At 40.4% G+C, this 144,179-nt stretch overlaps 3 protein-coding genes across 9 annotated transcripts; 1 reads left to right on the forward strand and 2 right to left on the reverse strand.

Moving 5' to 3' along the window:
* Positions 1–5,979: 5,979 nt before the first annotated feature.
* On the forward strand, positions 5,980–16,904 carry MPC1L (mitochondrial pyruvate carrier 1 like). Its single transcript, XM_082446691.1, has one exon. The coding sequence runs from the start codon at positions 13,012–13,014 to the stop codon at positions 13,483–13,485; it is 474 nt and encodes a 157-aa protein (XP_082302817.1). The 5' UTR covers positions 5,980–13,011; the 3' UTR covers positions 13,486–16,904.
* A 527-nt stretch (positions 16,905–17,431) lies between these two features.
* On the reverse strand, positions 17,432–36,443 carry LOC309652566 (uncharacterized protein CXorf38). 3 transcript variants are annotated; one of them, XR_014258783.1, is made up of 8 exons: positions 36,167–36,443; positions 35,871–36,005; positions 29,625–29,744; positions 28,276–28,425; positions 27,784–27,987; positions 19,909–20,071; positions 18,996–19,306; positions 17,432–17,614 (listed from the first exon to the last, which is right to left on the reverse strand). XR_014258783.1 is itself a non-coding variant. In XM_082446635.1 (7 exons), exons 1-6 carry the CDS (start codon positions 36,380–36,382, stop codon positions 19,910–19,912), a joined length of 987 nt encoding a protein of 328 aa, XP_082302761.1. In that variant the 5' UTR covers positions 36,383–36,443; the 3' UTR covers positions 17,432–19,306; position 19,909. The 3 variants fall into 3 exon arrangements, 2 of the variants coding, with proteins under 2 accessions (XP_082302761.1, XP_082302762.1); XM_082446635.1 differs by having other exon boundaries at positions 17,432–19,306; XM_082446636.1 differs by having other exon boundaries at positions 17,432–19,306; positions 27,784–27,963; positions 36,167–36,441.
* Positions 36,444–40,236: 3,793 nt separating this feature from the next.
* On the reverse strand, positions 40,237–112,635 carry MED14 (mediator complex subunit 14). Of its 5 annotated transcripts, XM_082446364.1 has the most exons (31): positions 112,279–112,632; positions 106,863–106,889; positions 103,160–103,265; positions 98,139–98,312; positions 97,326–97,455; positions 96,731–96,859; positions 96,308–96,415; positions 95,644–95,776; positions 94,736–94,886; positions 94,184–94,295; positions 81,050–81,175; positions 79,129–79,207; positions 75,646–75,805; positions 72,007–72,201; positions 71,483–71,617; positions 69,010–69,086; positions 63,751–63,911; positions 63,518–63,664; positions 62,326–62,417; positions 61,222–61,374; positions 60,741–61,010; positions 56,995–57,135; positions 54,949–55,060; positions 51,823–51,954; positions 49,655–49,837; positions 48,505–48,740; positions 45,886–46,065; positions 45,682–45,789; positions 44,119–44,244; positions 43,505–43,697; positions 40,237–40,850 (listed from the first exon to the last, which is right to left on the reverse strand). In XM_082446364.1, the coding sequence occupies exons 1-31, from the start codon at positions 112,491–112,493 to the stop codon at positions 40,777–40,779; spliced, it is 4,365 nt and encodes a 1,454-aa protein (XP_082302490.1). In that variant the 5' UTR covers positions 112,494–112,632; the 3' UTR covers positions 40,237–40,776. The 5 variants fall into 5 exon arrangements, 4 of the variants coding, with proteins under 4 accessions (XP_082302490.1, XP_082302492.1, XP_082302491.1 ...); XM_082446366.1 differs by lacking the exon at positions 51,823–51,954 and having other exon boundaries at positions 112,279–112,633; XM_082446365.1 differs by lacking the exon at positions 81,050–81,175.
* Between the last annotated feature and the right edge of the window lie 31,544 nt (positions 112,636–144,179).

Here is a 144,179-nt window from a genome sequence, read left to right on the forward strand (position 1 = left end):
TCAAGCCTTGGTAAATTTAAGAAAATTGAAATCGTATCAAGTATCTTTTCCGACCACAACGCTATGAGACTAGATATCAATTACAGGAAAAGATCTGTAAAAAATACAAACACATGGAGGCTACACAATACACTACTTAATAACGAGGTGATCACTGAAGAAATCAAAGGGGAAATCAAAAAATACCTAGAAACAAATGACAATGGAGACACGACGACCCAAAACCTATGGGACGCAGCAAAAGCAGTTCTAAGAGGGAAGTTTATAGCAATACAAGCCTACCTCAAGAAACAGGAAACATCTCGAATAAACAACCTAACCTTGCACCTAAAGCAATTAGAGAAAGAAGAACAAAGAAACCCCAAAGCTAGCAGAAGGAAAGAAATCATAAAGATCAGGTCAGAAATAAATGAAAAAGAAATGAAGGAAACAATAGCAAAAATCAATGAAACTAAAAGCTGGTTCTTTGAGAAGATAAACCAAATTGATAAACCATTAGCCAGACTCATCAAGAGAAAAAGGGAGAAGACTCAAATCAATAGAATTAGAAATGAAAAAGGAGAAATAACCACTGACACTGCAGAAATACAAAAGATCATGAGAAATTACTACAAACAACTCTATGCCAATAAAATGGACAACCTGGAAGAAATGGACAGATTCTTAGAAATGCACAACCTGCCGAGACTGAACCAGGAAGAAATAGAAAATATGAACAGACCAATCACAAGCACTGAAATTGAAACTGTCATTAAAAATCTTCCAACAAACAAAAGCCCAGGACCAGATGGCTTCACAGGTGAATTCTATCAAACATTTAGAGAAGAGCTAACACCTATCCTTCTCAAACTCTTCCAAAATATTGCAGAGGGAGGAACACTCCCAAACTCATTCTACGAGGCCACCATCACCCTGATACCAAAACCAGACAAAGATGTCACAAAGAAAGAAAACTACAGGCCAATATCACTGATGAACACAGATGCAAAAATCCTCAACAAAATACTAGCAAACAGAATCCAACAGCACATTAAAAGGATCATACACCATGATCAAGTGGGGTTTATCCCAGGAATGCAAGGATTCTTCAATATACGCAAATCAATCAACGTGATACACCATATTAACAAATTGAAGGAGAAAAACCATATGATCATCTCAATAGATGCAGAGAAAGCTTTCGACAAAATTCAACACCCATTTATGATAAAAGCCCTCCAGAAAGTAGGCACAGAGGGAACTTTCTTCAATATAATAAAGGCCATATATGACAAACCCACAGCCAACATCGTCCTCAATGGTGAAAAACTGAAACCATTTCCACTAAGATCAGGAACAAGACAAGGTTGCCCACTCTCACCACTATTATTCAACATAGTTTTGGAAGTTTTAGCCACAGCAATCAGAGAAGAAAAAGAAATAAAAGGAAGCGAAATCGGAAAAGAAGAAGTAAAGCTGTCACTGTTTGCAGATGACATGATACTATACATAGAGAATCCTAAAGATGCTACCAGGAAACTACTAGAGCTAATCAATGAATTTGGTAAAGTAGCAGGATACAAAATTAATGCACAGAAATCTCTTGCATTTCTATACACTAATGATGAAAAATCTGAAAGTGAAATTAAGAAAACACTCCTGTTTACCATTGCAATAAAAAGAAGAAAATATCTAGGAATAAACCTACCTAAGGAGACAAAAGACCTGTATGCAGAAAATTATAAGACACTGATGGAAGAAATTAAAGATGATACAAATAGATGGAGAGATAAACCATGTTCTTGGATTGGAAGAATCAACATTGTGAAAATGACTCTACTACCCAAAGCAATCTACAGATTCAATGCAATCCCTATCAAACTACCACTGGCATTTTTCACAGAACGAGAACAAGAAATTTCACCATTTGTATGGAAACACAAAAGACCCCGAATAGCCAAAGCAATCTTGAGAATGAAAAATGGAGCTGGGGGAATCAGGCTCCCTGACTTCAGACTATATTACAAAGCTACAGTAATCAAGACAGTTTGTTACTGGCACAAAAACAGAAATATAGATCAATGGAACAGGATAGAAAGCCCAGAGATAAACCCACGCACATATGGTCACCTTATCTTTGATACAGGAGGCAAGCATATACAGTGGAGAAAAGACAGCCTCTTCAATAAGTGGTGCTGGAAAAATTGGACAGATACATGTAAAAGTATGAAATTAGAACACTCCCTGACACCATGCACAAAAATAAACTCAAAATGGATTAAAGACCTAAGTGTAAGGCCAGACACTATCAAACTCTTAGAGGAAAACATAGGCAGAACACTCTATGACATAAATCACAGCAAGATTCTTTTTGACCCAGCTCCTAGAGAAATGGAAATAAAAACACAAATAAACAAATGGGACCTAATGAAACTTAAAAGCTTTTGCACAGCAAAGGAAACCATAAACAAGACCAAAAGACAACCATCAGAATGGGAGAAAATATTTGCAAATGAAGCAACTGACAAAGGATTAATCTCCAAGATCTACAAGCAGCTCATGCAGCTCAATAACAAAAAAATGAACAACCCAATCCAAAAATGGGCAGAAGACCTAAATAGACATTTCTCCAAAGAAGATATACAGATGGCCAACAGACACATGAAAGAATGCTCAACATCATTAATCATTAGAGAAATGCAAATCAAAACTACAATGAGATATCATCTCACACCAGTTAGAATGGCCATCATCAAAAAATCTAGAAACAATAAATGCTGGAGAGGGTGTGGAGGAAAGGGAACACTCTTGCACTGTTGGTGGGAATGTAAATTGATACAGCCACTATGGAGAACAGTATGGAGGTTCCTTAAAAAACTACAAATAGAACTACCATATGACCCAGCAATCCCACTACTGGGCATATACCCTGAGAAAACCATAGTTCAAAAAGAATCATGTACCAAAATGTTCATTGCAGCTCTATTTACAATAGCCAGGACATGGAAGCAACCTAAGTGTCCATCATCGGATGAATGGATAAAGAAGATGTGGCACATATATACAATGGAATATTACTCAGCCATAAAATGAAATGAAATGGAGGTATTTGTAATGAGGTGGATGGAGATAGAGTCTGTCATACAGAGTGAAGTAAGTCAGAAAGAGAAAAACAAATACAGTATGCTAACACATATATATGGAATCTAAGGAAAAAAAAAAAAAAGGCCATGAAGAACCTAGTGGCAAGATGGGAATAAAGACACAGACCTACTAGAGAATGGACTTGAGGATATGGGGAGGGGGAGGGGTGAGATGTGACAGGGTGAGAGAGTGTCATGGACATATATACACTACCAAATGTAAAATAGATAGCTAGTGGGAAGCAGCCGCATAGCACAGGGAGATCAGCTCGGTGCTTTGTGACCACCTAGAGGGGTGGGATGGGGAGGGTGGGAGGGAGGGAGATGCAAGAGGGAAGAGATATGGGAACATATGTATACGTATAACTGATTCACTTTGTTATAAAGCAGAAACTAACACACCATTGTAAAGCAATTATACTTCAATAAAGATGTTTAAAAAAAAAAAAAAAGAATCCACCTGCCAATGCAGGGGACACGGGTTCGAGCCCTGGTCCGGGAAGATCCCACATGCCGCGGAGCAACTAAGCCCGTGCACCACAACTACTGAGCCTGCGCTCTAGAGCCCGCGTGCCACATCTACTGAAGCCCACGCGCTCTAGAGCCTGCGCTCCGCTACAAGAAGCCCACGCACCGCAACAAAGAGTAGCCCCCACTCGCCACAACTAGAGAAAGACTGCGTGCAGCAACGAAGACCCAAGACAGCCAAAAATAGTAAATAAATAAAAAATAAAAAAATTTATTAAAAAAAAAAAGGATATTCAGCATTACTCGTACTCACAAAATAGTAGAAACTACCCAAGTGTCCAAATCAATGCTATTGGCTAAATAAACGATGATACACCCACACAATGGAGTACTATGTAGCTGTAGAAAAAAGAATGTGGGGCTTCCCTGGTAGCACAGTGGTTGAGAATCTGCCTGCCAATGCAGGGGACATGGGTTCGAGCCCTTGTCTGGGAAGATCCCACATGCCGCGGAGCAACTGGGCCCGTGAGCCACAACTACTGAGCCTGCGCGTCTGGAGCCTGTGCTCCGCAACAAGAGAGGCCGCGATAGTGAGAGGTCCGTGCACTGAGATGAAGAGTGGCCCCCGCTTGCCGCAGCTAGAGAAAGCCCTCGCACAGGAACGAAGACCCAACACAGCCAGCCAAAAATAAAAAATTTTTTTAAAAATTAAAAAAAAAAATGTGGAAGATCTCTGTAAGGTGGTGGGGGGTGTTTCCAGGACATACTGTAAAGTGAAAAAGAGTTTAAACAGTCTGTTTCCATTTGTGTAAGAAAGGGAAATAAGTAAATATGCACATATCTCCTCACTTTTGCAAAAGGAAACACAGGAAGGATGAACCAGAAAACAATGTAGTTAGGTACCTATAAGTTTGGGGATGGGGGTGGACAGCATGGAATAAATCGGGGAGAAGACATCCCTTGCATGGTGTATCTTTTTGTGTAGTTTAATGCTGAAAGGTCAGAGGAGACAGCTTCAAGGGGCTTCCACTGTCCAAATATGGGCTGATTAGGGCATCAAATTAAGGGGACAGTAAAGGATTATAACCCACCGAATAAAGTAGAAATCCATGAGACCACCTTAATAATAAATAGGTACGTATATAAAAGGGGGGAGAAGGGGGAGTTCCCTGGCGGTCCAGTGGTTAGGACTCAGGACTTTCACTGTCAAGGGCCCGGGTTTGGTCCCTGGTCGGGGAACTAAGATCCCGCAAGCGGCGCAGCGCAAACAAACAAACAAACAAAAAATGGAGAATGGAGGGTCTTCCTTACAGTAATGTTGACGGATATATATGGAAGGACTGGTGGAACTGGAAAATCACCAGTCTGCATCCATCATAGTAAATATTGATTTGGAGAAGATGGATGCTGAATCTATGGGAGAGAAAGTCTGACAAGGAGCAGGATATTTACATAGTCTTAAAGTAATTACCTACTGAGCGTTTATTAGCTGCAAGGGGCAGTCGTATCTCTGCAGTGGAGAAACTGGACAATGCCTTGACTAGGTAATGAAAATGGACATCAGCAGTGAGGGGCAGACAGACACGTGCTTCTGGATGTGATACTCTGAGAAGGACACAGATCACTTTGACAGTATTTTGGCTGAGATGTGACTCTGTGAGGAAACATCAGGCAGGCCCCAACTGAGGAACAGTCTATAAAATAACTGGTCTGTGTTCTTCAAAAATGTCCACGGTATGAAAAACAGAGAAAGGCTGAGGAACTGTTCCAGATGAAAGGGGACTACTAAATGCCCTGCGTGGGTCCTGCACTGAAGAGAAAAAAATGCAATAAAGGACATTTTGGGGACCATTGACAAAACTGAAATGTGCACTATAATTACATAAAATATTGTATACAACGTTTCATCAATGATAACTATACTGTGGTTACATCAGAGAATATCTTTGTTCTTAGGAAATACACAGTGAAGTATTAAGGAGTAAAGCAAAATGATGTCTGCAACCTACTCTCAAAAGATTCAGATAAAAAGTAATGTGGGGCTTCCCTGGTGGCGCAGTGGCTGAGAGTCTGTCTGCCAATGCAGGGGACATGGGTTCGAGCCCTGGTCTGGGAAGATCCCACATGCCGCGGAGCGACTAGGCCCGTGAGCCACAATTGCTGAGCCTGCGCGTCTGGAGCCTGTGCTCCGCAACAAGAGAGGCCGCGATAGTGAGGGGCCCGCGCACCGCGATGAAGAGTGGCCCCCACTTGCCGCAACTAGAGAAAGCCCTAGCACAGAAACGAAGACCCAACACAGCCATAAATAAATAAATAAATAAATAAAATTTTAAAAATATATATATATAAAAAAAAAAGTAATGTGTGTTTGGATTATATAAATATATTACATATATAGATACACACACACACACATATACACATGCATATGTACAAAGAGAACAATAAAACGAACATGGCAAAGTTTCAACTTGGCTGCAGTGGTTGGTACTGTGTCAACCCGGTTGAGCCGGAACCGTGGTTCCCGGAATCGCCTTCCCCGCGCGATTCCAGGGAAGAGCTGGCTCAGACATCACTGCAAGAGGTTTGAAGCAGAAGGAAACCGACTCTCAGAAGGCAGCGGGGTTAAACGCAGTGGAAGGCAGGCAGGCAGGCACAGAGGTGCTGGTGGACCGCAGCTTGTTCTCTTCTCCTCTGCTCCGCGGCCAGCTCGTCCCCCTGACTGCGGAGCTGACCCCAGCGCCTCTCCCCAGGCCCAGCACTAGACTCCTGGCCAGCCTCCCTTCAGGGCCCAGGCCCCGCTTTGGCTCTTCGCACTAGCCGGCTGTCGACTCTTCCTCCCTCCACCTCCCCCATAACCTCCCCAGCTCCGTCCCGTCTATTCGCTGCAATAAATCCCTTCTCACGCTCAGCGGCCCTGCTTCCCGGATAGAACTCTGACCTTGGTGGATCTCAGGAAAGGGTATATGAGAATTCTCTGCATTCTTGCAACCTTTTTGTAAGTGTGAAACATTTTCAAAACAAAGTTTTAAAACATCAAATTTTTCTAAGATTTAAAATACTTGATGATCCTTTCAGTAAAAGGTTAACAGAAGGTTTTTTCATTTCCGGTGCCAAGACTATGTATGAGGAGTAGGCACTGACCTATTTCCGGTGACAGGATGCTGCGAATGAGGCCCTGGCAGGGGAGGGGGAGGAAGGCCTGCAGCCTTCTGCTTCTTTCACCACTGACCTGATCTGAGGACACAGGAATAAGGCAGACATGAAACAGAAGATGGGGAGGAAGCCACGGTCCACTGGGGGCCGGACCCAATGATCCCCTCCTGCCACGCGATTGCACGGAGGGACCCAGACCAGAACAGGGCACAGGGGGTGTTTTATAGCTAGAGAAGCTGAGGTATAACACACTTAATTGACGTTCTCTTAGCTACTGGAAGACGCTGGATAACCACGCAGGCTTCAGCCACTGTATTCACATGTGGGGGAAAAACGGCATAAGAAGGCAAAAGATTAGAATCAGGGCCACAGATGGCGCTAAAATTACTTTTTGCAGTAACTGAAAATAGCAGAGCCAATATATCTGCCTACTGTTTTATTCATCCAGCTTCTCTTGGGGCACTGTGCTATTGATTCCCTTTGGTAGAATGTGAGAGCAAATATTCCAAGGAAATCAGCATAAGATGTGGCCAAAAAAAATTTCATAAAATACCTAAATCCTAAATGTTCAGTTTTCACAGCCATAATTCAGGAATAGTCTTATGTCTTATAAATGTTGGCCAGCATTCCAGGGCAGCTCTAATGAAATACAATCTCTGATTTTTGTTTTAAACGACAAGACAGAAAATCATTTAAAAAATAAACTGCTGGGACTTCCCTGGTGGCGCAGTGGTTAAGAATCCGCCTGCCAATGCAGGGGACATGGGTTCCAGCCCTGGTGCGGGAAGATCCCACATGCTGCGGAGCAAAGCCTGTGCGCCACAACTACTGAGCCTGCGCTCTAGAGCCCGCGAGCCACAACTACTGAGCCTGCGTGCCACAACTACTGAGCCTGCGTGCCACAACTACTGAAGCCCGCGTGCCTAGAGCCTGTGCTCCGCAACAAGAGAAGCCACTGCAATGAGAAGCCCGCGCACCACAACGAAGAGCAGCCCCTGCTCGCCGCCACTAGAGAAAGCCCGCGTGCAGCAACGAAGACCCAACGCAGCCAAAAATAAATAAATTAATTAAATGCTGTCATCATTACAGTAATTCTTTCCCCCCACCCTCTGGGCCGCACTGCAAGGCTTGTGGGATCTTAGTTCCCCAACCAGGGACTGAACCCGGGCCACGGCAGTGAAAGCGCCGAGTCCTAACCACTGGCCCACCAGGGAAGTCCCATTACGGTAATTCTTGATTCAGGCAAGAATCATCAATGGATGCTAAAATATTTGATGAGGAAATGGATATTTACATAGTCTCAAAGTATCTCCCCACAAATTACTTATGAATTACAAAGGGGAAAATACTGACTTTACAGTGGAGAGACCTAGTGAACATTACCTTGGTCTCACTAGTCACCAGAAGGCCACCTTCGTCTCACTAATGGCCATCATGTGCCTGCTAAGGTGCCGCGCCGGGCACAGGATGTCACTTCTGCAGGGCTCCTGCCAAACATGAACTCCCTGCACGTGGTCGTGAGGAAACATCAAGGGAACCCAAACTGAGGGACATTCTATCAAACCGCTGGCCTGTACTCTTCTAAAGTGTCATGGTCATGAATGCTGAGGAAAGGTGGAGGAACTGTTGTAGATTAGAGGAGGCTACAGGGACATCACAATTAAATGCAATGCGTGACCCCAGTCTGCATCCTGGACTAGAAACAGAAGATTGTTACACAGGACATTTACTGGGACAATTGGCAAAATGTGAATAAGGACTGTAGATTACAGTACTATATCAACGGTAAACGCCTTGCTGTTGATGGGTATATTGCGGTAACGTAAGAGAAAGTCCACGAGCGTCCGCATGCTTAGGAAAAAGACACTGAAGTTCTGAAGTTCTTAGGGGCAAAGAAAACCATAAAGCGAATGTGTCAGAGTGTTAACAGTTGGTAAATCTTGGTGAAGGATATACATGAGTTCTTTTCACACTTCTTGCTTTGCCATTCTTGTTTTAAACTATTTTAACTTTTCTGTGAATTTGAAATTATTTCAGAAAAAGAAGTTAAAAAGAAAATAAATTAAAATCAAAAGGTGTGCTCTCCATGGTCCACTGCCCTGGAACTCACTGAGCGGTCACGTGGGTCCGGATCCTTCACGTCCAGCAAAATGTCATGAGACCTGTAAACCTGGAATCTTCGTTAGAATAAAGTATGCGATGGCAAGTTTTCAGCAGACTGGGGAAAGGTAGGAATCTATCTTAGTATTTGCCAGTCTTCTCCCAGCGTTTTCCTTTGAAAGATGACAGTGAACTTGCCCTCCATGTTCATGTGTCTCAAGGTGGAGCCACACAGTAGGCCCTGACAGCTTTATGTTGGCACAGAGAGTAGAAATGATAGTAATGGTAAAGAAATACTATCAATAATAATAATAAACCTTTAGCTGCTTAGTCTCATCTATTAAAATACAGTGAAATATACAGCAGCCTAATTTCCCTGTGCGGAAGGGTAATCCCAGGACAGCATTACCGATGTTCTCTAATCCTAAAACTGTTTTGCCACTATCTTTGCCAGGTAGGATTCTCTACAGCTTTGCCCATTCCTAGCCTTGTATCCTTCTCAAGTCTCCCCAAGTTCCATTACAGTGTCTTACCCTCCATTTGGGCCATTCACTGCAACTGTAACAACCAACAAATATCTACCAGGCACAAACCTTATACAAAGACTATATTTAGCCAGGCATCTACCAGCCGGGAATCTACCAGGAAAGTCACTTAAACGTTGCCTGTACCGTTGTCTGTACCTCCGTTTCTCTAGCTTTAAAATGCCCCTCTGAACAGGCAGATCTTGTCTTGTTCAATTTGGGCCACATCCAGTCAACATGTTAGAAAGGCTTGTGGGGAGAAGGAATATTTCATTTGGTGATACTTCCGCTGGTCTAAGGGAACTTACAACATAGTTGGAAAGACAGAAACACATCAGACGTTAAAGTGATTTGTGCAGAGGATTACTGTGAGAGAAGGAAATCTTAATCCTGGTCTACCATGAATTTACCGAGTCACCGTGGCAAATGACACAATTCCCTAAAGCTTCCTGCCTTACCTGTAAACTGAGAGGGTTGGACTGGACGATAATAATGATAACAGGTAAAATTTACTGAGCACTTCTTATACACCAGGCCCTATATTAAGCACTGAACATGGATGAACACACTGAAACCTCACAATGCTGCTGTGAGGTAGGTACCACTATCATCCCTATTGTACAGACAATCCGTGAGATCCAATGTTCTATAGTCATGTGATTTCAAGTTAAAGAATATGGTAGACTGTAGTTTCCAAAGGTGGTCCAACAATATTTCCCATCCCACATGCTCTTCTTAAAAAGTATGACTTTGAACATTCCTGCCTTACCGAGGTGGGTCTATGTCCGCTCTCGTTGAGTTTGGGTGGGCTTTTGTGTGGAGAAAGTTATGTTATGGGACTTCCGAGGCTAGATCATAAAAGCCAATAAATACAGCTTATATTAGTTTTCTATTGCTACACAACAGATTATCACAAACTTAGTGGCCTGAAAGAACACCCACGTATTAGCTCACAGTCTGTAGGTCAGAATTCCGGGCACAGCATGGCTAGGTTCTCTGCTCAGGGTCTCAAAAGGCATGCATGCTGTTGGAAGAATTCAGTTCTTTGTGGCTGTAGGACTGAGGTCTGCCTCTCCTTGCTGGCACTCAGCTGGGGCTGCCCTCAGCTCCTAGAGGCTGCCGAAATTCCTTGCCACGTGGCCCCCTTCACACTCAAAGCCAGCTACAGAGAATCTCCCTCAGGTCAAATCCCTCTCACACTTTCAATCTCTGACTTTCTCCGTCTCTGACCTCCAGACCCACACTCAAATGGCTCATGTGGCAGAGAGAAGACACACAGAAGAGGAGGAGGCAATGTTACCATGGAGGCCAAGACTGGAGTACTGTGGCCACAAGCCAAGGAATGCTTGTAGTCACCAGAAGATGGAAGAGGCAGCCCCAAAAGGGAGCGTGACCCTGCTGAATTCTGGACTTTTAGTCTCCAGAACTGTGAGAAAAGAAACTCGTTGTCTTAAGCCAAAAACAAAACAAAACAAAGCACCTCATGTGATTAGGTCACGTCCACTTAGAGAATCTCCCTATGTTAAGGTCAACTACTTTGGGACCTTAATTATATCTGCAAATTCCCTTTTGTCATATAATCATGGGAGTGATATCTAATCATATTCATAGGTTCTGCCCACACTTGGGGGAGATTATGCAAGGGCAGGGGTCATTGGGGGTCATTTTAGAATTCTGCCTACCACCTAGCTTCTGTTTGATTCTCTTGTTACACTTGTTCTTAGGCACCATGCTGTGAGGAAGCACAAGCAGCTTTAATAGTCCCAGCTGAGTTCCCAGTCAACAACCAGTATCAACTTGCCAGCCTTGTTAGTGAATCATTTTGAAAGTGGATCTTCCAGTGTCAAGCTGAGCTGCCCCAGCTGGCCATGCATGGAGCAGATAAGTTGTCTCCATTGAGTCCCACCCAAATTGCAAATCTCTGAGTAAAACAAAGGATTGTTGTTGTTCTAAGCCACTATGTTTTGCGGTGATTTGCTACACAGCAATAGGTAATCAAAATCAAGTAACAACCTATGTGAGACGATCTACAAGTACTGATAGCTTCTTGTGGACAAGGAGTGGCAACTTACATTTCTTTTAGGACATTGGAGCATCTGGCAGGGTAGGCCTAAAATGTCATTCAATTCATGCTTGCTGACTTATTAATTCAAATGTATACTTAACTGACTCACACCAGTATACCAGTCATTGATATTTGGAAGCCCAGTGCTTTAAAAGGGTTATATGAAAATGATGCTGCTTTCCTTCTGAACAATGGCTATACCGTATATTTTAAAGCTATATTTGTAAAACATCTGGGATGTAAATGAACATAGATAATGAATGTATTAATTTTTAAAGGTATAATGAGCTTGTTTGTAAATCACTACTTAAAGTATTAATATTTCAATGTATACTTTATTACTTTTCAACACATTACTTTTACTGGAAAAGGTAGAAAACACTGGGAAAAGAGTCATCAGTTTTGTCATTAAGAATTTTCATCAATGGATATTAACTATTAGGTGAAAGACTTATCCATACACTCTCATAAGAGGCTCCCCTTGGATTATCTGTTGATTACATAGAGGAAAAGGTCCTTTACAATGGAGAAATCTGGCAGACAACTCCTTAACCGAATGATCAAACTCACTATCACCAATGAGGGAACAAAGTGATATCACGTGCCTCCCACTGTGATGCACTAAGGACACAACCACACGTGTATAGTATTCTTGCCAAAAAACATTCAACTTAAATTTAATTAAGAGAAAACAGACTAATTCAAATTAAGGACATTCTGAAAAAAACACTGACTTGTACTTTTCAAAAATATCAATGTCACAAAAGACAAAAAACGCTGGGGAACTCGTCTAGATTAATGTAAAAGAGATGATAACTAAATGTGAATCTTGAGTGGATCCTGGATCTCCCCCCTCCAACAATAAAGAAAAAAAACAGCCATAAAACTGTAACACTTAACTATGCACTGCATATTAGATGATAGTACTAAACGTTAAGTATCTGAGTGGATTATTGTACTGTGGTTTGTAGGAGAAAGTCCTTGTGAAGAGCCAGATGCTGAAATATTTAGAGGTGAGATGTCGCTTCGCAAGTAAGACTCGGGCAAATTGTGCAAAGAAAATTCTGTACCTGGCTGAAGAAGTCTGTATCAACATCTAGTCAACGCTGTCCACAGACTGGAGAGAAGAGAGTTTCCCCCTGTGTAGCTGAGAAGTAGTCAGCAGGACCCTCGCCTCCCTGGGCGAGGAGCTTTCAGGTGGCCACAGCACGACGGGGAGCGAAGGACGAGGCTGTAATCCCACCTTCACTTAGAAGCACACGCATGCACACTTTACGGCAGTCACGCGAAGGCACGAGGGCGAGGCTGCGCCTCGCGTTCCCAAAGACAGGCACGACAGCTGCACGCGCCATCTGGTGCACTTTACGGCAGAAACGCGAAGGCACGAGGGCGAGGCCGCGCCCCCGCACCCAAAGCTACGCAGGACGGCGGCACGTGCTGTCTAGCGCGCTTTACGGCCGCCGCACGAAGGCGGAGGTTCCGGGCCGCCGCAGGGTAATCAACGGTTCCGGGCTCTGCGCTCCACCTCGTTGTCGGTTGGCTGTTCATCCGTTGGCGCTCCCACGGCTCGGCGATCATGGCGGGGGTGGCGGCACTGTGGCGGAGGGCGGTGGAGATCGTGAAGACCAAGGAGTTCCGGGATTACGTGACCAGCACGCACTTCTGGGGTCCAGTGGCCAACTGGGGCCTCCCGCTGGCCGCCTTCAAGGACATGAGGGCGCCGCCGGACATCATCAGCGGCCGCATGACGACGGCGCTCATCTTCTACTCGATGGTCTTCAGGCGCTTCGCCTACCTCGTACAGCCTCGCAACTTGCTGCTGATGGCGTGTCACGGCACCAACGTGGTGGCGCAGAGTATGCAGGGGGGCCGCTATCTGATCTACCACTACGGCGGCGCCACGGCGGCCACAGCCGCTGCTGCCTCTGTCGCCTCTCCCGGCTCTACCGCCGCTACCCCCGCTACCACCCCGGCAGCTGAAGACCCTGTGACTGACGGCGACTGCCTGGAGGTCACCGACTACGATCCGCTGACCCCAGAACATGATTGAGAGGGCCCTATCAAATCTTTGCAGCTTGCAAGCACTGAACTGTTCTTCCTAAAGAAAAGATCCATAAAAAGTTTTGTTTTGACTCTGAAACAGTGCGAATCTGATTGAAACCTGCAGTTCTGTTAATAAAAAATGGCAAATAGCGCAGAACTGAAGCTGTTGAGTGTTGTTTATTTCGTGACGGGGAAATAAAATGGTTTTTAGAAGGTGAGGGTAGATTGGCTAGTCTTCCTCTACACGGAACATGCAACTCGAGGGTTAGTTTATATAGGGGAGGAAGGCTGAATGAAAGACACTTAAACTTAGCTAATTTATTGATTTTTTTTTTTTAAGCTCTCTTGGGAACATGCTTTTGTTACTTGTTTTGGGTGTCCGGGCCAGATAAGCCACAATGTCTGTACGCCAAAAAATTCCAAGGGTTACTTCTACTGAGGGAAATACTTCCGAGTGGGTTTAAATGAATTCAGTGAAATCCAGCTCAGACTTTTAAGGAGTACTTAGGAAGAGAACCTAGAATCTGTTGATGACCGGGAGCAATGACAGAACCTTCAATGGAATCAGGATAAATAAACAACTCAGCGGTCAGTGGCTGTCAACCCTGAATTCTAGGTAAACAGAAAATAAAAACGACGAGATCATAATCCTTTCCTCTTTTCCTCATGCCTAAAAATGGGGGAACTGGCAGTTTGTAAAGCTGGTGAACCTATCACCCTGTGTTGCACTCTAGCTAGGGGTGAGGGTGAGGGTCAGTGGTCAACAGTATTAGCCCAGGGTATCCCCCCTAGGAATCCTATGGGTGCTAAAGGACTTTGCTTAAACCTGGGAGCATGAGGAGGGAAAAGAGAAGGGTGGGGCTTTGGGTGTAAGGCCATTACCTCTGCAGCAGAGGCTGCCGTTTAGGATTTGACCCCCAATCCCCCCTCCCTCTGGAGAATGGGGGAAGTTCCAGGGTGGTCTACTGGGGAACCCCAATGTATGTGATCAAAAACCCTACTTTTGTTAAAGATTTCAAATGCAAAGATATTGAAAACAACTCTGAAAGTTTCTGAAGACATCAGGTTTTGGACAAGACAGGCACAAGTTTACCTTCTGTGGCATCTAAGCAGTAAGTCCTCTTTGTAGGCAGTTTCTGCATTTCACATTCTGCATACAGGGGGAAAAACAAACCCTGGAAAGTGACAGTGTATGAGTTATCTATTGCTGTGTAACGAATCACCCCCAAACTTAGCTTAAAACTTAAAACAACAAATATCTCTCATAATTTTGGAGGGCCAGGAATCTGGGAGGGGCCTAGTTGGGTGCTTCTGCCTTAGGGTCTCTCAGCTGTCTGCTGGGGCTGCAGTCTCTGAAGACTTGCTGGAGGATCCACTTCCAAGCTCACTCACATGGTTGTTTGCAGGAGGCTTCAGTTCCTTGTCATGTGGGCCATAGGGCTGCTCACAACATGGCTTCCCCCAGAGAGAGAAAGCCCAAGATTGAAGCCATAGTCCTTTATAGCTTAATCTGGGAAATGACATACCATCACTTCAGCTGTGTTCTCTTGGTCACATGGACCAACCTTGGTATGCTGTGGGGGGACAACACAAGGGTGGGAATAGCAGGAGGCAGGGATCATTGGGGGCCATCTTGGAGACTGGCTACCACACGTGGCTCTGAAATAAAAATTCTCCTGCCTTCCTGAAACTCAGTAGGAAGTAATAAATCATGTAAGGTCATAGCCCACCTTCCCCAAGAGATGTCACAAAATGCTCAGTTTACAGTTTTGTGGTCATTACAAACATGCATATATTACAGAGGATGGGTTTGAGAAGCAGGAAAGAAGTCTCTGGAAGATAGGTGGTAGCTCATAATATTTTAGATAGTTCAGACTATCATACGTTAATAAAAAGCAGTTCTGAAAGTTCTGAAATGAATCATAACCTTTATCGAGATTTTTAATAAAATTTTAAAGGATTTTCCCCCTTTGCTCTTACATGAGTGGAAATTAATGCATTTTTAGATTTGTTTTACAAAATGTATTTTGTAATTTGACTATTATATTTCAGTAAAAGGCCACTGTCTGTTGAAGACATTATCAGAGCAGGTAGGTTTCTAATTAACCTGGTAAGGGGAAAATAGGTAAACCCTGCTGATAATTTCCTGTCACTCTACATTTATAATTTAGAGGGCAAAACGATTAGAGCAAATATCCAAAAGATTGCAACACCTCCATTCTCATGCAATGCTCCACTTACAGGATCTAATTTGTAGTATGCCCACCCAGCTAAGAGCTAACCCTTTGTTGCCTAGGATATTAGTATTTAAAGCCATGTAAGTGATTAATACTTTAATAAAAACACACCCTTCAAATCATTAGGGTAATAATCATTTCATAATCTCCCCAAACTCTCAAACATAATTCTTTCTGGTCTTGGCAATTTAACTTAAACTGTCTACAGGTCTCTACCACTACTTTATGAAGCCAAAAACATTTTCCAAATAGGCAGAGCTATTTTTTCAGAAGCTTTTGTTATTGACACACTATTGTTACTTCCCAGAATTTGGGTTTTATACTGAGTTTAATAAGTAACGTCTTTCTCTTTAGGTCCTCTGACCTTCCTGGCAAAGCCCAGGCTAAAATCCAACGAACTGCCTTATCTTTACAACTCTAATGCTACAACCATTTTTCTCCTCTAATTCTTTCAAAACTATGAACCTCATACTGTGTCTCAGGGAGAGGCTGGGAATAAATCACATTGCTGGACAGAAACAAGGCACTTAGAGATGATGAAGCCCTGTGCGGGAAGGAAACCACTTCCTGGGCCTCTCCTGACCCTGATAACTCACGAGTGCCCCTGGAGGTGGAGCTGACCCCCGCAAAAATGGAGGCTACAATATATTCCAGGAAGCGTGACACGTTAAGTCTTGCAGTTTGAATTTATGTCTATTATTTTGAAATTCAAAATTTGAATGAAAAGTTTTCAAACTACAGGAGTGCAGCTTTGTTGTAAAAATTTCATACGCGTGTGCAAAAACTAGAAAAGCCAAATTCGACCCCAATTCCTTTGTCAGCGGTAACATGGCAAAAAAGCTTGGGAAAAGTACACAACTTTTCAGACCTCTGTTATTTGAAAATACCAGTTTTATAGCATGCTATGCATTGTTACACATTCTGCTTTTCTATCTAATGTCTTACACGTCATTCCCTATCATGGCATTGTAGCCTTTTTTAACAGTTGCATAATACTCAGTAGCATGGATGTGCTGTGATTATTTAAACCAGTCCTCTCTCGATGGCTGCCTGCCAAGGCTGCTGTGAACACCCTTTTGTCCATGCCCTGTGCCCACGTGCACAGATCTGTGGGAGAGAGTCCCACAGGGTTGATGTCCCTGGATCAACCTTTAAAGCTATGTTTGCTATTTTTAATTACAGTGTTTTTTTTTTAAAAATAAATTTATTTATTTATTATAGTTTTGGCTGCATTGGGTCTTCGTTGCTGCGCATGGGCTTTTCTCTAGTTGCGGCGAGTGGGGGCTACTCTTTGTTGTGGTGTGCAGGCTTCTCATTGCAGTGGCTTCTCCTTTTGTGGAGCACGGGCTCTAGGTGCTCAGGCTTCAGTAGTTGTGGCTCGCGGGCTTAGTTGCTCTGCGGCATGCGGGATCTTCCTGGACCAGGGCTCGAACCCGTGTCCCCTGCATTGGCAGGCGGATTCTTAACCACTGCGCCACCATGGAAGTCTTAAAGCTGTGTTTGCTTTAAAGCTGTGTTTGCTTTAAAGCCCCCTCCAGGCATGTCTTCCTATCTTCGTTTCAATTTTAATGTAATTAAATGTTGACAGAATAATGTTTTCTGAACAATATCTTTTTTTTTTTTTTTTGGCCGCACCTCCCGCCTTGTGGGATCTTAGTTCCCCGACCAGGGATCGAACCCGGGCCCCGGCAGTTGAGTGAGAGTGCTGAGTCCTAATCACTGGACCGCCAGGGAATTCCCTGAACAGTATCTTTAATTCATCAGAGCAGACAATAAATCCAGTAAGATGACAGCTCACATACCATTGTCCATACCTTACATATCCTCCATCTGCATCAACTTCAGTGCCTGGCATGTGGTTGATACTTGATAAACGTTTTTTGGGTAGATAAGGAAAAGCTAAATAGATACAAGAGGTATGAAATGAAAGTGTTCATAATCCAAAGTTCCTAAGGTGAGAAATCAGATCTTAAATTGGTTAGTGAATCAAGATTTAATTTGATCCCAAGTTTTGTTATCTTACATGTAGAAACTAGGAAATATTTCATGAAGTTTCTTAGTTTGCGGGAAGTTGCAAGATGAAAGAAAATTGTTACTTTACTATTGAAGTCTTCTAAAGGAACTCCATGAAATGAAGGGAGAAAGAAAATGTAAGATTAAAGACCAAATAGTAGCAGGAAAGATGAAAGCAGGAAGTCACAGGCATATTTGCATTCATCCAGGTTTTACAGAACTACATTAAATGCATTTCAGGGTAAAAATACATCCCCCCACCCCCATTCTCTAAAAATCACATCCTTGCTGGGAAGCTGAGTAAGCAAAGGAGCAGGGCTTCACCTGGGCTCGAAACGGAAGCACTTCCTCCAGGCAGTGGGGAATGTGGCAATTCTGTCCCTCAAGGTCCAGGGGCGACAAGGCCCAGTTCAGTACTGCTGGCTTTGGAAATGAGCAGAGGTAGGGGAAGGTGAGGGTAAAGCTGATCCCACAGACCACTGCATACAATGGGACAGGGGTTTTGCAGTTTAGGAAACAAACAGGACAAAGTCAAAAGTGTATGACTTTTTGGGTAAAAGGAATAAGGAAGTATGAATGAATTTGTGAATTTGCTGAAAGAAAATGATATCTTTGAACTTCCATAAGAATATTAAAATTTCATTCCTCAATCTCATAACAAAGGACAAGGCTTAGTTAACAGTGTAACTAACATTTGCGTCTATGAATACCTCTAAGCTATCAGTTGACCCTTCAGTTAATGAATATTCACTGAGCACGCAAGGGCCAGGCCTTGTGCTGGGCACTCAGGTTATAACTGAACCGGAAGAGCTGTGACTGCCACCAAGGCTGACTTTTCTTAAGAGTGCCATAAACAAGCCAGCAACCTCAAAACTTTCCCAGACATCCCTGCTTGTGATGCTGGCCTGGGCCCTCCCCCTGCTTTGGTCAGTCAAGTTACTGTGTTCTCCAGCCCACCTCTTTGTCCTACTGCCTCAAGCTACCAGAAACAGGTAGTAACAGTTCTGTACTAACTGGAAATGGCTAGAAAATGGCCTTTCGGGCACATTTTTTCCTTGCCTGCTGGCAAAAAGGATTTATATCTCAACACGTACATCACAGCCCACCCTTGGGCATCCTCATGAATGAGACTTTCAGGCAAGGGTGTGGGCACAGGACTTGCGTGCCAGTGGGCAGAGAACTCTGCGTGGCCCTTCACACAGGCCTGGCCGAACACAGCCTTTAGTGTTTAAGCAGTTAGAGTTTTAGGACCAGAAAAGAATCTCACCTTTTAAACAGCAAAACAAAACCAAAAACAAAACCCAAAAAACAAACAAAAAAGCCCGGATGACAGCAAGTTTGGCACAAGAGTATCTAATATTTTTTGGCTGGTACAGATCACATAACACCAAGTTTAGGAATGTAAAAAAAAAAAAACTCCCAAAGAGTTAAAGGAAAGTCCAGGAAAAGATGACACAAATTCCTTTTTGTTTGAGTGGAGTACTTGGGTAAGTTTTCCCTTTTGCACAGAAAAGGATGGCTGAGATGGAAGCCCAGCTGACTTTCACAGAACATGCCTGATTTTTGTTGAAGGTCAACCTAAAATAAAAGAAAATAATTCATTCTCTTCATTTGAGGAAAAAAAGTAAAATACTGAACATAGTTACTTATTTTAACAAGTATTTTAAAAAATTAATTAGTTAATTTATTTGGCTGCACTGGGTCTTAGTTGTGGCATGTGGGACCTAGTTCCCTGACCAGGGATCGAACCCGGGCCCCCTGCATTGGGAGCGTGGAGTCTTAACCGCTGGACCACCAGGGAAGTTCCAACAAGTTTTTCTTATGAATATTAACAAATTGCTATTATTCATGCCACGGCTAAGAGTGAGGCATCACTGGCATCACTTTAGGGCTGAAATGCTTCTTGATTATGTCATAAAGTTGATTCATTTAAGACTAGACCAATGACTTCAGGTATACTTGACTAAACAAAGCTGACAGGGAGTTTATCTTGAACTAATTCACAGATGTGAGAACCATCAATTAGAAAGAGCACAAAGCTCCGTGTCCTTTCTTTCAAATAATAAGGACATAGGGGAACTTCAGATGAGACTATGTGTGTTATGGCCTTACCTAAGAGAACAGACATTAAAGAGATGAGGCTATTCTGTCCTTATTTACTATCATATGCTTAAACTCACTTCAGGCCTTCCCTTCAGGTGTCTGTGCCCTAGGTTCCTTCGAATCCAGTTTTTGAGGCTGTTGATGGAGGCTGTCTAGCTTCTGCATATCTTCTGTAAGACCATTTCTAAGATCCTCGTTGTTTCTCAGAAATTCTTTCACCACTTCCAGTTGATTTAAGATCTGTAAGAAGAAACCATACGATGCACAGCTTAGATAATTTTATAGCAGACTTGAAATTCAGATGAAAAACTTACTAGCTCCAAGACTGGCTCCTGTTCATGTGTCTACCAATAGCTGGTTCTGGGGCCACACAAGGGAGTGTTTGCTTGTCTCCTTAAAATTTTTTGCTTTTAGGGGTTAATATCCAAAATATATAAAGAGGGACTTCCCTGGTGGCGCAGTGGTTAAGAATCCGCCTGCCAGTGCAAGGGACACGGGTTTGATCCCTGGTCCGGGAAGATTCCACATGCCGCGGGGCAACTGGGCCCGTGCTCCACAACTACTGAGCCTGCGCTCTAGAGCCCTCGAGCCACAACTGCTAAAGCCCGCGCGCTCTAGGGCCCATGCTCCTCAACAAGAGAAGCCACTGCAGTGAGAAGCCCGCGCACCACAAGGAAGAGTAGCCCCCGCTCGCCACAACTAGAGAAAGCCTGTGCGCAGCAACAAAGACCCAACGCAGCCAAAAAAAAAAAAAGAATTATACATATATATATGTATACACACACACATACATATATATATAAAAAGAACTCACACAATTCAATAGCAAAAAAAACAGACAACCCAATTAAAAAATGGGCAAAGGACCTGAATAGACATTTTCCCAAAGAAGACATACAAATGGCCAACAGGTACAGGAAAAGGTGCTCAACATCATTAATCGTCAGAGAAATGAAAATTAAAACCACAATGAGGTATCACCTCACACCTGTTAGAATGGTCATCATCGAGAATCCCCTGGCGGTCCAGTGGTTAGGACTCCACACTCTCACTGCCAAAGGCCCGGGTTCAATCCCTGGTTGGGGAACTAAGATCCCACAAGCCATGCGGCACGGCCAAAAAAAAAGAACAGTCATCATCAGAAAGAGGTAACAAATGTTGGCGAGGATGTGGAGAAAAGGGAACCCTCGTACACTGTTGGTGGGAATGTAAATTGGTGTAGCCACTCTGGAAAACAGTATAGAGGATCCTCAAAAACTTAAAAAAGGAACTACCAGGTGATCTAGAAATTCTACTTCTGGGAATATATCTGAAGAAAACAAAAACACCATGCTGAAGAGATGTCTGCATCTCCATGTTAATTAGCAGCATTATTCACAATAGCTAAGACAAGGAAACAACGTGAGGGTCCATCAACAGATGAATGGGTAAAGAAGATGTGGTATATATATATACAATGGAATATTACTTGGCCATAAAAAAGACGAAAATCCTACCATTCGAGACAACATGGATGGACCCAGAGGGCGTTATGCTAAGTTAAGTCAAACAGAGAGAGACAGATATTGTATGATCTCACTTATATGTGGAATCTAAAACAAAAACAAAAAAATAAACTCATATAAAAAGAGATCAAATTTGCAGTTACCAGAGGTGGGAATAGGGAATTGGATGAAGGTGGTCAAAAGGTACAAACTTCCAGTTTACAATATAAATAAGTACTAGGGATGCAATGTACAACACAATGACAATAGTTAACACTGCTGTATGGTATATTTGAAAGTTGTTAAGTGAGTAAATCTTAAGCATTCTTATCACAAGGTAAAAAACATTTTTTTCCTTTTTTTGGTATCTATACGAGATGACAGACGTTAACTAAACTTATTGTGGTCATCATTTCACGATATATGTAAGTCAAATCATTATGCTATATACCTTGAACTTATACAGTGCTGTATATCAATTATATCTCAATAAAACTGGAAAAAAATTTTAAAAGATGATTTTTTTTTTTGCTGTAAAACTTCCTGCATTTGTACGAAAGGGCTATATGTCTATACCTATGTGTGTGTGTGTGTGTGTGTGTATACACATATATATGCACATACGTATACATACACATACACATATATGTATATATAAAAATAAAGCCCTTTCATTTTGAATTTTGTACCCATTTATTATGATTAAATACATTTACACATACACATATGTATATACACACACATATACACAAATGTATACACTTACATATAATGCTTTCATTTTGAATTTTGTACACATTTATTACTAGTAAATATGTATACATATGTACATTTATTACTATTCAATATTTATAAAATATACATACATATTTACTAGTAATAAATATACTGGTACAAAATTCAAGATGAACACAGGGTACAACGTAAGAAGTTGGTCCTCTTCCACATCCTGTCCCCAGTCACCCAGCTCCTCTTAAAGGTGACCACAATGAAGTTTCTTGTCTCTTCCAGAGATATTCCATGCATTTACACGTGAGCATATATGTATATATGTGCACACCTTTTTAAAATTTCAGCTTTGAGACATAATTGGCACATACACATTTTTAAAAACACAAATGGCAGCATATTAGACACTGTTCTTCAACTGATTTTTTTCTATATCAGATTATAAAGAGTGGCCTCGTTATTTTTTTTAATGGCTGAATAGTTTTTCAGTTATGGATGTCTCATATATTAACATATTATTTCAAACCTTCTGCTAAGAGAAATACTGCTGCAGTAACTAACCTGGGACATGTGTCATTTTGCATAAAGTGACAAGCTATTTGTAGGATCTGTTTTTAGAAGTGGAATGCAGTTTTAATTGATAGAGTTTTCTGTTTTAATGTTAATAGATTTTGCCAAAACTGTCATCTCTAGAGGCTATACCAATTTAAACTCCCACCAGTAACATACTTCCTGACATTTAAACTAATAAAAGCATGTATTCTTAGAATAGTACCACGGAAGTGTTTTCACTCGGCTTATCCAAGGATACCCTCACTGGTCACTGTGCTTATTACAAAGAAGAGAGTTATTAATATTTTGGGGTGTGGTGAATTGTTTAAAATGAGGGACCCCCAATTCCAAGCTAAGTCAAGATGATCGACATCTAACGAAGGAAAGTGGTGGAGTACCCTACTCTTAGCAGAGTGGTGGTTCTTAAACTTTAGAGATATACACAATTGACTCTGGTGCAGTAGGGCTAGGGCAGAACCTAAGCAGGCACCAGGTTATTGTGATGCCAGCGAATGAGACGGTCGGTTGCAGAACGATGGCTGCCAGGGATGGGAGGGAGGGGAAGACTGGCTAGGGCTTGTGGCCAGGATGAACAGGGAACAGGGAGGGCCAGGGTGGAGCTGAGGATGACCAGAGGTCTTCAGATAGGTTACTAGGTAGATGGGGATGTGCCCTTCAGCTGGAGCTGTTTATTACATGGCTAGAAACAAGCCTACAGCTCCTGAAAGATACCTGGGCTTTAAATAATAAATCTGGAAACCATAAAAACGTGAAATGAAGATTACATCAATGCCATAATTCACAGTGTACATTAGTAATTGCGGGTACTGCACCGTTAGCACTCACTGACTGTGCCGGGTGCTCTAGATGCACCCCAGGGTTCTTCCCATTCCTTGGTTCCCATCAGATGCCCGAGACCATGCCAGCCTGGTCTGTGCACCACACATACCCTGCAAGATGGAGTGGGGTCCTCCCTTCCCATAGACCTTCTCATTTGATGACTTGGGAGCTATGATCCTTTGTGCTGTCACCTCCCGACCCTCTCTGCTCTTGAAATGTGCTCAAGAGGCGTGATTATTTTAGCTTGGGGGGAGGAGAAAGAGTCAAAAGGAGTTTTTAAAAAAATTGATTAAGAATGGGGAAGGCTTGTGCACATTTATATGTTAAATGGGAAAAGGAAGTAAAGATGGAAAAACAAAGTGCTAGAAAAGTAGTCAGACAGACTTGGATATTGAAGCCCAGCTTTGCCACTTAACTAGCTGTGTGACTTTGGGCAAGACACTTGATCTCTCTGAGCTTACTTCCATATATGCAAATATAGGATGATGACACCAACGCCACCAAGCATTCCTGTGAGGATTAGAAATAATCTACTAAAAGCACCTAGCACTGTGTCTGGTACATTCCTCCCTTCCAACAATCATTTAACAAAAGTGTACCGAGAGTCTACTATGTGCCAGGCAGGCACTGTTCTAGGCAAAAGATGCTTAGCGCCTCCATACTCCCAGGCACTTAAGCCAAAACCCTTGGACGTGTCTTTGACGCCTTTCCTTCTCTCACACACCACACGTGCCCCGCTTCTCACCACCTCTACTCTTCACCCTTCCACCCTGGTCTGAACCACCACCTCTCTGACCTGGTACCCGCGGCAGCCTCCTAATGTCTCCCTGCTTCCATCGTTGGCCCCCGGCCCTGCATCCTCCACACGGCGGCCAGCGTGCTCCCTTCATCGTTCTGCTGCTCAGAACTCAGTGCGGCTGCCGTCTCAGGAGGAAGAGCCTGGATCCTCCCAACGGCCCACAAGGCTTCCGTTCTCTCAGCTCCTCACCGCACTCCAGCCACCCTGCTTAGCTTGCCCTGCCCTCCGCCCGAGTGCTCCTCCTCCAGAAGCGCACACGGCTGCTCCGCACCTCCTCCACGGTATCGCTAAGTCTCAGCCTCCCAGTGGGGCCTGCCTGGCCACCCCACGCGGCCCAGCCCCCACCCCAATTCGGCCACTCCTGAGCCCCACACCCTGCTGCACACAGTCCTCCTCCTTCTACCTCGCCGCGTCATTACTTATTATGCTGACCGGTTACCGTCTGTTTTGTTCACTGATGCACGCCGAGCTTCTAGAACTGCGCCTGGCAAGTAGTAGGCACTCACTCATGAAATAAATCTGCACTATAACCAATGGAGTGTCACTTCCCTCCTTTCCCTGCCTCGACTGCATTCTGTCACTTTCTCCCTGAGTTTCCCCCTGAAAGCGCCACCCCCCCAACCAGGGTTTAAGAAATCAGTAATGATTTTAAAGAATGTGCAAGTTCTCTGCATGTTTTTTAGCCACTTACTGCGCTCAACGTTCTTCGGCTGAATTTTGAACCCCCCAGATCCTAACAGAGCACCAAGGGCCGGCAGGCGTATGTGAAGGGCTCTTGGGTGGCAGCTGCTGCTCCCATTTGGCTCCGAGGCGGACCGCATTTTACAATCACAGTTATGCACGCATAGTGTATTTTAATGGGAGCCCCCTTTTATAATGTTATTTATCATTAAGGCTCGCCAATTGGACAGAAAAGAATGGAGATGATGAGCTCTCTCTGCTTCGTGGTCCCTGGCACTCACTCCCGTGCTCCTTGATGCCTTTGGGGGGACTGTCGTACTAAATCACCACCATTAACCATTTCTTCTCAACTTGGCTTTCCAACCCAAGCCCTGCTGTTTTAATGAACACAAGAAACAGGTCTTGCTAAACATTCACAGAATAAGTGCCGTGGTCATAATACAACCACTGCATTTCTTGATTCCTAATTGCACATGTTTTTCATATTTTAACATCTCGAATGAGAATGCACCTTACCATTGATAGTGTCTTACAGTAAATTGGCAGCATTTTTTTTTTCTTACAAGTGACTGAATTAATGGTGTGTCTTGCAATTCATAGTGTTTTAGAGTCACTGAAATTTGGTTTATCAAATCCTCTGACTTTGGAGACTAACCCAAAAGAACATGAATAATCGTGTTTGGTGCTGAACTTTCAAAAGAGGTCTGTTCCACACATCGTGGAAAGCCATCCTTCAGCTTCTCAAAGATAACGTGCCAACCAATCCGAACTTACATTTTGATCAACTGAAATATCAAGAGAAATGCCACGGTCCACTGAACAGAAAGCATGAAAAACGAGAATTTATCACCTTTATCTAGAGACTTTGGGACTCAGAGGACAAGCCAATTAACCCCAATTTCCTCTCTGTAAAACAGAGATAATGAAGGGTCGAAATTTACAATTGCTAGCTGCTCGGTGACATGAGAGCTGCTGCACAGCACGTGGGAAGGCAGGCCCAGGGCCAGAGCGGGAAGACCCCCGGGCCAGCCCTCATACCCCAGCAGTGAGGCCTTGAGCCCATCAGCGCCTGCCCCTTAGGGTCGCTATAAAGCAGGGTATTACCAGGGTCCCTTCCCGCTCCCACCTTGCAGAGACTCCTGGTTTCAGCGTGTTGCTACTGATGCATTTTGCTCTTTGTTACACAAACAGGAAAAGAACTGCAGCTCCCTCAAGAAAGAGGAGAGAATTTCTGATGACTCAGGGACCATGAGCCTGATCCCCCGGTTTTCTTCTGTCGTCTGACTCTGCTTTTAAAAAGAGCAGCGGAAAGAAAACTGGGGATGGTTCTAATGGCATTTTAAAGTAAAGCCAGATGAGGGACTTCCCTGGTGGTCCAGTGGCTAAGACTCCGCACTCACAATGCAGGGGGCCTGGGTTCGCTCCCTGGTCAGGGAACTAGATCCCACATGCCGCAACTAAAAGAGCCCGCACGTCGCAACTAAGACCCAATGCAGCCAAACAAATAAATATTTTTTGAAAATTAAAAAAAAAAAATAAAGCCAGATGAAACAGATGGATTTAGAAAACAGCTTTAACAGCCTTATTCGTCACTTTAAATACCTATGGTGTGCCAGGGTGGGTGCACCCCCCAAACCACTGGTACCCAGTCCCTGTGCTAAAGGAGCTCATCAAGCTGAGTGAAGCACCTGGGTCAAGGTCAGAAGTTAACATAGGCATATGGACCAGTACGGAGCATGGCCTAAAAAATGAAATACACACTTTGTATTAAAACACGCTGTGTTTCACGAGGTAGCCAGTAAAACTACTTTCCTCGGACAAGGTAGAATGGAGAGGTAAAATGATCTGTCTAAGACATCCTGGGAATCTGGAATTCTAATCCAGCAAGTGCTGGGCTATTTCTGAACCTTACCAAAATATAATTCTACTACTGTTAGTTTTTTTTAGTATCTTGCATGTAACAAAGGGGACTCATACCTCCTGTACTTGAGACGATCATTAGCTTGCAGTGTCCTGAGCTAGAATCCTTTAACCCCTCCTTCGCCGCCTCCTGCCAGCCCCGAGCCACGCCCCAAGTAATCTAACCAGCCACTGCGAGCCGTCAGCTCGGCCCCAGTAGTGCCTCCAGCACCCGGCTCCTCCCCCACACCTCTAGCTTCTGTCCTCTTTCTCTCACCCTCACACAACTGCAAGAGCCTCCTGGCTTGTCTCCAACCTCCAAGTGCCATTAAGACGTCACTTTCTAAAAGCCCTATCTGATCTATTCATTTACTCTCTCTTGATTTAAAACCTCTGTTGGCTCCCAACTGCTTTTTGGGAATAAGGTCCAAACCCCATAGTGAGGCATAGAAGACCTTTCAAAATACAGCTTCGACCTACCTGACCACCCTCACATCCGACCATACCTCCCTCCTACGCTCGCCTCGTCACTGTCTGGCCCAGGCTAGTCTTTCAAATGCCTTCTGCCAAGAATGCTCTTCTGCTCTTGCCAATTTGCCGAACTCTGATTTCATTCTTAGTCCCAGCTCAACGGCGCCTTCTCAGCAAAGCCTTTTTCTGCAATCCCCCCTCTGAGCTGCAGACACTCGCAGGAGCCTGCGGTTCAGGATTCTGTGGTCGCCCTTCCTGTGGTCTTCCACTCTGTGGCACATATTAGGCACCCAAATGTTTGCTGATGGAGTGAAAACATTTGTTTAAGGGTAACAGTAATCTGTGCCAAAAGAATATCCATTTCTGGAAATTATTTGACTTTTAAAGCAGAAACATAACCGTTAATAAGTTAAAATGTGCTACTCTTCCTCCCTGGTGCCTTTCTTTGTTTTGTTTACTCACACAGAGGATATAATGCTTTTTTTTTTTTTTTTTACCTCTTCAGGCAACACCTCTTGTCCTTTTGCTTGAAGATATAGCTCTTGAAGTTTTTCCTTTAGTAATTCCATCTCTATCTCGTTTACTTGGTGCTCACTCAGGTAAACTCCTGTTTCATAGTCACACCCATCTGGCTGATCTTCCTCAGGGATGTAAACAGCCCAGTCAGATGTCAACAGCTGTTGGGTTACCGAATATATGAACTGATTGAATGTAAAAGATATTCCCCAAAAAAAAAAGATATTCTACTCGGTTACTCAAAGAATTTGTATTTAAACATCGTTGACTGGATCCATTCTAATAACATCCCGTGACCACAGAAAAGCTGCTCAGCCCAATCACAATTCTGACTTCATATCAATATTGTTCCCCTGCTTACATTCTAGAATTTTGTTTAAATCTAATAAGCTTCAAATTCTAAATGAGTGACTGTGGTTCCTTTTTTTCCCCCTTAGTTCTTTATGCCAGAACTGTTAAACGTGATTTTATACCTTTTCTATTTGGGAGTATACCGCCACAATCTCTGGGATATTCTTAAATTCATTCAGAAAATTTTGGATCTTCATCTGAAAATCTCGAAGCCACACAGAAGACACTTTCATCTCTGAAGAGTGCATGATCTCGTTACGACACTTAATCACCTACAGAAAGACAAAAAAAGAGAAAAGCCTTCAAAGGCCAATAGTGGGGTAAACTGAGATTTTGTAGTTCCAGAGAAAGACTATTGAAAGGCCTTGTTAATTCTAAAATCCACAAGTGTGCGGCCTGCGGGGGCTGTCAAGGCTTGAGGGGGATGTTCAACCCCCGGCCACTTGAATAAATTAATTGGGGTAAGAAATACAAACAAGCCTACAACTGTCATTAGTCCTTGAAATCTTGTGGCTGGGTGGTATCTCTCGCACAATCCCCCAAATGCCCTAACTTAAAACCACCTGCCAAAGAGCAAGACTATTGGCTACTGGCTCTGAGAATACCCGAAGGCCGAAGCAGACAATGCAAAAGTCTTAATATATAATTCATGCCAAGTCTTCTACACTCTTGGTTAAAAGCTACCAAAGGGGTTGATTTTATACTGTGATAGTTTTTGAGTCTGCTGATGATAAAGGATTCTCAGTCCTTTCAGCTGCTGGCATGCTAGCAAAATATACATGCATTTTCTCTACATATTATAAATAATCCAGGTATGCTATATAGCCTTTTCAAGGATCCTTAGAGTAACAAATGTGCCAGAGCTGTTCTCTGGTGAAACGGAGATAGTCTAAATCTCCCAGAGGAAGTCTGACAAGCGTAGCGATCTGTTCTGACACTGTTTATCCATTAGTGTTTCTATTTTCTTCAGTTCTAGGTAAACTGGTCTAGGTAAATTGCAACTGTTCAGCCAATGAGATTTGAGAAGGGCAGGATTCAAATGCTGGCATCCAGTGGACAGAATGACGCATTACTCTGCATTTGTTTTTTTTTTTAATATGGAAGATTACTTTGCTTCTGTTTATGGCAGAACAGGGAAGAGAAATTTGAGGCTCGTCGATTTAGTGGCAAACAGTGCAACAGCAGGTTGTTGGAAAAGTTCAACAGGGGAGGGTGGAAGGGTCAGTCTCCCGCCTGCATTTGCACAGGGGTTCTGGGACATCACAGAAGGTGCATGTGATGTGAGCCCTGCTTGCCTGCTCAGCGATGACAACTGTGGACCAAAGTCTAACTCCTTCGCACACCACTGTCTGGGGAGAGCCGTAAGCTCTGCCCACACGGCTGCTTTAGCAGCACGGGGTGTGGCTCCTGGCTGGTCTTCACAGTACCCACCCCACCGACTCTGTCTGCTTTTCAGTCTGACAGTTCTTACCTCTGTGACTTTCTTTCGATCAACCTCGAAGTGATCACAGGAGTTGATGAGACTTAGAAGAGCAACCGCGTCACATTCCTCGGGTCGTGTTTTGTCTGCCAGTCCTCGGGGCATGAAGGCCTGCAGCAGGGGAGGCCCAAGGGGCACCTGAGTCTCCTCCGACCCTAGGAGACATCTATCTATATGGGGCTAGTGGGACAAATGTTATGTGCCTGTTCCGCAAATGATGACTGCAACTCTCTTACTGGGGTTTCAAGTTAGAGCCTCATGAGTCCAAAACACAAGTCGGGAAACAGTGCGGCAGCCAAGCCTCAGCCCAGGGCAATAACTGAAGAGTTGCTCTATCTGTCCACTTGCTATTAGAGACACTTATACGCTTGACCTAATTGTCCTTTCTTAATGGCATATAAGCAGGAGGCAGGGGTAGAAAGCACCCTTTTCTTTTCCTTACTGAAGTTTCAGTGGCTGAGTTGTTAAAGAAGATTTAAAAGTAATAGTTACTCCCAAGTGGACACTTTAAAATTACTCGAGAAAGTTCAGTATGGTAGTAGAAAGTTAAAGAGTCTGGGCTTTGGAATGCGACAGAGCTGGGGTGCAAATCCCAGCTGTGCCACTTGTCAACTGTGTGACCTTGGGCAAGTTACCTATCCTCGGATTCCTCATCAGTAAATGGGGGCTAACTGTCCTCATCTACCTTGAAGGATGTTTCGGGAATTAAATGAGTTAATGCGGGTAAAGCACTTGCACGGTGCCTGCCACATGCTAATACACAGGTCACAAATGTTGGCAATTATTATGCTGATGGTGCAAGGTGAGCAGGACCTACACAGGCGTTACAGACGGGGTCCCAGGGTTTGAGATACTAGATACAACAGAACGGCCTCATTCTAGCATGAGCTTGCCTTTTGTAGCACTTTATGGTGTGTACCCCCCAAATGGTGTCATAGCAAGGCTTGGGCATATTTCTTTCCTGAAGTATTTCCAAATTTACATCTGAAGGCAACAAGTTTACCAAGCTACGAAGCTCAAGAGTACATTCCTGCCAAGGGACTAGAAGAGATGACATATGAAAAATGACTCGCAAAAAAAGAACTCTAAATAAAGAGACCTTCCTACAGGGCTGCTCATGGTGCTATTCTGAAAAAGGCACGTGGTATGGGCCGACACCCCCCAAGGAGAGTCAGGGCTCTGCTCCTGATGGTGGTAGAATCACACACCTCGGCCTCACGTAATTGAGAAGAATTCTACACACACTGAATGGCCACTATCAAAAGGTACAGTAGCCAAGACCATCACTGTCTCTGGCCAACCCGCTGAAAGAAGTAGATTATGGATGTTACAAATGTTAACAAAGAACTTAACTAATGTATCACGGGCAAACTAAATTGATGCAATAGAGGAAAAAAAGAAGAAGAAAAGAAACACTGCTTATTCCAACTGTGGCTGAGAGGAACATCCAAAGTGGGAGGGGCCTTAGTTGCCTCAAAACCAAGCAGAGTTTTTCTTTCCCATTACAAGGTATGTCCAGTCTGGCATTTTCTCACCAATATAAACCTGTCTCTCCCACGTCAAGGTTTTATTCTAGTACTTCTTTCCTTTCCTCAGAACCAGAAGCCAACATAGAGGCTCTGCCGCCTCCTTGCCTCTGAAAGCTGTTTCTTAAAATGGTATCGCCTACCGCCAGGTTCCGTATGTGACAAGCACTGGGTGAGAAACACACGTTATTGCCTCTCACTACCCCCTCCTGTCTCTTCACTGAGTGGCAGGAGACAAGGTTGGAGAAATAAACAGGGGCCAGAACATGCTGGGCCTTACTGGCCTTAACAAGGAGTTTGGAGTTTATTCTAAGGACATCGGGAAGCCATCCAAGGGTTTTGGGCAAAGGAAGAAAGCGATCTGATTCCCACATGAAGACCGCACATCCTGCTGTGTGAAGGACCAACCAGGGGTGAGCAGAGCAACAGAGGTGGCCAGGTGGGAAGCTGGCAGGAGAGGGGGCGAGAGCTGTGATGTACAGATGGCGAGGAGGATTCCAAAAATAATTTGCTCGTACAAATAAGAGGGGTGGTGGGGGGAAACAGATGAAGCAAGAATGATTGTAGGTAGTTGGTGGTGGGGCATGGGCGCAGGCTGGCGGGGAGAGATGAAGAGTCCTGCTTGAGAAGTAAAGACGAAGTACCCAGGAGGTGATCAAGTGGAGGCATCAAGTAGCAGCTGGGTATGGGCCTCCAGAGCGCAGAAGAGTGCAGAGCTAGGGGTACGAATCTGGGAGCCGTCAGCAGAAACGTAGTATTTAATATTTCACTCCACGGGCCTGGGCAGTATCACCAGGGGAGAAGGCGGGGTGGGGAGGGACAGAAAAGGCCGGAGGAAGGCCAACCGACACTCAGAAGGAGGCTAAGGAGGAGCCGGGGAGACAGGAGGAAACCCAGGAGGGGAGGCTGTCACAAAGCCAGGGCTGTTTCAAGAAGAGTGGCCGGCAGTGCGGCAGTGCCGAATATCTGAGAGGTAGGAAGGACGAGGCCAGAGAACTGAAGGTCACGCGTGCCCCTGACAAGACATGCAGTGGAGTGGCGGGGCAGAAGCCAGAGGGGAGTGGGTTGAAGAGTCAACGGGACCTGCATGAACCCTGAAAAGAGAATTAGGCATAAAGCACTTTTTGAGAAGTTCTACTGGGTATGTATATGGGAGGCAGTTAGAGAAATGGGAAGACAGCTGGACGGAATGGATGAAGGAAGTTTTTCTTTCTTTTCAAATTTTATTTTCCAACTATTCACTCAATTTTTTTTTTAAAGCTTTATTAAGATGTAATTCACATACCATATAATTCACCCATTTAAAGTACACAGTTCTTCATGGAAAAGACTCTGACAAGTACAGGTTTCTGGTAACTGACTATACTACTGAACTGAATGAATAAGCATTTTCAGAACTCTAATGAAAAACTGATGAACTCATAAAAGTGCTAACAAAAGATCAAGATGAAAAAAAAAATTAATTACATGGGACTGAGTGAACTGATGAGGATGATTATAATTTTTGTGACTTTCTGTTTGAATTAAAAAAAAAAATCCCACAAGGACTCAGAAGCAAAAAATATACAAATCAATTATCACTGCAAAGTAAAGGAGCTGTTACAGTGGAGGATTACTGGACTGAATGTCAATATTATGACATAGTCTGAGTGTGTCTCATGTTTGGTAATTGCAATCACTGTTGCTTTTGTTGTGGTCATCCATGTACAATGCTTGGTGTCAGTCTATTTATCTCTTGTAAAAATAAAATACAGTGTTTGTGTGTGAAAAAAAAAAGAATGTGAATACAGGGAACTTTGGGAAACTAGAAAATCTAGAAAGGATTCATTGATAATTATTTATTTTCAATGAATAAAATAAAATGTAATAATATGGCTAAAAAAATAAAGTACACAGTTCTTTGTGATGACATGGATGGATCTTGAGGGCATTATGCTAAGTGAAATAAGTCAGACAGAGAAAGACAAATACCATATGATCTCACTTATTCGTGGAACCTAAAACAAAAACCCGAGCTCGCAGATGCAGAGAACAGACTGGTGGTTGCCAGAGGTGGGGGGTGGAGGAGTGGGCAAAATAGGTGAAGGGGGTCAAAAGGCACCAACTTCCAGTTATAAAATAAATAAGTCCTGGGGATGTAATCCACAGCATGGTGACTATAGTTAATAATACTGTACTGCAGTATTTGAAAGTTGCTAAGAGAGTAGGATCTTGAAAGTTCTCATCACAAGAAAAAAAAATTTGCAACCACACATGGTAGTGGACATTAACTAGACTTACTGTGGTGATCATTTCACAAAGTATATAAATATCGAATCATTATGTTGTATACCTGAAATTAATATAACATTATAGTCAATTACACCTCAATAAAAAAATTAAGCATTTACAGTTTAGTGGTTTTCAGTATATTCACAGAGCTGCACAACTATCACCACAATTTTAGGACATTTTCATCACCCCAAAAAGAAACCCTCTACCCATTAGCTATTGCCCCCTCTCTCCTTCAGGCCCTGGCAACCACTAATCTACTTTCTGCCTCTATAGATTTGGCTATTCTAGACATTTCATATAAATGGAATCATACAATATATGACTGGCTTCTTTCACTTAGCATAATGTTTTCAAGGTTCATGCAATACTGTAGCATGTATCAGTACTTCATTCCTTTTTATGGCTAAATAATATCCCATTGTATGGACAGACCACATTTTGGTTATCCATTCATCAGTTGATGGACATGTGTGTTGTTTCCACCTCTTGGCTATTGTGAAGAGTACGGCTATGAACATTCGTGAACAGGTTTTTGTGTGGACACGTTTCCACTTCATCAGGTATGTACCTAGGACTGGCACTGCTAAGTCATATATTAACTCTATACTGAATCTCTTTTTTTAAAAAATTGAATAAACCAAGGCAGTACTAAGGCTATTTGTATGGTGATGGGAGTAAGCAGGGAGGTCGGAAGAGTGGAGACTCAAAGTCCTTGGGCAGGTGGGAGGGGATAAGGTCCAACACTCAAGTGGAGGGACAGGGCGGTAAGAGGAGAGACGCCCTTCCTCATTTGTAGCAGAAGGAAGAAGATGGTGCACATGGAAGTAGGTCGGTAGGTCTGGTAAAAAGATAAGAAAGCGAGAGCAAGGTTAGCAGCTGGGATTGCAGGTGGGGGAACAGGAGTGGGAGCTCGGCGGAGGAGAGGCAGCAACAGTTGTCTCCGGGAACAGGAGGCTACGGAGAGACAGGGCCAGACTGCTGGACTCGTGATCAAGAACTGAAAGCGAAAGATCCCTCGAAAGATTCTTCCCCAGAGCAGCAGGTGTGGTGTCATCAGGGCTGGAGCTGAGCCTGGCAAGTGCAGAGAAAGGAGGAAGAAGACCGAGACAACTGCAAGGGACTGAACAGAATGATGGACTGTGGAATCTGGGCTGGCTGAGGAAGCAAAGGAAGCTGGGAGGGCAGAGGCTGCTGGGGATTGGGAAAGCAGTGGAAGCCTCAGAGCTGTGGACGTTGGAGAGGGACGAGGGGTGGGGCAGAGGTGGGGGCGGGTTGAATAAGTACGCCGAGGGCAAGCAGGATGTTGGACACCGCAGCTCCCTGTGCTGACACAGTCCGGGTGTAAGTATGCAAGTGGGGGGCTGAGGTCGAGAGGATCACAGGATGCTCGAGCGGGGAGTCCAGCTTGGAGAGAGAATATACACATGTGGTTGGACTAGGTCTGCGGGTGACGGCAATGAAGAAGGGAAAGAGTGGCAGAAACAGGTGGCATGGGCTTCAAGAGGATTCTGAGGGTATGAAAGCAGCGACAGAAAACAAACAGGTGAGGGACGGTCGTAGCAAAGGGTAGAGTTTTAAGTTTTCTTCTTTTCTAAGTAAAAGCAAAAGTTGGCAATTCTATGGCAGCAACAAACAGGAGGGGGAGAGGGTATGGTGGGTTTACTGGACCACGATAGCCAAAAGTCTGGGGGCCACCGATATAGTCCAACTTCCTCATTTTTGAGGTTAGGGAACAGAGGCTGGCCCAATGGTGCACCACAGCAGCTGAGCGGAGATTCTGATCCCTGCTTCCCAGGCACCAAGCCTGTGCCTGCTGGTAACTAGCATGTAGACTGACTCCAGAGGCGAATTTGTGTTAGGAGGCTACTTCGACTCCCCCTACCCCCCTCCTACTGGGCTTCTGGCACATATCAAAAAGTCAAAAAAAATTCTTCAATCAGCCCAGCTAGTAAGTCACATCGCCAAGATCTGAAAACGGGCCGAAGAGTCCCCTTTTATCTGGCTGCCTACCCCACCCCTACCTCCCCAAAGTTTTACTCCTTAGCTAGGCACTTAAGGTCCTTTCTATCTTAGCCCCAACTTCCCTTGGCTTATTCTGCCATCCTCATGGCACCCTACAGACAAAGTGAGCTACTCAGGGAGCCTACCCTCAAAACGCCTTGCCTGCCTCTCCCTCTGTGCCTGTGCCCATGATGCTCGCTCTACATCTTGACCCAGCGTCTCTTGTTGAAATCTTCTACTTTACTAAGCTGCGTTGGGGTCCGATATAACAGCCCTGAGCCGCCTAGACACTACACCCTAGATCAAAAGCCCAATCTCTCTCTGCATCTGTTTATGGGGCCCCAGCTCCCACACAGACCCAACAGACGCCCCGGGCTCCAGGAAACTCCTACCTGGTGGGCCAACTCCTCCTACCCTCCCGACCGCAGGTGCTTACCTTGGCCACCTCCCAGGCGTCGACCGGCCAGCGGACCGGCCGGCAGTTTCCCCAGTGGACGTCTCCATTTCTGCTGGTGTGATGTTTCAAAATCTCCCGTTTCCACTCTGCGCACACCTGACACTGAGGCTGAAACTACAGGGGGCGGCGGTGAGGAGGGGCCCGGGAGGGAGGGGCGGCGTCTGGGCATCTGAACCCCAGGCACGGCGGTCGGCCCGGCTCCGGGGAGGGCACGAGACCCTGCGCCCGCGGACGGGGTGAGGGGCGACGGTCAAGACCCCGGGCCGGGTGCTCACCTGGCGGGCGCGCGGGCTGCACTGCGAGCCGCTGCGGCAGGCGGCGCGGGGGCCCAGGCCGGGGGCGGCGGCGAGCAGGCTGCGGTGGAAGGCGAGCACCTCGCGGCCGACGAAGCCCTGCAAGCAGCCGCGTAGCAGCAGCAGGCAGTGACCCGCCTTCACCCAGTTCTTGTACTCGGCGCAGTTGAGGCGCGCGGCCAGCTCAGAGAGAACCATGCCGGGACCCAGCCCGCGGGGCCACGGAGCGAGGGGCGGGGGCGGACGGTAGTGCGCAGGCGCGGAAGCCTGGGCGCGCCCGAGGCGACGGCGGCGCTGTGGGCGTGGCCCCGCCCGAAGGCGCCCCGGATTCCCCCAACCCCCAGGCGGCAGGGAGTTCTAGTTTCCGGGGCACGTCGGCCCCACCCGCGTCTTAGATGACGACCGACGCGTTATGTGCTTTGTCTGGTGCTCGCCCAGGAAGCCTCTACTCTGTTCCCTTAAACTGAGACCTCGCCAGCCAACGATTGGGCTCCCTCTCCTGAAGCCTGTGCTCCTGTTTTGTGGTTTTTTTTATTGTAGAGGTGTAAGAGGGTGCTCAAGACACAGTTCTTGAATTACTTATGTTCCTTGCGTTATACGATTCTAGAAAGTTTACTTAACTGGATCCTAAGCCCGCAGGTTGGCTGTAGCCTATCTGGACATTAGTGAAATTTGACCGTTGGCTGTCTGCACCGCGCACCTGTTATGCGCCTGCGGTGTGCCAAGGCGACACAAAGCTCAAAAACATCCGCCATTGGGCTACCTAGCAGAGGCAAACAGGACGGACGACACATCACCCGGATTCTGGAGGGCTGCATCGCCTCGAGTGGGATGAGGACTTCTTCCACCATGGTCTTGAAGCATCGAGCTTAGATGATTTAGTACTCTTCGTCATATGATAATTAGAGCTCCTTGCATAAGGTAATCTGAGTTAAGTTCCAAATAAGTGCCATGAGGGTCAGAAGGCAATGGCTTGTCAACTCCAAATGACAAGAGGTCATCTCAATTTTAGTTGCTTTTAGTGAGCTTCTTGAGCTTGGAAAACATTTTAAAATTGTGTGTAGTCAAAAGGCTCTGAGGGAAGAGTCTAAACATTGAAGCCTTCCCCTGACTTTCTGTTTCACAGCAAAGTGGCAGTATTCAGGAGTGTTAGCCTTGGACTCAAAATGCTGCTTCTTAGCTCTTTGATCTTAAGCAATCTTAATTTGATCTCAGCAAATTACTTCATTTCTCTAGGCCTCAGTTTACTCACAGTAAAAGGTGGGCTACCTGCTGGGTTGTTGTGACAATTAAATACAGTCTGAAATACTTAGTGCCTGGCAATAGTAAGCTCTCAGTAAATATTAGCTATTATTTTAGATTGACCTAAACGTGCCCTTTCATCAATCAGTCATTCCTGGGCAAAGTATTTTAACAAATCACTGGCCACCTGGAAATGGAGGCAATTTATAGAAAACCGTGAGTGGATCATAGTCTCCTGGAATTCTGCAGCACAATGCTGGCTGGCCTCTGCTAATTTTTTCTTAAAAACCTCGATACTAAATCCATCCCAAGTAAATTTCAAATCATTCCCTTAGACAAACTGTCCATTCCCATTAAACCACATGAAAAAGGAAATTCCACAAGGAACAATGAAATATACATTAACATCTTTCCTTTCTGTCCCTTAAGTTCCCTGAGTATAAATTCTCTTATAATTTTCTGTGTATTGATTTTATATCAGGAACACTTGGATGATAGTAAACTGGATTAAAGTAAAATGTAATAGGTATTTCTTCTGGGGAAGAAACCATGAAAGAAAGAAATATCTTTTTTTATGTTGAAATTGGACCCAGATTTAGAGTAGCAAAATTGTACGTCTTGAAGTTATCAAATTAACCATGATCCAAAAAATGACTAACAGGCCATCTAGTATCCTGTCGCTGAACAGGTTACTGTGTTAACTACAACATAGTAAAGTTATTAGTGGTGTTTAAACTTAAAATCATGTATATTTTAGTTTATGCTTGCACTTAGCTCACTCAGCGTTAGTTTTCAAACATAAAGTTCAGCGCTCCTGTTATTAATAACTTGATATGTTCTGTTAGAGTTTTCGCTTTCTTCCTCTCTAATTCTGAAAATACTTCTAATACATTCTGTTTTTTTTAGCTTTTGGCCGCGCCGCGGCACATGGGCTCTGAGTCCCCCGACCAGGGATTGAACCCGCGGCTCCCTGCATTGGAAGCGCGGAGTCCTCATTTCAGCAGTTGGAGAAAAGAATGTGGCAAATCAGGACCAATTTCTTCAAGGTTAAGCTAATATTAAACCAGACTACTAGCCAAAACGTCTTCATGAAAATTAACTAGAGAGTTGGTAGTTCTCTGAAACTTGTATAAATTTTATTTATTACTGAAATTTCTAAAGTCACATTGAAACACACTAAAGACCCAAACCACCTATTAGGCAAAATCCCTATGGGCATCCAGTCCCTTTGATGGAACTCGGTTAACAAAAGAGGCAAAAGACATAGTTTGTGATGAAACCTAAGATTCAAATGCTAAGTGTTTTCCAGCTGTAACAAAGTATGCACCAATTCCAAGTATCAAGCGTGATATCAAAATTCACATCCATGGGTTTTCTCTTCATAAGCATCAAAAGCAAATTCTGTTCACTGAATCCTATCTTTTGATTTGCACAACGCATTCAGAGATGACTTATAATAAGGAAAAAAGTATCCACTGAATGCATCATGTTTAAAAATGCAATTAATATTTCAAAACCACACTTAAAAGGGAAAATGCCTGAAAATTTAACTCTATTAATAAAATTATGAGACAATATTATCCTGCAGATAAAAATACATTTCTTGTATATACATGTAGATTTCTACATGAAAGAAAGGATTCAGCTCCAAATAGGAAAGGGCTGACCCTTGATAAAGACATCTCAGACTGCCAAACTGATGTGATTACCATTGTAAGGTGAACCAAAAACAGAAGGATAAAAGGTAAGTTAAGGGAAGGATAAAAGTTTAGTCACCTGCTTCTGCATAGTGGCAGAGTTGGGTGAGAAGCAGGAGATGAAGGCAGAAATAAGACATAGAAGAAAGGCAAAGAAGGCCTCAATTCTGACCAGAAATGAATGGAGAATCAAGCAAAGTTGAGAACAGATATTAACTGCAATGAGATGCTTGAAACTAGAATTTGGTAGTTGATAGTCACAGAAGCTCAATTAAATCATCTTAAAGTAGAATTAGATAAAGCATCTAAAATTTCATGGAGAACCAGTATTACAGTGATCAGATAACTCAGCATGGTATTACCATTTAAAAAACTTTCCCAAATAACATCAAGTCTCCAGAAGACCTTTGCTTTGGATCATGTTCTTTGAAGCTTAAAAAAGTTCCCGACTGACTGGGAGAGACAGCACAGTGCTCCAAACAGAAACTCTGCTGAGATGTGTAACAGAAACTCCATTTGACCCTGGGCAGACCCTGGGTCTTGGATTCTTCCAAGTGAGTGGACTGCACCAGGTTTCTTCCAGGTAAAACATTTTATCATTTTGTTGACAATAAATTAAATTGGGATTGTTTAGAACCACCCCAGTTTTGGTGGGGAAGGCAAGGGGGAGAAGTTAATCAAGATAAAGAAACGTCACAGAAATTTCATGCAAGGGTAGAGCATTCAAGTTCTTGGTTTCCTAATTAATGCTGTATGCAGAAGTATCCTGTAAACTAAATTTGCCTAACAGAAAAGTTCCCACATCCTCAACAGAGAATGACTGCAGTATTTGGGATCCTTGATCAATATGAACTACTCACTGTCTGTTCTCAAAGATTGGGTTCTTTCTTTTTTACCCAAATCCTACACTGAAAGACAACCAAGGTCTTAAGTGTTAACCACCAGTCAAATTAGGAATGTTTAAAGAAAATAAATTAACCTTGAAACAAAGAAGCAGATGTTTTGGTCAAATTTCAGACATGTATTATTAGAAATTAATTACTGGCCCCACCAGGTTAAAGATGAAGGGAGGCCCTGAGAAGTCTACAGAGCTGATATACACACAAGTGAGTGTCACTTTTTTTAACCTAGTTTTATTAAATATTGCTTCTTTGGGATGTGTTTATAACAACTCCCAGAACATTTTCATGTAAGGATTCAAAGCGGTCATATTAAAATACAGCTTCAATATAAAGTTTATCACAGTTTTACAGTATTCAAAAATGACAGGCCTGCCTTAAAAAACAAAACAAAAACCAAAAAAGGACTATTACACCCAAAACATAAGAAAACAATTAAATAAACAAGTTTGGCATTTCCATAACTTTATAGTATAAAACAGAATATTAAATCTATTACTGGCAAACGGACACTGATGTATTACCTAGTTTGAAATGTGTCCCATTTAAACACACTATACAAGTTCACTATACAAAAGATTGATGGTCTTTTTGATGAAAGAAGTGCACCCTGAAAATTTTTGCCACTTTAGAATATTCAGCTCTTAAAGTCAAAAAAGTCCTTTTGCTTTTTTAAACTGAAGGCTGAATTCAGATTTTTTTTTTTGTTGTTTTGTCTCTTTTGTCAGCTTTCCTGGTTTAAAAACAATAGTGTCTATGGACGCCCACCAGGGGGCAGTGTAAGATTAGCCATTAAATCACGAACAGCTGCAAATATTGTGCATTCACCTGCAACAGAGAAAAATGGTCATTAGCTATTCGCAATACAGGAAAGATGATGTTAACACACCGGTGGGGGTAGGGGTAATTAAATCTAAAATTAGCAAGAACTTTAAAGACCAAAACAAAAGACTAGATTTTAACTGCAGGGATTATAGGGGATTAAGCTTTGGTGTTAAGTATCAGATGATACTTGGTTTGGGTTTTGTTTTTTCATTTTTAAGACATTTTGGGCAACTCCCAGTTAGATCTGAATTTAAGACAATATGCCTAGAGTTTCTCTACAGAAACACTGGAGCATTGGCTAAACCTTTGAAGTCAGACTTCAAGGCTCCTGACGACCTTTTCTTCAATCTAATGAAAGATCTAATTTTATATTTATATATTAGTTAACAACGTCAATGGTGTCCTTCTGATGTTGCATTAAAGGCCAGATAAAAATGTCCACGACGGCACTAATAGAACCTTCTGTGATGACAGAAATATTCTATATGTGTGCTGTGGCTACTGAATACTTGTAATATAGCCAGTGTGACTGAGGAACTGAATTTTACATTTTATTTGATTTTAAATAACTTAAATTCAAATAGCCACATGTGAAGAGTGGCAGTTATACTGGACAGTGCAGGTCTATGACATCTATTGGAGTTTCCCCCAAATTTCCAGGAATTGATCAACTTCTGGAGTTCAACGTTAAAATCAATTAATACAAAAATAAAATGATTCCTCCTTCAGCGGGGAGGAAGTGATGAGTTTGGGAGGAGGGGAGGGAGGCTACATTATGGCACACCAACAATCCAAAACAAGATTTGTTTGTGTGCGTGTGTATGGGGGGGTGGTTGGGGGAGGTTAATGATTCATCCTCTGAATTTCCCCTTTGCTCAAAGAACGAAATACCCTGCCTCTTACTTATTGTGTGTGTGTGTGTGTGTGTGTGTGTGTGTATACATACACACACACACACACACACACACACACACACACACACACACACACACACACACATATATATATATATATCTCAAATATTTCAATACAATAAACCAAAACCAGTTGTAAATATTAGAAACCCCAAACCGGGTCCTCTCCCTAGAGCATGGCCTAACGCTACAGTGGCTGAGAGCAAGGGAAGTGAAGACCTCAATTGAATAATGGCCTTCCGGCAAAGGGCAGGATGTGCAGTGATCCTGCGCAAGTCACTGCAACCTTCTCTCCAACTACTGGAGAATTACGGTACAGAAAGAAAAATCCAAAGGTTTAACCAGTCTAAGGTCAAATAAAAGAAAAAAAGAAAAATACTTCCAAAATATCGCAACAATTTCTTAAATAAAAGAAGTTACAACTTTTTCTTTTTTAAAAAACACACTTTCGTTATTGATCGGGAGAAAAACTTGCTCGATCCCAACAGGATCAAACATTCTTTCCTTTAAATTTTAAATTCCACGAGACATAATAATGATAGTCATCTGCTTGCGAAGGAATGGTGTTCATTATCAAAGTTACACTGAACTGCTACTTGGAAAATGCTGATAGCTTTGAACTTTGATTCTGAAGGACCTATTTTGAGCTGAAAGAAGAGAAGTCAAAGGATGAAAGCAGAAAATTGTAAGAAGTGGAAGAAGCATTACAACAAAAGAAGCACACCCTTCTCTACTGCCCAGTGCGTTCCTTATAAACTATACGTAGGTGAGAACTTGTCTATGTACACAATATGGGGCAACAAACAGCTGAAAATATAATTTCTCCCATGATTCCTGTGTCTAGTAAAATTTTGACACTGTGGTACCTAAAAAAATGTTTCAGAGAACAACTTTCCCTCATTTAAAAAACTAATTCTGTTATCATACTATTCTAAACAGAAAGATATAGAGGACTTCCTTAGTATTAGAAATAAGCAAAATTTAATTTAATTTCCTTAATGTTAGAAATAAGCAGAATGGAAGAGAAGTTCTCTTTGCTGAGCTTTATGTTTTATAATAAAAAATTTAGCACTGCCAGAAGTTCCGTGTTAAGCATAGGATACTCCGGTATTGAAGGGACCTTGTTTATCTACCAGAATCATTCTGATCTCTTCGAAAATGTTCAGTTTGAGAGCTTCATTGTGCACTTGGTGAAAAGGTTCACTTGCACCCGCCTGACACTTATATAAGAAGCCCAAAAAGCAGTGATGCCATTTGTATCAGCTTTTATTCTTCACAAAACATTTAGAAGATACAGAAGTTGGAGTGATATTATTCTATTCATGACTGAACCATGAAATAGGAGAAACCAACATGCATTTCAACTTGGTGATGTACAGAGTGGCACGTATCGATGGTGGGGCAGGAGTTCACAGCCATGGAAAATTCTAGCATCCTAACCTAGGGCTTTGTGGCAACGTGTGCTATAAATACAAGCTTCTGGCATTAGCAACTGGGTCAGTCCCAATAGTAAATCACTAACAAAAATAAAGTCCAGGCAGCAGAGACATGGACAAAACTGAAGAACCAGTGAGAAAGGAAGAAAGCGACAGGCAGACATTAAGAGGGCCACGGCAACCAGAGCTCTACTACTAGGACTGGGGGGCAAGGTGGGTAAGGAGGGAAGCAGAGGGGAGAAGGGGGATCTCTCAAAAGAACGTTTATAACATATATGCAATAAAATATCATCTACTGGTCATGTACCTTGTCGTGGTGGGTTCATCTCTGCAAACCTCTTCAGAATGTTGCTGACCATCATGGGAGCAGCAACAGAAGAGTTCTGCTGTCTGGGAATGTCTGCCTGCTGGGTGGTACCTGAAGCCATGTCATAAATGATTGGAACTATAATACTAACAGGTTCTTGGGGAGGGACCGATGTTTTCTGAGTTAGCTGAAGCTGTAGACACAACACAAACAAAAGAGAATAAAAACACAGTAAGAAAACAAAATATTTATCTAAATGTATCAAAAGTACTATCATTTCCTCTACTGTCAGATTAAGATACAAGTAAAAGAAAATTAAATAGAACAAGAAAAGTGACAAACAACTAAATATTATGATTAAGATGCAACTGTGTCACACAATTACCTAGTTCAATATATTTCTTACTAAAGGAACCAAGATTATGCGAGGTCTAAACTGACAATTAAGGGATCTGCGCCTATATTTGGCAGCAACAGGTAATTTCTGCAGTTATCCAAAAGATGCTCTGTTATCCTCAAATGGCTTCTCCCTCAGAAGCTCTGCGCACCTGCACCCATATACACACACACACATACACACACACACACACATGTGCACGCCAGGTGGTACTCACAAAAAATAGCATTTTGGATTTCAGCACCACAGCAGGTGTCCCAGGAGGTGCAATTGGCGGTGCACTGGGAGGGATCGTCAGGCAAAACTGAACGTTCCATTTTAGCTGTGTTGCCTGGTCAGGAAACTGTTTTGGAAAAAAAAAAAAATTATGATAAAGTCATATGAACATTTAAAATTATATTCTAGTGTAGGAGCCTGAAAGGTTAGACGGAATTTTATACTCAATTATCAGTAGATCATAAAGTTGATAACCTGCCTTTTCTAAAAGGAAATATACATGTGAAGTTCCTAACTGAAGAGTCAGCTCTGGATTTATATGATATGTTCGCCTTCCTTCCCTCCCACTTCATTAATTCCCAAGGCCTGCGGGTTCTCCTTCCTCGGTGTCTCTGACATCTGTTCCCTCCTCTCTATTTTCACTGATGCCACTGAGCTCAGGGCTCCGTTACTTCTCCCGTGGCCCCCCTAATGGTCCCTTCCAGTGGCTGCCTCTCCCAATCCATCCTTACACCACTGCCAGACACGTGTCCTAGAGCATGGTTCTCATCTAGCTCACAAATGCTCAGTGACATGCAGTGATCCATGCTGTCCCCCCCACCCCCCAAGGACCAACACTGGCATTCAAGGCTCTTAACTGGTGCCAATCTAGACTTCCCAGTCTCATTTCCAACTCCTTCCCTAAAACAAAATAGTCAAACTGCATTAATAATTTTAAATTATATCTACTGGAGCTTTTTTAGTGACATAAATATTTACTCCTTTAAAAACTCAAATGGATTTTTTTTAAGCATAAATAATGTTTCCTATAGCCTATCAGAGCAGAAGCCAAATGCTGAGACTACTACTAGCAAAGGAACGCTGCCGTCCCAATATTAATAATAAAATACCAACTGAAAAAAGGAGTGAGGTATTTGGAATTACCCAAAGCAATGCTAGAAACATTAAAATGAAAGGACTACTGCAAGATTGGAAAAATAAAATTAGCTGCCATCTGGATTCCAGCTATATAATTGTATACTTTCATAGAAAAGAAGAGGCATTTAAAAATCTCCCCAGAGAGGATAGATTTTTCAATAAATGGTATTAGGGCAGTTGGGGGCATCTGAAAAAATTGGGCCCATACCTCACCGTTTGACCCCAAGATACATTTTAAATGGATCAAATATATAAGTAGTTTACAAAATGAATCCGTAACAGTATTAGGAGAAACCACGGGAGGATTACTTCATGATCGGGGAGGAGGAAGAGTATATTAAATGTATCTTTTTATAAGAGAGAAGCCACTGATAACTTGGATTGCCTGTGGGGAGGAGGACTAGATGGCTGGATAGGGACGGATGCGAAATTTCCCACTGTATCACCTCGTTCTAAATTCAAAAGATACAAGAGGATTGTGTTACCTACCCAAAAACAAATAAAATTTAAGTTAAAAATTAAGAATGCAAGAGAAAAATGGAAGTACATAACATAAATGGGTGAAAACCAACATATACTGTTCCCACCAACTCCAACCTCCTCAGACCGACCTGGCTAGAAAAGTCTGTGTGTCACTGTAACTTACCAACTCTAGCTTCATAATATGCACACAGTCCCTGAGGATGTGTGTAGGAGCTCCTAACAGCTTGGTGAAAGCTATTAATGTATTGGCTTTAAATGGCGGTCCTGCAACCTACAAGGATAAATAAAGCAAGTTAAGTTACTCTTCATTCTACCTTGACTCCTGTTTCACTGACTGTATTAAAATTATGCGTTAAGAAACACATACTCTTGTTTCAAAGAATTTCTCTAAAACTTGAAGTTCATCAGGTTTCCACTGTCCTGCATTTTCGGGTGTCACTTTTAGCTGAAGTGTTTGGTTGGTTTTGGGACTAAGGGCTACTCTGCATTTCAGCGCATCAGTCTTAAACATGATCACTCCGGGTTCATTGGAATTTATCAGCTGTAGCTGCAAAACAAGAAGCATGCATCAAATTAGCATGTGAAATAATATGTAAGTCAAACAGAAAATGAAAATGTTAACTAGGGAAATGTTTCCAAAGGAAAACAACTAAGTTGATACCTGTTTCACAAAAAGGTATCTAGGCACTGAGCAACAACAGTTGCTAACCATATGGCAAACAGGGGCAATCAGACATTATGTGTCTCTTGGTGGAAGAACATAACACCATCTATCAAAATTACAACCAACCTGAGCGTGAATTCATAGTCAGATCCACAGGGTTGATCAATTACAGAAATATGGAGGTCAAAAGAACACGTTAGATGATTCCAAAGGGATGTGATCAGCAAGATCCAGACTGTGAGAAACTCTACAGGACAAATGATATGGCTTCTTCAACAAATACATTATCTAATGAGAAATGGAGGGGGAACCTATTGTTTAGAAAGGACTTAAGAACATATATGGATTTTGATTCAGATGGTAAAATCTGTGACAACTTGGGAAATCTGGACACCAATTAGAAATCTGATGATAAAGAAACTATGGATGGGGCTTCCCTGGTGGCGCAGTGGTTGAGAGTCTGCCTGCCAATGCAGGGGACACGGGTTCAAGCCCTGGTCTGGGAAGATTCCCACATGCCGCGGAGCAACTAGGCCCGTGAGCCACAATTGCTGAGCCTGCGCGTCTGGAGCCTGTGCTCCGCAACAAGAGAGGCCGCGATAATGAGAGGCCCGCGCACCGCGGTGAAGAGTGGCCCCCACTTGGCGCAACTAGAGAAAGCCCTCGCACAGAAACGAAGACCCAACACAGCCATAAATAAATAAATAAATAAACCTAAAAGTTTAAAAAAAAAAAAAAAACTATGGATGAAATGATGTCAAGAATTTGCTGTCAAACAATCTGGGAGGAGGAGTTATAGATGAAACAATATTAGTGTGAGTTCACTGTTGCAGGTGGGTGATGAGAACAGACAGGTTTATTATACGATTCTCTCTACTTTTGTATATGCTTAAAATTGTCCACAATAAGTTTTTAAAAAAAGATCCAGTAGGAAAAAAGAATAAAGAGTTCAATTACAAAATGTTAGATCTGGACTGGGACGATATGCTAGTCCAGGGGTTGGTAAATATTTTAGGTTCTATGGTCTCTGCTGCAACCACCCAATGAAGCCATGAGAGATGAAAGCAGCCACAGACAGTACGCAATTGAATGCGTGTGGCTGTGTTCCAACGAAACTTTACAAAAACAGGTGGAGGGCAGGACTTGGCCTCCAGGCCCATAGTTTACTGACCTCTGCTCTAGCCTAATATGCTGATTATGCAGATGAGCAAAATGAGGTTCAAAGGGCTGAAAGCTTACATGGCTTTTAAGTGGCAGAGGTGAGGCTAGATCACAGGTCTGATGATTACTTTTGAATGCTAATTTATTTCAACTTACGTTAAAACTTTTCTTTCTTTCAAATTTGAATATGAAGGCTGCAAAATAGCTTGGTGCCATCTGTGCAGAGGCTATTTTAAACATTCACCATTCTGACTACCTCATTAACATAAATATCAATAATAATTATTATAAATAATATGTAACTGAATACCAAAACATTATGTAAAGGTTTTATATGAAGTTATCTCAAATTCCCACAACTGCTGTGAGTTAGGTAGATACTACTATCTACTATTATCAAAAAGGTGAAGAAATGTGCCGAAGCTCGTACCAGCCAGTGGCATGGCCTGGCTACAAACTGGGGTAGCCTGATTATAGAACTGGTGCTCTCAACTCTGAACTGTCTCCTAAGGGTATCACCACAGGATAGAAGTCTTTTTCTATAAGAGTTTTAAATCAATTCAGTTGCTCATGTGTTTTTTAAAAATACTTATTTATTTATTTATTCTGGCCGTGCCAGGTCTTAGTTGTGGCATGCGAACTCTTAGTTGCGGCATGTGGGATCTAGTTCCCTGACTAGGGATCGAACCCAGGCCCTGTGCACTGGAAGCAGTCTTAGCCACTGGACCGCCAGGGAAATCCCCAATTGCTCATGTATTTAAAAAGTAGCTTTCATCCTTGTGATCATAAATAATTTTATGATCACAGATTCAGAGTCAGCCTGCCCGCAGAAGCATTCCAGAGGGCAAGTAGTTACTCACATACTATTCTCTACCAAGTCACATCCTGGGTGCACTTGTTCTATGGTATCGTGGGGACCTATCTCCAGGTCCATGATAGCTACAGTATGGAAAATTATAAGTGAAGGAATTTGTTAATGTAAGAATGGAAAAGAAAATAGTGGATCCATTTTTAATGCTAGGGTGGAGGGCAAAACATAATTCTAACAGGCTGGTTAAAGGAGGTGAGGGAATAGCACTTCAGTTCAGATCCTATTCTAGGAAGCAACTTAGCACCTGCTTTGACAATCACCACTTAGGAATCCAGCAGGTACCCACATACCGTTTCTTGTTGAATAATTCTTTGAAGGTGTCGTCTCATGATGACGGATCCAAGGAATCTCTCAAGCGGAGAACAAAGGTAACTACCTGCTAGGCCGGGCACGAGGCCTGGCGTTGGAGAGGGCAGCAGTAAAATATTCAAGGCACTGTGAGTGAGGATGGTAGGGATGGAGGCCGCCCAGGAGCGCTGAGGTAGTTTACGAGGTGGAGGCATGTTTGTGGGCATCGTTTGGGAACCTTTTGGGAAGGAAAACGTCATTTTTTTACAAATACACACAATCTCGTTGTTCCCTGTTTTGCTTTTATTAAACACCTGTGCTTTTCTATAGCAATCCATACTGTTTCCGTTACTCCCTGTGGTGTTAACAATCACATATTAGTTTCCTTACAGTTATTCTCCTCCCTGCAGCCAGGTCCCTTGCAGTGTGACTTTGCAGCAGTTCCTTCAAGGAGTGGGGTCTACTTCTTTACTTGGGATCTGGGCTGGCCTTGTGACTTGCTGTGGCCTACAGAATGCAGTGGAAATGACACAGGGCCAGCTGCAGGCCTAGGATTTTACTGACTCTCTTGGAATCCTGTCCAGCCCCAGGTGAGCAAGCCCATGATCAAGTATGAGACCACAAGCAGCAGAGAGAAGCCAGGCCCCAGCTAACCCAGGAGCTGACCACAGATGCATGAGTGAGCCCAGCAGAGCCTGGAAGAATCACCCAGCTGGGCTCAGCCTAAATTGCCAATCTGCAGAACAGCGAGTGGACATATGATTGTTGTTTTAAGCCACTAAAAGTCACATGGCAAAAGCTAATGAACATATGTGTACAATTCTTCTTTTCTGTGTGAATTTGCATAACCTTGTCAGTTACCTTTAGGTATCTTTTAAGGTCTAGTAGTGCAGCTAAGTTAGTAGTCATAACAGAGGTACAGGATTCACCTCAGAAGACTTCTGGAGGAGACATTCCCCTTTCTTACATTTTGCCCGACTTTTACAAATTTAACTACTGTTACAACCAATTTACTAAATGGATAAAAGTTTAAGTTATTGAGTATCCTTATTAAGTCATGACTTTCAAATGTGAGGATGAGGATAGAATGATTAAAACAGGTCATTTATTGGTTATCCTAAAAGCTAACATAAAAGTGTCGATGACACTCACTTGTTCCAGCTCGAGGGGAATGAGAAGCATCTGGAACTGGAGAATGTAGTGATGGGTTGGCTGGTGACATCCCAGGCATGCGTGTTGCTGGTGAGGGGCCAGACACTTGAGGAGACCCTGGCCAGTTCCCTGCTCGTCCACTTGGTGACACCATAGTGTATGGAGAACTAGGGTCCAGGGTTCCTGGAAACAAGTAAACAAACGGTTTTCAAAACCTATATTTTAATAGCTGAAAAGCTGTTAAATAGCTGACAACATTCAAATGCTTAAACCCCACGTGGTGATATTTTATTTTGTCTTTCAGTAAGATATTTCACTGAAGCCTGATGCACATGGCACATTTGAATCTCTATTTGGTGTAGTTTTTGTACTTTTGAACATGATACAAAAATTAGGGAGATAAAAAAATACTGAGAAAGGATAAAATTTACCTTTACACAAGCTTCAAGATGTGTAATATGTAACAATCTACTTTACACTATATAACAAACACTATGTTTGAAAATATTAAGCAAAAAAATCTCAAAGCTCCGTTAAGGGTAGAAATCTTATATTTTTAAACTAACCCTGACAAATTATGTTTTCATTCTACTCAGAGAAGGCTGAAGAGAGGGAATTTTCCATTTTCTTTATTTAGTAAAGGGTACAGTGACTAAGAAATGCACCAAGAATCAAATTTTGAAAGCAGTGACCTCCTGAACAATCTGATATTTAAATTTCATCCTGCAGATACTTTTAACATATTTACACCTCTTTGCAACCAAATGACAAAATGAGAAAATACTTCTACCATGTATCAGAGAATAAATGTTCCCTACTTAGAAATCTTACAAATCGGTAAGAAAAAACACAAGAATATAGGCAAAGGATATAAACTGGCAGGTGTAAAATAAGAAACACGAAAGACTAATGAACATTAAAAAAAAGTTCAACTTCACTAATAATCAAAAAACCACACATCGAACAGTAATATGCCATTTTTTACCTACCAAAATGACCAAGATTTCAAAAAATCACAATACCCCTTGTTGGCAATGATGCAGGAAAACAGACATTCTTGTACAATACTAGAGGAAACTGGTACAGCCTTTTAGGTGAGCAATTTGCAGTATGTTTCAAAAGCTTTAGAATTTCTCAAACCCTTTGAGACAGCAATTCCACTTCTAGGAACTTACCTAAGAAAATAATCCTGTGAGCAGAGAAGACACCATTTTCAGTTGTGAAAAAATAGAAACATTCTAAACGTATCGTAATAAGAGAACGGTTAAATCATGGTATGCCCAGACAAGGGGATACTATGAAGCCATTTAGTATGATGATGTAGTTTTTACTGACAGAAATGTTCCTGCAAATATTAATAGTAAAGAGGAAAATCACAGATGCTACACAGCTGTAAAACCTGAGGAAGCTCTTTATGTTCAGATTTGGCACAGGATTCATGATACAGTTAAGTGACGAATGTAAGGCACCGAACACGGTGTGCAGTATGCTGCCATGTGTGTAAAAGAGAGGGGGAAGAACAATCCGCATAAGACATCCCTCCAAGAATGCACGCGAAATCAGTAGCACTAAATGCCTCTGGGAGGAAGAACTAGGTGGTTGGTGGACTCGAAAGGAAACAACTCACTGGCTACCTCTTCTATTCTTTATCTTTTTGAACAAATTCAAAATAGAATTTTTGAGTTAAAAAATTCAAGTCTCAAAACAATACATATGGTAGGGTCCCAATTTTGTGTGTGGGGGGTGGTGTTTAAGGGGAGAGAAGAAGATGGGTAGAGAGCAAGATAGAGCAACAGAGATTTGGGCGGGCAGGCAGGCAAGCGGGGGTGCGTGACAGGCCGAGTGACGGGGAGAGAGAGTGCGAAGCAGACAGACTAACTGGTAGATCTCTTCGTTGTGTGATTAGGAAAAACGTATTCTTATTTTTGGCCGCGCCACGCGGCACGTGGGATCTTAGTTCCGAACCCGGGCCCCCTGCAGTGGAAGCGCAGAGTCCTAACCACTGGACCACCAGGGAATTCCCAGGAAAAACGTACTTTCTTTTGCTATTTCCCCAATACACAAGTGCTAATTTTGCAAGAAGAAAATTTATTTAACAAAAACTTACTTAACAAAAACTACTTTCACATCAAACTCTTATGTTCTAGTGATTTCCGGTATGGACTCACCATGTGGACTAGCAAAACTGGCCCCTGGTCCTATTGAGATTCCATGCGAGGAAGGGGGAGGAGTTGGAACAAATGATGCTGGTGATGGGGCTCTCAAAGCCCCACTGGGGGAGCTGGCGGCATGCAGATTTCCTAATAAAGGAAAATAATTATAGATGATCTTGCAGGACACATATTATGTCCTGTTCAAGGACCCCGAGTTAAGACTCTCTACAGACTAAAGAAACAAGTAGTAAAGCTCCCATGAGTAGCACAAAGAAAAACTGGAACAATTTCAGTATGGAAAAAGAGATACATCAATTCCATGGGGCCCAAATTCTAGCTCTTATATTGACTGATGTTTAAAAAAAAAAATCCAGTGTACTTTTTTATCCACTCACTCACTCATTCAACAAGTAGGCATGAACATCAATTTCATGCCAAGCATTGTTGTAGGTACTGGGGATGCAGCAGTTAACAAGAGACAAAAATTCCTGCCCTCATGGAGTTTATATTCTAGTATAATGAGAAAGACAAACAAATATATGTCAGGTTATGCTAAGTGTTATGGAGAAAAACAGGGCAAGGTAAGGGGGCTATATCGTGTAGTGGTGGAGGTGGGTGCTGTTCTTTATACAGAGCAACCAGAGACCTCTCTGAGAAGGGGCTATGTGGGCTGAGACGTGAAGTGAAGGATCAGAAGAGCTAGTGCAAAGGCCCCAATGGTAGCAGCAGTTATAAATAACAGGGGGAGGCCAGTGTGGCTGGAACAGCGTGAGCAAGGCGGGGAGGGGGGAATGAAAGACGATTAGGTCAGAGGGTGGGAGGAGGGTCCCAGATCACACAGGGACTTGTAGGCCACTCTAAGGACTTAGGGTTTACCCTGAATGAGATGGGAGGCCACTGCAGAGTCTGGAGCAGAGGAGTCATGACCTAACTTCTTTTCCAGAAGGATCACTCTAGCTGCTGGTGAAAAACAGACTGTAGGGCAGGAGGCAGCGAAACCAGTTAGAGGCAACTGCAATTACCCAGGTGAGAGATGGCTAATGACTCGGGAAAGGGTGAAGGCTGAGATGGTGAAAGTGGTTAGATTCTGGATGGATTCTGAAGATAGAGCTGACAGTATTCGGTAACTGACTGACTGTGGGTGTGAGAGAAAGAGGAGTCCAACATGACTCCTACAGCTTTGGCCCAAGTAACAGGAAGGGAGGAAGAAGCTGCCACTTGCTGAGATGCAGTGTCTATGGGAGAAGCAGCACAGGGCAGGGTTGGGGGGTGTTAGGAATTTAGTTTCAGCCGTGCTGAGTTTCAGATGTTGACTAAACATCTACATAGAAATGCTGAATAGTTAGCCGGAAAATACAGGACTCGAGTTTGGGGGAGAGGCCTAGATGGAGCTATAAAAAACTCGGAGACATGAGCTTAAAGATGGTATTTAGCCACAGGACTAGCTTTAATTTAGGATGATGAAGGGTGGGGACTATGGCTATCAAAACTATCAGTGCAACATTAAAATACTTGCTACATTACCATGACTATCCTCAATACCAGCAGCTTTCAAATTCTCTACTACTATGTAAGAGAGTTTCATATTTTTAATGTTCTATAATACCTAAGGCAGTACTAATTCAATACAGTATGAATTCAATATTAACATATTTATATTCAATAAATGTTAATCAACTTGATTAACCTTTAAGTATTATATTTACATATTTAGCTGTGTGATCTGGACTAGTGACTTAACTTCTCCATGCCTCAGTATTCGGTTAATCGTTTATTCCCTAGGGAATAAACGAATTCGTTTAATTTGTTTAATCCCTAGGCATTACCCGTTTACTGCCTAGGGATTAAAGGGTAAAGTGCTTAGAACAGGGCTTGGCACACAGGAAGCACTATATACCTGTCTGCTACTAAAATTATTTCAAAATAATCATCTCTCCTTCCTTCTATACGAAACCAGTCTCAACCCACATCCTAGAAACTCCCTCCCCTCGGGCGCTGGGACCCCGCTTCCCGTTCTCCCCCTTGCTCCCCAGCTGCTCCTCCTCAGGCTCCCACACTGTCTACTGTCGGAGCTTCACAGGGTCTGAGTCTCCCACCAGCTCAGGGTTCAGGGACCTTCAATGACACGACAGTGACTTCCAAGTCTTCACCTGGGGTCCCACCATCTCTGATGAGCAGGGAAGGGCTCACCTACCCTAAAAATCCGATACCAGTGCTCCTTGCTAGAAGGTAAGCTCGAGAAGCAGGACTGCTATCGGGCTCACTGCTGAATCCCCAGCACCGTGCAGCATTAGACACAGAGCAAGCACTTAAGACATACCAACGAATTAATTGTTCTGTTAAAAGTCAAAGTTTGGCATTCTCCAGCAATTTTTTTTTAAAGATTTTTTTTTTGATGTGGACCATTTTTAAAGTCTTTATTGAACTTGTTACAATATTGCTTCTTTTTTATATGTTGGTTTTTTGGCCGCGAGGCATGTGGGATCTTAGCTCCCCGACCAGGGATCGAACCTGCACTTCCTGCATTGGAAGGCGAAGTCTTAGCCACTGGACCGCCAGGGAAGTCCCTCTCCAGCAGTTTTTACAGCGCACTTCATGGGGTCGCCAACAGAGCCATCTTGTTCAGACAAGCAGGTCGTGGCCTGCCCGACTCTGAGGTGGGGCACTGTTCACATACACCTGGGCTCTGCCAACTCCTTCTGTAAGGGGGCTTCTCTGAAACGGGTCGTCGTAGCGGGAAAGCAGCCACAGACACTACATAAATGGATGTGGCTGTGTTCCGATGAAACTATTTACAAAACCAGGTGGTGGATAGGATGTGGCCCACAGGCCTTAGTGTGTCGACCTCTGACATAGATCATGTTGTGATTCTTGGAGATGCGCCATGAGTCTGGCTCTGGGTGACAACAACTCCACTTAACTCAAACCTTTTAAAAGTGCTCCTGAATCATGAACACAGATTTCACAACCCTGCCATAATGAATGAATGGCAAATATCCAGCCACGGACTAGCAAAGCAGTTCCCTCTGACATCTAAGGCTACATGTGTAGTATTTCTCAGTGTGTGTGTGCGTGTGTGTATGCGTGTGTCTATTTTGGATCTGAAAGTTGAACACAAGAAGAGAATAAGTAATATCTTACCTGGAGACTGTGTGTGCATCATAGAGGGAGACTGGTTAACTGTGCTGTGATAAGATGTAGGGGGCGAAGTTAGAGGATAAGCGCCTGATGATCCTGGCTGCTTTGGAAATGGCTGAAAAGAAGAAAATTCCATGCTGGTAAAATGGCCAACCATGCAGATTATGTGAGTGTGGCTTTCCCCAATAAAGAGCTACAGTGTTAACATTTACACACATCACTGGTTACCAAATAGGAAAGGTGAGGTATGAAAATGCCCAAAACTCACAACAATAATGCAAGTTTTAAAAAACTCCCTTTCAAAATGTTTTAAAAATAGCAACATTCTCATTCCTGACCTTGCAGTACCACTACTTATAGCCCCCAAGATGTTTTTTGCTCATTTTATCTACCATATAACTGATTTATCTATATTATTTATCTACCATTTGACTGATTCTAAGATAAATTTCCCCCATATTTTAACATCTCTGAAATCAGTGTGTGTCTTCCAATTCATGGCATGTCGTAGTTGAACTGGCAGTGTTGTTTCGGGCAGTACATAAAAACAATGCATTTGGTGGAGTTTTAGAGTCAGTGAAATATGGTAGTTCAGCCTGACCTCTACTCACCTTCACCTTCATCTCCAGTAATGACAATGTAATTCTTCCTAGTCTATTTTTTTAACTTGAGGTATGAATCACATACAGTAAAGCACACGACTCTTAAATGTATAGTCTGATGAGTTTTTATAAATGTAACTGCCACATAGATCAAGATACTGAAGGACATTACCAGAACCCCAGAGGCCTCCCTCACTCACCTTCCAAGTCTCTATCGCCTCCCCAAACTCTGACTTCCATCACTCAAGCTTGGTTTTGCGTGTTTTTGCATCTCATATAAATACTGAATGTACTCATTAGTGTCTGGCTTCTTTTGTTCAACATTACGTCAGTGAAATTCATCATTTCGTTGCATGTAGCAATAGCTTTTTTCATTTCTGTAAAGTATTCCACTGTATGAATATACTCCAGTTTACTCACTCATTCTACTGTTGCCGGATATTTGGGTTGTTTACAATTTTTTGCATAAATAATGCTGCTATGAACATTCCTGTGTTTTTTGGTTGCATTTTTTTAAATAAATTTATTTATTTTTTATTTATTTTTGGCTGTGTTGGGTCTTCATTGCTGCATGCGGGCTTTCTCTAGTTGCAGGGAGCGGGGGCTACTCTTCGTTGTGGTGCACGGGCTTCTCATGGCGGTGGCTTCTCTTGTTGCAGAGCACGGGCTCTAGGCACGCAGGCTCAGTAGTTGTGGCACACGGGCTCAGTGATTGTGGCTCGCGGGCTCTAGAGCGCAGGCTCAGTAGTTGTGGCGCACGGGCTTAGTTGCTCCGCAGCATGTGGGATCTTCCCGGACCAGGGCTCGAACCCGTGTCCCCTGCATTGGCAGGTGGATTCTTAACCACTGCGCCACCAGGGAAGCCCCTTTTGGCTGCATTTCTGTTGCGTATATACCTAAGGTAGAACTGTTAAATCATAGGCATGCATAATGTTCAGCCTTAGCACTCCGGAATAATGCTAAATACCACTGCAAGGTAGCTGTACCATTTTATACACCTTCCAGTAGTAAATGAGAGTTTCAGATGGTCCTAATACCAAATGTTGGCAAGGACTATCAATTTTTTTTTCCTTAAAGACATTTCTGTGGGTATGGGGTATTATCTCACTGTGGCTGTAATGTGTAATTCTGTGACACCAGATGACACTGTTCACCTTTTCTGTGCTTACTGGCCATTTGGAGATCATCTTTTGTGACCACATGGGTGATCACCTGACATTATTTTAAGTGTGGGAGTCTGAAGTTAATGCTGTTTCTGGTACTATTTACTTCCCATCACTAGAAGCCTCCTCCTGTCTCCCTTTGTCACTATTTTTTCATATGAATTTCTTGGGCATCTCGGGTCCACCAAGGACCTCCCTGCCTTTCAACAAAGAAGCAGATCCACCTATGGAACTTGTTAAGTAACACAAATATGACACCGTTTGGAATTTCAGCTAGACATCACCTGTTGCTGGGGTGGTGGCTGGAGTTGTGAGATTAAAGAATCCATCATATCTCCTCCAATGGGAGAAGGGGGATTATCGTCCTCATTTACAGACCTTCTTCGAGCATCCTGATTGCTGTCAACAAACATATTCAGGAATGTCTATGGATATAAACAGGTAAAATTTAGATTATTTTACCTAACTTTAGTAAGATATTCTTAATCATTGAGAATGTGTTAACAGAAACAAACATATTATGTCCATTATCTGAAATGTAAGTTTGACACATGGCCACTATTGTTAGGCCAACCTAGAAGAGAGAGTGATCAATTTGAAGGAAGGGGGAAAATTGAGGAAAACAGTTAAACACAACAATAAAAATAACATCTAAGTTAAAATGTTATTATGTGAGCAAAAAGTTGAAGAAAGAAGTACACCCTGGCCAAAATATTTTCTTATTAATTTCTGAATCAAAAACGTGGAAAAGAATAAAAAGTTGTATGCTAGGCATATAAGTAACTTCAATGACTTGGAAAACTCCCTATTCAGTGAGAGTTTTCACTTTTTAAGCCAGAAAATATGAAAGAGGAAAATAGTTTATTAGTTCTTAATAAAGAAACTAAGCCACCTTTTCTCTTTTTATTTTATGTGACTTAATCTTAAACATCAAGAGTGGGACAGTTTTGTTTTATAGGTTATGTCATCAAAAATTAAGCAAGGCTACCAGAATTTATGTCTCAAGAACAGATTCTTTTTTTAAATATAAATTTTATTTATTTATTTATTTATTTTTGGCTGCGTTGGGTCTTTGTTGCTGCACGCGGGCTTTCTCTAGTTGTGGTGAGCGGGGACTGTTCTTTGTTGCGGTGTGCGGGCTTCTCATTGTGGTGGCTTCTCTTGTTGTGGAGCACGGGCTCTAGATGCACAGGCTTCAGTAGTTGTGGCATGTGGGCTCAGTAGTTGTGGCTCGCGGGCTCTAGAGCGCAGGCTCAGTAGTTGTGGCGCATGGGCTTAGTTGCTCCGTGGCATGTGGGATCTTCCTGGACCAGGGTTCGAACCCATGTCCCCTGCATTGGCAGGCGGATTCTTAACCACTGCGCCACCAGGGAAGTCCCAGATTCTCTTTAATATGCTCCACCTTCCCAATCTTCAAAAATATAGATTACAAGCTTATCAGAATTACTGAAAAGCTTTTAAAGGTACATAGTCTGATTTCTAATTAAAGATAATAGATTATTCACAACACACATTTCATCTTCTCTCAACACCGCACTGAAACTCCTAAAAAATTTTTTTTAAGCGGTAAGTCACGAAGACAAAAAGAATGGGATAAGAGAGAAATAGCAATAAATTCTAGGAGGCTGCAGAGCAGATGGTTGAGTGGTAACTGAACTATCTGATGTGAGGAAGTTTCTTCTTAAGCAAGCAGTGGGGAAAGCCAAGAAGCAAAGCTATTTCCATCCAGATCTCCAAGACACACAGGAACTGGCAGCATCAGATACCCCTGGAAATGGAAATGAAACAGACTAAGAGCAGAGGACTGGGTGAAACGTCTTAAAGACAGTGAAACCCTCCAGAGCCTCTGGCACTCCCACTGAGTTAGGCTGACCTCTACCACCCAGGTGGAAGGTCTCTGATTGGGGCGAGGGGGGAACTCTAGGATCAATTGACAGCAGGGGTACCATACTAAAATTAGAGATTAAAGTTTACATACTGAATGCTGAGAATACTAGTTTCCTTCTCTTATTTGACTTGCCAAATATTGGGAGCCAGATGCACAATGGCTGTGCAGTCTTGATACTCTTCTCTTGGTACTCACACTGGCCCAACAAAAAGACCTGAAGCTACTGACATTGGGAATTACCCAATGAAATGGCCCAAGCAGATCATCCTGCAGTGAAGATTATAGTCAGCAAGTGTCACCTTTAAATACAAGCACAGAGTTAAGAATCACTTAATATTTGAAAAATACTAATATGAAAGAGATGAAAACAAAAAAAGGTGGATGAAATGGAGATTATGCAGGAAGAGGTAAGAGAAGATGATGCAGCCATATAGAACTTTCAGAAACAAAAAGAGCTCTCGGAAATTTTTTAAAAGATGGCAAAAAAAAATTCTTGATGGAAATGAAAAATAGAAGGATTTGAAAAAAAAAAAAAAAAGTAAATCTCCCAGAAACAAAGAGATAAAAAACAGAAAAGATAAGAAAATTAGAGGATAAGTCCAGGATGCCCAACTTCAGAATAGTAGGGGTACTAGAAAGAGCTAACAGTGAACACAAAGGAAAAGACTCGAGGAAGAGCACAAGGAAATTCCCCACAACAAAAGGATGTAAGTTTCCAGACTGAAAGAGTCCACTTAGTCACATAAGGTTCAAGAACTGGAACAGGATGAAATGTCTCAATGGTCACAACAGAAGCTAGGCCACAATGGAGCAATGCCTTCAAAATTCTTACAGAAAATGACTGCAACCTAGAACTCTACACCTAGCCGCTCTCTCAACTAGATGACGCTAAACTAAAGACGCTTTCCGACATACAAGGTCTCAAATTAACCTCCCGTGTATCTTCTCCCAGGGAGCTACATAGAAAGTATTCCACCAAAACAATGAAGTAAACCAAGAACAAGACGTGGGGTCCAAGCCACAGGGCATGCAACACAGCAGAGAAGTGAAGGAATCTCCTGCTTCACCACCCCTCTGCAGATTCCTAAATCAAAACTGGGCAAAAGGTCTGGAGTGCTACCATTCCAGATTGGAGGTCAGAGGACTGTGGAAGAGATGTCTTCAAGATGAAACTGGTAAGGTATCTGATTTGTGAACGTACTGAGGGGAGAGTTACATATATGGTAGAGACTTTAAGGTTGAGTTAGTGATAAGTACAGAGAGAGCTAAGAAACAAAAAAGTTAATTAATAGTTCCCAGGAAAATAAATGCTGAGCAAGAAAGGAAAAGTAATCATAGTAAGCTTGGTAGAATAGTGTTAAATACTCATAATAATGTGAACACTGAAAAATTACCTAAATTGCTACCTAACCATATCACAAGGTTGGAGGAAAGAAAGAAGATGAATCTGTACTGGGAGCAGCCTGGAAAGGGGAAGGGACATATAAGAAAGAACTAAAAAAGAATTAAATCCTCATCTTCCATTATGAGAGTCAGATAATGCCCTCAACTAAGAAGTCAGCAAAGAGCAATGAAAGCATGCTATTTAGAGGTAAGGATGTAAATACCAAGAGAATGAGCTGTACTGTGTAAGAGTTGAAAACAGAGTAGGAAAATGGCAAGACTGGGACTAATTTTCAAAACAGGCCATTTGGAACTATTTGACTCTAAACTATAAGAACATACAACTGAGCTGTCACACCAAAATCTCCAGGGGTTGTGGCCCAGGACCCTACATTTTAAAAAAAAAGTATCACAGCTGAACTGATGAACAAAAGCTTCTCAATATTCACTGATAAAGACTACTTTTAAAGTTCCTTGAAGCTCCAAATAGCAAATAGGACTCTCTTTAGTATCTTCACTCATTACATGGTAAGGAAATAAAAGGAAGGACATCTTATCATTTCACATACCTAGGCACAGCACTTTACCAGAAGTTCTAGCTCCTTCAGAATGAAGTTGCAGAGATGATGAATTAACATGGCTACTCATTAAATTTAAACAGGAATTTGTTGCTTTCCCCGTCGTTATTTCCCCCTCGAAGGAATTGTTTTAGAGAGCACATTTATGTTTACTAATGCTGTAAACACTAAAGTCCATTACCTTGAGCCCTGGTGCAGGATAAAAACCTTCAACTAACTTGCTATTATCAAAAAGACTATAGGCCCCATCGCGTATTGCCACAACGCCTCGACTCCGGCAGTATATATCAATGCAATACATGTTCCTGAAGGCCAGTCTGATGTGGGTGGACGACTGCGGCAGGATGGAGAAGCACTGGTAGGCAGTGTTGGTTCTCTGGGTCAAGCCCAACATCGGCACAGTGGGCAGTTTGTTGATGGCATTCAATGGAGCCTGAGTATCAAACAGTACCTACAAGGAACAAATGCCGTGAGAGCATCCAGTCTGCTAAAACCTCAGAATTTTCAAAGTAAAATCGTCACAAATGAGACAATGTCCTTCTGGCACATTCCATAAAACCTTTCGTCGTTAAAGACAAGTCCACATGATTTTTTGAGGAGTTTTACACGAGACACTAACACTGACTGAGTCTTATTTTTAAACAGAAAATGAACTTAATTACCTGTAATAACTGAACCACATTTGGTGTTTTGTTGAACATTTCTTGAAGCTGATGGAGAATGGTATTGTGACAGTTACTGCATCCTGAGTTTGGACCAACAGTTCCCAAAGAAATGTGAAATTTCTGATGTATGGAATTCCACTGGATACTAATCTAAATCAAAGAGATTACATGTTTCAGAAACTGAGAAAGGAACAGAGTCAAGCAGAAGAAAAAATAATGTTTAAACAGTAAGGCAAAATGCCAAAGATCTAAATGAGGTCTTTTTTGGAAGCAACTCATTAGACCCTGTAAACTCCAGATGTGCTGTCCCTATGGACATTCACTGAGTATGTGTGTGTTAGACAGCCCACTTCTACTAAATAAAACAGAAGGAGAAGGTGCTAAAGAAAAATTTTTGATTAAACTTTATTTGAAAATTGTCATTGTTTCTTATTTTTCCATTTTCTCTTGAACGAAATAAGAGTCACCCCCTAGGTGAGTACCGTATTAAAGGGAAAGGAAGCCAGCCCCAACAGATGCCACCTTCAGTTAACAGATTTTAAGACACTCAAGTAATTTCTGATATTAAGTAATTTCTTTATGTGGAAGAGTCCAGAAAGAAGCTAGCTGGCTGAGTTTATATACTAAATTTCTAGGACTTTACATATGGGGTGGGGAAAAAAATAAGAAACTACAGATTATGGGGAATACCTTCAAGATTAATACAGGATCAGATAATGTTAACAACCATGTGACTAAAAGCATAGACATACCACATTGTTCAAGACCATTCATACATAATCTTCATTATAGTAATCATGCTGCTAAGCAGATTTGAAATCAGTGAAGAAAAAAAAAACCATAAATACCAAAAGTATATTACCTTGCCCAAAACTCTTCAAGAATACACACTCCAAAGAGGGTATACTTTTTGTTTTCAATTTTAAAGAGTTAAGAATTATAGTATATTTTTTATCAACAAAGTATTTAAAATTTACCATTTTATCCCTAATTTTTACTTGAACCCTCAATTATTTCAAGAAAGTTTTCAGAATTTTTGAATTCTTGATTTTTTAAAGATATATGAGAGGAACTTTAGTTTTAATTAATTCATAGACTTACTGAACTTCCCTTGGTGGTTCCATAACACAAGATAAGTTTTCGGTAATTATAAACACGAACTTCTGAGAAAATGTTTAGATGAGTGGGTATGTCTAAACAGAAAGAAAACAAAAAGAAGTTTAAGATTATACATACGAAATTTTAAAATATATATTTGAAAAAGAGGGCATCTTGGCAATAGTATATGCCTAGATAGAAAGGTCTCTGTATATATAACTTAGTTTAAAAAAAAAAAAAAAAAAGAAAGGAAAAAAGATAGCAACAGCATAAATAGGTAGTAGGGCTTCCCTCGTGGCGCAACAGTTAAGAATCCGCCTGCCAATGCAGGGGACACGGGTTCGAGCCCTGGTCGGGGAAGATCCCACATGCCACAGAGCAACTAAGCCCGTGCGCCACAACTACTGAGCCCGCGTGCCACAACTACTGAAGCCTGCACGCCTAGAGCCCATGCTCTGCAACAAGAGAAGCCACCGCAATGAGAAGCCCGTGCACCACAACGAAGAGTAGCCCCTGCTTGCCACAACTAGAGGAAGCCCGCGTGCGGCAACGAAGACCCAACGCAGCCAAAAATAAATAAATAAATTTAAAAAAGAAAAAAAGAAAAATTTCTTAAAAAGAAAAAAAAAGCTGAAAGTAGTTCTAATAGTTTACTTAGTTGGTTGATAATAGTAATAATAATAAATAAATAAATAGGTAGTAGGCTCCAATTTCCATTTCGACAAAAGGGGGCTAGGGCAGGGGCAGAGATGCACTGAAGCAGTATAGCATAGTGGTTTATGGGTTCCAGTTCCAGCTCTGCCCTTTATTAGCTACGTGAACTTCAGCAAGTTTCTTAAGTGTCTGTGACTTGTTTTCTTCATTTGTGAAACGAGGGATGATAAATTACCTCATAGGGTGACTGTGAGGAGTGAATGAGTTAATACAAGCAAGTGTTTATTACACTGTATGGCACACAGTAAACTCTCAATAAGCACTATTATTATAATCTGGTATACCTGTGTGTTGAAATTTCTCAATATATACGAATCATCACAGTGGCTGTCTCTCGGGGATAGACTGATGATTTTTTTTTTTTTTTTTTTTTTTTTTTTTTACAATGTGCATGTTTTACTTCCTCAGTTAAAAATGGCGGTGGCGTGGTGGGGGATGCTTCCCCCCTCCCCCCGCACCAAAGGAAGATTATCACTTGTACCTGGTAGAGAACGTGCAAATTCCAACACACACTCATATAATCGTGCAATGCTATTCCAGTCATTAAGGAACATTTCAACCACTTTTCTACCACCAACAGGTTCAGACAACAGGTTTTCATATGTCAGATAAACATGCCGGGATGGTCCTACAGATTAAAAGAAAAGATTAATAGTAATCAATACAAAAAAAAATCCAGAAATATGCAAAGACAAAGTGTGTGAAGCATCTCACCTTGCTCCCTGGTGGAAGTGCCATTAAGTGGACAATTTGCAAACACTAACTCTGCCACCCAGGTGCGGTTATTTCTACCTTGTAATCGGAAAGTGCAGTCGAGAAGAGAGCGGTCCAGAGCCTTTTGGGTTTCCTCATTTACACCCTTACAGGGAGGAATTCTGGTGATGAAAGACAGCATATGAAGTGTACTTCATATCACAGAAAGACAAAAGCACAATCTACACAATGACAGGCAGGGTATCATATTAGAGGTTTGGTTCAAAGTCCACTACTAGGCACCTTCTGCAAGAGAAGGAAACAATTCATAGCAATTCACAGCAGTTAATAGCATTTAACCCACTTCCATTCATATCAGTATGGATTAGGACTCTCATTTTAACAGTGATGTTCGCCTTCATCCTTAATCTTGTTATTAGAAAAGACCACAATTTCTCAGAAAGTCAAAGATACTGGCTTTCTATGAAATCTACCTAGGACATCCTCAAGGAAAAGCTAAGGAGAACAAAATATTTGTAAGACCACTTTTTGAAGTCAGGATGACACAGTGAAAAGAACAAGGGCTTTGGAGTAAGGGACCTGCATTCTAATTCTGACTCAGCCACATTCAACCTCTCTGAATTGCAGTTTCGCAACTATAAAATGGAGATAAATAATTACCTTATGGGTCACTGATTTTAAAACATGACAAAACATATATATAAAGTACTTATGGTGGCTGATACAGCAGGTATTCATATATGTTAGTTTCTCCTTGCAGTAAAACCAAGTCTTGATCACTGACTGCCATGACAAAATTTCAGGTTCGTTATCTCCCCCCGCCTTCTCCCCTCCTCCTCTGTAGAGGTAACTCATTGTGATGGAGCTACACATGTATCAACTCATTTAACATACATACTGTCACTTATATATACCACATATACAAGAGGAATGTATTAGCTTCGGTGTCTTAAAATACCCATCTCTTGCAGCTTTATGAACTATCTTATTTGTCATAAAACATTATGAGGTAATATATTTTGGCTGTTTTGTCAGTAATGGATGAAATAATGAGATAATATTTAATTACACGTTATCCTTTAACTCACAGGGAAGGTGAGTTAATTATCAGACTTGGTATAATAACTATCAAAATCTAAGCACAAAACAACAAATATAACTAGAAATATGGCATTTTGGTTCAGGCCTCTCATTCAGATATAACACCTAGAACAGGGTTTCTCAGTGTCGGCAACACTGACATCCTGGGCTGCAGAATTCTTTGCTGTGGAAGGCTATCCTGTGCAGCCCTGGCCTCTACCTACCAGCTGCCAGTAGCACCTCCCACCCCTTCTCCTCAGTTAATGAGAACCAAAAATATCTCCAAACATTGCTCAATGTTCCCTGGCAGGGAACACTGCCCTGAGGTTGAGAACCACTGACCTAGAATAAACAATTTAAGAGAGAAAAAAGAGACAGAGATTGTATATGGTAAAAAAATAAAATCTGTAGGGGGAAAGAAAGCTATCCAGGTTGCATAAAAATAGAATTAATGTACTGAAATTTTCTCAGTTAATTAAAAATTCCACCACAGCTTGTTTTAAATGTACAGGTTTTCAAGTTTTTGCAAAAGTTAATATTTCATACTACATACTTGTTATCACTCACTACCAAGAAGATTCTGTCCAACCTTATTTGGGGTAGTTATTATAGAAATCGCATACGCTGCACATATGCTTTCAACTTCGGGTATACTGAGGACTTTTGCCTGCCCTTACCCCTCAAAATGTACCTCTAACCCACAGTAGTTATAAAGCAGCCAATTCAGATAGATTTTTAAAATCCTGATTTTGAAAATATAAATGCAGTACATTATCTTTCTTTCACATAAAATAGGTATTTCATGAAATCCATCTGGTTAGAAAATGAACACATAGAAGTCAGCATGTTTTGAAGTAAGAATTAAGTAAGACTCCTTCCAATTTATGTTCTCAGGGACAACACGACCCTGCAAATGCATTCTATGTCACTTTCTTAATCTGTGATACCGATATAATTGGCTTTATTTCAAGGAACCTGCAAAATATCTACTTGCTTTTAAGGTTATACATGTAACAGAGAGAAATAACAATAACTTTAATCCTCCCTGCATGATCATGTGAGGTGGAAAAAAAAAAAAAAAAAACAGGTTCCCCCAAAAGGAAACCTGACAAAATCGTTACAAACACAAAATACTATTATTCAATATATTCGCCAAAAATTAAGAACCGAGGAAGATGTTTCCCGGACAATGGATTTAACATATCTGAAAATTTCTATCATTTCAAAAAAGTGTTTTGATCTAAACAGCTACTCCTGACTGATTTTTCTCCTGTAATTCTGAGTACTGAACAAATTTAGAAAGTAAGCTTTGGTCTTCTAGGGCAGATGTGTGTCAGCAGTGCTTCTTCTCGGCCATCATGTGCTGTGTGTCAGTTTCGTTCTGAGGGATTTTACAAACATCAGTAACCACGTTATGTCCCGGCGGTGCAAAAGTGGGGAGGAGGATCACTGAAAGTGCTAGTAAAAGCAGCACAATTGCACCTACAAGGAAAGTGGGGTGCATTTTATATAGATTGCACGTGCATATGCAGAAGGACTCAGTCGCATAACTGACAAGCCGAGTCACACAACTTGCAAAAAGAGCTGGGCCTCTGCATTACTTGCATAAGCTACCAGAGGCAAACGAATCACGAGATGAAAAAACCTTGTGGGCGTGGCTGGAGGACCAGCACCACTGCCCATTACTGTAATGTTAGTTCAGGAGAGGGTGGAAAGTTTGCTTAAGAGCTCAAAACAAGGCACTGCGAGCATGCTGCTCTCGAGACTGTGTCATCTGTGCGGTGGGATCAAGGCTCTTGAGTTTGCACAAGGCAACAGGCCCATGAACCAGAGCAGTCTAAGGTGTTTACCATGATATTTTCAGAGATACAGCAAGGAGGCCTGCTCAGCAGATTTTCAAGGAGATAAGTTGAACAAGAACAGAACATATTTTTTAGCAAAGAGGAGAAAAATGTGCTCAATTTTAAAGCTTTGAAGTCATGCTCCCATTTAATAAGAATATACCTAGGACTAAATGTTTAAAAGAAGAGTTTCTGAAGATGAAATGTATTAGAGCAATTACTTACTAATTATAATTAGATCTATGCCAGATTTTAATTTAATAAAATCATATTTAGACATTTATTATTTTTTCCTTCTTCGTTTCTATGAAGAAAATACCCCCGATAATGGACAGCTTGTACAAAACAGATCTCTTTATCCATTCTATATACTTTCCTTTTAAGTTTTAAATAAAGAAAACAATAGCCAGGATATAGTAAAGACTTTCTCAGAAATTATTGTAAAATGAAGATTAAAAAATATGAAGTGCTTCTTCTCCAGGTAAGGACTATAATGAATTCTCTTGAGTTCAAGAATAAAGGGGACTGAAATTTCTTTTGTAAAAATGCCGAGAGCAAGATATTTTAAGATTCTTGCAAAACATGAAAAATATAACTAAGAGAATAGAACACAAACGTTATCATCATCTATTAATCTACAGTTGTCAAAAAGAGTAAACAGAAAAAAACCCTATACTTTAGGCAGAAGTAATATAAAACCAAAGGCAAATTAATTAAAAGTTTTACATTTTCCTTTTGATGTCTATTCTAAGACCAGCTCTCTCCCCAGAAAGCTTTTTGTGGAGATGGCATTAAGGTAACCAGGCAGGGCAGCTATTCTAGTTCTTCAACTCTTTATCTAACGTGAGCACCATGACACATGGGTGGAGTGCACGCTATCTGCAAGTCCTTCCCATCTTCCACAGGGCAAACTGATTCCCAAGTAACAAAAATTAAAGCCCCGCTGGCTCAAATTGCAGAGCCGCCATGTCTTGGCAGACAGGAATTCAATAAATAAAAATTGCTTCTATGATTTATATTATTAAGCAACGTCTAATAAACAATACAAATGCCCAAAAAAGAAAACTGCTTTGTGAACCAAAAAGGCTGATCTCTTAAATGGCATTCTAGCTTTGCAAGTCCATCCTGGTCACCTTATAAATAACACACGCTGCCTTAGTTTTCCCTCTAAGCATCCTTTGGCCCCCTTGTCCTCTATCCGTTTAGAACAAAGCCCTCTGCCCATCTCCCTCTGCGTGCTCTTTCCTGGTGATCTAAGTTACTATCCCAGCTCAATTACTTTCACCTTGGTACTGACTCATTTACTTCTCCTGCCCAGACCAGTCACCTGGGCTTGAGACACACCCCTGCCTGCCCAAAGGGATGTCTAGGCACCTCAAACTTAGCAAAGCCCCTTCAAACTCACATCTTCAGTCCCGTCTCGGAAAACATTCACTGTCATCCATCATTTGCCCACGATAAAACTAAGAGTTATCTTTGCCACCTTCTCCTCTTTCTCACCTTCGACATCAATCTAATCACCAGCCCCTTAAGATTTCATCCCCTAAGTCCTTATGGAACTTTCTCTGGTCCAAGCTACCAAGAACTCTGGTGTGAACCATTTCAGCAACTAGGTTTGCTACTTCAGTCTTGTTCCCCTATCAGGGTGAGCTTTCAAAAACACCTATCTAATGATGTCAGTTTCTGCTTAAAATCATCTGATGGCTTCTTACTGCCATTGTGGTAAAGTCTACATTCCTTAAGGACACTTACAAAGGCCCTACAGGATCTGACCCCTTCCTGCTTACGTCTCTAGGCTCATCTCTCCTAACTCCTGCCACGCCCAACTTCCTTCAGTTCCAGGATGCCGAGCTTTCTCTTCCCTCTAAGCCTTCGTTTTAGCAGTTATTCCTTCTGGTTAGGGGTGCCCACTCCCACTCTAGCTCCCTTTCCTCTGGCTAATTCTCACCTCTCCTTCAGTCTAGGTACAACTGGTACTTCCTCAGGGGATACCCTTCCTGACTTCTGAACTGGCCCAGATCCCCCTGCTATGTGAACCCACAGCATCCTGAAGGGCCCTATCAGAATTCAAGGCTGACACATACTCACACTCAGTAAACACCTGTTGAATGAATGAAAGATAAGCCAGAGGAAAGACATCCTAAAATACCAAGTGCTGCTGGATCTCCACTTGGCAGGTGAAAGAGAATGCTCCCCCAGACTGCAGTAATTCCATGCAGAAATCTGTGACATCCGCAGGTTCTGAACTCTGCTTTATGCTGACTCACGGAAGGAGAGGTGCAGCACTGGCAATGTGGCTGCAGTGTGGCACCAAGTCAGACACATGACCGGGACTTACTTCAATAAGCGAATCGCGTGACTGAAGCCATCACCTTCCATTTGCACTCCTTGATGTGGAATCTCCAGATTGGACAGCTGAAAAGAGAAAAGCACAGTTATGTCAGACCACCAATTTTACAAAGGAAACTACCTTTTCTAAGTACTACTGTCTCTATTCTCGTGGCATCTGTACTAGGGTCACTCTGTCCCAAAGTGACAACATATTAGGCATGAACATTGTGCCCCCAGCATCCGATTTCCTGGGAGACCAAATAAGACTGGTGTTCTTGTGTGATTCAATTATGTTTGTTTGAAAACAAAGTTCGAGTCATAGCCACATCTCATTTTTAATCACAATCAATATTTTTCAGTTTATAACTTTTCTGGAATACATTTTTATTTTTAACAACTATTTCCTCCGTGAAACCCAAGAAGAAAAGATTTCCACTTTATGCATTTACCCAGTGAGATATCATTCCCAATTGGAGGATTCAGTAAATGAGTTAAAAAGATAAATGCAGGGATAGTGCCTGAGGCCCTATCAGTGGAACTACAGGTTATTTGGGTATGCCAGGAAGTCATCTGATCTAGCAAAGAAATGCTTGCCTTCAGCACATATTCCCAGGTCTTCTCTGACAGACTATTTATTTATTTATACCCACCTTGTTCCAGAAAGGATTTAAGGCAGCCCTAAGCATTTCACTGAGCCCTGCTCTTTGGGCCTGGGAAGACCAGAGGTTTAGGAAAATAGCTGCTGACCAAATAGGCAGTAGGGGTCCAGATTCAAAAGGAAGCAAAGTGTGGGAGGGCTCAAAAACACTGCTTCTCTTCTATGGATCAGAAATATAAACATTCCTGGTAAGATTAGATTTAGTTACTCACATTTCAATATAAATTACCTTAAGCAGAAAATGTGCTTGCTTTTACCTTTAACATGTCTTTTTCATTGAGAGAAGAAAAAGTTAAGTTTTTAACAGCTTGACTGAGTTCAGTAGACTACTACAGAATGTTACATGGCCTATGTGTGCAACAGGTATAGGAGCACAGAGAAGGGGGACAGAGGCCATATGTCTACAGGTGTCTATAGGGACACTATGAAGACACAAGTTTTTGCGACTTCTAGCCTGTGGGTAATGGGGAAGACAGCAGACAATGAATGAGGCATTACACTGTCCCTGGGCATCATGTAGCCTCCCTTCCCACTGCAAGGGAGTAACTGAATGACATTCATGTAACCAATCCACATGGCACGATGAAAAAGCCCAACAACACAGTTAAGTAGATAGAAGCACGGACACTGCACAGTTTTGGAGCTTTGGCCAGTTCCCAGACAAGAGGACATCTGTCAAACTCACAGTTCTAGGAGCTGGGACATCGTGGACATAAGTATCTACTTTAGCCTATTTCTGGGCTTGGATTTTCTGGGCTACTGCTGCTCCTCACAATTTCACACCTTATTCTCGGCCTTCAGATCCCAAAGCCCTATAAAGCAGCGGTTGGCATACAACAGCTCGTGAGCCAAATCCAGCCACTGCCTGTTTTGGTAAATAAAGTTTTGCTGGAACATAGCCACACTCATTTGTTTAAATATCAACTATGGCTGGCTCACACTACAACAGCAGATTTGAAAAGCTGTAATAAAAGACTATGACCCACAAAGGCCTAAAATATTTACCATCTGGCCCTTTACAGAAAAAGTCTGCTGATTCCTGCTCTAAAGCATCAAAATGTTTTCAACAAGTCTTCCCAAGACTATCATCATCAGCCCAACTGAAATAATCCACTTCCATGTTTCTAGGTCTCTTCTTCATTCCCAATAATTTACAGAGGGGAGGAGTCTTACAGAAAGTAAAACTTTAAACTAGAGGGAAATAATTAAGGTTTTGATGTATTACTTTTAAGGGCTGCCAATCCTTGGCCAAAGCCCTTTTTGGAAATACAAAAATGCAGGTTCTGTTACCTCCCTTTACTTTCATGATTGGGGATCATGCTGGATATCACAATTGTGTACTCTTGAAAGACACTAACTCTGCATAAGTCTACTGCTTCTTCCATGGGAAAAAAGTAAAAATTTAGTTTAATATTCTTTCTGACCTGCTTCTCAGAAAGGAACCCAATTTTATTAGTAAGCAATATGTACAGCTTCACCCACTGAAAAATGAGCCACCCCTTTATCAACTAACCATCTCTAAAAGGGTAAATCATGCTCCTAAGAGGTATAAAAGATGTTAATTCTCAAAAGTTGTCCTTTTTTTTTTTTTTTTAAACTAGGAAGAATTTACTTTCCATTTCCACAAAGAACAGAAGGCCCACAATTTGGAACCAGAGAGATGAAATAATTTAAGTCATGTTTTACATGTATACCACGAGATGCTGTGATTTCAACCCCACCCCTCCCAAAATATACAAGATCACAACCATCTGGTTCTCCTAATGGAATTCATGTAGCTTTAGCAAGGCGTTTAAAAATTACTCAGAGTACCCCAAATTACCTCCAACCGAAGTCCTACAAATGGCATATTTGTATCACACATAGCGACAAAGTGAGCTAGAACTTTATTGAAGGCACACATTTCTCCTGATCGTTTGGTTTTCTTGAGTTCTACTGGACACAGATCATCAGACAACTAGAATTTAAGTAAAGAACGCAAGTGGGTAAAAAAAGTACATGTGATGCAATTAGTTAAGGCAGTTGTACTACTATAACAAAAGTCAAGGTTAACCAAAACAAATGTTAATTCATTCAACAAATATTTACTGAGCAAATATTGACCTAAACGCTGGAAATTTAGTAGTAAATATTATGTATTTAACAAGCTGTCTTGTGGAAAATGGTATATAATTATTAATTAAGAGAGAAACATTTTCAAGAATATGTAGACATTTGTTACCTAAACCTTACTGCTGCTCAGTCTCTTAAAAACCATACCAAATTCTTTCCCATTTAAAAATGGTTAAAGAGCACAGCAAAGTTAATACACGCAAACCCTGTGTTCATTTCTGTATGTGATCATACCTTGCGCTTGGTACTGCTTCTAGGCTGTTTCCCGTTTTTTGTACGATAAACTAATTCCTGGATGTTTTCCTTGAACTGCTGCAGCAGGAGGGCCATGACAGGGCTGTCTTCACGATCTGCAGCATTCACAGACATGAAGTAGTACTTGTATGACAGCTGTGTGGGTTCATTGGGAACCTCCAACATCTCCACAACCTAAAAAGGCCCCAAATCAGAAATGAGACTCAGAGACATAACTGATAAGTGCTGGATATTTTCCTCCTTATATCAAGTAGGGCTCAGAATTATATACCTAATGTGGATGTCTTTTTTCTTTAAACAAGGACAAATCAGTCATGATCTCAAAAAAAAAAAGCACTGCAATTAAATATGTAATTTGTTTTCTAAAAAAATAGATCAGGCTAAAGAACAATGATAAAAGTAAATGCAACCATAAACTAGAGCAAATGGAACATTTAGACCATTGGCATTAGGTGTTCTTGAATTCATACCTTAGCTTATAAATTGAAAACATTTTCTGCTTAAGTCCAGTGGGTCTGCTAGATTTTCTAGAATGGTATCTATTTTAAATTGCCCTGCTGTCTCTCTTAACCAATGAAACAGCCTAAGAATTCCACTCTTATGGCAGAGGAAAAATGACAACTACCTCTCATACTTGGAAGCATATAAAAATAAACCCTGATTTTTCAACTGAAATATACAGTCACTGTGAGGATAACATCAACAGTAGTTACCACTGACATAGAACTTACTATGTGCCACGTACTGTCCTAAGTACTTGACAGATGTTAACACATTTAATCCTCCTAAAAACTCTATGAAGTAGGGATTCTTATCTTCATTTTTCTGATAAAGAAACTGAGGCACAAAAAAATTAGGTTAATTGCCCAAGGTCTCAGAGCTGAGAAGTGAAATGTTTTGATCCTAGAAGTCTGGATCCAGAGACCTTGCTCTTACTCACTATAACAGCTTACTATTTTCAAGGTCTACCTACAATTTAAGAAAAGTCCCCTAAATACTTTAAGAAGTGAGAGACATGAATGCCATTGGACAAGGCTCTTGACCAACACACACTTTTACGTCTCTGTTCCTGCCTCCCTTCTCTCCACCCCCTCCTCCCCACACACTCTCTTCAGGAAATTGTTTGGTCAACACGTAAGCATCAACGCTGAGGCCCCTGAGGAAATGGAAGGATTAAAAGTAAAATGGAACTTCACTAAAGATATACGGATGGCAAATCAGCACATGAAATGATATTCAACATCATCAGCCATCAGGGCAGCATAAATCAAGACTACAATAAGATACCACTACACGTCTATCAGAATGGCTAACATTTTTTTTAAGAAATTACTGTTGTGGTTTATGGGTTTTTTTATTATTAAGTTATGTATTTATTTATTTTTGGCTGCATTGGGTCTTCGTTGCTGCACGTGGGCTTTCTCTAGTTGTGGCGAGCGGGGGCTTCTCTTTGTTGTGGTGTGCGAGCTTCTCATTGCAGTGGCTTCTCGTGTTGCGGAGCATGGGCTCCAGTAGTTGTGGCACACAGGCTCAGTAGCTGTGGCTCACGGGCTCTAGAGCGCAGGCTCAGTAGTTGTGGCACACGGGCTTAGTTACTCCGCAGCATGTGGGATCCTCCCAGACCAGGGCTCGAACCTGTGTCCCCTGCATTGGCAGGCGGATTCTTAACCAGGCGGATTCTTAACCACTGAGCCACCAGGGAAGTCCCGAATAGCTAACATTTTTTAAAAAATCACAATACCAAGTGCTGGCAAGAATTGCAGGGCAACTAGAACTCTCATGTATTGCTGGCAGGAATGCAAGATGGTCTGGCCACTTTGGAAAACAGTTTGGCAGTTTCTTATAAAGCTAAGCATACACTTAGTGTATGACCCAACAATCCCACTTTTAGTTACTTATCCAAAAGAAAACTTATGTTCACAAAAAAATCTATATGCAAAGGCTTATAGCGGCTTTATTCACAATTGCCCCAAACTGGAAACAACCCAGATGGCCTTCAATGAGAGGCTGGTTAAACAAACTGTGATACATCCATACCATGCAACACTACTCAGCAATAAAAAGAATGAACTATCATATATACAACGATATGGATGAAAATCAAAGGCATTATGCTGAGTGAAAGAAACTAAACTGAAAGGCAAAACTACAGACAGAAAACAGGTCCCTGGTCACTAGATGAGTGTGGGGGGAGGGTCTGATTATAGAGGGGAGCATGAGGGAGTTCTGGGGGGTGATGGCAGTTACAAAACTGTATGCATTTATTAAACTTCAGACACTAAAACGTCTGAATTTTTACTGTATATAAATTATATCTCAATAAAGCTGGCGAAAGTAAAATAGCAGAAAGACATTTAAAGGCAGTAAGACTTTCCTCTGTTCTTAATGTCCATGGTAGTTCTTCCCACTACTAGGAATGTATCATCCCTAAGTGAGAAAGATGAAGGATGAAGAGTAGTATACATTCAGTTTTGGTCTAAACCATGTGAAACAAATTATTGCTTTATAGTAAATCACTAGTCACTGAAACTTAAAGCCTGGCTTTTTGTTGATACTAAATAAGGTCAGAAAGTAATAAATTATAACCATTTTATTTTGTGTGTGGCTGGGTACAAAAGATCTTTGTGTGTTCATAGGTTTGATTATTATGTACGTCATTTCATATGTAGACCGGGCAGCTCACGGAGAACTGAAACAACAATGTTCTGTCACGTGCCAGATCTAGTTCCACAGCTGGTGTTTTAGAATTCAGAAAAAAGTGAACTTCACATCCATGACAGACTTATTCATCGACATAAGTAACCCTAACTTAAGATATATCAGGCTACACAGGGTACCTTTTTATGACAGTATCTTTTAAAAGTACAGCTTAAAACCTTAAAAAAAATTCACTCCCATTACCTTCAACCAACAATCCTGAATTAAGTTGTTTCAAACACCTTAGAATCTTATCTAAAAGTATCTATTTGGTGTACACAAAAATTTCTACAAGCAGGAAATATATTTATAAAATATATGAGTCCATATTTCAAACTCTTGCAAATTTTAACCAATTCAATGATCTCAAAGAAACTACTAGAAAACATCTAGAGTGTAAAAGGAATGAGGATTTTACTGTGTACTGAAAGGTACATGCAATCAATAAAATGGATATATATGTCTTCAATCAATTAAGGATGAGAAAATAAAGCTACTTTAGTCAGCCGTATTTAAAAGGCAGCGTTATGCAAGTTAACATTTGATTAAAACCAAACAAGTTTATCTGACACCAAAACATCTCCAAACCTTCACAGTAGTTGCTTTCAAATTTTTTCTTACACAGAGTTGCCTCATTCCAAGCAGAAACTAGGCCTCACTACAGGAGAGATCCTAGGGTGAGGGATAGGGGCATACCTTATATTCACCAACCCTGCCTAATCATTATATAATTTCTTACAGACATGATTTTCCTCTCTCCCTCATCCCTACCATCTCTCCCCTCTCCTGGGTTGAGAATCACTATACAAAATTCAAATATCCAATAAAATACATTTGCAAATTAAACCAAACAATAAATTATTCAAGATACTAATAGAATTACTGAACTCGATCACCCAAATCACCCCTTTGCATACTTACAATGTAGTACTGTGGAAGACGGGTAAGTTTAATGAACAGCTTATTCTTAGAAAGGTTTCCAATAGGATGGGTTGAATAATTGGACAGCTGCAATGTTTCACTGCTTATTGTAGGCAAGTGTTTTATAGATTGTCTGCAACGCTGTTGTCCAAGCCAAAACCTTAAAAGAGATAATCCAAATCACAAAATCATAGACTTTTCTGATTAACTGTGTGCTACTGATTTATAAATAGATTATTAAAGACCACTAAGAAACCAGTTAATATGAAATTTAACTGAACTAGTAAAAGGACACATGACCATAATGATGAATCATTTCTCTAGTTTTGTACTGGACTGTTAGTTCTAGTTCTAGTTTAAGGAGTTTAAACTCCAGTGTGAATGGTTTTTAATTAATAAGGTAGAATTAACTAGTATTAAGGCTGAGACACTGTATCAGTTTATTATAGGAGATGAAAGATTTCCTATGGTTTATAAGACAGCACAAACTAATCTCAACATCTTTTATAAAAAGCCTGAAGTGTTTATAAAACAAAATAGAACAACAAACAATAAGTATAAAAGTATCTCATTTTTCTGGTATCACTGGAGATATTCAGTCCCAGTTTTTATACTGTGCATATAAAGTGATGGGTATGCCTAGCAGGTGCCAGTAAGTGCTGCTTACCTTCTTCCCCTCTCTCTCAGTTAAGCCACCAGATTTCACTTTGATGCTTCTACTACAGTACTCCTCTTATTCCTTTTATCTATCCTTGAGGCTAGGATACCATATAATATGTGAAAAAGGGATAAAATGATTGGTACACAAACTCTCACTGATCCACAATGAGACAACTCAAAAAATAAGAATACAAATTTAGAAGCTTTTCATAGCAACATAACAGTGCCACAACATCCAAGCTCATGATCAGTAGGCTTGCCTTGCATAACAGGGTACAGACCAGTCTGGGTGCTGTTGCATTTTTGTGGTGAGCCGCATGGGATACAAAATGTGTACTAGTCATGTGCAGTAAAACCATGTTTAATATATAATATTTTACGGGCATTTTGTCAACTATTACCCCAAAAATGTATAGAATCTGGAAACTGCTTTTTCACCCTGAAAAAGAAATTTAACTACAGCTTCACAGGATCAATTGCTAGAACTGACTATTAATAAAAGAATGAAAATAAATTTTTAAAATACATCAATACTTGCCTCATTTTGGATGACAGTTAAAAACCAATATTCTGAACTTGCAAAAACTGCTTTCAGATCTCTACTTCCACTCTCATCAACATACCTTTGTGAGACTGGTATCTCTACTATGTATGTTATTTAAAAAAAAACATGGAAACATTTAAGATACACATTACCTCCTGTGATTTTCATCATCATCAATCCAACCTAGATTAGATAAATTACAACAAACCAGAAACAAGCTCATTTGCCACATTAAAAATTCTAAATCTATTACAAATGTAATATATATAAATTATAAATATGTGAATAATAAGTACAAGATATTCTTTCAAAGCATATATGGGATTGCTATTTCACTCAACTTTTTTGTTATGACTTTGCAGAACAAAAAATTTGAGTGAAGAGTATCTTGTCTGTATATGTTCACTTTCAATGAAAAACATAGATTTTGAATTTTTTTCTTATATTTTTTGTTCTGATTTTATGTATTGAAATGCAATTTTATGTCTGTTCACGCTAATAAAAAAAATTGGGGCTTATATTTTGAACATGTTTTTTCAATTCTTTTTTCTAGAATTTGTTTTCATTGCATGTTATAAAAAAAGTAATCACATGAACAGATGCCCAACACCATTAGTCCCTAGAAAATGTAAGTAAAAACCACAGTCAGATACCTATCCCACTCACTAGGATGGCCACTGTCAAAGACAGTAACGAGCACTGACAAGGATGTAGAGAAATGGAAACCCTCATACACTGCTGATGTGACTGTAAAATGGCACAACTACTTTGGAAACTAGTATGGAAACTTCTTTAAAAACTTAAATTTACTGTATGATCCAGTAATTCCATTCCTAGTGGAATGAGAAGTCCAGCCATACATTGGACATGAATACTCACAGCTGCATTATTCATAAGAGCCAAAAAAGTGGAAACAATCCAAATGTCCATCAACTGATGAATGGATAAATAAAATGTGGCCTAGCCATACAATGGAATGTTAGTTAGCCATGAAAAGGAATGGAGTACTGGTACATGCTTCAACATGGATGAATCCCGAAACATTATGCTAAATGAAAGAAGCCAGTCACAGAAGACCACATACTTTATGATTCCATTTATATGAAATGTCCAGAAAAGAAAAATCTACAAAAACAGAAAGTAGATTCATAGTTGCCTGGGGCTGAGGCTGGGAATGGGGATTAACTGTAAATGAGCATCTTTCTGAGGCAACGGAAATGTTCTAATTGTTCTAAAACTGGATTGTGGTTATGGTTGCAAAACTCAGTAAATTTACTACAAGTCACTGAATTGTACACTTAAAACAGTTGAATTTTATGATATGTAAATTATATTTCAATAAACTTATTTCAAAAAAATTAACGTCCCATGATAGATTAGTGATAAACTGGTCATTCACCAAAGATCATCTGAGAAGCACCACTGTTAAGTGACAACCAGGGGACCTTTCCTATAAATAATGTGAGTTTAAGTACAGATACACATTTGATAAGTTTAAAGCTTTTGGGACTTGACTTTCTGGTTTTAGGTTATATTTCTACTAGCTGGAACTGCCCCAAACCGTAAGTTATGCAAGATGTGAATTATCAAGACTTAAGTATTTAAATCCCACTGAACAGTCTGGCCCCACACCCCTACTCCCCCACCCTGCCATTTGCCAGTTTGGTTTTAATCTCTGATATTTATTTTTATCCCTTGGAATTCTGTTTTATCGATTTAAAAAGAGTCTGTTAGAGTTGCCATAATGGTACCTTTGTGTACCAGGGTGGTAATGAAACCTCACAGAATTATCTCTAGCTCCATTTTCAATTTTATTTAGTTTAACATTCTGAAGCATTCAAAGGATTCTGAGACAAACTGAATGACAGTATTAGAGAAGCAGAAATGACTACTCTGAAAGTGTCAGCTGGTAGATTCATACCATGAAGATTATCCCAGATAAGAGCAAATAAGACTCTATTGCAAAGAACACTAGATACAATAAAATTCATTGTGTAAGTGTTTGGTAGAGTGCTTGCACAAGAGAAAATGTGGAAAGGAATCAAAGCTGAGTGTCATGACCTTCATACCTATATTTGCTCTAGAGGGGAATTTGATACAAAGCACTGCCATCTTGGACCTATTCCAAGAAAATTTAGATTCTAAGTACCAAAAGGTACTCAAGTTTCATGTCATAAACATTAAGGATAGTGGGTGATCAAGAGTAATGATGGAGAAGAAAATATATCTTGTCAAAAGAAGTTTCCATTTTTAGTTTTGAGCTAAATAAATAAGCTTACTTAAGTTGCTGAATCCAAGGAATGATCCGTTTCATATCATCATTCACAGACTTCTCCATGTCATCCAGTGTGGCCTGGTCTATAGTATAAAGCACTTCATTAATTAATTGCTTACATGAGACACAAGATATCCAGGTAGCCCAAAATTTAAATGAAAATTATTGTTTTAGGCAGAAAGTAGTGTTATTTTTGAGTCAGAGAAAAGCTAAACGAAGCGCATCATGAGGCATAAATTAACCTAATTTGTTTTCCCTCTTTAACATTTAGGGAGAGTTATAGTTAAGATAACTAATAGCAAATGTACATTAGCAGGAAGAACAAGTAGCAAACAACACGAATTAATTCTTTGCCTATAGTTTATTTACCAAAACTCTTAGTCTAGTTAGTTAATATTATTAATTTGTATGTATTTAAAACTCATAGTATTACTAGACTTAGAACCTTAAAAATTATAAAAACTATTAAACTCCATTAAAATGTTTATTTATTAAACACAAATGATCTCTGGCATAAGCACGAGCTGTTGGCTGAAGATTAGCTTGCTAAATGTCACTTAGAATTTTTAATGACACTAGAAAATGCTAATAATAGAATGTTGAGCAAAAAGCAAAATATAAAATGAGTTCAACTAAAGAAAAAAGTATAGAAAATATTAGAAGAGCATTGCTATGGATTGAACTGCATCCCCCCAAATTCATATGTTGAAGCCCTAACTCCTAATGTGATAGTGTTTAGAGGTGGAGCCTTTGGGAGATAATTAGGTTTAGATAAGGTCATGAGGGTGGGCCCTCATATAAGATTAGTGCCCTTATAAACAGACACCAGAGAGCTTGCTCGCTCTCTCTTCCTGCCATGTGAGGATACAGCATGAAGGCTGATGACTATAAGCCAGGAAGAGAGCTCTCACCATAACTTGACCATGGTGGCAACCTTATCTCATACTTTAAACCTCCAAAACTGTGAGAAAATAAGTTTCTGTTGTTTAAGCCACCCACTCTGTGGTTCTCTGTTATGGCAGCCTGACCTAAGACAAGCATATATCTCCTAAAAACAATGATTACCAACAGGCAACTATTTTTTTGCTTCTCTCATTTTTACTTGTTTAGTTTTTCTACTTATGAGTATGTACTGTGTTAATCATCAAGAAAACAGTTAAATAAAGTTTTGAAGAGCAAACAACAATTTCCTAATGTGTCACTTATCATTTAGCCATCATAAATGTGATGTGATTCAAAGTAATGAGGCCAGTTTTCCAGGAGCCGTTCATAGAAAAATCTATCTTTATAGCCATACGACATAGCCATACAATATAACCAGAAAGCCTTTTATTTGCATCAATCTATCTAGCTTAATATTAATTTCAAATGGCAAATGTGCTAATATATTCAAGAACACTATTCCATCAGCAATACAAAAACACTAAGTTCCTAGTATTTCATCATTTCAGAACACCAACTTGGTGACAGAACATGCTAGAAATCAAACTTCAATTTCTACTGTGTTTAAGCCAGAAAAAAAATCCTTTCCTACAGGATTCTGTACCCTGAGTCATCTGAGATGTTTATACTGTCATAAATCTGTTCTTCAGCCGTGAATGACATTAGATTGTAGTCTTCTCCATGACACCCAACTATTAGTGGTAAAATAGTTAATCTAAAAAAAGATCAGCCATCAATATTATTACTTTTATATAAGAGAAACAACATGAATGTACTTCATACTGGGAAGTTTAACTTCTGGTACAAGAGAGTTAAAATGGGCCCCAAGGAATAGACATCAGCCAGAGTTATTCCTTCCATATCTACTTTCTATACACTGTTTATACCACCCCTCCCAATACCTAATGGCAAAAAATTTTTATTCTGCATTTGTTAAAAATATTTTTCTTTACACTGAGTGAGTCTATCATTTAGTAACTTACCAAGTCCATAAAGCATCACCTGGAACATTCCAGAATGCAAATCTACAAAAATGTGTAGACACTCCGAATTACCACAGGGCTCCAAGATGGGAACAACAAGAGCTGGAAGTGCAGTCTCTATGGAAGCTGAACAGTTAAGAATTAAGTTATATTTCTATTTGAATATCCCCCCCCCCAAAAAATACATATATTTCTCAGGGAGTAGAAACGAACCAACTACTGAATGATCCTGAATGTTACAGGAAAAACATAATTTTGCTAAACTGGGTTAGTAATATTATGTCACTTAGTAGCTCAAAAGAAGAATGTAATCTACAAGGTGACATGAAACAAACACACCCATCTCAAATACTACAGCAAAGAAAAAAACCCTCCAAGATTCCGTTAAAAAGGTTAAAATAGCTCGTGAAAATTTAACCTTATCAGTGAGCTGAGTTCTAGTTTTACTTTCACTCAGTAATGACTAATAAGCTAATTTGAAGGATTTTCTTTCTGATATAATGGGAAAAAAATACTGTTTGGTAAATAGAATAAACTTCATTTATGGCCTAAATATTTTTAATGCCATTCTTCATAAAGAGAGGTGTTTCTGGCAATTAGGGCCCATGTATTTTAAAAAAACCTCTGAACGCTATTAAACATTATTGATTATAAAGGAAAAGATTTTTTCAAGTTATTTACGTACCTCATTTTCAAGTCACAGATGAAATAAGAACAGAGGCAACTGCTAAACACAAATTCCCAAAGCTGCCAATATACTGTTTCTAGAGTTTCACAGTATTTCCACCAGGCCCGATTAACTTTCCCCTTAATCTCACAAGTTGGTATACACAATCCAGTAAAGGAGCAAAGCCCTGAAAGCACACCATGTGCTAACTGAAAGCACACCATGTGCTCATCAGATTGATGACCTGCAAAAGGAATATGCTCTTCTGGTTACCACAGTCCTTTAAAGCTACACTGCAGAAGAAAGGCAGGCAGTGAGGAGAGTTAACGTAGGCCCGGCCCTTCTCCAGGTGTGACTTCTCTGTGCTTTGTTAAACAAGGACAATGACATCTTCCTGTCCACGCCATGGGTTCAGGAAGAAGCAATGACAAGCTTGTAAAGGTGCTTTAGAAAGCAAAGTGCTCAAAAATGTACATTTTCTGTATTTCTTTATGTACCAAAGAAACAAACCAAAACCTCTTGTTATAAATTTGCAACAATTAAAATAGGTGATGTTGCCATTGGTACTGTCTATACAAACAAAATAATAAATCAAAAAAAGATTGCAGGAAACATATTTAATCAGAGGAAAACAAACTGCTTTCAAGTATATCTAACATATTTGCATACAAATCTTTAACATGCAGGTCCAGCATAACTCATCTAAAACAAACAAACAAAAAAACAGGACCAAAAAGGCACAAACGGGAATTTCTTTTACAATATTCTATCATTCAGACCAGTGTGACAAATTAAAAAAGTGCTTAGAGATTTGAAGCAGAGTTGCTGATTTTTAAAATATATCTGTACTGTCTTAATTCTTAATGCGATAGGAATGTATTCTTTAAAACAAAACTATTTTTAAAGTGTAGCAACGGAGTAAAACTAATTCTGACAATTGGGATGACAACTATAATTTCAATCTAATTAACAAAATTAAATATTTTTGAAAAGATAGGGCATCAGAGAAGAATATAGAGAACACAGTCCAAAAGATAGAAAATACTTCTTTTTTTTAACATCTTTATTGGAGTATAATTACTTTACAATGGTGTGTTAGTTTCTGCTTTATAACAAAGTGAATCAGTTATACATATACATATGTTCCCATATCTCTTCCCTCTTGCATCTCCCTCCCTCCCACCCCTCTAGGTGGTCACAAAGCACCGAGCTGATCTCCCTGTGCTATGCGGTTGCTTCCCACTAGCTACCTATTTTATGTTTGGTACTGAATATATGCCCATGCCACTCTCTCACATTGTCACAGCTTACCCTTCCCCCTCCCCATATCCTCAAGTCCATTCTCTAGTAGGTCTGTGTCTTTATTCCCGTCTTGCCACCAGGTTCTTCATGACCTTTTTTTTTTTTTTCCCTTAGATTCCATATATATGTGTTAGCATACTGTATTTGTTTTTCTCTTTCTGACTTACTTCACTCTGTAGGACAGACTTTAACTCCATCCACCTCACTACAAATAACTCCATTTCGCTTCTTTTTATGGCTGAGTAATATTCCATTGTATATATGTGCCACATCTTCTTTATCCATTCATCCGATGATGGACACTTAGGTTGCTTCCATGTCCTGGCTATTGTAAATAGAGCTGCAATGAACATTTTGGTACATGACTCTTTTTGAATTATGGTTTCCTCAGGGTATATGCCCAGCAGTGAGATTGCTGGGTCATATGGTAGTTCTATTTTTAGTTTTTTAAGGAACCTCCATACTGTTCTCCATAGTGGCTGTATCAGTTTACATTCCCACCAACAGTGCAAGAGTGTTCCCTTTCCTCCACACCCTCTCCAGCATTTATTGTTTCTAGATTTTTTGATGATGGCCATTCTGACTGGTGTGAGATGATATCTCATTGTAGTTTTGATTTGCATTTCTCTAATGATTAATGATGTTGAGCATTCTTTCATGTGTTTGTTGGCAATCTGTATATATTCTTTGGAGAAATGTCTGTTTAGGTCTTCTGCCCAATTTTGAATTGGGTTGTTTGTTTTTTTGTTATTGAGCTGCATGAGCTGCTTGTAAATCTTGGAGATTAATCCTTTGTCAGTTGCTTCATTTGCAAATATTTTCTCCCATTCTGAGGGTTGTCTTTTGGTCTTGTTCATGGTTTCCTTTGCTGTGCAAAAGCTTTTAAGTTTCATTAGGTCCCATTTGTTTATTTTTGTTTTTATTTCCATTTCTCTAGGAGCTGGGTCAAAAAGGATCTTGCTGTGATTTATGTCATAGAGTGTGATAGAAAATACTTTGATGTACATCTCTGAACATATTTTATGGCTGCCGATGTCCGTATTTTTCTTTACAGAAAATAAAATATATAAGGCCTTAAGCATTTAAAGGCAACAGGTTTTAATGGAGTGTATCCAGAATGGAGAAACTTATGAAGGGAGAATTAAAGGCCCTGCAAAATGACTGCACTGCACACTTCTTCCTGCAGCAGGAATATATACAAATCTCCTCTTTCATTTCTCCCTATCTATTTATTGAGGACAAGATGAGGAAAGTACCAATAGACAATAATATAAAGTGGGAAGACTGAAGAGAAGTAACTAAGCCCAATTAGGAATGGCTGTGTGTGGTTCACAGCTTCTGAACTGACCTCGAGACCCCAAATCTGGCACTGACAGAGCACAACCCGAGGGACAGCACCCTGGCTTCCTAGAGTCAGGTGATGCTGAGAAGGGGCCGCAGGGCAAATTACCTTTAGTGCCTTGAACTGCCTTTTTAAAGTTTCTCTCCCAGAGTCTTGCCTACCCTCCCCGAGACATTCCCACCCCCCGTCTCCCACCCTCAAGAAACCACACACTGCCCCCTGGGCCGTCTAAAACCTGCTATCTGTGCACTCCCCTAGCCCTTCCTTGAAATGCTCCATTCTTCCAAGCTACTCATTTCCTCGGCTTATTCTAGTGAGGAGTTGGAAGAAAAGCCATCTAATTAAGGGTAATTGCACTAAGGGGTTCGCAGAACAGACTATGGTCCCTGGTCCCAGCAAAGGATCTGACTAAAGCATGCTTTCCCATCACAAAAGAGATCAAGTAAGACTACATAGAGTATAAATGCATGAATGTGAATTTTAAAAACCAGTTAAAGCATATGTCCTAAAATGGTGGGTCAGCAGACCTTTTCCTACAGCAGTCCTTGTTTGCAGAATTGTTCTGATGAAAGCAGGGCTGAGGGGCCAAACCCCACATGCAGGAACCTCCCTCTCCTTCAAAACAGTCTCCAAAGCACCTTCCTCTAACACCGAGGACTCAACAGACTGGTAGGGCTTGAAAACCACTACTGCAGCACACTCCCACTACAGTAAGAGATCCAGGAAGAGCTGGACTAACATCCTCAAATTACATATGAGGAGAACGGGGCCCAAAGAATTTAAGTGACTTGTTCAAGAGCAGAAGAGCAGCTGAACCCACATCTTCTGGCTACTCAAGCAGTGACATCTCTACAAAATGCTGCTAAAGAAAAATCTTCACAACTTACATGAACACGCAAAACTATTCCTAGGTAAACACACGTTCAGTCCATTTTTCAAAGTAATTTAAATATCCCCCAGGCAATCATACTGAGTTTTTTTTTACTTACTAAGACTTGTTTACAGATGATACTAAAGTAAACCAGAGCCTATCAAAAGATCATAAACCGGGAGAAGATGGTGGAAGAGTAAGATGTGGAGATCACCTTCCTCTCCACAGATACATCAGAAATACATCTACACGTGGAACTGCTCCTACAGAACACCCACTGAGCGCTGGCAGAAGACGTCAGACCTCCCAAAAGGCAAGAAACTCCCCACGTACCTGGGTAGGGCAAAAGAAAAAAGAGAAAATAGAGACAAAAGAATAGGGACGGAACCTGCACCAGTGGGAGGGAGCTGTGAAGGAGGAAAGGTTTCCACACACTAGGAAGCCCCTTTGCGGGCAGAGACTGCGGGTGGCGTAGGGGGGGAGCTTTGGAGCCACGGAGGAGAGCGCAGCCACCACAGGGGTGCGGAGGGCAAAGCGGAGAGATTCCCGCACAGAGGCTCGGCGCCGAGCAGCACTCACCAGCCTGAGAGGCTTGTCTGCTCACCCGCAGGGGCGGGCGGGGCTGGGAGCTGAGGCTCGGGCTTTGGTCGGATCGCAGGGAGAGGACTGGGGTTGGCGGCGTGAAGACAGCCCAAAGGGGGCGAGTGCACCACAGCTAGCCGGGAGGGAGTCTGGGAAAAAGTCTGGAGCTGCCGAAGAGGCAAGAGACCTTTTCTTGCCTCTTTGTTTCCTGGTGCGCGAGGAGAGGGGATTCAGAGCGCCGCCTAAACGAGCTCCAGAGACGGGCACGAGCCGCGGCTATCAGTGCGGACCCCAGAGACAGGCATGAGACGCCAAGGCTGCTGCTGCCGCCACCAAGAAGCCTGTGTGCAAGCACAGGTCACTCTCCACACCTCCCCTCCCGGGAGCCTGTGCAGCCCGCCACTGCCAGGGTCCCATGATCCAGGGACAACTTCCTCGGGAGAAAGCACGGCGCGCCTCAGGCTGGTGCAACGTCACGCTGGCCTCTGCCGCCGCAGGCTCGCCCCGCATCCGTATCCCTCCCTCCCCCCGGCCTGAGTGAGCCGGAGACCCTTAATCAGCCGCTGCTTTAACCCCGTCTTCTCTGAGCAAAGAACGGACACCCTCAGGTGACCTACACACAGAGGCGGGTCCAAATCCAAAGCTGAATCCCAGGAGCTGTGCGAACAAAGAAGAGAAAGGGAAATTTCTCCCAGCAGCCTCAGAAGCAGTGGATTAAAGCTCCACAATCAACTTGATGTACCCTGCATCTGTGGAATACCTGAATAGACAACGAATCATCCCAAATTGAGGAGTTGGACTTTGGGAGCAAAATATATTATTTTTTCCCCTTTTCCTCTTTTTGTGAGTGGGTTATGTGTATGCTTCTGTGTGAGATTTTGTCTGTATAACTTTGCTTTCACCATTTGTCCTAGTGTTCTGTCCGTCCGTTTTTATTTTTCCTTAAAAAAATTTTTTTTCTTAATAATTATTTTTTATTTTAATAACTTTATTTTATCTTACTTTATTTTCTTTTATCTTCTTCTTTCATTCTCTTTTTTCTCCCTTTTATCCTGAGCCGTGTGGATGACAGGTTCTTGGTGCTCCAGCCAGGCATCAGGGCGGTGCCTCTGAGGTGGGAGAGCCAACTTCAGGACACTGGTCCACAAGATACCTCCCAGCTCCACGTAATACCAAACGGTGAAAATCTCCCAGAGATCTCCATCTCAACACCAAGACCCAGCTTCACTCAACGACCAGCAAGCTACAGTGCTGGACACCCTATGCCAAACAACTAACAAGACAGGAACACAGCCCCATCCATTAGCAGAGAGGCTGCCTAAAATCATAATAAGGCCACAGACACCCCAAAACACACCACCAGACGTGGACCTGCCCACTAGAAAGACAAGATCCAGCCTCATCGACCAGAACACAGGCACTAGTCCCCTCCACCAGGAAGCCTACACAACCCACTGAACCAACCTTAGCCACTGGGGACAGATACCAAAAACAACGGGAACTACAAAGCTGCAGCCTGCGAAAAGGAGACCCCAAACACAGTAAGATAAGCAAAATGAGAAGACAGAAAAACACACAGCAGATGAAGCAGCAAGGTAAAAACACACCAGACCTAAAAAATGAAGAGGAAATAGGCAGTCTACCTGAAAAAGAATTCAGAATAATGACAGTAAAGATGATCCAAAATCTTGGAAACAGAATAGACAAAATGCAAGAAACATTTAACAAGGACCTAGAAGAACTAAAGAGGAAACAAGCAACGATGAACAACACAATAAATGAAATTAAAAATACTCTAGAAGGCATCAATAGCAGAATAACTGAGGCAGAAGAACGGATAAGTGACTTGGAAGATAAAATAGTGGAAATAACTACTGCAGAGCAGGATAAAGAAAAAAGAATGAAAAGAACTGAGGACAGTCTCAGAGACCTCTGGGACAACATTAAACGCACCAACATTCGAATTATAGGGGTCCCAGAAGAAGAAGAGAAAAAGAAAGGGACTGAGAAAATATTTGAAGGGATTATAGTTGAAAACTTCCCTAATATGGGAAAGGAAATACTTAATCAAGTCCTGGAAGCACAGAGAGTCCCATACAGGATAAATCCAAGGAGAAACATGCCAAGACACATATTAATCAAACTGTCAAAAATTAAATATAAAGAAAACATATTAAAAGCAACAAGGGAAAAACAACAAATAACACACAAGGGAATCCCCATAAGGTTAACAGCTGATCTTTCAGCAGAAACTCTGCAAGCCAGAAGGGAGTGGCAGGACATATTTAAAGTGATGAAGGAGAAAAACCTACAACCAAGATTACTCTATCCAGCAAGGATCTCATTCATATTTGATGGAGAAATTAAAACCTTTACAGACAAGCAAAAGCTGAGAGAGTTCAGCACCACCAAACCAGCTTTACAACAAATGCTAAAGGAACTTCTCTAGGCAAGAAACACAAGAGAAGGAAAACACCTACAATAACAAACCCAAAACATTTAAGAAAATGGGAAAAGGAACATACATATCGATAATTACCTTAAATGTAAACTGATTGAATGCTCCCACCAAAAGACACACACTGGCTAAATGGATACAAAAACAAGACCCGTATATATGCTGTCTACAAGAGACCCACTTCAGACCTAGGGACACATACAGACTGAAAGTGAGGGGATGGAAAAAGATATTCCATACAAATGGAAATCAAAAGAAAGCTGGAGTAGCAATTCTCATATCAGACAAAACAGACTTTAAAATAAAGACTATTACAAGAGACAAAGAAGGACACTACACAATGATCAAGGGATCGATCCAAGAGGAAGGTATAACAATTGTAAATATTTATGCACCCAACATAGGAGCACCTCAATACATAAGGCAAATACTAACAGCCATAAAAGGGGAAATTGACAGTAACACAATCATAGTAGGGGACTTTAACACCCCACTTTCACCAATGGACAGATCATCCAAAATGAAAATAAATAAGGAAACACAAGCTTTAAATGATACGTTAAACAAGATGGACTTAATTGATATTTATAGGACATTTCACCCAAAAACAACAGAATACACATTTTTCTCAAGTGCTCATGGAACATTCTCCAGGATAGGTCATATCTTGGTTCACAAATCAAGCCTTGGTAAGTTTAAGAAAATTGAAATCGTATCAAGTATCTTTTCCAACCACAATGCTATGAGACTAGATATCAATTACAGAAAAAGATCTGTAAAAAATACAAACACATGGAGGCTAAACAATACACTACTTAATAACGAAGTGATCCCTGAAGAAATCAAAGGGGAAATCAAAAAATACCTAGAAACAAATGACAATGGAGACACGATGAGCCATAACCTATGGGATGCAGCAAAAGCAGTTCTAAGAGGGAAGTTTATAGCAATACAAGCCTACCTCAAGAAACAGGAAACATCTCGAATAAACAACCTAACCTTGCACCTAAAGCAATTAGAGAAAGAAGAACAAAAAAACCCCAAAGTTAGCAGAAGGAAAGAAATCATAAAGATCAGATCAGAAATAAATGAAAAAGAAATGAAGGAAATGATAGCAAAGATCAATATAACTAAAAGCTGGTTCTTTGAGAAGATAAACCAAATTGATAAACCATTAGCCAGACTCATCAAGAAAAAAAGGGAGAAGACTCAAATCAATAGAATTAGAAATGAAAAAGGAGAAGTAACAACTGACACTGCAGAAATACAAACGATCATGAGAGATTACTACAAGCAACTCTATGCCAATAAAATGGACAACCTGGAAGAAATGGACAAATTCTTAGAAATGCACAACCTGCTGAGACTGAACCAGGAAGAAATAGAAAATATGAACAGACCAATCACAAGCACTGAAATTGAAACTGTGATTAAAAATCTTCCAACAAACAAAAGCCCAGGACCAGATGGCTTCACAGGCGAATTCTATCAAACACTTAGAGAAGAGCTAACACCTATCTTTCTCAAACTCTTCCAAACTATTGCAGAGGGAGGAACACTCCCCAACTCATTCTACGAGGCCACCATCACCCTGATACCAAAACCAGACAAAGATGTCACAAAGAAAGAAAACTACAGGCCAATATCACTGATGAACACAGATGTAAAAATCCTCAACAAAATACTAGCAAACAGAATCCAACAGCACATTAAAAGGATCATACACCATGATCAAGTGAGGCTTATTCCAGGAATGCAAGGATTCTTCAATATACGCAAATCAATCAACATGATACACCATATTAACAAATTGAAGGAGAAAAACCATATGATCATCTCAATAGATGCAGAGAAAGCTTTAGACAAAATTCAACACCCATTTATGATAAAGGCCCTGCAGAAAGTAGGCACAGAGGGAACTTTCCTCAACACAATAAAGGCCATATATGACAAACCCACAGCCAACATTGTCCTCAATGGTGAAAAACTGAAACCATTTCCACTAAGCTCAGGAACAAGACAAGGTTGCCCACTCTCACCACTATTATTCAACATAGTTTTGGAAGTTTTAGCCACAGCAATCAGAGAAGAAAAAGAAATAAAAGGAATCCAAATCAGAAAAGAAGAAGTAAAGCTGTCACTGTTTGCAGATGACATGATACTATACATAGAGAATCCTAAAGATGCTACCAGAAAACTACTAGAGCTAATCAATGAATTTGGTAAAGTAGCAGGATACAAAATTAATGCACAGAAATCTCTTGCATTCCTATACACTAATGACGAAAAATCTGAAAGAGAAATTAAGAAAACACTCCCATTTACCACTGCAACAAAAGGAATAAAATATCTAGGAATAAACCTACCTAAGGAGACAAAAGACCTGTATGCAGAAAATTATAAGACACTGATGAAAGAAATTAAAGATGATACAAATAGATGGAGAGATATACCATGTTCTTGGATTGGAAGAATCAACATTGTGAAAATGACTCTACTACCCAAAGCAATCTACAGATTCAACGCAATCCCTATCAAACTACCACTGGCAACTAGAACAAAAAATTTCACAATTTGTATGGAAACACAAAAGACCCCGAATAGCCAAAGCAATCTTGAGAACGAAAAATGGAGCTGGAGGAATCAGGCTCCCTGACTTCAGACTATACTACAAAGCTACAGTAATCAAGACAGTTTGGTACTGGCACAAAAACAGAAATATACATCAGTGGAACAGGATCGAAAGCCCAGAGATAAACCCACGCACATATGGTCACCTTATCTTTGATAAAGGAGGCAAGCATGTACAGTGGAGAAAAGACAGCCTCTTCAATAAGTGGTGCTGGGAAAACTGGACAGGTACATGTAAAAGTATGAAATTAGAACACTCCCTAACACCATACACAAAAATAAACTCAAAATGGATTAAAGACCTAAATGTAAGGCCAAACACTATAAAACTCTTAGAGGAAAACATAGGCAGAACACTCTATGACATATATCACAGAAAGATCCTTTTTGACCCAGCTCCTAGAGAAATGGAAATAAAAACAAAAATAAACAAATAGGACCTAATGAAACTTAAAACTTTTTGCACAGCAAAGGAAACCATAAACAAGACGAAAAGACAACCCTCAGAATGGGAGAAAATATTTGCAAATGAAGCAACTGACAAAGGATTAATCTCCAAGATTTACAAGCAGCTCATGCAGCTCAATAACAAAAAAACAAACAACCCAATCCAAAAATGGGCAGAAGACCTAAATAGACATTTCTCCAAAGAAGATATACAGACTGCCAACAAACACATGAAAGAATGCTCAACATCATTAATCATTAGAGAAATGCAAATCAAAACTACAATGAGATATCATCTCACACCAGTCAGAATGGCCATCATCAAAAAATCTAGAAACAATAAATGCTGGAGAGGGTGTGGAGAAAAGGGAACACTCTTGCACTGTTGGTGGGAATGTAAATTGATACAGCCACTATGGAGAACAGTATGGAGGTTCCTTAAAAAACTAAAAATAGAACTACCATACGACCCAGCAATCCCACTACTGGGCATATACCCTGAGAAAACCATAATTCAAAAGGAGTCATGTACCACAATGTTCATTGCAGCTCTATTTACAATAGCCAGGACATGGAAGCAACCTAAGTGTCCATCATTGGATGAATGGATAAAGAAGATGTGGCACATATATACAATGGAATATTACTCAGCCATAAAAAGAAGCGAAATGGAGTTATTTGTAGTGAGGTGGATGGAGTTAAGAGTCTGTCCTACAGAATGAAGTTAAGTCAGGAAGAGAAAAACAAATACAGTATGCTAACACATATATATGGAGTCTAAGGAAAAAAAAAAAAAAGGTCATGAAGAACCTGGTGGCAAGATGGGAATAAAGACACAGACCTACTAGAGAATGGACTTGAGGATATGGGGAGGGGGAAGGGTAAGCTGTGACAATGTGAGAGAGTGGCATGGGCATATATTCACTACCAAACGTAAAATAGATAGCTAGTGGGAAGCAACCGCATAGCACAGGGAGATCAGCTCGGTGCTTTGTGACCACCTAGAGGGGTGGGAGGGAGGGAGATGCAAGAGGGAAGAGATATGGGAACATATGTATATGTATAACTGATTCACTTTATTATAAAGCAGAAACTAACACACCATTGTAAAGCAATTATACTCTAGTAAAGATGTTAAAAAAAAAAAGTCAGCTAAAGTCTCACAATAAAACTACTGGATATTTTAATATATTCCATCATTAAATACATAAAATATGAAGTAAATAAATTAAGAGTCCAACTTCAGAAGCTAAGGGGGAAAGAGGTACAGATGAAATAAATGCCGAAAAAAAAGAGTAAAAAATCAATTAAATGAAAAAGAATTCAAATGAAATACAAGCAAGTTACAGCAATAAACAAGACTAAAACTCTTGACAAATAAGCATATGAAATAAAAGTGCTCAACATCATATGTTATTAGGGAATTACAAATTAATGCAATGAGATACAACTACACATCTATCAGTACTAAAATGGCTATGGTACATCCACACAGTGGAATATTATTCAGCGATCAAAGGAAATGAGCTCTCAAGCTACAAAAGGACACAGAGGAAACTTAAATGCATATTGTTAAAGAAGCCAGTCTGAAAAGGCTACATGCTGTATGATTCCAGATACATGACACTGAAGAAAAGGCAAATCTACAGAGACAGTAAAAATACCAGTGGCTGCCAGGGGTACAAGGGAGGAAAAGATCAATAAATAGGAGGAGTGCAGGGGATTTTGTGGCAGTGAAGTTACTCTGTATGATATTGCAATGATGGATATGACATTATAATTGTCACATATATTGATATAATGCATAAACATTGGCAAGTATATGACATTAAACTTCGGTCAAAACCCTTAGAATTGTACAACAAAGGAGTGAAAGTGAACCTATGGACATTAGGTAACAATAACGTATAATATACCAATATTTGTTCATCAATTATAACAAATGTACCATACTAACATGAGTTAGTAATATGGGAACTTGGATGAGAGGAGAGGGAGAGCACTTTGTACTTTCTGATCAATTTTTCTGTAAACCTAAAATTGCTTTAAAAAATAAAGTCTGTTAAAATAAATAAATAAATAAATAAAGTCTTTATTTAAAAAAAAAAGATCATAAACCTCAATTTTCTACAATCCCAATGATATTTTAGAATTTTACTATTTTGAAAAATTAGAAATAATTAAAATTAGAAAAATTAAGATTGCAAAAATACTGTGAGCACCAGGTAATCACAGCCAAAAACAACTGGGGTAGGAATAGTAAATATGCTCATTGTGATACTGTGAAACTATATTCCTAGAATGAAAGCACTTACTTTGTAAACGACTGACCGTCCCCTAACGCTCTGAATATACCAGGTAATTAGAAGATTTTTCACTATGTGTGCATATCTGTATTTCTTATTTTGAACCCTGTTAATGTATTAACAACTCAAAAACATTTTTAAAAAGACAAGGGATATATTTTGCTTCATTCAAACAGGCATTATTTCATAAATACATTATAAATATTTGCAAAGCTGCCTTAACCTTTTAGAAGAAAAAACAAAAGAAGATTCATATTAAAATGTTAAAATGGCTTCTATATCAATAGGAAAGAAAAGTTTTAAGGAGAGTCGATATACATACATTTCAAAAATAAGGTCAAGCTAAATGAAAAAGAAGAAAGTAAGGGGAAAATTAAGACAAGCTTGGGAGATCACAAATTAAAATACAGCCTCTACAACAAAATCAGTATATCAGGAAAAAATCATTAAGAAAGGCTCTTCAGAAAATGAAAGTGGATACTAATTTAAACAAAAGACAGACAAAAATGCCAATTTAAAATAACCTACAATTTTCATTGGCATTGAAGCCTCTAAGAATGGCCTTCAGTTCCTGGAGCTTCTGATGAGCTCGTGCATGGACACTGTCAATCAGGAGTTTTTCTATGGATAAATGATCGATCTGCACAAACGAGAACAGAATTAATTGTATGTGCAATTTAAACATTTTTACTTTAAAAGCCTGAGAGTAGATTACTGTGCTCCAAGGTACTTCCTTTTAGAATCACAATGATTAAGTGTTAACCAGTAAAAGAAAGCAAACTTAAAATTAAAAAAATAAATTTAAATGGTATTGATAAAGGCTACAGTTAACATTCTGGCAACTATAGATCTGATCTAAATTACAGAATTTGAAAGAACATCTTAAAAATTATATTAGATGTTAAAACAACCACAACAAATGTACAAGCATAACATTCATTTAAAATAAGTTTCATAAAGGGTTTTAGGAACAATTAGGTATTTTAAAGGATTTGTGCTAAAAGTTTAAGTATAAATGGTAAGTTATATTACTATATTCATTTAATCAAACCAATGTTGAAATATATTGAGTTCTTTTACCTTCATGGCTCTTTCCACTAATTTGGAATCAGAAGCTGGCAAAGGAGGATCATGAAAAATCTGTAAAGGCTTGGAGACATCATTCTCATCAATTTTAATGGTAACTTTGTGAACAGATGCTGTCCCTGTTTTTCGCCCAAGAACCTGTTGACTAAAGAGAAAAAAGAAATATTAAGAATTTTTTCCAACACAGTCTGTTAACTTCTGGAATAAAAGAGAGACAGTTTATTGTGCACCTTATCCAGAGCCTAGAACATGGCAGGTCCTCACTGTTTGTTGAGGGAATATTAATATTGGGAAGACAGCTATTCTGTAATCCAACACAATATGATTTACTACATTAAAAAAAAAACACAGACACAGAATTTAAAAGTAAAACACATGCACACACACAAAAAAAGGCCAAAACAATCTTTAAGTGGTGTCTATTCACCTCTGATTCCTTTACAGAAAATGGGAATCAAGCAAAGTTCAAATAGGGAATAGAGGATTGTAAAACAGCCTGATACTGATTTTCCCCAAAAAACTCCCCCAAAAGTTTTTAAAAGGTGCAATTCAAAAGATAACACTGTGATAAGCAAGGATTTTTTAAAAATGATACCTGATAATCTAACCTAATGGTCTTTTAGCAATCTGGTATGAAGCCAGAGTAATCTAATCTTTAAGAATAGTAAGTTTTAGTACAAATAGATAAACGTCTACATATTTAAAACATGCCATGTTCTAAGAAAGGTGTCAATTATGGATGTCCTATGTGGTTTATATGATACCATAGGACTTTACCATACAAAATCATGTTGCTAGAGGTACACAGAGGTATATGGTAAATCAGATGTATGAGAGAAAGAGAGAAACAAAAAGAGTATTTACGGTTATTGCATGACCCCACCAGAATCAACTTTACTTACTTCCAAACTGAGAGGGAGAGGCACTTTCCTGCATGATACCTTTCCACCTGTACGAGGTCTCCCCACCGCTCTCGGATTAACATTAGAGTTTGGGAATGTAGCACTTCTAACTGAAGTGATAAGCAGAAAGAATCTGATGGATCTTGTTAAGCAAATCTAATATATTACTACAACAGCCAATGAAGTATAAGCAAACTTCATTTAACAAACGCTCTATTCCCCAAAAGTTGGCTATTATACTTCTCCAATGACTTATACAAAAAGTGTTGGAATTTGTGACATAATTTTAGAAAAAGGTTTTGTATTTAATTTTGAACCAATATAAACAAAACGTAAGGTCCAGATTGCCCCTTAATTAATCATAGTTTAGAGAATATGGGTAGACCAAATGGTACTATTTTTTCTCTCCAAATAGTACTATTTCTACCTCATCATTTAAAGTTTTTACCTGCAAAGTCAATAGTAAAATTAAAAACTTGGTTTTTAATAGACATATCACTATTCTTTACACTGGCCAGTTCCCCAGCCCCCATTTCCACCCAAAAAGGGTGACGGGGAGGAGTTTAAGCTGCTCTAGTTCAGGACTAGGGGCAGATGGAAATTGTGTGTGTGTTGGGGGACACAAATTCTTTACAAATACAGGGCTCAAATTTCAGAAGGATACGCAGGCAGCTGTACATGTCCTGAAGAGGTTTCTCATCAGCAAAGAGCCTAGACTGTACCAGCTGATGGATAAAGTTGATCTGCATACTATGAACCAAGGCTCGTCCATCTTCCATTGGCAGGAGAAAAGAAGGTGGTTAATCAGAAAAGTGTACAGATTGTGTCATAGACCAACTAAGGAAGAGTACCCTCACTAACGATGAGTTTAAAAAAAAGAACTGAAATTATCTATGAAAACTAGAGAGTATACTAGAGAAACACTGAAACTTCTGTGGTCAGTAGGCAGTTACGATTATCATAAAATCTGCATCAGGTTACAGGATAAATTGCTAAACACATGTATTATTCTTCAAGAATGTTTCAATAATATAACACCAAACATTTAAATCAATACATATGATTTAAATCAGTATTTATGATTTACCTCCTGTTTCCTTATCCTCAACTAGAATTTCTAGCTTGAGAAGACGCCAGGGAACATCAGGGTCATCTCCCATCACAGTCAAGGTGGCCTCAAATTCTCCTTCAACTCGAAACTTCACTCGGCCATTTGCTTTTAGAAGAAGAAGAAGAAGGTCTACTTTGCTAGAAAATAAGCAGCTTCCCGCTAACCTAGAACTTTCAGTTTCGCTCACGAGAAATTTTAAATAGACTCAAGATTCTTTCATAAGTGTTCAGACAATTCACCGGTTCCTGCATAAACAGTAGCCAGCTTCCAGGTCATCAAGAAACCAAAGGCAACTCTTCTAACATCAAGGAACAATAGTTTCTTGAGGCTCAACTCTAGGACCTAGTCTCTCCTCCAGCCCCAGGTAATCTTGCCCACTCCCCAGCTTCAAATACCAGCACTGTATTTCCAGGTACTAAAGGGAAATGATATGGCACAAGTTACGGATTCAAATACCACCAAAATTGTAGGTCAAGACTTCATAAGGATATTTTAAAAGATAAAACCCCAAAAGCTGTTTGAAAAATATTCTAACGAGTCAATTCTTTAAAAATGTATTTCAGGTACATACCGACTGTAAGATTTGCTAACTGAGGAGGAAGATCTGTGGTTACAAGCCGATGTCTAAGAATCTGGTTCAGCTGGTGAAGTGTAGCTTGTTTCTCAATTTTGGTAATTGGGTCTGGAGGAATAATTTTATCCTACAAAAAAGTTTAAGTGATCTAAAAATAATGTACAAAGAGACATAATTTTTACCTGCGCCTGTTCTAACACAGTATTTTCTTACTTTACCCAAGAGAACCTCAACACTCATTTCTGCAGTCTACATCCAATAACAGTGACCATTACTATCATGCATTAGAGCGTCAATGATTCCACCAGTCACCCAGCTAAGACGGTAATGCAACACGATCTTCTTCATGTTCTATTTATGAAACCAACTTAATGTCACTAGATGACTTTCACCACTTCTTAGAAGTATAAAATACAACAGCACCAAGTGAGTAAACAACTACCACAACAACAAATTTTAAAAAACACTTCCAAAAAGCAACTAGCGTGCCGTATTTTCACATCTGAAATAGATGTTAAGTTACCTTCATAATTCTGTTCACCCTCACCTAAATAAATAAATAAATAAATAAACAAACAAACAAACAAACAAACAAACTCATTTTGATAGCTACTCACATTCTGGTTCCAATTTATTTCAAACCCACCCCCCCCAAATTTTAATTATAGAGAAAAAAGCAAACTACATGAAATATTTATTTTAAAAATACAGAACAGTTTTTTGTTTTGGCTGGGCTACTTATTAATATTGTAGAATCCAATGCCAAAGCCTTCAACTTTTGGGGGTGGGCTGGGGTAGGAATGCACTTACCCTAATGCAGGTTGGCAGCCGTGGGTAAGACCCAGTAGTCAGTACATCAATAGCATATGGGATGGCAAAACTAGGCAGGCGTGCATGGACCAGAGCATCTCTAGCTAATGAGGCCAGGCGATCAGCAGTATCCACAAACAGGATGGCTTGCTGATCTAAGAAGCTCGAGATCATCTTCAAAGCAAAGGATAAATGTATTACGCTTCCTTGAAAACTAGCCACTTTTCACGTCAAATATCATTTATTGATTCCAAAGTAAACTCTGAGAGGAATTAATATAGCTTTTCCATATTTCAAAATATTTCATCAAAAAATTTTCCAGTAATTTGAGGAAAGAAGAAATATTTTTAAAAACCAGTAATTTTCTATCAATTTAAATAAAAGGTTTCCCGATTTGTTTCTCCATCTTTAACATTACACATACATATGACAAGTTAGGAAAAATAAATAGAATAAAATGCTTTTTCTCTTACAGACTTCTAGAGTTGATTGGTAATAAAGGAGACATAAAAGCATGGTCTCCTGGACCCAGACTGCCTTGGTCTCAATTTTAATTCTGCAACTCACTAACCCTATAACCTGGGGCAAGCTGCTTAAATTCCTCTTTGCCTCAGTTTTCTCAATATAAAATGGAGCTGATTTCCTCCCCCTCATAAGGTTGTTCGAGGATTAAGAGTTTATGTATATGAAATCTTTAGAACAGTGCCTAGAACATATAAAACACACAGTAAACATTGTCCATTATGAGATCTAGGCCAACTTCACGCTCAATACAGAAATCCTTTCCATCAGTTCTCTACTCAATGCATTTCACAAGTGTGCCTAAACTAGTAGAGGTCATCATGAAGCTGAAAACTACTTCCTTTCTGGAACAATACTTAAGGTCTTTCACGTCCTTCAAACAGGGGAAGCCCACTCTATCTTCAAGCTGAACATTCCAAATTCCTGACTCACCATCTCTATTCCACTGCCTGGAAATGCTCCAGTTTATCAGTGATCAACTTAAAATATGGTATCCAGAATTAATAACACATCATGCACACACAATGCCCTACATTTTCTCAGTATTCCCACACTCATTTTATTATCTGATTTTCACGACTCTAGGAAATAGACAAAACAAGATAATTACTATTATCTTAGAGATGAGAAAATTGAGGCTGAGGTTTAGACACTTGCTCAAAGATAGTGAATAATCAGAGGAGCTGGAACCAAAAAATGTTTTTTCTAACTCTTAGTTAGACCAGCACAGCCCCGCAGAAGTGCTACCTTCCATGACTAGTAAAATGGAGTTCTATTAACATCACCAACACTAACTTCTTATCAGCAGCCACGACACTGCTAACACACAGCAAGCTTGAAGTTAACTAAAGGGCCTTGATCTTCTGTGCATGAATCTCTATCAAGCAAGGTCCCCTTTCCCACCCTGAACCTAAAGCATGACTGTACTCTGATTTTTAACATATTTGAATCCTGCTTCTCTCAACTTCTGTATAGGTTTTTACTCAGATTTCGGTCATCCCAAGTCTCCATTCACTCAGGACACTGTAAAAATGCTTAGGCCAAAGAATAATAAAGATTTCCGTCCAGGAAGATGTGCATCAACCCTAGTGGGGTGCCACAGTTCATCGAGCCTACATCATTCCACCTTAAATGTGGGTTATTAATGAAACTCTCTAAACTACCTTGCTCAACTCAAAATAAACTAGCTCCAGCTATATTTCTTTGACTTAGAAATCAAATTAATAAAGATAAAAGTTTAGTTTTGAGTTACTTATTAGTGAATCCATATAGGTCCCTAATAATCATGTTCTTTTTTTATTTTTAAGTACTCACATACCAACTGTTGATATGATTAATACCAACCTCCTTTAAAATTTAACTGAGCACCAAACAGACACTTCTCTAAGGAAAATATACAAATGGCCAAAAGCACATGAAAAGACGTTCAACATCACTAGTCATCAGAGAAATGCAAACAAAAAACACAGCGAAGTGCCACTTCACACCTACCAGGATGGCCAGAATCAAAATGTCAGACAATAACAAGTGTTGGCATGGAGCAATTAGAACCCTCTTACATTGCTGGTGGGAATGTAAAATAGTATAGCCATTTTGGAAAACAGTCTGGCAGTTCCTCAAATGATTATTAAATATACAGTGACCGTATGACCCAGCCATTCCACTCCTAGGTATATACCCAAGAGAAATGAAAACACATGTCCACAGAGAAACTTGTATATGAATGTTTATAGCAACATTATTCATAATAGCCAAAAACTGGAAACAACCTAGAAGTCCATTAACTGATGAATGGATAAACAAAATGTAGTAGATCCATACAATTCAGCTATAAAAATGAAGTACTGATACATGTACAGTACAAGTACAACATGGGTGACCCTTGAAAACATCATGCTAAATGACAGAAGCCAATCACAAAAGACCATATATTATGATTCCATTTATATGAAATGTTCAGAATAGGCATATTTAGAGAGACAGCAGAGGTTGCTTAGGGCTGGGGGGTACTTGGGGTGACAGTTAAAGGGTAATGATTTTCTTTTTGAGGTGATGAAAATGTTCTAAAATTGACTGCTAATGGTTGCACATATCTGTGAATATACTAAAAACCACTGAATTGTACACTTTATTATCACTTTATTATTACTATTTTTTTTTTTGGCTGCACCGCACAGCATGCGGGATCTTAGTTCCCTGACCAGGGATTGAACCCGTGCCCCCTGCGGTGGAAGCGCGGAGTCCTAACCACTGGACCACCAAGGAATTCCCAGAATTGTACACTTTAAATGGGTAGATTGTATGGTATGTGAATTATATCTCAAAATTGCTTTTAAAAAAGCTCAAGGAGGAGAAAGATATTTTTTCTTTTTCTTAGCTAAAACATTATCCAGACTGCTTTACCATTAGTTAGAGTTCTATAAACCATGTATTTATACACTCAACTAAACACTTCATATGTCTGGCATGGCTAAAGGTCATTATCTATTAAGAACCTCTAATGAGTCTAGTTAAATAATCATTAGGTTGAGAACACAAGTGTCAAAACGTGAATAATCCTCTAATTCTCCAGCTGATGGACTTTATCCCTGACAAAAACACATCTCTGTATCTACATTCACAAAACAGAAATACCAAAACTTTATGTATAAAGTTCAATATGAGACTTTATTCAGAATGTGACTTACTGGAACAGCCAATTCAAAAAACTAATAGGAAAATACTATACTATGAATTAATGAAAGATAAATACAATATGGCTCAATATCAAAACCAAGAGTTTTGGATTTTGCTTGATATTATTTTAACGATATACAGCTCAGTAGTATCAAACAGGTGATTTAAATACCCATGGTATAATTAGGGATTTAAAACTAGATTTGAAAAATTGAATACTTGGATTTTATATACTTCAGTAATACTTAACTCTTCACTGAAAGTCTGAATATCTTTAGGAGAAGATTACCTCAAATTAACTAATTACTGAAAAGAAACCTTAGGCTTTTCAGAAATACTATACCATGCTTCTTCATTTCGGCCAAAATAGATTCATTAGACCTGGTATCCAAATTTGCAAAACAATGAAATGAATTGTAAACTTTCTGGTAAATAAGCTTGGAATAAGCCTGTTTATTAATATTTATAATAAAAACTATCCTTTGAATGATGACAACATGAATAAAATGACTTTTTCCCCCATAAAGAAAATTCAATATATGGTACAAAATATCCTCCCCCTTTGATCAATGTTATATAAAAGGATGATACCAGCTTACTCCTAGAGACAAAAGATCTGTGGCTAGAAATGTCTTCTTTTAACTTTCAAAAAAATATATTATTCTAGAATTTTAAATTCTCAACTCCTTCAAACCTCTTTTTTCCTTTCACTTTAGCAATTTTCACATAAGCTTTCTTTCTAATGATAAGGGAACCTAGTGAAACTGAGGATAGCAAATGCACTGGGCTAAAATTGAGGGGAGATGTCAGAAAATCATATGCAGAAACACACTGTGTTGGAGATTTCTTTCTAAAGGGAAATATTATGGAATATGCAAACCCCAATAGATTTGCAAATGTAAAGTTACTATAAAAATATTTCAACTTAGCTTGTCAGGGTGCTCTCATTATTTTAAGATTTTATTCATTTTATTATAATTACTCTACCCTTTCCAATATGAACTCCATTCTCCTCATTTTGTGTCTCGTCTGTTAACATCATATCATCCTCCCCAAGTTATGAGCTCAACAGGCTAACACAAGATCCCTACTGATGTTTCTCCTCCTTAACATTTCTTGAACATAGCTTAAAACTTTTGTGGGGGGTAGGGGGGTGCATATTTTAGAATCTTTGGTACACTTCACTACAGGTCACGCCTATGAATTCAAAAGAATGACTCAACAGTCAAAAGACCATGAGCTTCCTGAGGGCAGGGACTATGCCTTATTCAAGTCTCCATCCACCATGCCTTATGCCCTGTGTGCAATAAAGGGTTGGAGAATGAACAGATGAATAAACGAAGGGACAGATAAGTGCTATCATCAGCTCTGTGGCCTTGAAAAAGCCATTTAACTTCTAGGAACCTTATTTCCTCATCTGTAAAATAAGAAGAGAATACTGACTCTGCCATTCTCAAAGGGCTGTCAAGAAATCAATAGGCAAATTTAGGGAATACTCTGCAAACTCGAAGGAAGCATACGAATGTAAGCTAACCATTTTCCCCCTTTAGGTCCAGTCTCATATTTAATGTCTTCTAGCGTAATGACATCTCCAGATATGGCCTACTCTTTTTTCTGATTAGGTGTCCATAAACAAATACTAAGTTTCTACAGATATATATTATACATTATCATACAGAAATAATGATTACTCACATAAGTAATGTATCCCAAAACATATCAGCAGATATAAGTTAGAGCTAAAATTAGAAACTATGCCTATTACAAGTTAACATTCCAAAAAAAGTTATTTTATATAAAATAAAGTCAAAAGTTTAACTCACCGCACATTTTTCCACTTTGCCAGCATTATTAGCCCATTTTACTAAAGCTAATAATCGAACAAAGAGTTGGCGTGTCCGGCTAGCAAACTGCACTATTTCTATTTTCCTTTAAAATAAAACAAAACAAAACAACTCTTAATGAACCAACAAATTTGAAGGAGTATTTCACAATTTATTTTATCTGAGCTAAAATATGAATCAGTCTTTGTTTACAACCATTACAATGAAATGAACCACCTAAAATATTTATCTAAATATGAATTATTGTCACATTTTGTGTATCACCTGCATATACTTCATTTTCTACCTCAGAGTAACACCTCCAATAGAATGCTTAAGCAATGAATCACATTTTCAGATTAATTTTATACTGCAATAAAAGTTGTTTACTAAAATATACTAAATTCACAAATACAAAATTATTATATAGCAGTTAACTGGGTCACAAAGGGACCAAATTATGGTTTGAAGTTGAAATTATGAATTAGTAACCTTTCTGGTAACAGAAAGAAAGTGAAACAGCTCTTTATCAAAACTTGACACTGTATTATTTCTACAAAGGCAAGGGCCCATTTCCCATCTTGCAAGAGCATGGTTTATAAAATTGAATAAAGAGCTTAACTATGCAACTCTTTACCAAACTAATTTCAATAACAAAGTACTAAAAATAAAAGCTAGAAGGTCTGTCCATATCTATTTTTATGCTACACCCACTACAATGCTTTTTCTCCCCATACTCATCAGTATTTTTATCATCTCCTCATAAAGGCTTAAAAGCTTTCCGTTGTCAATCAGCGTGTTAGCTAGACCTCTCAACTTCATGTCAGCTACAAAACTGATAATCATACCTTTCATGGTTTACCTTACGACACACAAAAAAATATTCGACAGGCCAGGACTGATGACAGGCCCCAGCAAGACACCAACCTCCCTCCAAGTGGACTCTGACATATTAATCTTGTTACAGCTGTTCACTGACCTGTAGATCCAACCCACACCTCTGTATCCCACCAACAGCAATACCATGATGCAGTGCACCAAAATGAAAGTTTCTGCTGAAGCATAATCCTAACTGAAGACCACAGAGTCTAGCTCCTATTGAGAGCATACGCAGCCCACAAACAACCTGAAAGACTTCCTTAAGGTTCAGCCTGCAAAATGATTATTGGTAATAGAAAGAGAAGAATCAAGGACACTGATACAATTATGACTCTTTGCCAGGGTCTGTGAAGGATCCTTAGAGATAAAACAAGCAGAGAGCATCACAGGCAAGACTGGAACACAGCAGAAATGTTAAATGTACACTAAGATCTGGCAGTCACCTCAGGGCCAAGAGTCTCAGTGCTGTCATTCTAACTCAGCAATGGCTTACAGAGGATGTGAGGTCTCTTCTCTCACAGAGTAAACATATTTGTATATTACTAATTCCGTTGCCAGAGGAGCTTCTCTACTGGAAAGGAGACATCCCCCTTTGTAAACTATTTTAATATGGTTTTTTCTTGACACCACGCTGTCTCAAGTGATAGGCAGCATGAGTTGGTTTTCCAAGGCCCAGTGTCCCTTCCTACCCCGGAGTGGACAGAACAAATCCTGATTTTCTTTTTTTTTTGTTTTTTCCCAAATGAATGCATTGTGGGTATTTTATTTATTTATTTATTTTTGGCTGGTGTCAAATATATTTTTTTAACATCTTTATTGGAGTATAATTGCTTTACAATGGTGTGTTAGTTTCTGCTTTATAACAAAGTGAACCAGCTATATATATACATATATCCCCATATCTCTTCCCTTTTGCATCTCCCACCCTCCCTATCCCATCCCTCCAGCTGGTCACAAAGCACCGAGCTGATGTCCCTGTGCTATGCGGCTGCTTCCCACTAGTTATCTATTTTACATTTGGTAGTGTATATATGTCCATGTCACTCTCTCACTTCATCCCAGCTTAACCTTCTCCCTCCCCTTGTCCTCAAGTCCATTCTCTAAGTCTGTGTCTTTATTCCTGTCCTGCCCCTAGGTCCTTCAGAACCTTTTTTTTTTTTTTTTAGATTCCATATATATGTGTTAGCATATGGTATTTGTTTTTCTCTTCCTGACTTACTTCACTCTGTATGACAGACTCTAGGTCCATCCACCTCACTACAAATAACTCCATTTCGTTTCTTTTTATGGCTGAGTAATATTCCATTGTATATATGTACCACATCTTCTTTATCCATTCATCTGTCCATGGACACTTAGGTTGCTTCCATGTCCAGGCTATTGTAAATAGAGCTGCAATGAACATTGTGGTACATGACTCTTTTTGAATTATGGCTTTCTCAGGGTATATGCCCAGTAGTGGGATTGCTGGGTCGTGTGGTAGTTCTATTTTTAGTTTTTTAAGGAACCTCCATACTGTTCTCCATAGTGGTTGTATCAATTTATATTCCCAACAACAGTGCAAGAGGGTTCCCTTTTCTCCACACCCTCTCCAGCATTTATTGTTTTTAGATTTTTTGATGATGGCCATTCTGACTGGTGTGAGGTGATACCTCATTGTAGTTTTGATTTGCATTTCTCTAATGATTTAATGATGTTGAGCATTCTTTCATGTGTTTGTTGGCAATCTGTATATCTTCTTTGGAGAAATGTCTGTTTAGGTCTTCTGCCCGTGTTTTGACTGGGTTGTTTGTTTTTCTGATATTGAGCTGCATGAGCTGCTTGTAAATTTTGTAGATTAATCCTTTGCCAGGTGCTTCATTTGCAAATATTTTCTCCCATTCTGAGGGTTGTCTTTTCGTCTTGTTTATGGTTTCCTTTGCTGTGCAAAAGCTTTTAAGTTTCATTAGGTCCCATTTGTTTATTTTTGTTCAAATCCTGATTTTCATTTCCTTCCTTTAAAACGGTCCAGCCAAACCATAATACAGGTATGCTTCAATTGTCTCTTCCACTTCTATCTTTTCGATCTATGCCTAATTCTCTCAGAAAGGTCATTGGGGGTAGGGAGTGGAGCGTAGTCACTAATAAATGCTAAAATCCGCCCTAGTGACTAGGTATTAAAAAAAAAGATCAACCAAAGAGCATAAGTAGTTCCAAAGATAGAGTCAAGTAGCCTATACTGTAGCCCCAGTTTAAATCTCCATCTCCTGATTTCTTTGAAACCTTAGTTTATCTTGTTCCTTTGGACTATGGAAACATACTAGCGTTTAGTAATGTCTTAAGCCCCAAACTCCAACTGAATCAAAATTCTCTTAACTATAAAACAGCAATAGCAGTAGACAAATGTCCACTCTCCACAGATATCTAATAGCATCATTGCAGCAAATGATAAATTAGCAGCAAGCTTTCTAAAGTCAGTCTCTTCCTCAGCTTTCTCCATTTAGTTCTGTATTTTCTACATCTTCCTACCCCCTCAGGCACTTGACCTGGTCAGTGATTCAATAAAGATTTCTAGAAGAGAAGGTCCAGAGCTGGCCTCATACCAAGAATTGTCAAGGATGAGGAAATTATATTTCCCAGGGCTCCTTAAACAAATGGTGTGAAGTCACCCTAGGCTCTCTGCGCCTAGGTTCCCGGTCCACAACTCTACCACCCATACCTACACATACCTCCCCACCCCCCGCCACTTTCTCTCTCACTCACACTCACACACACACACAGACACACACACATACTCATAGATATATCAACACAGACACAGATTTAAGGTTTTTTTCATACTCACCTTTCCACATCAGATTTCCTTGGCAGTCTAAGAAGAAAAAAAAAAGAAACTGACTAAATACACGCACACCTTCATCAAAATATGGTAATGGTCTTTACTTTGACTTATTAAATACCTTAGTATTTCAGAAACACTGGATAAATAGACACTACAGGTTTGTGGGGCTCCCTACTCTTTTTTTTTTTTTAACTTTTTTTTTTTTTTTAAAGGAACTCCTTTATTTATTTATTTACTTATTTATTTTCGGCTGTGTCTGGTCTTCGTTTCTGTGCGAGGGCTTTCTCCAGCTGCGGCAAGCGGGGGCCACTCCTCATCGCGGTGCGCGGGCCTCTCACAGTCGCGGCCTCTCGTTGCGGAGCACAGGCTCCAGACGCGCAGGCTCAGCAGTTGTGGCTCACGGGCCCAGTTGCTCCGCGGCATGTGGGATCCTCCCAGACCAGGGCTCGAACCCGTGTCCCCTGCATCGGCAGGCGGACCCTCAACCACTGCGCCACCAGGGAAGCCCCCCTACTCTTTTTTATTTTATGAGTTTCCAGCAATATAGCTACAAAGGAAAAACTAACAAAGGAACATTTCTCTCCATTCAAAGTGCTTCAAAAGATACTGCATGACCCTCAAACATTTAAAAAGACCAAGTCTTACCTTAGCACACTAAATCATAGAGAGTCAGAGAAAATATTCTTTTAAGACCAAAATGATCATGGATGCAAGGTACTACTTAGTTGCCAGCCTCCCCATATTCAATGGAACCTTGCTTCCAAGCACTAATCCCTCCATGTTTTGTTATGGTGGGCAAAACTGGAAGCTAGGCACACAAAAGGGCCAGCGTCAGCCAAGGGATGTACAGTAATTATGATGCTGCTTGGTTAGATGCAAATGATTACTTTTAAACAGTTCCAGTGAGATTTTGATCTCTTTTTTGGTAGTTCTCCAGTACAAAAGCCAGCAACCAATGTCACCATTTCCCCTGAAATTATACCATTTAACACTCTCACATCCACCGATGCTTAGAAAGGTCCTGATTTGCTTCCTGAATCACCACATTCTGTAAACCTCTATCCTATGATCCAAGATTCAACAGCCTGAACTCTAAAGCCTCCCCTACATCTAATAGGCTCTTGAAGAATACGCACTGAGCCGCTTAGACCCTCTTCCCCACCGACATGCCACAGGTGCAGAAAAACTAAAACCACTGCCAGAGATTCGAGGTACAAGGAAGGGAAACTATTAAAATGAGCTCTGACTTAGAGTTACCTACAATTCTTCGGGTAGACAATGGGATGGAAGCTCAAGTTATGATCCAAGTGATACAAGAAACTAGGTAGGAGCTAGAGAGGCCAGCAGATCAGAGGATGAAGCAAAAATTAAGGCCTTATTATAAGACTGCAAGTAAAAGCAGCTACTGGGAAGTTCCTATACCTGTGAAAGATCCGGAAAACACTCCTTGAGAAGACTCCCCTGTCCTCAAGAGAGGGAGGGAATGAGAACCATGGATGCTTGTATGTGAGAGAGGGAGAAAAACAGAAGAGTAGAGCCTTCGGGGGTAGAAAGAATAGGAATCATTGTTCTAGCCCCCCCCCCCCCCAGAGACCCTAAAAGGATCATCTCTTGCCAGAGGTGGTGTCATTTCAGGGACAAAGGATAGGCTTTGCTGCCTACATCCCTTCCCCCCCCCCAATTCCTCCTAATCTATTTAAAATTCCTTTATGGATGACAAAGCCACCACTTGGGGAAAAAACCAACCCTAAAGGGCAAATCTTTGGAAGAAGTCACAGAAACCTTGTTTACACCAAAGCGTTTTAAGACAAGTTTACATGACTGAGATCCTAACATTTTTTGATTTTAATTAAAAGAGGTTTTTAAAAGGAAGAACCTAAGTCTCTAAAAAATCACAGCAGAATGTAAACTCTAAGATGAAAGCATGTATTACATGAGTCGGGGGAGGAAATGAACAAGCAAAAGGAAAAAAAAAAGAAATCTGGGGCCAAAAACAAACCACCTTTTTTGCTTTCAATAGTCCACAGACAAGCATCAAATGTGGCAGAAATAAGACTCAAAGTATACCTTGAACACTGGTTTTATATTAATACATTAATCCTGGCAGTTTTTACCTGGAACAAGGAAAAATACATGATTTAGGAACTTCCAAGGTATATTCCTAAACCAATTTTGGTTACCACAAATCAAAACAGAAAAAAGTTATTTTGTATACCTATGTATCAAAAGCAACAGTGAATTTTCCCCTTAAATTCTCCATGTCTACAATGACAGGTGCCCTGACTTAGAACAGTTATTGTTCTCAGCCCTGGGGAAGGTAGCAAACAACTCAAAATCCCTGTCCTCATTGAACTTCCAGTGAGGAGGAGACAGACAACAAAAAATAAGTGCTGCAGAAAAACAAAGCAGTGAGTAAGAAGGATAGATTGAAGGGGCAGAGTACTTCTCATGGGTGATCACCAAAAAGTCTTTCTGATAAGTTACATCTGAACAAAGACCTAAAGGAAACATGAAAGCAAGCCACACAGATTTCTGGGGGAAGAGCAAAGGCTCTAAGGTGGAGTGTGCCTGACCCTATCAAGAAAGATCAATAAGAATAGCGTGGCTGAAACAGAAGCAGCAAGGAGAGTATTAGAAATGAAGTTAAAGAGGTAAGGGAGAGAAGACACATCATGTAGGATCTTAAAGGTAGACCACAGTCTTGGTTTGCTCAAGATAGTCCCGGTTTATGCCTGTCCTTCTGCCACTGTTATTAATAGCACCACCTTTCATACTCAAAAGTGTCCTGACTTGGACCATAAATTTTATGGTCACTCTCTATACAGGTGACTATAAAAAGTTTTTACTCTAAGTGAGATGGGGAACCACGGGAAAGTTGTGAGCAAATAAGTTTTAAAAGGATCATCCTGGGGCTTCCCTGGAGGCGCAGTGGTTGAGAATCTGCCTGCCAATGCAGGGGACACGGGTTCGAGCCCTGGTCTGGGAGGATCCCACATGCCGCGGAGCAACTGGGCCCGTGAGCCACAATTACTGAGCCTGCGCGTCTGGAGCCTGTGCTCCGCAACAAGAGAGGCCGCGATGGTGAGAGGCCCGCGCACCGCGATGAAGAGTGGCCCCCGCTTGCCGCAACTAGAGAAAGCCCTCGCACAGAAACGAAGACCCAACAAGCCAAAAATTAAAAAAAAAAAAAAAAAAAAATCCTTCCTTCTACTTTAAAAAAAAAAAAAAAGTTTTTACTCTAAGTGAGATGGGGAACCACGGGAAAGTTGTGAGCAAATAAGTTTTAAAAGGATCATCCTGGGGCTTCCCTGGTGGCGCAGCGGTTGAGAATCTGCCTGCTAATGCAGGGGACACGGGTTCGAGCCCTGATCTGGGAAGATCCCACATGCCGCGGAGCAACTAGGCCCGTGAGGCACAACTACCGAGCCTGCGCGTCTGGAGCTTGTGCTCCGCAACAAGAGAGGCCCGCGCACCGCGATGAAGAGTGGCCCCCGCTCGCCACAACTAGAGAAAGCCCTCGCACAGAAACCAAGACCCAACACAGCCAAAAAAATAAAAATAAATAAATAAATAGCGTTCCCTTTAAAAAAAAAGTACGATTAAAAAAAAAAAAAAAGGATCATCCTGGCTATTTTATGGCGAAAAAACCGTAGAGGGGCAAGGGTACCAGCAGAGGCCCCAGTTAGCAGACTACTGCAGTAACACTAGCAAACGATTAACACTTGATGGAAACGTTGAAAAGTGGTCAGATTCTGAAGTCAGAGATGACAAGACCTGCTAATGTACTGTGTGGGACTGGAAGAAAGAGGAGCCAAGAATTACTCCAAAATTTCTGGCCTAAGCATCAAAAGGAAGAATGGAGATACTATTTAGTGAGATAGGAAAGTTTTGGGGGGATCGAACGGAATTAGGAGTTTGGTTCTGGACTTGGTCCACTGAAATGCCCATTAGGTACTTAAACGTAGGCACCTGGATATAGTCTGCAGCTCAGTGGAGACGCCTGTGCTGGAGAAATAAGTACGGGAATCATCAACATATAAAGGGTGCAGGCTGAAGTATAAAACTGTATACTTATTCTACAGCAATAAAATAAATGTTTCTCTTTTCGTACTAAGTAACAGTAACAGCAACACAATTCAAAGAATTGCTACAAATGCCCTATGGAGAAACAAAGTATACAAATTACACAACCACCGATAGCGGCAGTTTTCAACAGTTTCCCATAGCTCTACATAGGACGGGTGCATGATATTTTCTCATGGATATTCAAATTCTTATGAAATCCAACAACTAATGGTGCAGAGAAGTACATTACCACAATAATCCCTAATCATGACAGCTATTTAAGTTTCTCATTACACGGGCGCGGGGGGGGGGGGGGGCGGGGGAGGCTTCTTTCTGTAAAGTACAATGTATCAAAATTCTCAGAATGATGTTTTACAGGAGTAAGTGGAGCCTATTCTAATTCTTCAAGTCATCTGCAAAAAAATATTTTAACAGTCTCTAGCAACAAATTACTGTGACACTGCACAGCCTAACACCTACATACTCATGTATTTCAGCTGAATACACTGATCTGGAGCCTACCAATAAATAAAAGATAAAAACGAATCTAGATGAAAACTAGTAATTCTTACTGTTTCTGAACATGAATTTAAAAATGTAAAACAGTAATTCAAGTATATATATCCCTAAATTTTAGTTTCTTTTCTTCACACACCTGAAAATCTTTACAGTGTATTCTGATCCTATTCTGAAGAGATTAACACCCTAATCATGTCCCAAGGCATTTCACCCGGTAACTTGGTGATTTATAAACTCCGTTCATACCCCAAGAGACAATAACAGCAGGCTAGTTACAAAAAAATCTTACACTATGCGTGAAGACTTCAGTCTCAAACGTTCCAGAAAAACAAACAAGCTTGGAATCCAAAATTTTGCATTATTTTATACACAATACAAATCCTGAGTTCAAACTTTGTCAGAAGTAATTACAACCTACATTTAAAATGTACCGTAAGAAGCTGTAAAACAATTTCTCATCTTTGGGATTTTTTTAAGCTCGAATAGTATGTATTCCTAAACCGTAATCTTGGGGTCTGGGCTAGAAAGCTTCCAACCAAGAAATCAATAGGGTTCAGCTGGCAAATCGAGCAAAATTTCCAAAGACTGGCTTTTCAGGGAAAGTCTAACAACGTGCATAATTCACAAGTCTCGGCTGCTTCATCTCCAGAAAGATCCCAAATGCAAAGCTTCTCCTCCACCTCCGCTGGGCCCCAAGAGTTCAAAAATTCTAGACTAAGCAGCCCAGCAAAGAGGAGAAAGCAGCAGCCTTTTGGGGAGAAGGAGGTGCGAACCTCTCAGCCGGCTGGGCGGGAAGGGGGGGCTGGGGAGCAGGCGTGGATTTCGCGGCACTTACAGGTCAGTCAACACCATGAGCTCCGAGTAGGCCCGGTGCAGCAGAAATTCGATGAGGGTGCTTAGCCGGTAGCCAGGGCTAGCCGCCGCCGCAGCGGCCGCCGCCACGGCGGCTCCCGGAGGAGGAGGCGCCGGGGCTGACGCTGGGCCGCCGCTGCCCCCGCCGCCGCCTCCGGTCGGGACCAGCTGGTGGTTCTCCAGCTGCACTGGGGCCATGGCGGCGCAGGGCCGGGCTTGGCGCAACTGCACAAGATGCGGCCCTCGAACCTCCCTCCCGGGCGCTCGATCACCGCGCCGAAGTAGGCGCGGGCGGAGTCGCCGCCACCGCCGCCTACTACCGCCAGGCCGCCTCTGAACAGGAAGCCGTGCGCCGGCCGCGGAGGCCCGCCCCCATGTAGCGACAAGCCCGCCGGCTCCAGGGACTGGAGCAAGGGGCGGGGGAGAGGGGGAGGGCGGGGAAGCGGGGCGGGCGCCGCAGAGAAGCTGCGCCCCCGCAACTGATCAGAGTGTGCTCCGCCAGGCTGCCGCAGCGTCCATGTTGACGGCCCAAAGCGGAAGTTGTTAGGCAGAACGGAAAGGGAGCCAAGGGGGGACTTCCGACAGCAACCTGTGCCTTTTCTCCCGGCTGTCGGGCGCTCGGACGCTGGGGGGCGCGTGGGAGTGGGGCTGGGCCGGCGCGCTGGCGGGAAAAGCGGAAGCGGGGGCCGCGCGGCCACGGAAGTGAGTGTGAGGGCAGGGCTAGTGTCCTCACCGCTAACGTCAGCAGTTGCCCCGCCCTTGCCCTCTCCGCCCTCCGGGATTTAAAAGGCTCCAATTTGCGCAGAGGTGTCGATCAACGCTCCCCTGGTGGGTGCAACACGACCGGGAGGCCACCCTGTCCCAGATGCTTGTGACTTATGGTTCTGGACTCGCAAAGAAATTGTTGCGGCTGCGTACTTCTGACTGCTCACATCTTTGCCCCGCCCACAGTCTGCCCATGTGCCTTTCGTGGGATAGAAGACGTTTCCGTCATTTTTTTTTTTTTAAACTGTGGGAAAAGATTCGAGAAAATATGATTAGGGGTAGGAGAAGGGCCACTGGCAGAATAACTTCACTTTAACGGAGTTAAATATATGCTGAGCTCTTTACCGACCCCCAGATCCTGGCAGTTCTACCACGGAAACAGCCCTTAAATCCTCTACCGCTGATTCTCCCACTTGTTTCTTGTCCCTGCTCTTGAAGTAGCCGCCCTGCCTTCCAAGGACTTTCAGTTCATCTTCTGTGCCCTACTGCCACTTTTTCCCCCTCAAAATTCACGTTTAATAATTTTGCTTCCTGCGTTAAAGCGGCGATTCTCAACCTTGCCTGCACGTTGGAATCTTGGGGGGTGGAGGGGTGGGTGGCTTTAAAAAATACTTATGCCACCCCCACCCCCAATACATTCGGCTTTAATTGGTCTGGGCTTCAGGATTTTTAAAAGCTTCCTAGGTGATTTTAATGTGCAACCGTTTAAAAGCGTCAATTGCTGCGACCCTTTTCAAACATCTATTTGCAGATTCTTAAATGTAACTCTTAGGTGTAAGAGATGCACTTGCTGTTCCCTAAGGTTAAAATACTCTCATTCTTGTCCACTTGTGTAATTCTTAGTCATTCTTGAAGACCATTCACCTGTCTTTTGAGGGTGTAACTTTTGGAGTGTAATTAATCACTTGCTCCCTCTTTTGTGAACCTAAAGCACATTTACACAAACAATACCATCATAGTACTCAGCAAAAGACATTAGATTACTTACACCATCCCCCCACAGGTACAGTTGCTGGAGGGCAGATACCCTCCCTAAGATTCATCTGCTACCTCAGGAAACAAACACGTTTTTTCTAAGTTAGTTAGAATGGTACCATTTCTTTTGCAGTTGTTTTGATTTGTTTTACTGAAGCTTCTTTTTCCTCTTTTGAAAACTATTGACTTCACTTAAAACGCCCTGGTGGTCACATACACAATGTACAAGATGGTCCTTAAGGTCTTTTCTCATACTCACATTCTGATTCTGTGTGAGTTGATGGGATTTTAACTCTGCCTTATTGCATGTATTAAACACAGTTATACACCATGCCTCTTGGTATTCATTCTATTTGACAGTAACATTCTACCTAGAGAAACTACAACCAATTTGCAAATAAAAAAAATTAATGGGTGGATGGGGGTTGTTTTAGAAAAGAGGAATTTTCACCGGCATCCATCGGGTTAGATTTTAATGAAATTTCTGTGAGTCTGAATACGTATCTTTAAAAATTGGAAAGTACTGGTTATTAAAAATGATATTCTAACGGAAAATAGGGTGAAAATACAAGAATAGAACCGTGAGACTTGATGTGCTTGAATTGTTGGAGATCGGGGAGGTAATTTAAATGAAAACTGAAAGTGATAGCCCACCTCCCAACCTGATAGTACAGCCAATTAAGCAAATATAGGAACTGCTAATCAAAGAAATGAATAAGGAAGGAGAGAAAATGTTAGCATGTTTGGCTGAGTTACTAAAGGAATGGCTCATACCCAAACTTTTGGAAATAGTGTAATTTATCATTTTAAAGCCTACAGTACAATGTTTGGCACTGTAATATAAATACCTAATTTTTCATCCCCACTCTTCAATTGTTTCTCTATTTGGTCATCACCAGATTCTATCACACCTGAGATAATTTCAGAACTAGCAGCATATTTCCTCAGCTCTTAAATCAACCTAACACTTTAGATCTTTCATGAAGTCTATCTGATTTTAATGAGGAACAATTTGATTGCAAAATATGGGGAAAAAAGAACATTTCCTTATAAGCCTTTTCGATGGAAAATTGAAAATTTGATACATATACAGTTGACCCTTGAACAACTTGGGGGTTAGGGGCACAGACCCTCCTTGCAGTCAAAAATCCATGTATAATTTATAGTTGGCCCTCCCTAACTGGAATTCCTCCTTATCTGCTGTTCTGCGATTTTCAACCAACCTCGGATCATGTAGTAACATTTACTGAAAAAAAAAAAAATCTGCATATAAGTGGACCCATGCACTTCAAACCCATGTTATTCAAGGGTCAACTGTAGTTTCCTTTTGAAACATACAGCTGCCCCTCAGACACAAAAGTCTGGGAAAGGAATTGAAAAGTATTTTTTCTTTCTTTTTTTTATGATATTACAATCAATTCCTCCAAAATGGAGAGCAAAAGCAGTAACTGCATTCATTTAAGAGATGCTCCTTTCATAGTGAAGTTGAGGGAAGGAGCTCACAATACTGTGAGTATGGTCTGACCAACCTAGAAAAAATGAGAACACTTGGATGGCTTTGCATATAGAAGAAAACCCAAACTTCTTAGTGTGGTCTCTAAAGCCATTAACACAGTGGTCCTTGCCTGCTTCTCCACCTCCACCTCCTGCCACTCTTTCCTTCATTCACTTCACTGTAACCTCACTGGATCAAGTACATGCCATTCCCTAAGGTGTTAGGGCTTGTCTACTGTTCCAAATACCTGAAACACTGGTATCCCAGCTCTTCACGTGGCTGGCTTCTCATCCTTCCAGTATCAGCTTAAAAGAGAAAATCCTCAGAGAGGCCTCCCCTGACTCTATAATATTAGGCAGGTACAAGGAAGTTCATCGTAACGTTGTTTGTAGAAGCAAAAAAATAAGAAGAATCTCAACTGTCTCTCAGTAGGAGAATGGATACATAAATTACTGTATTTCTACATAACTCTTCAATTGAATAAATTAGACCTACGTGTACCAACATGGAGACACCTCAAAAACAATATGGAATGAAAAAAACTCATCTTTTTGATACCATTCCTATTTTTAAAGCACACAAAATACTCTATAATTTAATACATCGTAGACAAAGTAAAAAATGTAAATGAGGATAATAGACACCACCTTCAGGATAGTAGTTACTTCTAAGGAAGGGTTAGGGATGAGGTGATACTTTATTTGTTATTAGCTATTAGTTGTATCTAATGGGTTTCTTGAAAAACAACCTGAAGAAAATGTGACAATATTAATATATGTTAAATCTGGGGATAGAGATATGATTGTTAATATATTCTGCACTTTTCAATATTTTTGAAATATTTCATAATTTTTAAATTTTCTATTAGTATTATTTACACAAGCTGCCATAACAAACACCCCCCCCCCCCAAATCTCAGTAACTTAGCACAGAAAGGGTTTATTTCTCGTGCTCACAAAGTTCAGTAAAGATGTACCTGATGGAGAGGCTCTCCTGTAAGTAATAACCTAGAGATACAGTCTCTTTTCATCTTGGGAAGCCATCACTCTAACCCGGAGATTTTTTTTTTTTTTTTAAATATCCACCCACATTCCATTAGCCAGAATTAGCCACATGGCTTGTTTAAAGGCCAAGGAGCTGGGAAGTACAGTCTTCCTGTGTGCCTAGGAAGAAAATGAAATGGTTTGGTAAACAAATAACATTGTTTTTACCACAATATTAAGGTAGTCTTTTTTTCTTAGAGCACAGCCTCTGAAATCAGACCACTTAGAAAAAGATCCTAGCTCAACCACTTATGATCTTAATACTTTCCAGGAGGTTACTTCATTTCTCTGGGTTTCTCAGTTTCCTCATCTGTAATAATAGTATTTACCTCAAAGGATGATTATGAAAACTAAATGATATTTATTCTTTTTTTAATTTTACTGAAATATAGTTGATTTGCAATGTTGTGTTCAATTTCTGCCATACAACAAAGTGACTCAGTTATACACACATATATTCTTTTTCATATTCTTTTCCATTATGGTTTATCACAGGATATTGAATATAGTTCCCTGTACTATACAGTAGGACCTTGTTGTTTATTCATCCTATATATAATAGTTTGCATCTGCTAATCCCAAACTCCCGAACCCTCCCTCCCCCATGCCCCCCACACCGCAACTACAAGTCTGTTCTCTATATATGTGAGTCTGTTTTTGTTTCGTAGATATATTCATTTGTGTTTTTTAAAACTTATTGAAAACTGACATTTTTTTTGAATTTTATTTTATTTTTCTATACAGCAGGTTCTTATTAGTTATCTATTTTATGCATATTAGTGTATACATGTCAATCTCAATCTCCCAATTCATCCCACCACCACCACCCGCCCCACCCCCCCACGTTCCCCCCTTGGTGTCCATACGTTTGTTCTCTACATCTGCATCTCTATTTCTGCCCTGCAAACCAGTTCATCTGTACCATTTGTCTATATTCCACATATATGCATTAATATAAGAAATTTGTTTTTCTCTTTCTGACTTACTTTACTCTGTATGACAGTCTCTAGGTCCATCCACATCTCTACAAATGACCCAATTTCGTCCTTTTTATAGCTGAGTAATATTCCATTGTATATATGTAACACATCTTCTTTATCCATTCATCTGTCGATGGGCACTTAGGTTGCTTCCATGACCTGGCTATTGTAAATAGTGCTGCAATGAACATTGGGGTGCATGTGTCATTTTGAATTATGGTTTTCTCTGGGTATATGCCCAGTAGTGGGATTGCTGGGTCATATGGTAATTCTATTTTTAGTTTTTTAAGGAACCTCTATATAGTTCTCTATAGTGGCTGTGTCAATTTACATTCCCAACAACAGTGCAAGAGGGTTACCTTTTCTCCACACCCTCTGCAGCATTTGTTGTTTGTAGATTTTCTGATGATGCCCATTCTAACTGGTGTGAGGTGATACCTCATTGTAGTTTTGATTTGCATTTCTCTAATAATTAGTGATGTTGAGCAGCTTTTCACGTGCTTCTTGGCCATCTATATGTCTTCTTTGGAGAAATGTCTATTTAGGTCTTCTGCCCATTCTTTCATTGGGTTGTTTGTTTTTTTAATATTGAGCTGCATGAGCTGTTTATATATTTTGGAGATTAATCCTTTGTCCGTTGATTCATTTGCAAATATTTTCTCCCATTCTGAAGGTTGTCTTTTCTTCTTGTTTATAGTTTCCTTTGCTGCACAAAAGCTTTTAAGTTTCATTAGGTCCCATTTGTATATTTTTGTTTTTATTTCCGTTACTCTAGGAGGTGGGTCAAAAAAGAGCTTGCTGTGATTTATGTCAAAGAGTGTTCTTCCTATGTTTTCCTCTAAGAGTTTTATAGTGTCCAGTCTTACATTTAGGTCTTTAATCCATTTTGAGCTTATTTTTGTGTATGGTGTTAGGGAGTGTTCTAATTTCATTCTTTTACATGTAGCTGTCCAGTTTTCCCAGCACCACTTATTGAAGTGACTGTCTTTTCTCCATCATATATCCTTGCCTCCTCTGTCATAGTTTAGTTGACCATAGGTATGTGTGTTTATCTCTGGGCTTTCTATCCTGTTCCATTGATCTATATTTCTGTTTTTGTGCCAGTACCATATTGTCTTGATTACTGTAGCTTTGTAGTATAGTCTGAAGTCAGGGAGTCGGATTCCTCCACCTCCGTTTTTTTCCCTCAAGATTGCTTTGGCTATTTGGGGTCTTTTGTGTCTCCATACAAATTTTAAGATATTTTGTTCTAGTTCTGTAAAAAATGCCATTGGTAATTTGATAGGGATTGCATTGAATCTGTAGACTGCTTTGGGTAGTATAGTCATTTTCACAATATTGATTCTTCCAATCCAAGAACATGGTATATCTCTCCATCTGTTTGTGTCATCTTTGATTTCTTTCATCAGTGTCTTACAGTTTTCTGAGTACAGGTCTTTAAACTCCTTAGGTAGGTTTATTCCTAGGTATTTTATTCTTTTTGATGCAATGGTGAATGGGATTGTTTCCTTAATTTCTCCTTCTGATCTTTTGTTGTTAGTGTATAGGAATGCAAGGGATTTCTGTGCATTAATTTTGTATCCTGAAACTTTACCAAATTCATTGATTAGCTCCAGTAGCTTTCTGGTGGCATCTTTAGGATTATCTATGTATAGTATCATGTCATCAGTGACAGTTTTACTTCTTTTCAAATCTGTATTCCTTTTATTTCTTTTTCTTCTCTGATTGCCATGGCTAGGACTTCCAAAACTATGTTGAATAATAGTGGTGAGAGTGGACATCCTTGTCTTGTTCTTGATCTTAGAGGAAATGGTTTCAGTTTTTCACCATTGAGAATGATGTTTGCTGTGGGTTTGTCATATATGGCCTTTATTATGTTGAGGTAAGTTCCCTCTATGCCCACTTCCTGGAGAGTTTTTATCATAAATGGGTGTTGAATTTTGTCAAAAGCTTTTTCTGCATCTATTGAGATGACCATATGGTTTTTATTCTTCAATTTGTTAATATGGTATATCACATTGATTGATTTGCGTATATTGAAGAATCCTTGCATATACTGAAGAATTCCTGGGATAAATCCCACTTGATCATGGTGTATGATCCTTTTAATGTGTTGTTGTATTCTGTTTGCTAGTATTTTGTTGAGGATTTTTGCATCTATATTCATGAGTTATATTGGTCTGTAATTTTCTTTTTTTGTAGTATCTTTGTCTGGTTTTGGTATCAGGGTGATGGTGGCCTCATAGAATGAGTTTGGGAGTGTTCCTTCCTCTGCAATTATTTGGAAGAGTTTGAGAAGGATGGGTGTTAGCTCTTCTCTAAATGTTTGATAGAATTCACCTGTGAAGCCATCTGGTCCTGGACTTTTGTTTGTTGGAAGATTTTTAACCACAGTTTCAATTTCATTACTTGTGATTGGTCTGTTCATATTTTCTATTTCTTCCTGGTTCAGTCTTGGAAAGTTATACCTTTCTAAGAATTTGTCCATTTCTTCCAGGTTGTCCATTTTATTGGCATACAGTTGCTCGTAGTAGTCTCTTATGATGCTTTGTATTTCTGCAGTGTCTGTGTAACTTCTTTTTCATTTCTAATTTTATTGATTTGAGTCCTCTCTCTCTTTTTCTTGATGAGTCCAGCTAAAGGTTTATCAATTTTGTTTATCTTTTCAAAGAACCAGCTTTTAGTTTTATTGATCTTTGCTACTGTTTTCTTTGTTTCTACTTCATTTATTTCTGCTCTGATCTTTATGATTTCTTTCCTTCTGCTAACTTTGGGTTTTGTTTGTTCTTCTTTCTCTAGTTCCTTTTGTTGTAAGGTTAAATTGTTTATTTGAGATTTCTATTGTTTCTTGAGGTAGGCTTGTATTGCTATAAACTTCCCTCTTAGAACTGCTTTTGCTGTATCTCATAGGTTTTGGATCATCGTGTTTTCTTTGTCATTTGTCTCTAGGTATTTTTTGATTTCCTCTTTGATTTCTTCAGTGATCTCTTGGTTATTTAGTAGAGTATTGTTCAGCCTCCATGTGTTTGTGTTTTTTACGTTTTTTCCCTGTAATTTATTTCTAATCTCATAGCGTTGTGGTCGGAAAAGATGCTTGATATGATTTCAATTTTCTTAAATTTACCAAGGCTTGATTTGTGACCCAAGACGTGATTTACCCTGCAGAATGTTCCATGTGCACTCGAGAAGAAAGTGTAATCTGCTGTTTTCAGATGGAATGTCCTATAAACATCAATTAAATCTATCTGGTCTATTGTGTCATTTAAAGTTGTGTTTCCTTATTAATTTTCTGTCTGGATGATCTGTCCATTGGTGTAAGTGTGGTGTTAAAGTCCCCCACTATTATTGTGTTACTGTCGATTTCCTCTTTTATAACTGTTAGCATTTGCCTTATGTATTGAGGTGCTCCAATGTTGGGTGCATATATATTTATAATTGTTATATTTTCTTCTTGGATTGATCCCTTGGTCATTATGTAGTGTCCTTCCTTGTCTCTTGTAGCATTCTTTATTTTAAAGTCTATTTTTTCTGATATGAGAATTGCTACTCCAGCTTTCTTTTGATTTCCATTTGCATGGAATATCTTTTTCCATCCCCTCACTTTCAGTCTGTATGTGTCTCTAGGTCTGAAGTGGGTCTCTTGTAGACAGCATATATATGGGTCTTGTTTTTGTGTCCATTCAGTGAGCCTGTGTCTTTTGGTTGGAGCATTTAGTCCATTCACATTTAAGGTAATTATCGATATGTATGTTCCTATTACCGTTTTCTTAATTGTTTTGGGTTTGTTTTTGTAGATCCTTTTCTTCTCTTGTGTTTCTCACTTAGAGAAGTTCCTTTAGCATTTGTTGTAGAGCTGGTTTGGTGGTGCTGAATTCTCTTAGCTTTTGCTTGTCTGTAAAGTTTTTGATTTCTCCATCAAATCTGAATGAGATCCTTGCCACGTAGAGTAATCTTGGTTATAGGTTCTTCCCTTTTATCACTTTAAATATATCATGCCACTCTCTTCTGGCTTGTAGAGTTTCTGCTGAGAAATCAGCTGTTAACCTTATGGGAGTTCACTTGTATGTTATTTGTTGTTTTTCCCCTTGTTGCTTTTTAATAATTTTTCTTTGTCTTTAATGTTTGTTAATTTGATTACTATGTGTCTCAGCGTATTTTTCCTTGGGTTTATCGTGCCTGGGACTCTTTGCACTTCCTGGACTTGGGTGGCTATTTCCCTTCCCATGTTAGGGAAGTTTTCAACTATAATCTCTTCAAATATTTTCTCAGGTCCTTTCTCTCTCTGTTCTCCTTCTGGGACCCCTATAATGTGAATGTTGGTACATTTAATATTGTCCCAGAGGTCTCTTAGGCTGTCTTCATTTCTTTTCATTCTTTTTTCTTTATTCTGTCCCACAGCAGTGAATTCCACCATTCTGTCTTCCAGATCACTTATCCGTTTTTCTGCCTCAGTTATTCTGCTATTGATTCCTTCTAGTGTATTTTTCATTTCAGTTATTGTATTGTTCATCTCTGTTTTTTTGTTAATTCTTCTAGATGTTTGTTCCTTAATTCTTCTAGGTCTTTGTTAAACATTTCTTGCATCTTCTCGATCTTTGCCTCCATTCTTTTTCTGAGGTCCTAGATCATCTTCACTATCATTATTCTGAATTCTTTTTCTGGAAGGTTGCCTATCTCCAGTTCATTTAATTGTTTTTCTGGGGCTTTACCTTGTTCCTTCATCTGGCACATAGTCCTCTGCCTTTTCATTTTGTCTATATTTCTGTGAATGTGGTTTTTGTTCCACAGGTTGCACGACTGTAGTTCTTCTTGCTTCTGCTGTCTGCCCTCTGGTAGATGAGTCTATCTAAGCGGCTTGTGCAAGCTTCCTGATGGGAGGGACTGGTGGTGGTTAGAGCTGGGTGTTGCTCTGTTGGGCAGAGCTCAGTAAAACTTTAATCCACTTGTCTGCTGATGGGTGGGGTTGAGTTCCCTCCCTGTTGGTTGTTTGGCCTGAGTAGACCCAGCACTGGAGGCTACAGGCTCTTTGGTGGGGCTAATGGCAGACTCTGGGAGGGCTCATGCCAAAGAGTACTTCCCAGAACTTCTGCTGCCAGTGTCCTTGTCCCCGTGGTGAGACACAGCCACCCCCCACCTCCACAGGAGACCCTCCACCACTAGCAGGTAGGTCGGGTTCAGTCTCCTATGGGGTCACTGCTCCTTCCCCCTGGGTCCTGATGCACACACTACTTTGTGTGTGCCCTCCAAGAGTGGAGTTTCTGTTTCCCCCAGTCCTGTCGAAATCCTGCAATCAAATCCCACTAGCCTTCAAAGTCTGATTCTCTGGGAATTCCTCCTCCTGTTGCCAGACCCCCAGGTTGGGAAGCCTGACATGGGGCTCAGAACCTTCACTCCAGTGGTTGGACTTCTGTGGTGTAAGTGTTCTCCAGTCTGTGAGTCACCCACCCAGCAGTTATGGGATTTGATTTTACTGTGATTGCGCCCCTCCTACCGTGTCACTGTGGCTTCTCCTTTGTCTTTTAATATGGGGTATCTTTTTTGGTGAGTTCCAGTGTCTTCCTGTCGATGATTGTTCAGCAGTTAGTTGTGATTCCAGTGGTCTCACAAGAGGGAGTTAGTGCACGTCCTTCTACTCCGCCATCTTGAACCAATCCCTAACATTTATTCTTAATAACGTTTGCAAAGGGCTTAAAACGGTAACTGATCTATAAGTATTAACTATTATCATTGTCAGCACCTAGAAGCAATAATGTTTATATTTGATTCTTCACCTAATAACCTATGAACGTTCTGTCTTCTCCTGCCCTCAAGTGGCTCTCTCTGATATTCCCAGCACCTAACATAGTGCCTAGCTATCTGGCTTTAATGAGTGAATAGAACAGGCATATTCCTTCATCTATACACTGTAATTTTATTTATATTGCATTAACTTATTTGGGATTAAGTTTGTCTTTCATATATTTACATGTGAAATGAAGTGTCTAGGAGTTCTTTTTAAATAGCTCAGAAGAAAAAGTTGGGGGAGGTAGATGAAATAAGATTGGCAGAATGTTGACGGTTGTTAAAGTTGATGATGGATACATGGGAGTTCATTATACTCCATTCTTTCTCTTCTTTTCTGTATGTGTAAGAATATACACAATTTAAAAAACTGGGGGAGGGGGGACTTTCCTGGTGGTCCGGTGGTTAAGACTCCACGCTTCCACTGCAGGGGGCATGGGTTTGATCCCTGGCCAGGGAACTAAGATCCCGTATGCTGCACAGTGCAGCCAAAAAAAAAAAAAAAAAATTAAGAATGGGTAGTAAACTAAAGGCCCAGATCTTTTTCTTTCCTAATGAACAGCCTTTAATATATATCTACTCAATTTTTCAGATTTTAAAAACTTTTTTTGTAATTTATAGAGTGTTTAAAACTAACATTAAAAAAGAAAACTACAAGAAACTTCAATTATAACTGCTTGTAAAACAGATGAAAATGTCAAATATTTTAACAATTTTTGTTTCAGACCTTGATATAAGAATGTTTCCAAGGGACTCTCAAAAACACACACACATACGCACGCACACACACACAAATTTATAATCTTAAAAATTTCTAGCTTTGCTAAAATTCAGTATCTTTTTTTTTCACCTCACATAGTTACCTTTTCAAAAATTTTGTAGTGAGAACATTTAAGATCTACTTTCTTAGCAACTTTCAAGTGTACAATACATGTTAACTATTTTAGTCACCATGCTGCATATTAGATCCCCAGAACTTGTTCATCTTATAATTGGAAGTTTGTACCATTTGACCAACATCTCCCCATTTCCCCCACCCCCAACCCCTGGCAACCACCAAGTTACTCTTTGTTTCTATGAGTTTGGCTTTTCTAGATTCTAAATACATCTGAGATCATTGAGTACAGTTGACCCTTTAAAAAGGTGAGGGGTGGGACTTCCCTGGTGGTCAGGGGGTAAGACTCCACACTCCCAATGCAGGGGGCCCAGGTTCGATCCCTGGTCAGGGAATTAGATCCCACAACTAAGAAGCCCGCAGGCCACAACTAAGAGTCCGCATGCCTCAACGAAAGATCCCGCATACTGCAACGAAGATCCCACGTGCTGCAACTAAGACCCGGAGCAGCCTAAATAAATAATAAATAAATAAATATTAAAAAGGTGAGGGTGAGGGCACTGACCGTCTGCCCAGTTGAAAAATCCATGTCTAACTTCACAATCGGCCCTCTGTACCTGCAGTTCTCCATCTGAGGATTCATCCAACCGTGGATTGTGTAGTACATATTTAGTCGAAAAAAAATATTCATTGTAGTTCAAACCCATGTTGTTCAAGTGTTCACTGTATTTGTCTTTCTACATTTGACTTATTTGACTTAGCATACTGCCCTCAAAGTTTTATCCATGTTGTCACAAATGACAGGGTTTCCTTCTTTTTTATAGCTAAATAATATGCATGCATGCACGCATTTGTGTGTGTGTGTGTGTGTGTGTATTCCACATTTTCTTTATCTGTCGACAGACACTTAGGTTGTTTCCATGTCTTGGCTCTTGTGAATAATGCTGCAATGAACACGGAGGGTGCAATTACCTCTTGGTAAAATTCAATATCTTTTAAATAAATGATTTCTAGTGGGTGAACAAAGGAAAAAGGAAAAGAAGGGTATTATTAGAAACAGAAAGAAGGGGGAAGGAACCCATGTAGAATACAATTATTATATTCTTCATTAAGAGATAAAAAAAATCTCACCTTGCCTTGTTCTACCTTTGTTAGGGAAGAACCCTCAACCTCTGGATTGCAAGGAGTAAACCTGGCATCCTTAGGTACTGGAACTAGATCACGTGATCAGAGTAAGACTCAGCACAGCAACAGCAGAAGCATCAGCATGGTAGCTCTGGTTCTCATGCCCCCAAGTCCCAGGGAGTGATTCAATGAGCCCAGACGGAGAGTCTGTGAGCAGTGAGATCCATCACAGCTGAGGAACCCAGGGCCAAGGGCTCAATGCCTTAATTCCTATCAGTCAGATTGAAAAAAGGTTACACTGGTGCACATATGAGGGGGGAGCTGAGGTGTCAGACACACCCAAGCAGTCCAGCTTTCCTGAGGGTATCGGGCAGAACTGAACAGTCCTGCTATTGTGCGGGTGTCCCACACAGCAGAATAGTTTTGCTCTGGCCACACCCACATGAGTTTTTCTCTTTTCCTAGCACTCGGATGGGATGACAAACCCAGCAGCAGGGTTATATTGCCAATTGCACCCGCTGCTTGACTCAGGGGGACCATGTGATTACTTTGTGATGCTGCAGTGCTGGGTCTAGGGGACAAAGAAAGCATTAAATATTCCCACCACCCCAAACTTCCTAGGGAATGAAGGTGTTCATTCTTCAGGTACCAGGGTTATTGTTCTCTTTCCGTGGCCACATCGTTCATTTGTTCTAGGTCAGTAGCCACTCTTTCTCCCTAGGGAGCCAAAGGCTGCTCTCTGAGTCATCTAGGAGAGGGAGCTACAATGGCCCCTAAAAGTGTGGCCACAATCTCTTCATTTGTGGGACTAGGCTTGCTTCTCCCTTGACTCTATTATTTTCATTAAATAAGAAAAGACTGTTGTGCCTTTCCCTTCCTTAGTTTTGCCTTAGATCACAGTCTGTGTCTGGTTTGGGGTGCCTATCTTTATCCTGGGCATTTTGGGGCTCAGCATCATCACAGCCTACCACAGAGGGCCCCCAAGAACTAAAACAAAGATAATGGAGTCTTTCTTCCACTTGGGGCGGGGGGGCAGATCGAAGTATCTTTTCAGCCATTCTCTGCAGTGAGAGGCTCATCGTGGGGGGCTGTCATTCTGTCCAATGCTCATTGTCAGTCTGGAGCACCTACAGCACTCAGGCTTTGAATCGCTTCTTCCATGGTATTCCGTGGGATTTTTATCAGCCTCGGGAGAGTCTTCCTGGGTTGGCCATAATGTAGTCATTGGAACAGAAATCCAAAGTAGCAAGCCTTGTTGAGGGAATAATTCTGTCCCAACTGAATAGTCTGCATGGCAGCTTGAGGCATGTGAGACAGCCTCACTGCTGCCACTCATTCTTGTTCCCTCATCACACAGACACGCCAGCCAGGTCTTTAACGGCTCCCCAGGCCATCAGCCAAAGCCATCCCAGGTGTCCCTCACCATGATGGGTCAATTAAAACTGATTTTGTCAGGCTATAGGTTTGTCCCTGGTGGTCTTAGGCGTATTTGGCTAGAATAATTTGGAGTTTCTACCAAGGTACGGCTGAGATCCTCACTGCCATGGACCAGGACCTTTGACTCAGTAATCACGTGCACATCTGCAGCCCCTTGCGTCTCGTCCACTTGAGGCACCTCTGTCCCTGATTACATGGATTTTTGCTCTGAATCTGGACTCTGTTGATTTCTTTGGCCCTTTGGTATCAGATGTGTCATTTGTCTCCTAGGATTTTAGAGGTCTGATCAGACTTTGGTGTCCTCTGGTGAAATTCAGCTTTTAACACCATCTTCTATCATCTGCGTGTCCACCATCTTGTCGTTGTTTGTCTGAGAACTTATGAGAAATTGACTTTGGAAGAGATCTTTGTAAATATTCTGCCTTCCGGGAGGCTGCTGATTCTTCCAGTCAGTGGTCGAGGTGACTTAACATTAGAGTTAAGGGCCCAACTCATTTGTAAGTGATATTTTTACACTTGACCAAGTGTCAGCCGCTTTCTCCTGGCTTTGTTTGCTAATAAACTTGTACTAACTTCTGGCATAACTTCACTGAGGACAGTTTGGAATTGTAGTGGCCACTTTGGGCAACTTTGACATGAATAAGATTGTTCATCTGAGAGGAGCTTTAGAACAAAAAGAGACCAAAAATACTCATGAGGAGACTGGCTTGTCTAAAAGAGAGAGACCATGTTATTTTTTCCATACAAGTGTTAATATCAATAAGTATTGGCTTTGTAATAGTATGACTTGATAAAATTATCAAGGTGTCAATAACAAATGCTGGAGGGGCTGTGGAGAAAAGGAAACCCTCCTACACTGTTGGTGGGAATGTAAATTGGTGCAGCCACTATGGAAAACACTATGGATTTTCCTTAAAAAACTAAAAATAGAGTTGCCATATGATCCAGCAATCCCACTCCTGGGCATATATCCAGACAAGCCTATAATTTGAAAAGATACATGCACCCCAACGTTCAGAGCAGCACTATTCACGACAGCCAAGATATGGAAACAACCTAAATGCCCATCGACAGATGAGTGGATAAAGAAGATGTGGTATGGAATATTACTCTGCCATAAAGAAGAATGAAATAATGCCCATTTGCAGCAACATGGATGGAGCTAGAGATTATCATACTAACTGAAGTAAGTCAGAAAGAGAAAGACAAATACCACATGATATCATTATATGTGGAATCTAAAATACGACAAATGAACATATCTACGAAAACAGAAACAGACTCAGATATAAGAACAGACTTGTGGTAACCAAGGGGGAGGGGGTTGGGGGAGGGAAGGATTGGGAGTTTGGGGTTAGCAGATGCAAACTATTATATATAGAATGGATAAACAACAAGGTCCTACTGTATAGTACAGGGAACTGTATTCAATATCCTATAATAAACCATAATGGAAAAGAATATGAAAAAGAATATATATATGTATAATTGAATCACTTTGCTGTACAGCAGAAATTAATACAACATTGTAAATCAACTATACTTCAATAAAATTTAAAAAAATTATCAAGGCCCCAAGTTATTGTTTAAAACACCTCTAATGACTCCAGTGTGGATGTGTATATATGACTATATGTCAAAATGGGTGTTTAGCTTTTACAGTGATAATTTTATCCTACAACTTGCTCCTTCTCTTCTTTTACATATTTTTCTCTTTTCATTACTTGGGAAATTTTAAAGATAATTGATCAGAAAAATCATTCTGTCATATTCATATTCTAAGAACATCTAGTATAGATAAATAGTCATAAATGTCTGAGAAAGAAAAAATGTAATAAACTGTACTTCTTTCACTTTAAAAAATATATGACAAGTAAATTTAAATAATAGCCTTTGTTACTAGAAGAATGTCTTCTCCTGGTTTTAATCTATTAAAATTAATGCAAGCCAGTGTTCTAGTCTATATAAAACTAAGGCCAAACTTCTCATGATTTAGATTTCCTAAATTTCCCATATTGGTCTTATGGATCAAATAAATTTTCATTGTTTCCACAAAATGTTAAAGATTACAAAACTGTGTTTCACTAAATGAAAATGGTATTTCACTAAATGAGAATTTAATGACAGATATCTTTTAAAAGAGTTTGAGTTTATAAATTTCTTATGATTCTACAGATCATAAGGGCTTAGTGTGTTAGCTAAAATTACGATTTCCAGATCTTTAGTTAACATTTGTTAAGGTTTTAAATATTAGGTTGAATTCATTGGTAAATAATCTTTGGCTACTTGAATAATTTCTAAGTACAAAAATATACAAAACTTTGGTCACTAAACATAGTTTCAATTTATCCTTATTCTTATATATTATAAAACTTTTGTAAGTTAACAGAATGTTCCAGGCCTTTGGATGATGTATGTGCTTATTTTGCCACCTTAAAATTTATAAATATAATCTAAAAAGTATATTCAGGGAAAATTAGCTAGATGATTCTTGGCTTCCTGTCTAGTGGTTTTCTCTGGGTCTAAAGAAAACAAAAGTTGGCTATGTAAACTAAAGGAAATAATAAAAATGATTAAGGCTGTACACAGTATAGGGAATTCCTTGGTGGTCCAGTGGCTAGGACTCTTCACTTTCAATGCTGAGGGCATGGGTTCAATCCCTGGTCGGGGAACTAAGATCCCGCAAGCCGCACAGCAAGGCCAAAAAAGAAAAAAAAAAGCTATACACAGTATAATAATCACGTAAAATACAAATATGTGTACAAGAAAATGTTTTTCCTGATGACGGATTTGTCCGTCACATAAGGAAATTATTAGTTCGTTAAAATAGTAATTTCAATGTCATACATATTTTATTTAATATGCTAACACTAATTATATCTTAAAATTAGCCTTTAATTTTACTGTCTATTAACATTGCTATATATTTACATCCAAACATATTCATATAAAAGTATATTATGGAATGATGTCACTGAAAATTGTAGAGTAGGGAACTCCAGGGCTGTGTCCCTCCACAGAAGCAACTAATGAGCTGGCAAAAACGATCATTATCAACTTTTGCACAACTCTAGAATTTGGTCAAATACTTACAACAACGAGAGGAAGGCTTGGTGAAGACAAAAGCTGCTGCACTGGGGAAAGAGAGCACAGTGGCATTTTAAATTGCCCACTTACAGTCCCCCATACCCCAGAATGGTGGCAGCCATGAGGATAGCAGCCCACACCCCTGGTGTAGGTTGCTAGTGCCCAAGGGAGCAATATGGACCTTATTCTCAAATAATCGTTGTTGTGGGTTTAGACTTGCCTGGTAGCTCCCTAAAAGACCTGCACAAGACTTACCTTTGTTTTGCTCAACTGGGAGCATTCCCAAGGCCTGGAGCAGCTTCCCAAACAGCTTTTGCCAAAAGCATTTAAGGGCCCAAGTATTGGCAGTAGCAGCCTGGGACAAAGAATGACTGTCAGGACAATAAATACAGAGACCATAAAGCCTGGGAAGCAAGAGGTTGGGAAAGGAGATACATGGGAGAATAAGGACTTTAAAAGCTCCCACATACACTTGGGAATCAAAAAGGCCACATGCATGCCCAGAGCTGGATGTATGCTCAAAAAACCCTGAAAAGATCCTAAACTCTCACCTCTGGCTTGCCTTCAGGCTCTGTGTAAGCAGGATGTGAAGGCTAAGTAGAGTTGCAAAGGGCTTGGGTAAGCAGAGTTGCAAACGGCTTGGCTAAGCATTGAAGGAGTGCCCTGACACTGAGCCAATCTGCAAAGACTATGAGAGGGTTTTTTTGTCCTTCTCTCTTCCTCCTCTTTCTCCTCTCCATGTCTTTAAGGAAACTGTCAAAACACTAGCCAACCACTAAGCTAACAGAACAGACTTAGGTGGCCACGTATGACAAAGAATACAGACTTTACAAAAATAGTTTAGAAAAGTCACTAAGCAAGCAAACAACAATATAGATCAATGGAATAGAGTTGAGAGTTCAGAAATAAACGTGCATATCTATGGCCAATTGATTTTTTTATGAGTGCCGAGATCATTCAACGGGGTAAAGAATTGCGTCTCCAGTAAATGGTTCTGGAACAACTAGGTATCCACATGCAAAAGACTGAAATTGTTAAGAGGTACAAACTACTATGTATAAAATAAATAAGCTACAAGGATATATAGTACAACACAGGGAATACAGCCAATATTTTATAATAACTATAAATGGAATATAACCTTTAAAAATTGTGAATCACTATGCTGTACACCTGAAATTTATATAGTATTGTACATCAACTATACCTCAATAAAAAAAGAATGAAATTGGACCCTTTCCTTATACTATATACCAAAATTAACTCAAAAATGGATCAAAGATTTACATATAAAAGCTAAAACTATAAAACTCTTAGAACAAAACATAGGGATAAAACTTCATGATCTTTGATTTGGCAATGGATTCTTAGATATGACATGAAAAGCATAAACAATAAGAGAAAAAGTAGATAAATTGAACTCCATAAAAATAAAAAACTTTGTGCATCAAAGGAAACTATCAAGAAATTGAAAATACAGCTTACAAATGGGAGAAAATATTTGTGAATCATAAATCTTACAAGCGTCTAGTATCCAGAATATATATAGAACTCTTACAACTCAACAAAAGACAACACAATTTTAAAATGTGCAAGGGACTTGAATAGACATTTCTCTAAAGAGGATATACAGATGGCCAATAAGCACAAGAAATGTTGCTCAACATCACTAATCATTAGGGAAATGCAAGTCAAATTATTTTAAAGTGTACAATTCACAATGAGATACCATTTCACACCTAGCAAGATGGCTGTTATTAAAAAACAGAGAATAACAAGTGTCGGTGAGGCCATGGAGAGATTAGAGTCCTTATGCATGGATTGTGGGAATGTAAAATGGTGCAGTTGCTGTGGAAAACAGTTCGGTTGGTCTTGCAAAGTTAAACATATAATTAGCATATTAATTAGCATATTAACAATTCCACTGCTATGTATATACTCAAAAGCATTGAAAACAGGTATACAAATACTTGTACACAAATGTCCATAGCAGCACTGTTCCCAATAACTGAAAGATGGAAACAACCCAAATGTCCATCAATTGATGAATAGATAAACAAAATGTGGTAAATCCATACAATGGAATGTTATTCAGCCATAAAAAGAAATAAAATACTGATATATGTTACAGCATTGACCGAACCTCAAAAATATGCTAAGTGAAAGAAGCCAAACACAAAAGGTCACATATTGTATGATTCAGTTTATATTAAATACCCAAAACAGGCAAATCCATAGAGACAGAAAGTAGATTAGTGGTTGCCGAGGCCTGGGAGGGGAGAATGGAGAGTGACTGTTTAATAGGTACCGGGTTTCTTTTTGGGATGTGAAAATGTTTTGGAACTAGATAGAGGGGATAGTTGCACAACACTGTGAATGTACTAAATGTCTCTGAACTGTACTCTTTAAAATAGTTAATTTTATGTCATGTGAATTTTAATTTACCCTGATATGAAAGTGACAAGAGTAATTTTTAAAAGGTCTATAAATGGTAACAAAAAATTAAGAGTATATTCAACGTTGATAGATTTATTTATTTAAAAAGGCATTTAAGTACCCTGCTGCAAATTATTACATAGATTACATGGGCTTTCCTTCTGTAGAACAACCAACTAAGTCTCTGCCTGGAAAACAGAGGTTTCTGTTATGACCTTTTTTTAAAATTTATAGGACATATTTTGTTAAGACCGAAAATATTCTTTTTACTCTTTGTACTTCTTGCAAACTCTTGAGCAATTTCAACAAAAGTTTCTTATTTTTTCAGTTAAGCCCTAAAAATCACTGTTAATTATTACTGTGGTTTTAAAATATATAACTGTATCTTGGGTTTAAAAATTATGACTTATGTTAATATCTTCTGTCTCCTGACAGTTTCTGATTTTGTCTTTCTCTTATCAGACCCTACATATGAAATAATAAAACTGTAAAGATGTCTTTTGTGCCTAAACTATCTTTGGATTTCCTGGAATGGCCTCATAAAGATTTGCTTCTTCAGCTCATAAAAAAGAAGGATAATAGAAATAGGTTTGTTTCAGTATTCTCCACATTTAAGTAACTCAAAACTATTGTGAGAACTCTTTTGTTTCCCAAAGTTAAGATTGAAAGGGAGGGGTGGAGGAGAGAGAGGTGGAGGAAGGTAACACATCAAAAAGGTTCAGCATTCTTAGATTACTTATGCATAAGTTAAATAGAGTAGATACACTTCAGTGTGTACTTTTTAGGTCAGAGCAAATATCCTCATGCTCTAGCACACAGACTTGTACAATAATTGTCTACACAGTGATTTTCTTTCTAGATTTCAATACCCTTGTCAATCAGGGACAATCCTGGTCAACTCTCATCGATATAAATCAGAAACTACTGGAAATTTGTTATTGTCCCCACTGTTCGTAATATTTTCTTACTCCCAGTGTAATTTTGACTCTATCCTTATAAATTAATTGTGTTAGACCCCAAGAGAGGATGCCATTCTCTTCCAGTCTGCTAATGCTGATTAATATAACACATTAGCCAGAGGTGTTCAGTCATATTACTAAGGCAGAGATAATCTAATTTTAAAATCAGTATTGGTTTAAAAGATACCGCCAAGGATGTTTTCACCTGCCTGTGCCGTAATCCTGTGAAAACCGTTAAGGTGGGATAGATACTGTAGCCAGAGCCTCAAGCCTCCTTTAAAAACCTCCAAATAGATTTACATGGGATATAACTATGTTCGGTCATTATATATCTATTTTTGAGGATCATCAAATGTTATCAAAAAGCCACTACTTTAACAATAACAAGAAAGTTGCTTGACTTGTTTTTGACTTGGGAAGTCTTGATTTTCTCTCTAGTGATGGTGACAGTCACTTCTCTAGAACTGTTGCCAAACATCTTTGGGAGATATTACATCTTACTCAAAATCTCCATTGTCCATATCGTCTTCAGTCTTGCATTCGACATGTCCAAGAAGAGTTTTCACTACATCCTTTAAAACAGTGGTTCTCAACCAGGGGCTATCCCCACCCCCGGGGACATTTGGCAATGTCTGGAGACATTTTTGGTTGTCACAACTGGGGGCGGGGTGCTACTGGCATCGAGTGGGTAGAAGCCAGGGATCCTGCTGAACATCCTCCAATGCACAGAACCGCCCCCCATCCCAACAACAAAGAATTAGGAGCCCAAAATGTGTATAGTGCTAAGGTTGAGAAACCTTGCTCTGAAACAAAGTCTACAATTTAATAAAACCCAGAGGCTTCGTCTTCTGAAAAAAGACATCGATGAAAGACTTCCCTCCAACTTTGATGAGGACATTACCAGGTACTCGTAACTAACACAACAGTAATACTCCAGGATATTGATCCTTGGACCCATGTCTCTCAATTAAAGAGATAAAAACCACCTTAAATCACTGGAATACTGTACCAGTTGGAGACCTCAAACTAAAGATTCTTCGAAATCCTTCAGAAGCAGATGACAGCATGAAGTAGACAGCTTTCACCCAACATCCATAGCACAGGATAGGCTTTTTTCCTTCTTTACCAGATTAAGGTTTAGATTGTTGACTTCTTTAACTACAGTATATATAGGGTCTATTCTTAATATTGCTCTTTGAAGCCTTAATCACTCCTTGGTATAGATCCTACACCTGGCTACAATTTGCTCATGATTTGGCTAAAAACATACAATTAAACCAGCTGTTGAGTTTGTACTCACTTTCTATCCAACTTCCTATAGTACGGATCAATTGGTTTCCTAGGTAATTGAACTCAATACTAAGTGACTTTATAGGTGACAAAGAAGTTTCCTTTAAAAATGAGATAACTTAGCTAATACCCCCATATCTGGCTCTGTGGGCTCTTCAGATTGGGGATAAGATCTGTTGTCTTAACTTAATTTGGACACCTTCTAACTTACAAGCATTCTTCAAACTCTGATGATAAAACTTTCTCTTAGTATTTGTCTGTGTTACAGTGTTCAAATGTGTGATCTTCAGAGTCTTAAATGCTACCATTCAGATACTGTCAAAGAAATTGACTCACCAATTCATCTTACAATGAAAGAAATGAGAAGGACTTACTAATCCAACTGTCCAAATAGTCTTCCAATCAATGGAACTCAGACAGTGGTGCAGATCTGGATTTCACAAAATAATGTCCTATGGATTGGATTTCATAGCCCTTGGACAAAAGAAGAGACTGTGAAAGTCAAATTTAGCTCAGATTCTGCCCAGCCATTCATTAGGCTTGAATAATACACAAAGTCAACTGCACTGTCAACCGAAAATAATATTTCTCTCAAGGACATGCTGCAGGTAGAAAATGTCATAATAACCACCTTCTTTGTGTGACTACTGCTGCCATACTCACTGAGAAACTTTGTTCTCTAAAACCGTGGACTGTCAGAAGCTTTGCTGTTTGAAATTACATCTTCAAGAATAAAACATCCCACTCTTGCCTGGAGGATCTAAGTCACTTTGACCTAGAGAAGCAGTCACAATTTCCATCCTAGGTGCATAGCTTCATATAGGGGTCCTGGATTCAATATTCCACATACATGCTAATCCAAGTGTTCACTTTGCAGCTTAGAGCTGATGTTGAGCCCTTTACACACAGCCTTACTTTGAGCCTACCAAAACACTGCTTCATTTAAATGTCACCTAAACTCCACCCTTCCCCTAAATTTCATAATGACTCTAGCCTTTCCTTTATTTGATGAGATGCCCCATGGTTCCTCTTGTGTGATCTCCCTCACTGCAGTGGGTCAATGAACCTGATTTTGTTACACTACAAATGTGTCCTTAGTAGTCTGATTGGGCTAACACAGAGTAAACCTCCTACTTCCACAGATGCCAAAAAAGTAGACAATGGGAGTTGATAAATCAGAATAAAGCATTTTATTACAGCATAGAAAACAAGAGGAGCATCAGCATGGTGGTATCAATTCCTATGTCCCCAAGTCTCATGAGGCAATGAGCTAGGCTACACACATAGCGGACTGCACTGCAATCCAGGGCCAAGGGCTCAGTACATTTTGTAGTAAGTGTCAAACAAGCCAGTCCCGGACTTCGCTGGTGGCGCAGTAGTTAAGAATCCGCCTGCCAATGCAGGGGACACGGGTTCAAGCCCTGGTCCGGGAAGATCCCACATGCCGTGAAGCAATTAAGCCCGTGTGCCACAACTACTGAGCCTACACTCTAGAGCCCGCCAGCCACAACTACTGAGCCCGCGTGCCGCAACTACTGAAGCCCACGCACTCTAAGTCCTGTGCTCCGCAACAAGAGAAGCGACCGCAATGAGAAGCCCATGCACACCACAACGAAGAGTAGCCCCCACTCGCCACAACTAGAGAAAGCCCGTGTAGCAGCAAAGACCCACTGCAGCCAAAAAGAAATAAAATAAATTTATAAAAAACAAACAAACAAACAAAAAACAAGCCAGTCCCCTTTCCCCAGAGTAGTCATGTTTTGGTCACCTTGACCGACTTAACTGTATACATGACTCTCTATAAAAACTATTCAGTATCAGGGGATGGTTAGGCCTTAGTGTGGCACACTTAGCAAGGCCAGGCAAGGATGTTTGGAACCCATGGTAGACTACGTCTTCCTAAATCACTGGAAAGTTTTGTAGAGAATTCGTATTTACTTCCAAAAAATTTAGCCCATTATTTCTAGACACTTTTCAACAAGATAGAATGAGCCAAAAGGGAAGGAAACTCCTGCTTCTAAGCTAAAAGAAAAGTTTAGAGAGAAAACAATGCTCCTCAGGAACATGTGAATTATAACTTTGGTTTTTCTTTGATATTTATGAAGGCTGCCAAAATTACTCCCTCTAAATGTTACCAAAAGATTATTGAATTAGGTATTATTGAGACATAGGTAGCAGTATAGCAGCATATTCACTAAACCAAGGGTCCAAAATAAGATTGCCAAATATCATAAGGTTGTCAATTCGTCAGTAATTTCATTTATATATGTTTTCTTAATTTTTCAGAGATTTATTTATTTATTTATTTATTTATTTATTTATTTATGGCTGTGTTGGGTCTTTGTTTCTGTGCGAGGGCTTTCTCTAGTTGCAGCAAGCGGGGGCCACTCTTCATCGCGGTGCGCGGGCCTCTCACTATCGCGGCCTCTCTTGTTGCAGAGCACAGGCTCCAGACGCGCAGGCTTAGTAGTTGTGGCTCACGGGCCTAGTTGCTCCGCGGCATGTGGGATCTTCCCAGACCAGGGCTCGAACCCGTGTCCCCTGCATTGGCAGGCAGATTCTCAACCACTGCGCCACCAGGGAAGCCCCCAAGAGTTTTATATTTTTGCCAGCCCAAACAACCGGAAATGTATTTGTTGTATTGGAACCTAGACTATATCGAATCCAAACTATTTGACTTTGAGAGCCACCACAATACAAAAATACACATGGATGAATCTATACCTTGAGAGCTGATACTAGGGTGAGCATTTGTCATCCCCTGGAATCATTGTATAACAATTTTTCAGGGCAGGAAAAAGTTAGACTACGGTACCTTATATCTGGAAGCAAAATAACAGTTCTGTCAGGCTGAATTTCCATATCAGTCAGTTATTTCCTCTTTACGGATGTTGCATTCAATTATTCTGATGTTATAGGTCATTATTTAATGTCAAAGCATTTCTCTTTGACAACAGAACACTTTTCCACATAGAACAAAAAATAAAGAGATTTAAGAGACCATGCAGAAACCTGTATTCAGGAACACTAAGCCCATCTGTCTCTGCTGTAATTGTCACAGCCCATTTGCAGACTTTCCCAGTTCTAGTGTGACCTCAGCCAAACACTAGATTAGGTTTCCAAATCATTAGGACTGTGAGCACTGATTTGAGAAAAAGAGAATAAGTGAAACTCTGCCTGAGTAAAAACTAGTTGTACTTGATTTTTAAAAAAATTCTCAAAGTCCAAATATCTCCTGTTGTATCAGCTAGAAATGATTTTGGTTGCAAGAACAATGCGGCTAGCAGTGGACAGGAGTTCATTTTTCTCACACAACAAGGTGACTGGAGACTTGTGGCTGCTGGGGAATTGGTTCAATGTCTCAACTGTATCAGGATCCTCTGCTCCATAACTTCATGGCCCCAACATGTTTGCTGCAACTCCAGACATTATATAAAGTAAAACTCTCCCAGAAGCCCTCTGACAGATTTCTGTTTCTAGTTCATTAGTCAGAAACCGTGAAGCATGGCCACTACTGGCTATGAGGGAGACCGGGAAACCAAGGCTTTTTGTAGCCTCTAGAATGGGGACCAGGTGAGAGCAAAAGCAAATGGGAACAGACATCGCATTAGCCTGTCAACACATGTGAAACACATATAACTTCTATGCTATTCAGTTCTACGCAATGGGACACAGTGTAGCAAAACAAAGGAAGAAATCAAAGCAGTTCTGTCTGCCGGGAGTTCATAATCTCGTTTCATTTATTTTGCCAAAATACAAACGAAAGCCACTGTTCAAGCTTTACTTACTAATATTTCCTTTAATGTGCTGTCTGATCTGACCCAATTTAACGTCCTGCCTGCACGCATTTGCTCATGCTGTTAGCTCAGCCTCAAGGGATCTCTTCCTGTTTCTACAGATTAAACATTTCATTTCTTCTTTACAACCTAGCTCAAATATTCTCTCTCCCATGAAGTGTTCCCTAATCTCCCCAACTTGAAATTCTCTGTGAGTTCCCAAGATACATTAGTACTGTCTAAAATAACAAGAGCTTGAATGCTTTACATAGGATGATATCTCAACCTTCACAACCACCCAATGAAGTAGGTACTGTTGTTATTCCCATCCTATGGTTGTGAAACCAAAGTTCAGATTAAGTAATTGGGTGAAGAGCACACAGTTTGTAAGGGCTAGAGTGAAGATTCAACCCCAGCCCTATTTGATGCTGAAATCCATTCCCTTCCCATTATGCCATCACTTTCTCTATATACCCACTGGCTGCAAAAGGGTAAACTAGGATAGGGACAGCATCTTATTCACCTCTAATTAGCCTCCCCTCCTATACTCACCCACTGCCTTGGAATTCAGAGGTGCTCACAAAGTTATTAAGTAAGTAAAGCCGAAGCCTCTGTCAATATGGCGGCAAAATAGTACATCAGAAGATTAGAAATCAGACTGTCTGGGTTCAAATCCTCACTTACTTGAGTAAGTTATTTATCTACCCTATACCACAATTTTCTCACCAGTAACATAAGAACAATGATACCTTCTCTGTCTCTACTGGGTTTAAATGAAACAATTTTGTAAAAAAAATCCATCTGTGCACTTGGTGGGACCTAGCCTCCTCAAGACTAGTATCTTTCTTGAGCTCTTACAATATTTCATTTATTATTTCTTCATTCCCTCCCTTCTACTATCTCTGTTTTGTCCATGTAGAATCACTATCATGTGCACATTTAAACTTGTGGATCTATCATCCCTGTCTCTTGGTGTGTCTCTTATACTTTTCATTTCTTTGTCTCTATGTACTGTATTCTGGAAAAATCTCTTGGCTCAACTTCATCTGTGTTTAAGGCTGAAATTAAGCCAGTATACATCATTAGGGCATTCTGTTCTGAGTCTTCCTGATTAAGTGTATATTCTGATTGTTTGATACCTATGCCATACTAGTGAGCAAATAGTTTTAATATCATTCCTAGGTGTGTTTGTTATTCTTTTCAGTCCATCTCTTGAGTTTTTTTATTTCAATGATCATATATTTCATTTCTAAAAGCTCTAGTTATCTTTTCCCTCATGCACTTTCCTCTAGAATCTCTCTGGGGATATTATACTTAATTTTAAAGTCTTTGATTTGCCATGTTAACTGTTTCTTCCACTTGGGGAGTTTGTTAACATTCTTTTATGGTTGTTCTTGGTTTTGTGCTTATATTTCTTTGAAGTATTTTATTATTCTGTCTATGGATTTTTGTTCCATGTAATGAATTTGGCATTGCTAGCAATGAGGTGTTCTAGATAGGTTTCAGTTATCTGAATTAATCTGTAACGTCATTCTTTCAGTACAAAGACATATAAGTATTTTTGCATGGACATTGTTCTGGCTGTATAATTACCAGCCACATGGGAGTGGGGCCTCCTTTATGAGCAGGTGGTGCTACATGGGAAGCTTTGAGGGGAGGAAGTCTCCATGAAAAAATCAAAATCCCAGGGATATGCCTCTTCTGGGTTTGAAGTCCAAATTTATACTATCTACATGGTTTGATAATTCCAAACTATAAAACCAACGTGAAGAATTGGTCCTGGTCCAGTGATACTCCTCAAGAACTCAATGTGCCAATTATCAGTTTGCTGCCTCTCAGCTCTAAATCTACATTTCTTGGCCATGCTTTGTGATACTGGACCTTGTAAACATCTCTCCTTTGCCAGATAGTGTAATGTTAGGCTTTGTCAAGTGAGGGTGCTGGAGGAACAGTGTAAAGCACAGAAGAGGCAAGAGCTCCTCTTTCTGGTCTGGTGTGTTTTTCTTTCCTGAATCTATGGTGCAACTGTCAGTGGTGTGCAGGAGATGGAGTGGTGCTCACCATTCAGCAATCTTCACCAGAATCCCAGCAGGTGGCATCCTTGCCAACAGTGTATAGGAGACCCAGTGGCACACACCGCCATTTAGTTTCCCTGGCACCTTAACAGGCAGCTCCCTGCTCTCCAGCCCTAGCTCACTAGCCCCAGCTCACTAGCACCCTGGCGAGCAGCTCCTTGATTGCCAGCCTTGGCCTTCCAGTTGTGGACCAGCTCTGACCTGTTGCACCTCAGTGGATTTCCCCACCATCCAGTGGGCTGCAACCCACCCTCTCTGACGAGGTCTGAGTCTTAGCCTAGGGGTGGGGAAGGGGCAGTGCTCTTTCAAGTTTTTTCACCCTTGGATCCTTTCCCTCAACTCTAGAGATAGTAGCTGCTCCCTGCAATGCTATTCCTGTGTTCTTCAGAGTTCTCTTTTATCCATTTAGTAATCATCTTTAACTCATTAGTAATTCTTTGTATTAAGTATGTTCAAATTACTGGTGTGGTTTATGTCTCCTTGCTGGACCCTAATTGATACACCTGGCAAAAGTAAATGCAAAGAGCCCCAGTTGCATTGGATACACATAGAAAGAAAGAAAAAAAACCCACCACTGTTGAACTTATAATAAAAAATTATAAAGCCTCATAAGGAAACAACTCACCACAAGTAGAAATCAGCAGACATAATAAGTGGAAGGATTAGAGCCCCCAAACCAGAGATAATAGAATAAAATTAGAAAGAGAATATAAAATCAGAATATTTTAGATAATCAAAAACCTAAAAGAAGGATCAAAACACTAAGAACAAGACTCTATGAAAAAAGAACAGATAGATTCGGAAAAATAACCATAGAAATACAAAGATAAAAAAATACAGGCACTGAAAAAAAATTTCATGGATGAATTAAAAAGCAAATTAGACACAGCTAAAAAGAGAATAAATGAACTATGTAACAGATTTAAGGAAATGTTTCAGAATTTTGTGACACAGTGACACAAGGATTGAAAATATTTAAAGAAGTTTAAGAGAACTGGAAGATAAAATGTGTAAGACCTAGAGCAGTGTTTATAGTTTGCTACCTTTTGAGTAAGAAAGAGGAAAATGAGACTACGTATTCATATTTTATTTCAATAAGAAACTCAAAGGGTGCACCAAAAATGATAAAGAGTAGTACACCTGTGTGAATGTGCTTGTGGTAGGGGAAACGGTAGATGTGGGTGAGGGTGGGACTGAGATTTTTGTTACTGCATACATTTTATTATTTCTTTTTTTAACCTCGAGCTAATATCTCACTTTATTCTTTTCCAGTTTTGTTGAGATATAATTGACATACAGCACCATATAAGTTTACAGTGTACAGCATAATGGTTTGACTTACATATATTGTGGAATGATGGCCACAGTAAGTTTAGTGAACATCCATCATCTCATATAAATACAAAAAAAAAGAAAAAGAAAAAAAAGTGTTTTTTTCCTTGTGATGAGAACTCTTAGGACCTACTCTCTTAACTTTTAAATATACCATACAGCAGTGTTAAATATAGTCATCATGCTGTACATTGCATCCCTAGTACTCATGTATACATGTTATATTGGTTTAATTTACAAACCATGTGTGTTACTGTAGGTCCTCTGAGAAGCAGAAGCCAAGATGGAATCGGACATGCAAGAGACGGATTGGGGGAAATGCCTCTGTGTGTAAAAGGGAAGGGAGCACCAGAAAGTAGGAAAGAGTCTTCAGACCACAATGCAAGTCTGACCCCTGACAAAAAGGGAGCGTTGCCTAGGCAGATTTTGAAACTGCAGTGCAGTTCTAAGAAAGGTTCAGCCAGGCTAATGAGGAGTCCTTAAGCCAAAGTAGCCCATCAGAGGAGTCACATGTCTTGCCGGAATGGGTCTGCCTTAGTGTCCTTGCCCTGCTTAGTCACTGACTGAGAGTAGCCTGTGTGAAATGTGGCCTCGGTGGTTTCCATGCTAATGTGGTGGTGGATTCAGAGTGCAGCAGCTGAGGCCATCTGTCAGTTACACTCCCATAGCCAGAGATCTGAATAGCATATTTTCAAAGCCACCACCCCATGTGATTAAATTTTGTATTCAAAGAAGGACAAAATAAAGACATTTTCAGACAAAGACGGAAGGAGCTTATCACCCACAGACTGTCACTCTAAGAACCTTTGAAGGATTCACTTTGGGAAGAAATATTTTGAATCCTGAAGGACAGTGTAGGATGGGGGAAGTGATGGTGAACAAATAAATTGGTAAATATGTGGGAAAGAAATTGGTAAATATGCAGATAAATCTAAATAGGCATTGACTATTAAAAAAGACAAAGATGACAACAATAATTAATTCGGGTGTATTAAAAACAAGGTGGAATTAAAACATTGGCAATGACATGTAAAAATGGAAGGGGAGGGCTTCCCTGGTGGCGCAGTGGTTGAGAATCTGCCTGCCAATGCAGGGGACACGGGTTCAAGCCCTGGTCTGGGAGGATCCCACATGCCGCGGAGCAGCTGGGCCCGTGAGCCACAATTACTGAGCCGGCGCATCTGGAGCCTGTGCTCCGCAACAAGAGAGGCCACGATAGTGAGAGGCCCGCGCACCGCGATGAAGAGTGGCCCCCGCTTGCCGCAACTAGAGAAAGCCCTCGCACGGAAACGAAGACCCAACACAGCCATAAATAAATAAATAAATAAATAATTTTAAAAAAAAATGGAAGGGGAAATTGGGGGTAGAGTATTTTAAGGTCCAAGCATCAGTCAGGCTGTAAACAAGTTAAGATGAAGTCATACTGGATTAGAGTGGGCCCTAAATCCAATGATTGGATTTGATGAATAGGAGAAAGTAAGGGGAGATTTACATAGAGAGATGTACAGAGGGAAGAAGGCCATGTGATGATGGTGGCAGAGATTGTAGTGATGCAGCTACAAGCCAAGGAACATCAAGAATTACCAGGAGCTACCATAAACTAGGAAGAGGAAGTATTCTTCACTACAGTCTTCAGAGAGAGCATGGCCCTGCCACAGCTTGATTTTTGGGTTTTGCCTTCAAAACCGTGGGAGAATAAATTCCTGTTGTTTAAGCTGACAAGTGTGCGGTAATTTGTTATGGCGGCAGTAGGAAACTAATACACTGCCAAACTCTTCCAGAGTGGCTGGACCAGTTTACATTCCCACTGCCAGTGTATGAGAGATCCAGTTTTTCTGCATCCTCACCAGCATGTGGTATCATTGTTATATTTTATTTTAGCTGTTCTAATAATTCTATAGTGATATCTCATTGTGGTTTAAATTTGTATCTCCCTAATGACTAATGATGTTGACATCTTTCCATGTACTTATTTGCCATCCATATCTCTTCCTTGGTAAAATATCTGTTCAGGTCTTTTGCGTATTTTATAATTGGATTTTTTCCCTACATTTTGAGTTTTTTTAACATATTCTACAAAGAAAGCTTTTAGCAGATATATAGTTTGCAAATATTTTCAACCACACTGTAGCTTGTCTTTTCATCCTCTTGATAGAGTATTTCATAGTACAAGTTTTTAATTCTGATGAAGTCCAGTTTGTTAATTTCTTTCTTTTATGAATTGTGATTTTAGTGTCATTTCTAAGAACTCTTCACCTAGTCCTGGGTCCTGAAGATGTTCTCCTATGCTTTCTTCTAAAAGTTTCATAGTTTTACGTTTTACATTTAAACCCATGATCCGTTTTGAATTAATTTTAGTACATAGTGTGATGTTTAGGTCAAGGCTCACTTTTTTCTTTTTTCTATGAATGTCCAGTTGTTCCAGCGCAACTTGTTAAAAAGACTGTCTTTCCTTTATTGAATTGCTTTTGCATGTTTGTCAAAAATCAACTG

Source organism: Balaenoptera physalus (assembly GCF_965194825.1).
Source record: "Balaenoptera physalus genome assembly, chromosome: X".
In the NCBI taxonomy this organism is placed as follows: domain Eukaryota; kingdom Metazoa; phylum Chordata; class Mammalia; order Artiodactyla; family Balaenopteridae; genus Balaenoptera; species Balaenoptera physalus.

Bases quoted from the DNA above. Each gene is read 5' to 3' on its own strand.
- MPC1L (XM_082446691.1), top strand. From the start codon at position 13,012: ATGGCGGGGGTGGCGGCACTGTGGCGGAGGGCGGTGGAGATCGTGAAG.
- LOC309652566 (XM_082446635.1), bottom strand. From the start codon at position 36,382: ATGGTTCTCTCTGAGCTGGCCGCGCGCCTCAACTGCGCCGAGTACAAG. The intron at 28,426-29,624 runs GTAAGAACTGTC...GTCTTTCTGTAG, and splicing joins ATCGAAAGAAAGTCACAGAG to GTGATTAAGTGTCGTAACGA. The intron at 27,988-28,275 runs GTATAAAATCAC...ACATTCAATCAG, and splicing joins TATACTCCCAAATAGAAAAG to TTCATATATTCGGTAACCCA.
- MED14 (XM_082446364.1), bottom strand. From the start codon at position 112,493: ATGGCCCCAGTGCAGCTGGAGAACCACCAGCTGGTCCCGACCGGAGGC. The intron at 72,202-75,645 runs GTAAGTATGCAA...GGGCCTTTTTAG, and splicing joins GTCTTCCACAGTACTACATT to GTTGTGGAGATGTTGGAGGT. The intron at 61,011-61,221 runs GTAATTAAGTTC...TGTTCCTTGTAG, and splicing joins ATGTGGTTCAGTTATTACAG to GTACTGTTTGATACTCAGGC.